Raw genomic sequence first — 144,179 nt, 5'->3', positions numbered from 1 at the left:
TCTTGTAGAAAGAGTCAAAAGTAAGAATGAAGAAAAGAAGATGCAATGCTGTTGCTATTTGGAATTCTCTGAAGTGAGGACTGAATGAAGCATGATGACTTACAAAGGCTCTTATATCTGCCCAGTAAGTACCACTCTGCAAATTTACCTGTTCATGCTGTCTCCAGACAAGAAACTGATGAAAAATGAAGTATGTCACACAACCTAACCTGATGCCTAGACCCATTCTTTGAAAACAAACAAAGAAGAGAGAATAAAGAGTAGGACCTAGTTTAAAGATTCAAGCTACCCCCTTTCCATTGAAAAGCCTGGTTAAAGAATTGAAAAACCTGGCCATGATCCAACAGCTTTGTGGTTCTAAATCTAAAAAAAAAATAAGGTAAAAAACCTGTAGATAACAAACATAAGGCACAATACATATTGAAAATAAGATCACAGAATATTACTTTGATATAAAATCTCTTCTTTCTAAAAGCTTTGAAAAGTATTTGAAATCTCTGCAGAAAGCAGATGGTTGTTGGTAGCAGAATAAGAGAAGGAGGCCAGAAGGCATCACCAGCCTGACTCACAGCAAATTAGTGAGGGGGCTTCAATATCTTAAACATGTGTGCAGCAATGGAAGGTGGCAGGTGCTGCTGCTTCTCCTTCAATTGATTCCTGATCACAGCATTCACTGTTCTGCTGGTGAAAGGAGGTGAAGAGATGGGAATAAGCCGTGTAAAAATGGCACAGCGGAGGGTCATCCCTTCCATTTACAGCTGTCTCCCCTAAATTGTCATTGTATATTACTACAAGACTGCAACCAGCTGCAAGAAGATAAAACAAGCAGTGGGAACCTGGTACAATTGTTGTCTTAAATACCCTGAGGTGAGATGCAGTTTGCAGAAGTATTGCCAAGGGAATCATACTGAAATTGGTCTGTGTGGTATGAGATCTGATTAATACAAACATCTAAAATATTTATCCTTTACTTCAAGATCACTGTATGAATGGAATTTTTTAGATAATGAAATTTAATTGTTACACTGATTAAGTAATTAAAAAGTAGTTCACTGATGCCCATTTGTAAAGCTAACAAAACAGGGTTTTCACATATGTAACAATTCCTAATTGTGAGCAAAATATTACTGCCTTGCAGAATGGCATCTTAACTCTTGTAGAAAAGATTCTCCATTATGGAAAATATTTTCCTAGCGGGTATGGACTGCATGTAGTTTATTGGATTAGCTTTGAGTGAAGACTGTGCATTGTGTTATTCATTGCCATTACTCTGCTTTCCCTTAGTTACATAATGTGTTAAGAATGATAGATAATTTTCAAAGTTTTTGCTCATCAAACCAGTATTAGTTGAGGTGTGGTCCATGTCCCAGAAGTACTTTATGGCAAAATTCCTGCCTTCTACAGTGTGATTCTGTTGCCATTGCCTGTGTGCATCTAAGAACTGTCTCCTACCTTTGTGTGTGGGAAGGAGTCACAGAGCCAAAATACTGTGGTGTCAGTCAACCAGAAGCTGCTCTCATTTCACAGAATTACAGAATTGCTACGGCTGGAAAAGACCTTCAAGATCTCACCTAGTCCAACTGTAAACCCAACACTGTGAAGTCCACCACAAAATTATGTCCCTGAGTGTCACATCTATATGTCTTTTAAATACCTCTAGGGACGGTGACAACCTCTTCCCTGGCCACCCTGTTCCAATGCTTGACAGCATCTTGGGAAGGAATTTTCCCTAATAGTCAGTCTAAACCTCCCCTGGAACAACTTGAGGCTGCTTGCTTTTCTCCTGTCACTTTTTACTTGGGAGAAGAGACTGACTTCCCACCTGGATACAACTTCCCTTCAAGCACTTGTAGAGAGTGATAACATCCCTGAGCTTCCTTTTCTCGAGGCTGAACAACCCCAGCTGCCTCAGCTGCTCCTCATAGGGCTTGTGCTCCAGACCCCTTCCCAGCTCTGCTGCCCTTCCCTGGACTCGCTGCAGCACCTCAATGTCCTTCTTGTAGTGAGGGGTCCAGAACTGGACACAGAATTCAAGCTGTGGCCTCACCAGTGCTGGGTACAGGGGACAGTCACTGCCCTGTTCCTGCTGGCCACACTGTTGCTGACTCAGGTCACGATGCCATTGGCCCTCTTGTCCTAACTGGCACATGCTGGCTCCTGCTTTGCCACTGTCAACCAGCACGCCCAGGTCCTCTCTGCTGGCAGCTTTCCAGGTCTTTGCAGCAGTTTCTATGCCGTGACCAATCCACACCCACTGTGTGAAAAGCAAAGCTTCTTTTTAACATGTGCCAGATGTGCACCCTGCAACATCCCCGACCTGCAAAGATGAACAGAGGAGCTAGCTGTTCTGCCTGCTCCCCCACACCACAGTCCCATGACTGATGCTGCCACACAGCAAGGATGTGACTGCACTTTGACTGGGTACTGGATGTGCAAATAATCGTGACAGGAGAGGGGGTTGCAGCTTCCAGTGCAGCAGAAATAAATCTTTGGCCACCCTCTGGCTGCAAGTGTAGGTGTCACTTCCCTCCTCTGCACATTTTTGATAAGTTGAAATAGAATTGCATACCATAAATTATCTTCAACAATCCCTATCTCCTCAGTCATACCTTTCTGCAGTGATCTCTGTTGCTTAGAAAAGGAGAATAAATTAACAAGCATGAGGGGTTATACCTCTGATTGCAGCCCTGGGCTATCTCCCTGTTATCAGAACTTCACAGGAAAACTGTTGGTTTTCACCCTTCTGAGGAAATCTTTTCCACTTAAGCTCATGACTCTCCTTTGCCTCTTTTCATCTTGGCAGAAAGTTCTCCCCAACCTGAAGCTTAACTAAACGTGCTTGGAGATGACTGCAAGAATACTTGAGTGTCATTCTGCCAGCATAAAAAAACAAGGAAAGACTTCTGTGGCAAGTCTGAATATTTGGCTTTTGAATAAAAGACTGGAACAACAACAACAACAAAGCTTTGAGAAAATGAGCTTGATGTCGTCTGGCTAAAATTTAAAGACAAGGCAATGTTAACTACATGACTTTGCTTAAAATCCCCAGAGGAATTCTGAGAGAGATTGTGACCATTGAAGTCAGAAGAGCCCATAAAAGCAGGTGGATGATAAAGGTGATAAGGATGATAAATCCATGGTGGTCTAGGTTTGTCTTGGTGAATTCCAGACAACAAAACTTTTTGATGGAAGGGAGAAAGAGGTAAAAAAAAACCAAAAAACAAAACAACAAACCAACAAAAAAACAACCAAAAAACTCCACAAAAAATGAAAAAAGAGAAGTGTTCTTAGGCCTGCTGGGAGAGCTGTGTGATGTCCTGAGGCACTTCCAGCTTTTCCCAACCTTGACCACAAAATGAAAATGTTAGATTCCTCCACAAGTCTAGCTATCTCTTTCCAGTTCAATTTACCATACCACCTAACAAGCTCACTATGACACTGCTGATAAGAAGCCAGAATTTAACACTGTTTTAACTGCCATAGACACTCGTAGCACTTTCTGCTGTAGACATGCAGGAGACTGAGAACTCTACTGGGTTGAATGGCACTATCCCTGTTGCTGACATTAGGACTGATTTTAGGCATCCAGAAGTGATGTTGCAGACTTTGCATTTTAACTCAGTCAATATCTGCACAAGAAACTGCTGATTGCCCCAGAACTTGGGAAGCCTTAAGCAGAAATAATTACTGAAAAGAATAGAAAAATATTTTTCTTTCTTTGCAAAATTACTTACTAAAAGTATATTAGCATGGTGCAGGAAATTAAAGGTCTTGAAGTCATTGTTTGGAGTCCTTTTAATATTGAAATTGAACAATGAATAATCTGAATGCTTTGAAGAAGGTATATTTTCCTCTTTTACTGGAAATTATCTGTTCAGGATATTATATTGAGATATCCTTTGTGTGAAAAAAGTTATTAATGGTCTTCTTTAATAGTTTTGTAGCTTAAAAATTTATGTCTATGAGCAGATATATCAAATATCATAGTAAAATCTGTCTCCCAAGCAGTCTCAACACAGTGTGTCCATTTGTATGGCACCAGCAAGGCTCAGTCATATTCATTTCCATTTCATGCATCCTTCACAGGTCACCAGATCACTAGGCCAGTTTAGATAACCCAACTCAGTGAATTTGCAACATGTGGGATGGCAAAGAGATGCTTTAATGTGAGGATTTTCACTCTAGAGCATGAGAAATGATGAACGGGAGGAACAGGTAGGAAAAAGGGATGTTAAGGAATGGTACATGGTGTGGGGGGATTGCGTGTGAGGTGTGAGGAGATGATACTTGTGATTAAAGAGACATTCTGTGAATTGAAAAATTATTATTTGAATAATAATTTTGAATAGATTTATTTTGAATAGATGAAGTGGCAAATCAAGAAGTTAAAAATTTGATCCAGACAAAAAACGTGTCATGTTGAGTGCAAAGAGAGAGGATGCAGTAGTTTTGGGACACTCCTGAAGGACTCATCTTTGCCAGGGAAAAGTTATTTTTAATACCCATTCAAATTTTCATGTAATATAAGTTGCATCTTCTAAACACACAAACTGGTCAAATTGTGTAGTGGGCATTACCAAAGTATCACCCCTTGTGAGTTAAAACGTGTGGTTTAATTTGGTGCAAATAGCATCCTGACCTGGTTTGACTATTGCTTTCTCTCATTGTTACACATCATTTTAGGACTTCCACCCTCACCAGTAAAGATCCAAGCAAGCTCAAGTGCAAACTGTATTTTAGTGCCTCTTATTGACCTGTTGCAAATGTGCTGCAGGCACGTCGGGACGTTTTACTGAAAGGCCATCTCCGTACCTCTGCTCTGCGACCAGTCTCCGCCGAGCCATTCCGGCCGAGCCGAGGCGGATCACCCCCGGTGTGAGGGGGCTGCTGGAACGCCCGGCCCGCGTTCCCGCCAGGAGCGTTCCCGCCGGGAGCGTCCCCCGGCGGGCTCGGGAGAGAAGGAGCTCCTTGCTGCCATCTATTGACAGCTCGGCGGAAGGGGCAGCGCCCCGGCCCGCCCGCCGCGCCGCCCTGCTGAGAGACAGAACGGGCCCGGCTTATTCTCTAGGGACGAATGAGCAGAAAATGCTTTCAGTTTGACACGGGGTGAGCGAGGCTTCTGCATAACCCAGCCTCAGCCCCGGCTCACGGCGTGTGAGGGTTCAGAGCCTCAGAGATGGGGAGAGAAGGGGGAAAGGCCTCTGGGGCTTTGCCAGAATTAATTTCACAGTGAATTACAATGACAGTCAAAAGAACTGACGCAGACATCACAGTACTTGTAAAGCAATGGTTGTTAGACAGTTTGGAAGCATGAAATCCCTTTGCAGGGCTGTACAAAGGCAGAGGAGCAGGGAGGCTGGCTCAGGGAGAGCCGTGAGGAGGGCGCGCAGCAGCAGCGACACAGCCTTGGTGACAGAACCCCTCCTGAGGGCCTTGGTGGCAGACAGACAGACAGAACCCCTCCTGAGGGCCTTGGTGACAGATAGACAGACAGAACCCCTCCTGAGGGCACCAGGGGTTGAGGGGGGAGTGTGAGCTCTCTTCGCGGGCTCTGCAGCTTCACTGGCCATGAACAGGGTGCAGGGTGGCTCTGAGAATTGCCAGGGAAGCATGGGGCCACAGGTCGTCACTACTGGATATTCCTGGATATCACTGGGTGAGGTAACTGAGTCAAAAGACTCAGAATGCCTGAGTTGTGGAAGTGTGTATTTTGCTTTTTGTGCGAACACCTTTGTGGTTGTTGGTGTTTAATTCCCTGAATTGATCTCAGTTTTGTTTCCACATGGCTTTTGTTTCATACAATGACTTTCAAACACAGAAGATTCTGCCTGCAGGAGGTTTCTGTAATTTTCCCATACGTTTCAGGGAATGCCTACAAGCTGTTTCTCCTATGAGTAGAAGGAATCAAGAGATATATTATCCTTACGATCTTTGCTTACAAACACCCACTAAAAGTAAAGGGCCACGAAACTAAATTCAAAGATCTTGTACAGACATTATATGTGAACTGCTTGCTGTTAACTTACTATTCGTATAAAAATTCTAAAATTAGAAAGATAATATGGAATAGATGAAAGGAGAAACACTAACTTTAAAAATTAACCCCAAACCAACACACTGAGGTGTACTTGAGCCAAGTGTGCTTTTCTGTCTTACAGAGGTTTTTAGTACTTTTTTCCCTGTTGTTTGTGTAATTAAAGATAATTAAAAGATCCTCAGCAACTGCAGTCTACATCTGGACAGGTAGCCTTTTTCATTTTTTCACAGGTCATAAGGGTAAAGCAATATTGGATATTGCACAGATTATCTTTGTGTTGGGTTCACTATCAAAATGGAATGCATGTAAGAAAAAATAACTCTCTCAGAAATAACCCAGGCTTAATTTCTAGTAAAACAGAATTAATAGATAACACTAAGAGTATTATTGTCTGCTTATTAGGATTGTATGATTCCTCAAAGTCTGTGATGTTCCCCTCAGGACACTCATAACTGCTCCATTGAACCAAGGCAGCTGCTTGGCCAGCCCTTGGCGAAGACACAGCTGCTGACACTCATGATGCAGAGCCTGGTCTGTGTGTCTGCCTGACCTCACAGAGCCCCAGCGTCAGAAACGTCAGCCACCAGAGCAAACAGCCTCTCAGTCAGTGTTGCTGCTCTCACACACGTGTGAGTGCTCTGGTAAAGGTGGGAGGGCACAGTTGGCATCGGCTCAGAGATGGCCAGGCTTTGTGGGTGCTTTGCCTAATGCCCCAGATCCTCGTTTGCTGGCTGTCCTCACACTTGCACACTCCCCATGCCCACTCATACTGCTGGGACCTGGCCCACTTTCCTGTTCCAAACATGCTGTGTAGGCGTGGTGTGTCCTCTTTACCTGGGCTTCCTCTGACCAGGTGAAATGAGCAAGGTTCTGCTGAGGTGTCTCCTCTCTTGCTGGCATTCCAAGCCTAGCAGGAATAAATTACTTTTAATGATCTACCTCTCACTGTCCACTCCCAGTGTCACGTTTACCATCTGCCTCCCCAGTTTCATAGCTCCTTGTTCAAGGGAGTCAACCCACAAAGCATTTCACTTGGGTGCGTTTGATTCAAATCAGGGAGAGCAAGAATCTATTCTACAGTGATTAAGAGAAATCAAATTTATTAAGACTGGTTTTTTATCAGTCTTTTCACTTAAACTCCACTAAGCTCCTTCCCAAAGGCAAACTTTTTCTGGAAAGCACAGAGAAAGACTGAAAGAAATAAAAAAGAGCATGTGTTTTTCAAAAAATGTGCTCTAGGGGATGTCAATGACAATCTTAAGGGTTAGAAACCATTTTGAGGAGAACAACAGAAAGGGAAGGTTGTGCTGAGAGAACTGAGACCTATGGAGAGGCTTTGCAAAATAAATAACATAGAGAGCATGTCAAATTGTTTTTTTCGTGATGCATTTTTCCACTAAAAATCTATATATGAGCTTAAGGAACAATGTCAAGACAATAATGTTTAATGCTGGAATTGTATGTTCTTGCTAGTATCTGTATTCCCTTTGATGTTGATGAGGCTACTGAAAGAATGCTACATTCAGTTCTGAAGTCCATAATTTAAAAAAAAATAAGTATTGAAGACAATTCAGAAAAGAAAAAAAAGAGTGGGAGAACAAAAAGAAAAGAGGCCTTTAAATAGTTCCTAAAGACTTTCAGTCTGTTTAACTTATCAAGGAGAAATTTAAGTGCTGAAAAATCTATTTATAACAGTGAGAACAAACTTTGATAAGAGATGTTCAGTATCTGACTTGTGAAAGAAGAAATATTTAAACTTGAAAGAAATTAAGCTTCTTATTAAGAAGTAACCATCGATTGCAATGGCTTGTCAGAGTGGAGCAGGTTCCTCAGCTCTAGAAAGTTTCTATTGGTGTTTGGACACTTATTTAGTTAATTATTGAATTTGTATTATGTGTTTGTTTAGTTTGGCTTTTGTTTTTGCTATTAACTTTGCGTATCAGCATTTTACTGTCAGTCTTAAATGTTGAGCAAATCTCATCAAAATATAGTATTATTTCAAGATATCAGAAGGTGGTACTGCCCTACTGCTATGTGTTCTCTGCTGAATTTTCAGAAACTTCTGATAGCTTTTGGTGGCCTTTGTTTAATTTTTATTAGACCAGGCACCATACTGCCTGACCATACAAGCATCATTTCTCCATGACATTGGAATCTCTAAGAGCTACAGGATTTGAAATTTTATCTATGAACTAATTGGAGGTGCCCTAGATGAGAGAAGTAGTGTTTGACATTCTGTGTGTATGTCTGTGTTCATGTTTTTCACTTGATCCTCATTAATCATTACCGTTTTCACATAGCTCACACTCACACCCTGGTTATTTAATCTTCCATAAATCCCTGAGATATGAAGAGGGTGGTCAGTGTTGTGCAACAGGCTATCCCAGATAAGAACTACTTTGTACCAGGTGAATTTTATCTGAAGTCCCTGCAGAGAGTGAGCAGAGGACAGGTCATAAAAATGTATATTCTAATGTATGTTGCTAATGCAGTGGAGGTGTAACTGCTTTCACCTCTGGAGTAGGAAAGCTTTTGGGACATTTTTGAATGTTAATTCTTATACTATCTTTTTTAGGGATCTATTTTACCTATTTATCAGGGTGAAGAGGTATCTTTGTTTTCCTCTCTGCAGTTGCCACAACATAGAGCAGGAACAGACAAATATAATTCAATTTTTTTTGAAAGAATTTTGCAAGAATGAGAGGATAAAATATTTCCTGTATGATAAATTCTTGCAGTCTAACCAGAAATACTCAATTTTGATTATTTAACATTTTTAATTATTCTTTGACTTTTTCAATTACATGATCTTAAAAAAATATTTCCAAGTGTGAATTTATCCCAAACTTACAGATGGCCTTCACTCACTGTACAGAATTCCAGTTTTACTTCTGATTTATTTTTTAAAAAATATTAGTTTGTCAGACTGTCTACTTTTCAAAACATAGATGATTCTTAAGCAGTCTTTAACTCCAATTGAGAAACCTTTCAATAAGTTATGTCTTATTTCTCCATTATATAGAGCATTTTACCAATATAGCCAAAGTTTCATGCAATTGTGTGAAGGCTTGAAGGCTTGTTTTTTAAAGTAAACATATCTACAGGTAAAGTTGTAAAATAAATGAGGACATACAGAAACAAGAAATTTTTTTCTATTTTGGTAACACACAAGTTACACTGTTTGTATCTGTATCACAAGTTTATTTCTATGGTTAATACTTGAATTTTTTTGTCTCCTTTTCAGACAAAAAGATGGATATGATAAACCTCTATGAGCTTTCAGCTCATAAGATATACCATTGTCATCACTTCTGGTTTTGTGGTTGCTGTCTGCTCAGTATACTTCTGTTATACAGCATACTTCCTTTATACATGCAGATCCCCTTCTTAAGCATAAGCATGACTCAATTTTTTGACAAGTTATCTCCGTAAATTGCCGCTACCTCTACAGGAGTGATGTGTCCTGTGTAGCAAGAAGACACTCTTGTTGTATTGTTTGTGTTTTGACCAAAGAGTTTTTAGATTTATTGCCATATCTAGAATGCTTAAAATCAAACTTCTACCCAGTGTTCCATACTTGATATGATTCATAGTGCTATATTGCATACATTCTTGTGTTTATTTAAAAACCTTGTTTAAAAAAAGCACAGGATGTGAAGCAATACAAAATTTAAAAAACTTCCTACTGGAATCACTTGCATTCCTTTAGACTGAGTGCACTTGGGTTCAGAGCTAAGAGGATGGCTTCCTTTTGGCTTCTGTTAGTAAAAAACAGACTGCATATTGATTTCCTTAACCCGTTTAAGTATTTTGTGTCACCAAGAAAGCAATCAAAATAAAAACACCTGAGAAGTTGCTCTTTGAGTGTTAAGGGCATGAAATTCACTGGAAAGTTTCTCACAACAGAACGTTGTGGCAAAATCAGGATCAAAATAATGGGAATTATATGAACAAAATAATCAGTTTTGGTATCAATATTGAAGGCTGTTGATTGATACTTCCAGAAAATAAAGCATTTTTTGTTTTACTACTGGCTCCTTGATTGTTATTTATCACCTCTACAGAATATGAAAAATGGTACCATGTCACCTATAACAAAGGCAAACATTTACCTCAGGAAAATACAATGTCCTTATTTAAGCAGGAAAGTCTGATTCATGTATCCTTTTCCTCATAGTTTTTTCTTATTCTGTGTGTGTGCATGACCCCTGCAGCAAATCAAAAAGCATAAGATTAAGAGGATGGTATGTCTCAAAGAGGGTATCTGAACTATTTTATGATTATTATGCATCTGTTCAAAATCCACAGACAATGGAGAAGCTATTCATGAGGAAGTTGTAAAATTATGTTTACCATCATAAAAACAGATATAGTTTTGATTTCTGGTTTCATTGCTTGCAAATACCTTAAAATTGATGTAAAGGCTTGGAAATGTTGCCTGAATTATTATTATGTCACTTTGACATAACAGAACTATTAAATGTGAATTCTGAATCGAGTGGCTTGCCCACTGGATTTCATTGGTCATAAAATGCACATTTTTTTACAGCATTCCCCAAGTTACTTTCTACTCAGCTGAGAGTTTGGATGGTTTTTGCCTTCTCCAAACACCAATGCTTAGTGTTAAGACCAATAGCTTTACATGCCAGGAAGCAATCTCTCCAAAAACAGATGCCTGCTATGGAAAGGCCATGTCAGGAAGATACGGAGGTACTGAGGCTCTGTGGGAGCTATAACCATTAGCTGCAGGCAAATGTGATAGATGCACTCCCAGTTACCTGATGAGATTTCAGCAGGCAACAGCACCAAAGAACTTGTTTTCACATGCTATGTCTTCACAGCACACATGCCACAAAATGAAGTACTTTGTCCCCTGCTTTAAACTGAGATGTTTCTCTATGTGGTAATACTTCTGTTTACTGCATCTGGTGGGCTAATAATTCCTCAAAAACCACTGGCCTATGGAACTGCACAATGCTTATTCTGTAGGAAGAACTGGAAAGCAACCAGCCCAGTTGTGTAAATTTTACCAGCTTTTACCAATTCACCGGGCAGTAAGGGATGACTTTGGGGTCATTGACCATCAGGGACCATCAAAGAGTCTTCCAGGACAGAAGACTAGATGTGTAAAGTGGAGGGAAAAATGGTTAATTGTGGCGGTGCATTATTTTTAGTTTATTATGATTTCATATTTGTTGTAATAACTCAGTTTTGCGTACCCCATTTTCCTTCTTTATGTGCCCTTAATTTAGTTCTATGTACCCCTATCCCCCTCATTAGTATTCCTTTGTCTCCTTCAGTTGCTTTAAGTTATGCGTGCACCTGTTATGTTATGTGACTTTCAGTTATCTGTCTATTATCTTTCCCGCCTTATGTAAACCCATCCCACACATCCTGGATTGGTTTCTGTTAGTTTTACCCGCGGATGCAACACCCTAGATACAGACCCTAATTGGTTGCTTTAAATTTACTGCTCCCTTTACCCCTCCCCTACGCCTGTTGTATAAAACCCACTGCCCGAGCCCTGCTCGGGGCTTCTTGGGGTGTTGTCTTTTAGTTGCTCATCTCCTTAATAAACCTCTTCAGTTCACCCCAAGACCCGTCTCGCCTCCACTCCATCTCTGCTTCCGAAATAGACACTGCCAAGAACATCGGAGTCCCTAGGTGGGGAGGTGAGAGCTCCCCAGGGGGAAGGTGTCGCACCCCTGGCCGCTGTGTGCCCTGGGACTGAAGAGAGTCACACACCGCTACAGTTAATGATTTTGGGGAAATAATTGTCATCTGTATGTTTATTCTGGGAGAATCAATGAACATATATGTAACATGTAGTACATGAAGAGGACATTTTTCTCTACTCAGCCTGCATGATTTTTGGAGGAGATATCCCCTTGTGCACCTGGCTGAATAAAGAATGCCTGCTTCTTAATGCTGCATTGGTGTTAAGGAGCCTTTGTATTTTCGTTCATTTTTGGTTAACACTTATTTTCATTACTGCAGTTAGAAAACATAAGTAAGATAACAGAAGAGATTGAACATGGCAATTTTAAATGCCAAATAATCCACTGCTGAAGTTAATGTGAAAGTTTTTTTTTTCCACTGCAGCTATTTATGCTAACGGATTTCCTTTGGTAGAGTATTATCCTTTTATACAAAAGAGTCAGATTTGTCCCAGTGATTTCAAAGCAAGTATGTGTGTCAGGAGCTAAGTGCACCACAAGTCAGTGCAAATTAAGACAAATGTTCTTCATATCCTCTCTGATTAAAAGGATTAATTGTATCCTTTCCTTTATCTCTTACAGTCATGTTACCTTGATGAGTGTTGTATGGATTAGGAAAACAGCAGAGTGTCAGAGGAACTGTGCTCTGTTGATAAGTTTTAAGTGAAATGCGTACTGTGCTTGTTGCTGTTCATATCTTGCCTCTCATTTGTGTTGAGGTGAAATTAAGCACCCAAGAGGGCTTAGAATTCTCTGATTGCCTGATGCTGGAAGAGGCCACTTTTGCTTCATGCCAGGTGACACCAACACTTTTGGGTTGTGTGTGTGTCTGGGTTTTTTGCTCTGTCTCTGGGAAAAATGGGGAAAATCCAAGTTATGATGCTGCATGAAGCTTCCTTATAGAGACTAGTCCAAAGCACCTGGGAAAAATACCATGCTGAGAAACTTTTAAACTCCTGGAAAGAGCTGCAGAATGGGACATTACTAGGTAATAATCCATTCTACTTAAAGGAGAGGTAATTATTTATATTGCATAAATGCAATCAAACATATTGTAAATGTTAATCATAGACATGGCTGACGAAATTGTGTAAAGAAATAATCAAATATCCATGACTGCTTTGGCTAAAAATCATACAAACGTTCTTTGATATATGTGAGGAGTAAAAGACCTTCATTTAGAGAAATAGCTATTATTAAATGTGGATTATAAATAATGATACAGATACAAGTGGTTCAAGAGCTGCCAATTGTAACAAAGGGAATTGAGAGACATTTATGTATGAAAATTAAACATCTCAAATCTACATGTTTTGACAGCATATACTTGGACCTTTAAAGGCACTCAAATTATATTTTTACTCCAAACTATGTTTCTTCACCCATGAACCCATGAGGATGTTGAAACAATACAGCTGGGTGATATTAAAAAACCCCACCAAACAAAACCTCATCTCCCTCCCAAACACAACATTCAATAGTACTTGTGACCTGACCAAGAAGAAAGAAAAACATACAGTGGCTGAGAATATTATACCAATCTTCACCAGAGGCACCAAACCAGAAAGAATTTCCTGGTCCACTCCTATCTCCATCAAAACTTAGGAGATGAAAGCTGAAGTTAGAAACCTCCAGTTTCAGAGCAGCAGGCACCTTCATAGGAGGATGATTCAGTATTTCAAAAGAGAGGCACTGGAGATATGGCACTGCACTGATTTCTGATACTTTAAAATGGAGGGAAAATATATCCTACTATGGCTTTATATGTTCTGTTTTTCTCTTTTTTTTTTTTAAGGAAGCACAACTAAAATGTATATTTTACTTAGGATGATTTTAACATTTGCAGCTACATAAAAGAGAGCTGGACATGAGTTGGAAATTGCACATTTGCAGCCTAGAAAATCAGCCATGACCTGGGCTGCATTGAAGGCAGTGTGATGAGCAGGTCAAGAAAAGTGATTCTGCCCCTCTGCTCTGCTCTGCTGAGACCCCACCTGCAGGGCTGCATCCAGCTCTGGGGTCTCCAGCACCAGAAGGACATGGACCTGTTTGAACAAGCTCAGAGGAGACCACCAAGATGGTTAGGGGGATGGAGCACCTCTCCTATAAGGAAATGTTGAGAGAATTGGGATTGTTCAGCCTGGAGAAGGGAAGGTTTTGGAGTTACCTAATTGCAGCCTCCAAGTACCTGAAAGGAGCCTACAAGAAAGATGGAGGGGGATTTTTAAAAGGGCATGTAGTGACAGGACAAGAGGGAATGGCTTTAAACCAAAATAGAGTAGGTTTAGATTAGATACTAGGAAAAAATATTTTACCCAGAGAGTAGCAAGGCACTCAAACAGGTTTCCCAGAAAAGTTGTGCATACCCCATCCCTGGATGTGTCCAAGCATCTGGGATGCTGCTTTCCCTAGGTTTGACCTTTGAAACTGAAGGTAGTAGTGGAGCTTCTGTAAATTAGTTGGGATGTTTCATTATTTCCTTGTCTTGGACATTATTCTTTTCTTGGTTGTCTGTAAAAAATCAGTTTATTTATTCATCTAAGAAGTGTAAAACTTCTGTAAAAATCAAGTGATGGGGCTCTGTCTAGGTGTGCCAGAAGGCAATTACAATGATCCATGACAGTGGTTACCTAAGTTTTAAACCCTCATACATCATTGTGAAGTATTAGATTTACTTATACCCTACATGCAAGTCATAAAGAAATGAAGAATGTGTGCATTTTGTTATTTAGTAAGCTGTAGATCAGCAGTGATAGGAAGGCCAGACAGATGAATGCAGGTAATACCGTGCCTTTCTCTTTGTTTAAGCTCTCTAAACATGGCATGAAATTGGAGCTTGCTTTCTGTCCTTTGTTTAGTCACTTACATTTTTTCAGCTGGCTTCTTTCTACCCCCATTTCATTCTTCTCTATTATCCTTCTCAATGTTGCAAGAGATTGCTTCATAGATTACTAGATCAAAATTGCTGTTGGTAAGAAAGGACATTCTTTCAAATACTCCTGTTATTTATTTTAGAGAGTAAAGAGAAGAGGCTTCTGTAAACAAATTTATTTTTTACATTTTGTTGAAAAAAAATAATATTGAGTCATCTTTGATCCTAAGGGTTTAGTCTTTAACTTAGCTGTAGTGTGTCTAAGGAAAGACATGTGGAAATATTTATTGCCTGAGAGACAATAAAAAATAGGAAAAGTGGTGATCTAGTCAAGAGTAGAAAACATGAAACATAATGGTTTGGTTTTTCTTTTCCTCAATCTAGTATGAAATAAGAGCAGCCAGACAGTCTTATTGTTAGTCTTTGGATAAACTACTTCTGAGTGACAGTATTCTAGGTAGTTCTGTAAAAATTACTATGGCTTTAAAAATGTGTGGAAACACCCCATGAGTGTCTGTGCATCTCATTTGACACAGAATAGAAAGTTATTCCAGAATGACTTCACACTCTTTATTGCTATTGTTCCAGTTAAGAAATGTGCATACAAAAATGGGCTTATCATTATAACAAAATATTGTCCATTCTTGTCACTTTCAATACTCAATGAAGTATGTTGAATTTATGATTTTTTTTTTTGTCGTTGTTGAAGGTGGTATTCGATATATTAAATTATGGAACTGATGTTTGAGTGGTGTGTTTAAGTGTTTTGTAAAAATAAGTCTGCCAAGCTTGTATACAAGCTACTTTACCTTTCATGCCTGTTCAGAAAAATTTTAGTTTAGGTACAGCTAAAGATAAAAGCTTGAAGACATAAACTTCAAGACACAAACTTATTGATGCATGTATTTATATTCCTGGATCACTGATCAAGGGCAGTTAATTACTAAACCCAAAAGTCCTGCCTAATTTGAGTCTGAAAATCTAAAACATGTTGTGACAGTGAGTTCTACCCTCTGCTGTGCCTCAGTGTGTGGCTGGAGCAGAGGTAGGACAAAACAATTCTTATTTTTGTGCTGAGTTATTTTACACTGTTTAGTTTGCAAGGTTGCTTTCTTGATAGAGTGTAGCAGCTGCCAAAGCATAACTTTAATGAGGTAAGGACTAGTTTAGGCTTGGCTGTAAATGGCTCGTACGTTTTGTTCCCCTGCATTGGCTGTATTCTTGAGATGCATCCTTTCATGTAAAAGAGGTTTAGGGAGTAGAATGAGAAAGAACAGACTATAAAATGAACATGCCAACCAGAATTTGAATTTTAACCTCTGCTATTGTGCTGCTATTATGGTTGATGGAAAGTTACACTTGAGCATGCTCACAGCAGAAGTACTTTTTGACTAAACAGGAATTTTCGTATGAAAGTTGGTGTTTTCCCCAGGAGAGACTGACCTACAAAGGACAGCTAAAGAATGAAGCACACAAATTTTCCTAGAAAAGCTACAGCAGTTCTTCCAAACTTTGACCAAAACATTTAGATTATCATGTTCTCTTCATCCTTGTATAAAATCCAACATTTAGGTTATGGTTACAGGTACAAACTGAATTCATAGATTCACTGGAAAACTTGAGAATGAAATTTAAGAATGCATATACATCATCAGAAACTAGATAACAATGAATTGCTGCTCTGCTGTCCACATTATTTTGTACATTACTCAGAGAGGGAGTTGGAGGGCAGATCAGATTTGGTAGTGAAAGGCTGGAAATGCTCTGAGTGATGAAGTTATCCATCATGAGGATAAAGTCCTGGGTATGTTGTATCAGTACTGACTTATTAAATGTCTTCATACTACGAAATTTGCTTCTGTAGAGGCTTGCTTCAGTACAAATGTATAGAGAAGTCAGCTAAACCTTTCCAGATATTATAGGGCTTGTTCATCTTGTTAGATGAGTAAGAAAATTTAGCACTTCCCTGAAGTTGAATGAGCTCTAACCCAGCAAATTGTCTTGGATCCAAAAGTCATTTGAATATTGAACTTGGGCTACACTTAATTTCATAGTCTTTTTGCCTTATCTGCTTTCTCGCCAGAGATCTTTCTGGGAATTTGTTTTACTGTTCTCGAAGTCAGCCCTGTCTGTTGTGCATTCTTTTGTAGGAAAGGCAGCAAAAATTTCAGTGTGTGAAATAGCAGGAATTTGTCCCTTGGGAAGAATTGTAGTAATGGCTTGAAAGATATCAAAACTGGAAGCTGAAATTATGCTAAATGTTACTCAGGAATCACGGTATGGCACTGTTGATGTTGTAAAGTTAAGTGAAATTGGCTGTAATGGTGAAATTTATGTAGTGGCCCCCTTTTGCAATTTAAACTTAATAGGCAATATTTAATCCTTACTGAATATAAGAAAAGAATTCAATTTGTTTTCAGAAAAAAAATCAGGTGATGTTTGTCCATCATATACAACTTAAAACTGAGTAGTCACAGACTAGATTGCACTTCTAGTTGACAGTAAGTGGTACTTATGTTCCTCTGAGAGGAGATTAATCAAGATTATTTCCTGGGGTCTCTTTTAGTCCTTCATGTTCACAGTTCCTAGATGCTGACAGTGAGGGAACATGCAATCAGTTCAACATGAAGCTAAGTAAAAAATACTTCAGATTTTTTTGCAATGCATAATTAAATTCTATCGTGTATTGCCCCAAGATATCATTGCAGACAGATGGCAAACAGGAACCCAGAAAATCTTAAAATTTTATATATCTCTTCACAGTATTTACAGTTGCACTAGAAGTGGGAATTATAGGAGGGATATAAACATTCATACTTCTGCTGTTTATCAGATGGGGAAATGAAAGAAAATTGTTTAGTGTCAATTTTCTTATTTTAGAAAACCATACATTGCTGTATATAAGACAAATGGTCAAGGCCTGTGTTCTAAATCCTGTGCTCCTTAATTGAGTAGTGGTTTTTGTCTAGCAAAAGCCAATGGAATTCAGCTCTTTCTATGTGAGTCTTTTTTCATGCAGTGCTGTGCGCTGCAAATTGGGAGGCATTAATAATGACAATGCAAGTCCTAAAAAATTCACTGTTTTCATGGGTAGGAAATTATATCTCTTGCCTATCATTAACCAGCAAACAGTGGCTCCTGTTCAGTATTCTGTTCACCACGGAATAGTTTGACACGTCTTTAAACAGACATGTTAGGTTTAAAAGATTCTGTGTTGCTGACCAGACATACAGCTGGCTGACTGGATGTACTTTCAGCACTAGTGTAGTTAGAGCACAGCTTTAGTGAGGTAAATAATGAAAAACTACTAACTTTTAAGGTTAGTCTTGTTTGTGATAGAATGAAGAGCTTGTTCCAATAAGTTCAGGAAGACAGATTTGTATTGCTGTGATACTAAAGCAGAACTCGCATTCATAGAAGATCTAAAATTTTTTTTTCTGTGATGAATGCTTTGAAAAATCTGTTCAGAATGTTGCTAATTTACACTACTGGAATGAACAAATTTAGAGGTGATTTATATGTACACTATTCATAGCACATCTGAGTGCTGCATATGCTGAGCACCAAATTCCACCAAAGACATCAGTGCATTGCTTCTCAATGAGACTGCATTAAGGAAAACACACGCTGCTGAGAGCAGGATTATTGTTGAGAGAAAATGTGCAGACAGATCAGATGGGAAGAGACTAAATTTTCAACCCAGGGCTTATTGGAAAGAAAAAAAGCATTCAGCTGTTTCTTAATGTACTACATTGTAACAGAATATAAAACTTATATTCTACTCAAATACCTTTATATTTTCTGAAGTATGTAATAATTTTGATGACTTTAATGTATTGCCAGTGTTTAAGCTAACTTAATTGGTATAGTCTATTTAAATCCTTTGGAGCTATTCCATCAGCTTAGTGACTAGTCCATGAATCACTCAGGGAATGTGTGAAAATACACCTAGGTTTTGAAGGAGAAAACTTCCACTATAATTTCAGAAATTCTCTTCAGATCTTGGGAACTGTTTCTTACTCTAAACAAAGTCCTTTTTGGTTTTTTTTTCAGTATCATATTTTATTTGGATTACCTTTTTAAATTATTATTTTCTTGTAGGTAATCTAAAAAGAGTAGAAAGGCTAAAAGGTCTGTTGCAAGGATGACAAATGCCTCATTGTGCATATGATGACGTATGACCAAAATCTGGTTAGAAAGCAGAAGAGTGCTCTGGAGTGCTCTAAACAGGTAATAATATAGATATTTTTAAAGTGGAGGAAAAGCAGTAGTTCATGTTGCTCTTTTAAGCTTCTGTAGGAGTACTTCAGCTATAGAAAAAAATGGCTCATGATTATTAGCCCAGAGAGAGCTGTCAGTCACCTTGACTCCCTTGAACTACCCACTGCAGAGTCAATAACAGTAGTTGCCAGTGTTGTTGCCTGTAATTTGGGGACCCAAATGGCTGTGGTTTGAAATTCATTTATAGAGTTTTGAAATTTTTTTTCAGAAATATTCCCTTCTTCTGGTTTGAGGTTGGTTGAGAGGAAAGAGGAAAACACTGTGCACATACACATACTGAAGTGCACAGGTCTCCACAAAACCACGCCCTGCAAAAGCTTCTATAGCTTTCTGTCCCTGGCATGATCTCTCCTAGATGTACCGACATAGCGTGAAATTATCTTTCACAAATGGAGCAACTGGTTACTGTGAGAAGTAGTGAAAGCAGAGTGAGACAAACAGCAGAGAAAAAAGGCAAGTTTCAGGAGGTTCAGGAAAAGCATTCAAGGTAAGGAGAAATCAAAGTGTATCTTCAGGGCTGGAAAACATTTTAGCTATTCTAGAAAACAAAAATTTGGCTTCTTGCTGCTTGATTTCTCACCAATAACACAATATCCCACACTGTCGTTGAAGACTGGAGAGTCAGCAAGACCTCTTTTCCTTAGCTTGTTCAGGCACTCACACTTCTGCCCATGGCTCCTGAGCACAGTAGGATTGGACATGCTCCTTTTCCCATACTGGTGCTGAACATGTGGCTTTGGGTCCTGCTTTTGAAACCTGCTTAAAGAGAAATGCAACAGAAAGGACACTTGTTTCAGTAGCTGGCAGTGCAGAAGGAATGAAGGCATTGTCATTTATTATTAGTTAAGTTAATTATAAAAAATGTCTACAGCAATCAGCAGTCTTCTGGCTAGAATAATCCCTGTGTGATGCGTTTGGTTCATTTCTCTACACTTCCATGAACTAACACAGTGCTGTGCTATGTTCAGCAGTGTTTGCAAAGCACTGGGATTCTGGGGTGACTGTAGCCAGGAAAATATTGCAGGTATTTCTGAACGAACCAAGCATTTCCTTTTGGAATTGATGTGTTCATTGCTTTGAAGTCCCTGGAGAACAACTAGGATAAATTCATCATCATTGGGTTGTGAGGCACCTTTGACAACTGCATCAAGGAACCATACCAAACTTAAACATGCACTTAAACATGGCAAAGTTTAAGTCTGGTGTAGACAGAGTCTGTGTTTACATTCAAATACAAATATTTTGGCTTTGTATATCTTTACTTGCTGGTGCATACTAAAAAAAATGTATATCTTTAAAGAACTTGGTCCATCACTTGTTTCTATGGATCATCTCTAGGCAAATAAGGGTTTTTAGTAGACATATGAAGTTAAAAATATTAGGATTCACAGCATTGCACAGCACCTGATGACAGCTAGTTTCATTGTTGGAGTTATATGGGTATATTAGTACTGATAAGTCTGTGCTATGAGATCCACTTGCATAAAGAGCCATTAGTACTAAGAAACAATAATTAAAGTACTTAACACCTGAATTGTTTTATTAGGAGAGGAGAAAGAAAATGTACCATCACTGTAGAAGCTAAGAGGTTAATACTTGTAGTAGGGCGGCTCTGCACAGCTCTCTGGAAAGAGAGGGAAAATTTTTCCCTAGAAGGAACAGGAAAACTCTCTAATAATTCTATTCTTTAAATTTGCTGATGGTTATGCATAGTTAATAAAGTTAAATCAGTAAGAATTTTCTTTCTATTCAGATGAAGTAAGGCTCATAATATAATAAATGCATGACATATTGCTGGCTGAAAAATGTCCAAGATATTTAGAACCATCTTCCCATATTGTTGCCATGAATTTTCCTGGTTTGCTAAGCGTTCATATTAAAGGAGAAACGTGCAGTTTCTCACGCTGGTGAATTGTAAACACAGGACCATGTTTTGTAAATATTGGCAATGTTATGAATACTTTCTCCAAGACAAGGGGAGGTTGAATGACAGCCTCCTGGACCAATGTGACAGGAGAGGTGGCGATACCCTTCTCCAATCCATGGTCACCTTGCCACAGGTATATAATGGAAAAATAAACTAAGGGCAGGTCTTCTGCCCTGCTGCTGTTGTTGCACCCAGATCTGAGTCCCCAGTCTGTTTTCCTGGTTGGGCCTCCACGGTGATAACTGGTGCCTATACGTGGTCAAGTTGCAAGCTAGTGAGGAAAGAAAAAAGAAGAAAAAAAAAATAAAAATCTGCCTTCTACAGCTGCAAGAAGAAGAAACCCACGATGTTCTCAGAGGAACGATTGATGATGGAACTGCTCCACTCCTTTTTGTTGTCCTGTGACGCTGACTTAACCAGGAAACACGTGAGAGAACTATTTAGCTGGGGAAAGAAACTTGGAATTTTTTATAGTGCTGAAAAAGCACTCTCAATCGACCCATGGAAAACCCTGGGGGAAAAACTTTTTTTATCCGTTCTGAACGGAAATAGGAGAGCTAGCGCTCTCCTAGGGATCTGGGGAACAGTCTTCCCACTTCTAAAAGAGGCTGGAGAGGACTTTGAAGTTGATTCTGGGCTTTCGACAGGAAGCAGGACTGGCTCCCCTGTGAGCTCCGTCGCTTCTGACGAGGATTGCTCTGATGCAGGGTTAGAGCCGATGCAGGAGACCCCCACCCCCGTGTCGGGGGTTGGGCGCGCCCAGCGGGGTTTTTGGAAGGGCGGGGAAGCTTTTTTCGGTCCGCTCCCCGCGCGGTTTGCCGGGCGGGGAGCTGGGGTGCCGAGGGGGCGGAGCGCTCGGCCTCGGGTCCCACGCCGAGCGCGGGGGATCGCCCGCGCCGCCCCAGGCCACCGTGCCGCGGCGACCCCCCCGCTGCCCGCCACCGCTGCGGGGTCCGCCCTGCAGCTGCCGCGCGGAGCCGCCTGGCCTCGGGCCCCCTGCGGGGAGCCAGGGGGGCCGCCGTGCGCCGCCTCCCCGGCCCGCCCCGCCCCGCCGCGACCTGCTCCGCGCAGGATTCGGCAGGCGAGAGCGGCGGGGACGGCCCCTCCTTGTCCCGTCCCCCCGCCGCGCCAAATGCTGTGCGCGGGGTCGCCGCCGCCGGCGGTCTGTGCGGTGCCCGCAGCGGAGCCGCCGCCGCCGCCCGCCGCGCCGCGCCCCGCCCCACGCGTCCGGTGCCGGTCCGGCGCCGCGGGGGGAGGGCTGGGCGCAACGCTGCCCGCTGCTGCGGGGCCACCCGCGCTGGACAGCCCCCCCGCGCCGCCGCGCGGCCCCGCCGCATGCCCCCTCCGTTCAGAGGGGACGGGGCCGAGCGCTGGAGCCGCAGAGCTGCTGCCGGCTCTGGCCCCGGCCACCGACCCATCGGCTGATGGAACAGGAGCTGAAAGCTGTGGCCGATCGGCCACGCCTCCCTGCCCAGCGCGACAATCGCCCCCCCGCTCAGAGAGGAGTCTGAGCGAGTCACTGTCCCCCGCCCGCCCCCCCTACGGGGCCGGGTCGGCTGTGGGAGATGATAACGGGGCAAAAGCGTTGTCTGATGTGCACGCTTTCCCTGTCGTGAAATCGGATGAGGCTTTTAGTCCGGCATCCCAGGTGAACCAGGCTGCTGACCTAAGAGAGCTGCTGCCTGAAGATGCAGCTTTGCCCGAGCCAGTTCAGGGACCTGTGGACGTGGGTCCACAGCATCATAGCCATGATGACCCATCATGGGCAGTCCCGCTTCCCTTATCAAGGGACGTGGCAGAAGATAATATAAGCTTCACTGAGGCAATTCAATGGATCAGTGCAGAATTTGAGAATTTGATCTTTCCTTATGTAATAAGAGGTCTTGCAACAATGATGCTTGAACCTCAACAGGTTTTTACCTTTGAAAGAAATTGGAAATTCCTAGCTGGACAAATGGCTGTCGAAAATAGCCACCTGCCTCGAGACGATCCCTTGTTTGGGGTCGGAGCTGACCTACTTATGGGGAGGAGTCAATATGCTTGCCCTGATGTGCAAGCTGGCCTTTCTTTCATTGTTTTAGATTCGTGCAGATACATAGGGATATCTGCATTGATAAAAACCAAGTTATCCTTCTCCCCAAAGGAAGACTTCTTAGACATAGCACAGAAGCCAGAGGAAGCTTTTAATGAATTTATATCGCGTCTGATGCATTTTTTAAAGACGAGAGTCAAGGATATAACTTTGACAATGATAATTTTGGAGCAATTAGCAAGAAGCCATGCTAATTCTGCTTGCCAGAGGCTCCTGGAAACCATTCCAGAGACTTCTACTGTCCTGGAGATGGTCCAGACCGGTGCAGTTCTAAACACCTGTGATTCTATGGTGATGACCCCAACGGCTGCTTCACAGCCGGCAGAAAAGAGGCAGAATGATGGACATGAGACACAGGCAGATATTCAGCCTAGTGGAGAACAGGAAAAGGAGGCACAGAAAGTGACTCCCTTGTTTTTCTGCGCACAAGGTGTGGGTCCAGACCATACTGCAGAAACTTGTAAAGCAGTGGGTCATGATGAGCCCACGCCAAGCCCGAAAACTCGGAGGCGAAGAAAAAGACGAAGACGTCAGGGGGACGAAACAGTTTCCCAAGCTCTAGAACAAGAGCAAAATTCTCTGGCTGGTGTACAGCCATCATATCAAGTGTAGGAAGTGTTGATGTTGCCACATAGCTATGGTCAGTTTTCCTTGGACCTTGCAGTGGGTTTCTACGTCCACATCCTATGTTGCATGCATTCTTTGAGAAAAAGTCAATTGCTCAATTTGTGTTTTCTAAGTTCTCTATCCTCAGGTTCTGCGATCCATGCTAAGAAGGTGGCCACTGAAAGTCTGCTGAGCTGCCTCAGATGCATTGGACTGATCCTGAAACCTTGTGCATCCTGTGCCACCCTAGTGCCACCCATCAGAGAAGCCTCTTCGAGATCTGATTGACATGGACACGGACTGGCATCCTCTCTTTTCCTATATGGCCTCCATAGAGACTTTGGATCCTGTGGAGCTGCTGGACAAGGACAGACTGAAGCAGTGTGATGCTGAGAGCCAACGGACTGTTAATCATGGACTCAGAGGAATTGTTTGCTATGGCTCAGTTTTATGTATGGTAGCCATTGTGACCTCTGTGGGGAAAGTGCATGTTGTTTGGGGGTTGTGGTTTTGGGACAGAACTTTTGGGGTTCAGAATTTTGAATTGAGTGATTAATTTTTCTTGGAATGCTCCTGCCTTTTGCACCGTATATTCCCTTGTATCTTATAAAAATTTAAAAATATGAGGGTGTTGGTTGAATTATGTTAGACTATGCTCGAGATATTTTGAGCAAGTTATTGCAAGGGGTTCAGGGTGAAACCCTGGGTAGCAAAGGCAGAATCAGACCAACATGTAGCCCTCACACCGTCACCTAAATGAAGGTCGGTGAACTTTATACAGGTTTTTTTTTTCTTTCTTTCTTTTTTCCTGTCATAGAATTGTTCATTTTTCTTTTTTTGTTTTCTTTTTAATATACTTAAAAGGGTGAGATGTTGCCATGAATTTTCCTGGTTTGCTAAGCGTTCATATTAAAGGAGAAACGTGCAGTTTCTCACGCTGGTGAATTGTAAACACAGGACCATGTTTTGTAAATATTGGCAATGTTATGAATACTTTCTCCAAGACAAGGGGAGGTTGAATGACAGCCTCCTGGACCAATGTGACAGGAGAGGTGGCGATACCCTTCTCCAATCCATGGTCACCTTGCCACAGGTATATAATGGAAAAATAAACTAAGGGCAGGTCTTCTGCCCTGCTGCTGTTGTTGCACCCAGATCTGAGTCCCCAGTCTGTTTTCCTGGTTGGGCCTCCACGGTGATACCATATGTAGTAGGATTTAATAGCTTATTCCTAAGCACCTTTTCTAGTTCATTATTTCAAAAATGCGCTTTTTTTAACAAAAAAATTAAAATAGTATTTGATCTTAAAATTATATGGAGTATTTGTTTTGCATAAAGACACAAAGTTAGAAGAGCCATTTTCCATACAGAGTTTAATAATTATTCCAAGAATGTAGGAAACTTTACAAAAAATGCTTACAATTCTTAGTTAATTATATACTCTTGTATTTTATAATATAACTGTCCTAACATCCTGATTTTCGATAAGGGCAAGAAAGAGAAACTAGAAACTACAGGCCTGTCAGTCTCAATTCAGTGCTTGGTAAAACTGTGAAAAACATTATTCAGGGAGATATTGAAAAAATCTCTAGGACAACGCAGTCATTTGTCACAGCCTACAGGGCTTCATCAGGGGAAAGTTCTGCTTGTCCAACCTAATATCCTTTTATGTCAGGGTAACCCACCTAGCTGATCTAGGAACTCCTGTAGATACAATCTTTTTGGATTTCAGAAAAACTGTTGTGTCTCACAGTGTCTTTGTAGACAAAGCATCCATCCCACAGCTGAATAACCGTGTTAGCACTGGATGAGCAACTGATGGGTCTGGCACAGAGAGTTATAGTGAATGGGGTGACATCAGGATGGGGTCTGGTCACCAGTGGGATTCCACTGGGCTCCATCCTCAGCCCAGTGCTCCTCAACATCTTCATTGACAACTTGTACATAGGACTCAAAGGAACACTGGGTAAGTTTGCTGATGACAGTAAATTGGGAAGCCCTGTCGACTCCCTTGAGGGCAGAGAGGCCCTGCAGAGAGACCTGGACAAATTAGAGATGGGCAATCACCAGCCCTGTGAAGTTTAACAAGGCTGAGTGCTGGATTCTGCACCTGGGGTGGGGCAACCCTGGTTGTGTGTATAGACTGGGGAATGAGAGGCTGGAAAGCAGTGCCACAGAAACCATGTAAGAAAGACATTAAGGTATTGGGGAGCATCCAAAGGAGGGCAACAAGGATGGTGAAGGGTCTGGAGGGAAAGCCTGATGAAGAGTGGCCAAGGTCACTTGGTTTGTTCAGCCTGAAGAAGAGAAGACTGAGATCTCATTGCAGTCTACAACTTCCTCACAAAGGGAAGATGAGGGGAAGGAATTGACCTCTTCACTACTGATAGGTGACAGAACTCAAGGAAATAGCATGAAGCTAAGTCAAGGGAGGTTTAGGGTGAATGTTAGGAAAAGGTTCTTCATTCAGAGCGGGGCTGGGCACTGGAACCAACTCTGTCAGAGAAGTGGTCATAGCACCAAGGGTGACAGAGTACAAGAAGTGTTTGGACAATGCTCTTAGGCACAATGGTGTGACTCTTGGTGATGGTTCTATGCAGGGCCGGGAGTTGGACTTGATGATCCTTCTGTGTCTCTTCCAACACAGCACATTCTGTGATTCTATGTCTATAAATGATACATCATGTGCTTCTTTCTAATTTGAAATTCAACAATGTATCTAAGTTGTCATCTATTTTAAACTAAGGCAACTTGTGCTTTAATACTTTCAGAAACCTTACTAGTTGACTGTGTCAAATTATTGAAAGAATTGGCAGAGTAAGTGGAGATAATGATCTCTGTAAATGACCTTGAACTGTGAAGCCGTAAGTAGACCATAAATGCCATTTTCAAAATATGTCATGAAGTTTTATTCTCATTATACAGTGTGCATGTAACTCCCAGAAGTGATTCAAGCAGAGCTGATACATTCCCAGACTATACCAGCTTTACCATGAGAGCAGAATGGGAAGTGAATTACAGTTTCTTGAATCATAATATCTAAATAAGATACATGTTACAAACTGATTTATGTGTGGAAAATTTAAATGCTGATGTGTTCCACTTATCACTTGAATTGCCACACTTTATGTTTATGTTTGAGTTTTCACATTTAATGTTTTCACATAAACTGGTAACATTTTCAGTAATCCCCACTGAATCTCTAATTGCTATATGGAAGAAAAACCCAAATGTTACTTCAGAAAGAACTGGTGTAGCACTACATTTCGATTCAAGTTCAAATCTTTCCATTTAGGAAGAACGAAATTTGTTTAATGACCATATAATGGGAGTTTGTTCTGGTAACAAGCAATACCTGTCAGGAAAATACTGTCAGTATCCTAGTGATGTGTGGTACACAAGAACATCCCTTCCTGGCTGCTTTTTGAAGCCCTCAGAAGAGCCATAAGGAATAAACATCTTTCACTTTTTCTGCTAGGTCTATACAGCCTTGGTCCAGTGAATATTTCAAGGCTCTTTTCTTGCTTGTCCTAAAAGGTAAGGAGAAATAGTGGTGCTGATTTGCTTGGAACAACTGCACAAAACATGATGGCACTGCAACAGAGGGGAACAAGGAAGGCTGCATATGAATACAACATGAGCAAGAATAGGGGAAAGGGAAATTATTTTCTTTGTGGACAGCAACTGTGGGAAGACAGATAATTCAGGTGCAGTCTATAGAAGTAATTTAACAGAAATGAACATAAAAATGCTGGGTTTTGATTTCTTGGTTCCTCAAAAATTACTGAAAGCTGTGGGAAGGAAGTTATTGCAATTTTATGTGCTTGATTTTTGTGCAGGAATGGCCACACATTCTTTAGCAATTTATTTCTTGTCTCTTCCCTTGAGTTCAACACTAGTGGAATAAGTAATTTTCCTTCAAATATATTAACCCAATTAATGACTTCCTACTCTAAGTATGTACAAATAAAAACCCAGTGACATGTATAAGTATGAATTGACTCCTAATATAATCCTAATATAATTTTAATTTGAAATGTGAGTTTCAGCACCCAGTAACTTGTTTCCTTGCCAACACAAACTATGATCTCTCGCTTACAGATTGTGTGTCTGTGTATAGAAATACAATATGTCTTCAGTAACAAAGTAATAAGGAAATCAAAATGGATAGACAGATCAAATTATATTCCACTCTGAACATAGCTGAAGCAATCTGCTCTTATGCAGAAGGCTTTGATTATAACTCTAATTCCTTCTTCACATAGTCTGCTTCTATATTAATGTGTCAATTCAAGTACTCTTTACTCTTGTCCTACATTTGATTAAAAAAGAAAAAAAAATCACATCTGGGCTATATAATTTTAGAATAGGCTCCATTAGTAATGGTGACCTTGATTGACCTTATTTTTTGTTTTAGAAATGTGCATATCACACAGTCAAATGAGCTAAAGACCCATTTTCTAAGAGAACTTAGAAATGAGAACATAATGTTAGTGAAAAGGGACTGAGCCTGATCTGAAATCAGTGTGTAATATTCAATCATACAAGAGGGTAGGGAGAACAGGAGGCATGCATAATCCAGAAGATGTGGTTAGTGGCATGCAATATTCAAAAACGTCTCTGCAAGTAGTATGGGTACAGTATCTTCACTTACTGTACTTCCCCTTACCTCACAATATATAGGGAAGAATGTGCAACTCAGTGTAATGGTCAGACTGTATATAGGGGAGAACGTATATATGTAAATTGTGAGCCAAACCTGCACAACTGCACTGCTCCAACATGGTAGAAGCTGCACTGGGACATAGTCTGCTGTGCTTTTATAATTTGTGATCTAGACACCTGAAATCCTGAGCTTCCCATTCCAGGATGCTAATGATCATAAAAGGTTTTTTGCGTACAAATTCAAACAGTTGCTTTCATGATCCTCAGAAAATAAATACTATCCACACATACGAAGTTGGGGAAGCACATCTTCAAAAGCTGTGAAGATTTTGTCTGTGGATGTTTATAGGGGAATGGTTGAGGGGTTTGCTTTCATTTTCCTCCTCTAAAGGGTCTAAACAGAATTACATGGCTTACAAAGAAAAAGTGCAAACAAGTCCAAAACAGATGTCAGGTCCCAGTTTCCCCAAACATTCAGCTTGTTATTCATTGCTGTAGTGTGTGGATTCCTATGGAAACATTCCTAACATGTTTCTTTACTGATGAGGCCTTCATGCTCTGAAAATGTTCTGCCTTTTTTTCGTTTTTGAATAACTTTAACCTTAGCAGAAATTAGTTCATTAATAAATGAAAAGAAGTGAATTAATTATGAATTGAAAATGGCAAAGATTGAGATTCTCTGCAAAATTTCTTTGTCGTATGTGCACACAAACTAGAAATAAGAAAAGGTCATACAGAAATAATTTCAGGGGAGGACAAGGGAGCAAGTGAGGAAACACTCGAAGAAGCAGAGCCTGGGAGACTTGCTGCTCTGGAGAATTTATGGCATTGTGTTGTATTCAGGGTGAACACTCAACCTGTCGCTTAAAAATAGGAGAAAAACAAACTTATTTGTACTGATTAGTAAACTGGGAGTAGAGAAGAAAGGGATCGAAGCAGCAGGATAATCATGAGCCTTCCATACATTTAACTTCTGCTTCTAGAAACATAACAGAATTATAGCAGTAACCATCTCTCTAAACACATAAAACCATTTTGAGCAGGAAGTGTTATGATTTTTATGAAAGTTGTCTTTTATTAAGCATGTTTTGAATTGTTCTTTTGAAAGTACAATAGAAAATCAGTGGCTGTACAGATTGCAGTAGATGAAATTAAATATCTTTGGGTTTAATTTCAGAGTTTTATCTCATTTTATGAAATCAGACGACAAAAATTAATTCACATTTCCTTGGAAAGAGTAATACCACATGTTCCAACAAAAAGAGCTCAACAACTACCAGATGTATTAATAATAATAATAAGTTGAACAATATACTTATTTAATGACCTGTTTTAGGGGCTAGCAGTTTAGCAGCATAAATAACATATTACTTATGGAAATGGTAGAACATATCAATGAATTCCAAAGACTGGATATACAGGCAAAAAAACCCCAAAAAACAAAAAACAAAACCAACCAAAAAAAACCAAAACAAAAAACAACCAAAAAAAAAAAACCACCAGAAAAAAAAGAAGAAAGAAAAAGACAGTGACAATATGAATAGATGTCTGTTAACATGGGTGAAATATTTTTGTACTTACTATAGACACAGTAAAATATAACTTATCACTCCCAAGACTGTCCTTAAAAAGGAAAAAAATTCACAGGGGAATGGAAGAAAAGCTGTCCAGAAACAGCCTTCTCTATTTTGCAATTTTGGCCTTAGGGTTTGTATTATTTATTATGTTAATTCCACAGGCTTCAGAGAGCTTTTTTCTCAGAAGCGGAATGCCTGGAAAAAATATCTTTGGAGGAAACTGTGAAGTTTCCCTCCTCCAAACCATCTCAGTTAAAGATTTCATCATGGAATCTGTCCTTACGTGGTTACAGATGAATCAGGCTTTGCTGGAGAGTGAATTACCAGATACATAATCAGCTTAAGGTGAAGAAGAGCAACAGAAATAGATGGAGTGACATATGGGGAAAGATAAAATGGCGTTAAAAAATGCATAGCTTGGCTTCAGAAATGACTTCATCTGTGATGGGCTTTGACGATAGTTTGCAGCTATTGGGAAAAGTGTGAAATAAAAAGAAGGAAAAAAATTGTGTGAAACTTAGAGTATTTTTGTTTACACCAAGATTGAATTCAGCCATATGTTTTCTGTAGAGGTGGCTGTACATTCCTTTCAGCCTATATCTACTAGATTTTTCAACTGTTTGTGCTCTGTCAATAAAGAGGGTATACAGACCTAATATTTCACTAGTTCTTTGCCATCCATATCTCTGCCCAGATCACACTTCTCTAGGATGTGGAAGATTGTTATTTTCATTCAACAGATAGGAAGGCTTCCAGTGTGACTGCAGAAGGTATCCCAATGCAAGCTTGTGCATCACCTGCAGAGCCCAGTGGAAAGCCATACCAAGACTATGAACCATGGTAGACTGGAAGGACCTGAATTGCCTAAATTGGTTTGTAAAACTTTACACCAGAAAGGTGTGGCAGGGCAGGGAATTGAACCTGCTTGACTCCTGACTCCCATGTTGATGTTGCTGCATCGTACTTCCTCCCTCTCTTAAGTAAATGTGGTTTTATTTGGGGCTTGGCATGATGGGAAATACTGCTGTGGTATGGAAGTAATCCTATCCTATGAACAGAAATACCACTCAATTCAGCTTTTTTCCAAAAAGGAATGGGTAAGCAGTTAGTCCAAGGTGGTAAGTAATTCTATTCCTATGATGATACCTCATTTTCTCCAGGAGGAATACAGATTTTTTTTTTGTATCTGTAAATCTGTTCATGTCATTGTGAATGCTGCACTTAATGACATGAAGCTGGGGTCACAACTGAATTAGTTTCAAATAATGTCTGCAATGTGGCCAAAACCTTCCTGCAGCTTCACCCTCAGGCTTCCATTCTTCCTACTTTTTCCTCTCAATTCCTCTTGTAATTTTGTTGGTATGTGAAGCTGATTGTTGTTTTCCTCTCAGTCATGCCAGGTGGTCACTTTTCCATTGTGGCAGTTTTAGTTAAGAGTTGGCTTCCTGGTAGCTGGATGTCTTTTCCCATTAGTTGGCTGTTGCTTGTTAATGATTGAGCTGCTGCTTCACTTTTACCGCTTTCTTTTCACAGCTCTCATCTTGTTTCTCCAGTTGACACGTCAGTAAACTCCCTGACAACATCAAGTATCCCCTCGTATTACCTCTCCTCCTCTTGCTGCTTCTGCTCTTTTCTGTGCCTGCCATTCTGGTTCTTGTTCATCTTGTTTATTGTTTGGAACAAAAGTCTGCATATCCTTGCTGCTTAGATTTCTGAGGTTTTTTTTACTGAGCTGTTTATGTTCTATTGTATTGTTGGCCTTAAGATCTAGAATTTTACTAAAGATAGGTGGGATAGTTTGAAATTTTATTGCATATTTATTGTACATAAGGCAATAGATAATTCTAGGTGTGCCATGGTGGTAAAATTATGTATGTTTTATTTGTGCAAATGCTTTGGATGTTTTTAGACTTTCTGTTCCTAACCACCTCTCTGTGAATTTTATTTGTTAATGGTGTTAACCAAAACTTGAGACTGGACTTTATAATCTATTTCAGAAATGCAATATAGGTAACATAATTAGTCTTCTTGATAAGGAAACAAGATCTGTTTTCAATTGAAATATATAGGTTAATTAGCATGGAATATAGATCAGCGACACTGCACTGCAACACTGTTTTTCAAATTCTGATCTTCAGATGTCAATATATATTTTTCGATTGACTAGTGCCAATGAACGAATGAATGGTGTGTTTTACAATATTACTTTAAAGTAGGCTGCTACTAGTGTCAAATCTTTTAGAAAAAGAAATGAAGCCAGAGTATTTACCTCAGTAGAGAGCACTAGTTGTGCATTAATGGGCTCTTCTAAAATTTTGTATCTGTGTCACATAGTTCCATTTTTGTCAAAAAGGGCTCTCTACCTGCCCTCTGTTTGCAAGGAAGGTGTCCTAAAACTATGACTGCTTCATGTATGCTTATAATTATTTCTGTTCTGAGGAACAGAATAACTCTTAGGTGACTAATTAGCTTTTGCCTTTACATGCATTGACCATGTTCATGAGATGAAATGGTAGCAGCATGAGAGAAAATATCCTGAGATACAGTGATTTTTTTTTATTTATTTGAATTTCATTAATATTGTATGTGTACTTTATTGCATTGCCACTATGTATAGTATTAATATGACAGGAATATCTTATACTAAATTATTACAAAACCCTGGGTTACGAGGGCTCTGCAGTAGCACTGTCTCCATGACTTTCCTGATCACCAGCACATGAATAAAAGGTTAAAATCATGTAACATGTGACATCCAAAACCAGTGCAGCTGGTGGGACTGGGATGATAAAGCCATCTTTGATAGTCTGAGCCTCAGTTTTGAATTAGGCAGTAAGCCAGAAGGAATCTTCTGACTTATGCTGGAAGCCAGGGTGTTTTTTATCTTGAGTCAGTGGGTACCAACCCATGACTTGGACATTCCATAGCTGTGTCCCCCTTACTTTTTGTGTTCCTTTTCATGATTCAGACTGCTTGGCTCTTCCCATCCTATGCAGACTAAAATGTCAGCTATTCTTTTGTGCTGTTCCACAGCTTTACCAAGACTCAGGCGCTGTCAGAACTGTCTGCAGTCATTTGTGTGGGAGGTGTGTGAGAGGACTTACGCATTAACTGTGCTGAAATAATTACTGTATTTGACTTGACTAATAAGTGGTATTTTTTGCCAAAAAAATATTCTGGACAGGGGATAGAGGAGTATTTTACTCATTATACTCTGTACTCAGTAATTCCACGAAGATGAGAATATAAAATTCTTTGATGTAAAGAAGCAATTACTTCTAAAAGATGTAGGAAGCACTATTTATGAAATAGGCACCATTTGTTATGATTTTTTTGTGCAAAGTTTAAACTCAGAATACTGAAGTCTTCGGAGAATAAAATGTTAAGTAATTCTGCAGTCTTATTTTTTTTTAGATGCTGCAGTTTCCCTGTGTTGCCATGGTAACGTACTTTCTGTATAATTGCCAGGCCGCCTTACAGTGATGCAAATAAGTAAAGAAGTTGTCACATGGCATGACCTAGGCTTATATTTGAGTGGAGATTTACTGCCCACAGAGCAGCAATAACACCAAAGATATGTCACCTGCAGGATAAGGAATTACGTGTTGCTGAAGTGCTGCAGAGACAAATGGCAGTGAATGTGAAGTGCTGGGACTTGCTGTCACACAGAAGGACTGGAAGCCCTTCCCCAAGCCTGCTCCTGCTGAGTTTATTTTTTCTTACGCTTTACATGAGTGGATGATCAGAACCTTTGCAGCTAACACCAGCCCCAAGCATGTTATTTCGGAATTTAATTTGTCTTGGAGATAATAGAAATCTGGAGCAAAGAGATTTGCAAACCTTCATAACCCTTCACAGCAAAGTCTGGCCTCTTCTCTGAGATGAATTAGTCCTGGGATCCAAAGAACTCCTCTCAAAAAGGGATGAAAAAAGGGGAGAATTGTGGAAGGGGGAGGAGAAAGAGGAAACCAAAAGGGAACAAAGGCATTAACAAGTTCTCCTTAGTTTCTGTTTGGTGAAGGCAGCACTTACATCTTGAATACTTCTTCAGGATATTTTTGATGTGAACCACAAATCCCAGTGTTCCTGGGAATACCGCCTCACAGGAACCCATCTCTTGGCCAAGCTTTCTGCCCTCAGTCCTCTCTGTGTTGTGATGTGTTGCTTCATAAGGAAGAAAGAACTGGGGTAATATCTTAGTGATTAGTTCTGGGCATTTCTGACAAGCAGTCTGAGAGTGCTCATCAGCACATTCAGCTCAGGCTAAAAATATGTTTCTTAAAATACAAATTTTGAAACAAAAAATTCCAAAAAGAAATAAAAATCCCCAAGCCAATAAGCCACCACAAAGTGCAGTTCTGCCCCAGTCCTGGCACTGCAAGAATTACCCACTTGCTCCAGATAACCCATTGTTAGGACACAGTAACTAGCTCAGTTGTTCTGTGTACCATTTGCGCAGAGATTTTCCTCTCTTATTGGACCTCTTTGTTCTTTTGTTAAAGATGGATTCTGCTAAAGCTCCCTCTTTCACTGCCTCATCATTTCTGCTAGGATAGGGGCTGGGGGATTACCCTATTTTGTTGGGGATTTTAGCAGTCCTTTCTGTAAGACATTCTTTTGGTCTTTGTTAAAACCATATCGTCCCTAGGGTGAGTTTCCCTCATTCTGCTCAGTAGACTTTCTTCTTGGTTTTCTTATGCATGGCTGTGAACTTCCTCTCTCATGAGGCTGCTTGAGCACTAGTAGTAAGAATGATGATTTCTTATCCCTTGCTACCAGGGGTCAGGTTTATTTTCTCTTTCCCTCCAAATTTGCCTCTAATTAATTAGAATTGTAGCAAACTCAGTATTTCCACCATGTTCCTTAATTAGGCTTCCTGGCTCTTTCTTCAAATTATGTTAAGGCTGTAAGAGAACTTCATCTTCTTAGATCAAGAGGACAATTAATTGCTTGTGCACAACAGAGAGTTTGTGACTTCTAACTTTAGCTTCTTTCTGAGAGACCATATGTGGGAAAATAGCAAAAATAAAAAATCTGACATCTCCTGCTTTCTGGGAAAAGGTCAAGTCATTGCAATATGTATCATTATAATTGTGAGTTATTATGGATACATCATGACTGTCTTCTCCCTATGAGAGCAGATGTATAATAAAAAATAGAAGTGCTAACTAAGGTGGCTACTATACATAAAATGACAGGATAGATTATAATAATATTTTTTTCTCCTCTCCCCCCCCCCTTTCTTTTTCTTTTTTTTTTTTTTTTATTTTTTTTTTCCTTTGAGGAGAAGAGTATGGTAATTGAATAGCTGTGTTTCAAATCATGATTGGATTTCAAGAGTCTTTTTTTACTTTCACAGTATGGTTGGTCTTTGTACTATCCTTTTGCAGGAATGGGTTATGGATCCAGCTGGAATGGCAGAATGCAAAAAAACAGTGTCTGAGCATATCTGACAGGGAATATTACCTAGGAAAAACTGTTATATATCCCTCCTATGCAGGAACTGTGAAAACATCATAATAAATATTCTGGGCATGCAAACTGAAGTCCACAGACTTATCACTGACACTCGTGACAGAATAATTCAATTTTTATTATTCACAACACACAGCTGTAGCAATATCAGATTCTTTTTACTCGTTTTAGAACATGTAAACATCAGAGTTTTAGAACTGTGATATTTTAAAAAAGTATTAATGGTCATAAAAATGACCATGTCCACATTAATTCTCTATTAAGCTTTCTTTAAAACACTGGTTATTTTAAATGTAAGAGTTACAAGAAAAAAAATAGTCTTTGAAGTTTCTGTACATGCCACCATTTAACCAGGAAAATCACTGCAATTCAGAATTGTTCTCATTATAATATTTTACACATCCCATTAAAAAGAATGTGTAAGTTGTTTGAAAGAGGAATGATTTTGTTGTTGTATCTATAATGGCAGGTTGGTCTCCTACTTTTACCCAATGCTAATAAAGATAATAGTCTATAATTGCTATGTTCAATAAAATTCTTGTAAATGGGAACACATAAAATTAATGTGTGAACCTCAGTAAGGTAGATGAAGACTTGCTTATATGAGTCTGTTGGGGAAAAAAGCGAGTATTTCAAATATAACTCAGGAATTTTAAATTGCAATCTAAGTTTCTTTCCTTCCATTTTTGATTATATTCTGTTTTGTTTTTCTCACAGTCTCTCTTTTTCGTTGTCCATCCTCTGTTGTTCAAATGAGCTACTGATTCTTCAAATCCCAAGGGAAAATATGAGACATTTTTAACTTAAGCCAGCTCCTGTGTCATCCTCAAAACACCAGCAAAGAAATACTCTTTTCTCCCTACTATTTCTGAAATAAAAAACCAAAACAACCCAACTGTTATTTTTTTTTTTTTACTTCATTAAATCAGCTTAAATTTCTATTAGTCGTAGCACAGAAAATAATGAAGGAAAGCTATGGATTTCCATCCTGAAAATTGAATCAGTATATTTTTAGATATCTTTCTATGGGACTTCAGTGTATGAGATCCACTCTCAGGAACACAGTGCGCTGACACACACGCATAAAATAATTGCATGTGTTTATCTCCCACATCACTCTGGTTCTGCCACTTTTATGACATGAATGCAGAACAGAAACCCAGAACCTCAGGAGTTCTTGCCCTGCTGTTCCTATCAAAGTGCTATTTAGTCTTGGGCATATTACAATGACAGCTTGTTTCCATGCTTGTAGCCCTTTCTGCAGACTGAGCAGGAAACTATTTCTTACAAAGTCATCTCCCTGTGGTGTCCTAAGGATTAATTGCTGTAAGTGCAGTTCCTGGAACACATAAAGTTCCCTATAAGTATCCATCATTAAGTGTTATATCGCTTCAAGTGCTTAACCATATTAGCTTTTCTTACTTAAGCAGCCCCAGTGTTATCTGTTTCTATTAATTATTTTTACTATTTTCCATTATTCTTAAACACAAGCTAAATGGCTTTTCCTGTGGGAAAGCAAATTCACCAGACAGCTGATTTCTTCTGTATTTAAAGTATACATACCTCTGTCTTTTTTGTTACTTTATTCACTTACATTTACCTTTGTCAATAAAATTTTTACTCCAATGACTTTCTGGCTCTTATTTGTATTAGGGGAAGTAGTTTAAAATATTGGAAGTAGAAGATTTGCACAACCCAGTAGCAGAGAAATTAAGAAGAGAATCAAAAAGCATCACACATCCTTGCAACTTGCAGAGGTTTCTGTACCAGTTTGAAGAATGAGAAAGGAAGATGTGGCAATTAAGATTTCAGGAAGCTATAACTTGAGCTGGCATGCAAAAATAGGTATTTTTTTAAAATCAATTTCATTAACTTCTAATTAATTTAGCATCCAGTTAAAATTTTGCTTAGAAGGCTGTTCTTAAAACTCACTCCTTATCCATAATTTTTCTATTCCTTTTATTCACTAGAGTTGCCTCCTCTCTTCATGTGTAGTCTTACATATGCAGACATAGATTTTCTGTCTTGGAGTCCTAAGGCAAAGGTTCCATTCCCTATTAGCATTTCTAGGTACAAAGGTGCCTAAACATAATTGATACATTTTTCAAAATCAAGTCAACCCATCCTCTTGTCTCCACTGTTTCCATTTAAAAAGTGCATGACTTCCTCGATTAAGTAAACAGAGTTTAAACAAGTTGGTTTAATCTGCAAGAACAAACAGGTAGAGAGACCTAATGTGATGATCTAAATGAATACCTCACCAGCAACGAAGGTACCTCATTCTTTCTGCTTATGTGGTTGCATTCCTATCTTCAGGATTTTCTTTGTTTCATTCTCATTAGCCATTTATTTTGTAGTATTAGCAGTGTCAGAATAACTGAATTTAAGAGTCTTCTCTCTCTCCTTAGTTGAAATAAATACATACATTGGTAAGTGTCATCATGAAGCTGGTTAATTACTTAGGATATTCATGGCTAGATCAAGATAACCCTGGTTCCTGCTGTGTATGAAATGTTCCAACCAAGATGTACTACCTATCTTCCTTGTCTTAAGAAGCATTTACTAGGGCTAGAAACTAATTAGGGCTGAATTCCACATATGTCTAAGGGTGCTCCTTAGTGAGGGGACACATGCAGTTCTATTGACTCCACATTCTTATCTGTAGCCTTAAATTTGAGTATCTTGCTGAATCAGGACAAATTATGAAGATGCTAAGAAGGAAAAAAAAGTTCATTTGTCTAAATGAAAGAATATACAAGATACATTTTAATTTTGGGAAATATATGTAGTCCTTTCCCATTCCTCAGAAGAAAAATGTCAACATATTGCACTTGCCAAGTACCAAAGGGTATTAAGGATTTATCTGCCTTTGAATTGTCTTAGTTCAAAGCCTTGGAGCTGTAATAAATTTCTGAATGACCTTATCTGGCTTCTGATATGTCCTTGGCAAGGACACACATTTGAGGCAAATTAAAATCTGGGATATTCTATAGGAGAACTCTTATCCTGGGATTCTGTAAATAAATATCTTGCTTATTAATTTAAACTAGCCTATACTCATGTGTCAACTTATTCATGTCTCAGAATATGACAAAATATTGGGCATATGAAGCTGCCCAGAAACTGAAATCAGAGGTGTTTGGTACACCAAAGATCACAACCCACATTTTTCTGTACAAGCAGTGATACATTACTATGCAGCCAATGTCAAGATTCAACAGGAGAACTTCCACACTCCCAAAAAACTGATTTCAGCAGTTTTCCTGACCCTCTGGAGGGGAAACATAACACTGCGGGTTTTTGTGCATTCTCTCTTTTTTTTCCATTCAAGAGTATCCTGTATTGTAGCAAGGGCAGTCATCATCTGGCTCCCAGCAGTAAAAAATGCAAAGCTGATCAAGTCTGGCAAGAATTGACCTGGGTGAAAGTAGCCAGAGTCTCATTTACCATATGCTAAGATGGTTGCAACAGGAAAGCACTAATTACAGATGTGCAAGATGGAAACATCTATGTCCTTCATGCTTCTTGGAAATCTTACGCTTTGCCTGGATCTGACCATTCTCCTCCCACACCAAGAGTCTTAAGTGCTCAGAAAAGAGCCTGAAATTAATCTTTCAAATTCATCTGTAATTATTCCATGGCACCATATGTATAATTTTACTGCTCTCGGATCACCTTCTAAGATGTGGATATGGTTTTCTTGTGGCAAGCTAGAGGTTGATTAAAAGTGCATGCAATTCACAGTTCTTTGACAAAATGTTAAGGTACAGTTTTAATAGCAACTCTCCGATCTCTGGCTAATTCAGATTTTCCAGTAGGAACCTCTATGGATTCCAAACGTGTTCATATACCTTAGAAGAAGTTAAATATGTGAGATAAAGATTTTAAAGAATTTTTTAAAGAATTAGAATTGATACATTAGTTTTGACTTTAGAGTTTGAGTTTGTGCCCTTATGCAATTTTATTAAAGAACATTCCACTGATTTTGAAGGGCACTCTAATAGGGTGATCTGTTCTCTGCACACATAACGGCATCTAGGACCAGCCAAATCTGTTAAAGACCTGCTATTTCTAAGAAATCAAATTCTGTGAAGCATCACCAGCCTTGGGCTGGGATGGTGGAAGAAAGAGAAAATAGGTTTCCTAATGTTGTGATTATCTGCCCATTGAAAAGTATGTTTTTATAACAGAAGAAAGTTTAAGATCAGGATAAAACTTGTGATGACTTAAAGACACAGAACTCAATATACAGCACAGACAGGACAGATGACTGGGGATATAAGAATCATAAAGTCACCCTAGACACCTATGAAGTACTTTATACGTAAGTTAGGGTCAAAGACAATGGATTATTCGGATTCTTTTTAATGTAGCTCTTTTGTTTTTTGAGCATTTTGAGTTTTCATGTTAGAAACTTCTTTTCCTCTCATGACTTACTCATCATAGTGGTTCACTAACTGATGACAATGATCTTATATCATCCTTTAGGCACTAAGTCACTCTGGAAATGTGGATTTCCTAGCTTCTTCTCAAGAGAGCATTATGTTGAAAAGACCAAATAGAGAAGATGGCAGAACAGTCCTTCACAGTATATTTCTTAGGATATCAGTAGTAGAGAAATTGTGATTATGGAACTTAGGCTTGACCTCCCAAAAAGCTTTGTCCATACAAAATATGAAGTCTGTCCTTGAAACTGCCTCTAGGGCAGTAATGACTTGCAACAGGAGTCTGAGACATACCTACCAACAGCCTGATAGCCTTAAAAAGCCCTGTGCACTCAATTGTTGCATTATCAAGGAAGTGCAGACAGATTACATGTGATCACTTATTAGGCTAAAAATTCCTTAAAGCAAGCAAAAAGCCCCAGGTGACTGATGCTTTTCAATAAATAATGTAGAAAAAGATTGTGAACCACTGTGGTGTGGTTACGGTCCAACTATTTACTAAGTTTACTAAAAGTGCATGTCATGACACCTTTTGGGTGCACAATTCATTCTGGAAAACATGTTTTTCTGATCCTTTTGCTCTTGGGTGTACTGGAACACATCCTACCCTGTGTCACAATAGATGAAAAAAGCTCTTACTCTTCATGGTAAACCAACACAATGGTTTTATAACCCAGCCTGTTGTCTAAAAATAAGTTTGCTGCTTGTATCTTGATATAAAGCTTTCCTCAATCTTGTACTTGCTTCAAAAATGTGGGCCAAATACAACAAATTCAAGATAAACCAAGCCAGAAGTGTACACATTCAGATCAAAAATGAATCCTCTTTCTGCAAGGTATGGAGGCCTTTCCTCAAGCTGACAATTAATTGAGTCTATGGACATGTAGAATTACAGAATATTATGAGTTAGAAGAGACCCACAAGGATCATGGAGTCCAACTCTTGCCCCTACCTGGACAAGCCCTGAGTCACACCATGTGCCTGACAGCGTTGTCCAAACACTTCTTGGACTGTCAAGCTTCTGCTGTCACTGCTTCCCTGAAGAGCCTGTTCCAGTGCCCAACCACTCTTGGAGTGAAGAAGCTTTTCCTGTTATCTAACCTAAACCTCCCCTGACTCAGCTTCATGCCATTTCCTCGAGTACTGTCACTGGTCACAAGGAAGAAGAGATCAGTGTCTGCCCCTCCTCTTCCCCTCACAAGGAAGGTGGAGACTGCAATGAGGTCTCCTCTCAGTCTCCTCCAGGATGACCAGACCAAGCGACCTAACCTGTCCCCCATATAGCTTCCCCTTAGGATGTTCCTCGGTGAGATTCTGTCCTGACACTGGGCTGAAAAGAAAGTTCACTGTGGCTAGTCAGTGGTTAATGAGAAACAAATTCTTCAAATAAGAAGTAAATGATATGATGTGATAGGTAAATTCCTTTATACACTACGGTTTGTGAACATGTAATTAAACACTCATTTGACTGTAGGCTTGTTTTATGGCAGATCAACTCAGGAATACACAATCAAGTTCTAGTCTTGCCTTTTTAATTGATTGATGAGAAAGTAACTCGTAATTTAATAAAACTGCAAGCAACAAACGTTTTCAGTGTTATTGTTTACTTCAAAATGTCTTGGGATATGGATTATAAAATATGCAAGATGACCCTCATTTCTTGCTAGATTCCAAGACCCAGGCTGCTTTTCATGCATGGCTTCTTTTTTTTTCCTCCAAAGTAAATCTCAGTCTTTCTTTTTTAACAGAGGCTCAACATATTTGGGCTTGAAGTCTCATACACTGTGAGCACTCAAACTGGTTTATTGTCTATTTTCCCCAAGATTACCATCACTTTCTCCCTTTTCCCAGAAAAAAATATGGCTACTAATGTCATTTCCCTTCACTGTATCTGTGAATATTTTGCTATTACTATTTCTTGCAATCTCCATATCCACTGCTTTCCACTTCAATATCTAGAGCAATTTTTAAATGAAATAAGTAGAAAGGAGAAAAATCATTACCATTCTTAATTTCTTAAGTTATTTGTAAATGTTAACTAAAGTCCTTTCTGCAAGTATTTTATGTGTAAGGTTAGGACCATTGAAGAAATTGTTCAGTCAAAAAAAGCCTTGTTGTTGTTTAAAATTTTGGGGGGTCCCCGGGGGGGGGGGTCCCCCGGAAGACCCCCGGGTCCTTGGGTCGTGGGTGTTCCCGTGCTGGCAGGCAAAGAGACTCAGACGCCGGTGGGGTGCTGATGAGGTGAGGGTTTATTCACTGAGGGAGAGGGGGAAGGGAAGGGAAGGGGGGAAAGGGAAGGGGGGAAAGGGAAGAGGGGAAAGGGAAGGGGGGAAAGGGAAGGGGAGCGTCCGGAGGCCTCCAGGGGAAGAGGGGCAAAGAGGGGCGAGACCCCTTGCGTTAGCACTCTTAACACAGAGGTTCAAAGGGGCGTGGTAACATTCTCCAGCTAATGAGGTTACAGATAACTTGATACTGCAGGGAGGGTACCGACTTGGGATAAACCATACATTTTCCAGGGGTGAACAAGAGCATACCATTTCAATAAAATGCAATTCCACAAAGCCTCAGAGCAGAAACCATATATCTGCTGGTGACACAAAACTTACTCTCTTTTGTAAGTGAACACAGCACGGTATGACTAGGGCTTCACTGCAGAATGTTGCTGTATATTGTTCAGTTACTGATAATAAATATGGTATTTGGAAAGAAGTAGCGGAAGGATATACTGTATTTATAGAGAAAGGTACAGAGTAATGTATTGCCACTGTCTTCACCTTTTGAAAGGGATTTGGTGCTGAGGCATTATTTTAACTTCAAAAAACTTTCTTCTTAGAGCTAATTTCATTGTTAAAAGCCATGTTAGTAGAGCACAGCCCTCGTGCTGGCTGCTTTCCTTAATCAGAATGGCTGAATGTACCCCATATGTCTCGACAGTGAGGATACCTTGTACTACTCGCAGAGAAGTTGTGGATGCCCCATCCCTGCAGGTGTTCAAGGCCAGGTTGAATGGAGCTGTGAGCAACCTGGTCTGGAGGAAGGTATTTCTCCCTGTGGTGGAGGAGTTAGAACTAGATGATCTTTAAGGTCCCTTCCAACCCAAGACATTTTTGGGTTCTATGATATGCTAGAGCTCAATGGAAAACTGGCAGCAGAAGGATCTCTGATGGGAGGTAGGAAAAGTGGGAAGGAATGACCAGGGAAATGCAACAATGTGTCACAGTGGACACGGGAAGAACTACACGAGGACACGCTGGTGAGCGAAGCAGGAAAAGAGCGCGAGTTTATTTACAAAACTCAGTTTTATACATTTCCCATGGTGCCTGTGGATTGGAGGATGGAATTCCACCTCTCAATCCACGTTGGTCGAGCTAACTGTCAATCACATTTCTCCTCCTACTTAGAAATATGTAAACAATAAAAGACAGTTAGCAAAACATGGCCAGTGTTTATAGTAGAAAGTGTGATAAGGTGAAACTTCTGACTCTAATATGAAGAACATAACAGAAGGCTTAAAAAAGTCTTCAAAACTAGGGTGACAACAATGAAATTCAAGATGAAGTTAAAAAGCATTTTTAGGGAAAGATCCAAACAGGGAGGGGCAATAAAATGTCCAACATGATGGTAGAAGGAATTAGCATTGCCTAGCAGCTATTCATTTTAGTATTATATAGGAATTATAGCTGTGTTGCAATCCATGCACAGGAAGCAATTAATGGATAAAAATAACATAAATCCAAAAAAGGTGGTTGAAATCCAATCTAACTTCAAAAACCATTCCTTGTTTAACTAGCTAAATTGAATCAGCTATTAATAATACAGTGATCTTCTGAGAGATTCAGCCCATGGAACTGATTTACTCTTGATGTGCCCAGAAAACAGTGATCTGAAAGGATAAGAAAAAGTTTCAGACTACAGAGGTTTCTTGCTGCTTATGTACTTATGGCTCCTTCACTGAAAAGGCAGCAGCAGGTGTATGCTGGGATCTTACTTTTGACATGAGATTCAAGGTAAGACTGGATAGACATCACATCCTAAGAAGTAGAGAGTTCCAGCTTCAAATTAATCCATGTATCTAAATCTATCTATTAATTGTATTTTCAGGTGTTAAGGAATAAATCTTGTGTCAAAATGCATGTATGTAATAGTAGATACTGTTAGGTCCAAAAAAATCTCTGCTGAATAAAAATCTTCAGTATGACAGTATGTTTGCAAGTACACCTTAGCCTGTCAAATGGCTGACACAGAGGCCAGTTCTGCTCCTCCTTCTGCCCCCCAGTTAAGCACCTTCCTTTCTGGGTTCCAGCACGGACTCACCATGATGGGGTCCTGTTCAATGGTTAATTTATTTAGGGACCTGAGCTGACGGAAATTAGAGTACAGTTGTGTAGTTTGAGGTTTGAAACTGGTTCATTGCAAGTGAGACAAATGCTAAGGAAATAGCGTAAGGAGAATGTTGGAACCACTCGATTGCAGCTGGGGGTTTGTTTCCTATAGCTATAATATGAAACTGCCTCTTACTTGCACATAAAAACATATGCTCATAGGTACATAGATACAAATTACCAGATTATAGAGAAACAGCTGTGTCAGTAGAACTGGTCATGAGATGGACAGAACTTCTCTGCCTTTATATTCACTGACATCTGTTGTCACTTCCCTTTTGCTATTTTCTTCCTCTTGTCCCCTAGGACTGGCACATTTCCAAGTGGTAAGGACCAAACATTAGATCTATATCCTAAGCCAATCCATCTCTGAACAGTTTGGGGAAAGAGGGAGCCCTGTGCCATTGACAGAATGCAGAAAGACAGATGCTTGAGGACTGTGACTTTAGCCATGGCTCTGTGCAGTGGGTTATTGAGCATTCTTATCAAGCTTCTATTTTGTTAACAAGAGGCCTCAAAACGAAGATCAAATATTGGTCTCTAGACTGTCTGAGTTCTGAATTGATAGTTTGCTACCTGTCCCTGTTTTGGACCATACCATCTCACTTGCTATGTGTGGGCACTTGCCTGCCTGATTTTATTTAGCAATAGAGACATAGCTTGTGTGATTAAGAGAAAAGTCTCCAGGGGAAAATGCTCTACATATCCCACAGCAGTAATTTGATGGAGGAGATACAACTGGCACCAAAGAAGGCTCCAAGCATCAGCACCCTGTTATCTAAAAGTCTCTCATAGCTTTTCTACATAGCCTCCCAAGGGCAGCTCCATGCAGCTCTGGCTCTTTCTCTCCTCTCTTCCTTCTGCAGTTCTGACTCACTCTTTCCTGTCCCCAGCACGGCCACCTAACCCTGTCTGTCCCACATACAGCATCTTACCCTTTCTGTCCCTCCCATGACCTCCTGTTCCTTCCTCCTCACAGCACGGCCAGCAGACTCCAAATGACTCCTTTCCAGCTAACTCACTCTTTTATCACACCCATAGCTGTGAGGACAAGGCTGTTCCCACTCTTGGATAATTAACACAATTATATATTAGCTGCAATATATCGGGGACAAGATTGCCTTCAGTACTATCTCTATCTCTGTTCACACAGTAATTTAATCCCATTTGTTTTAAGCAATAAACATCTTTCATACTCCCTCTAATGAGTCAAGTACTGCAGTGTGCAGGACTAAGGTGAAGGCTCCATTCCCCATGACTTGTTATTGATATGAGTAGGTCTTGGCTCTGCAGGCATGAGGTCTCAGTTGTCGATCCATGAAGGGCTGGGCTCTTGGCTGAGGACTTAAGTAACAGCCAACCCAAATTTATGTATGCAGACAAAGAAAATGTTGCTCAGCTACTAGTTAATAAGCCTGATACTGGTTTTGCATTTACTATCACATCTACGAATCCAGCTGAGGTTTTGGATCAGATCATGGAGTGTGTTTCCACACTTATTTTCTTTCCATCAAACCAGATATTGAAAGAGTATGGAATTTATTTGAGTTGTTGCATGATGAACACTCAGGTCACATGCTGGCACTCTTGCATTCTAGGTACCTCTACTATCTACAATCAACCAGGAATCCTACTGCAGTTAAGTTAATCATGAGTATGTGACCTCAGAAAAAAACAAAATCATCTGGAGTCTCATGAGTATTTGGAAATATAATTCTGAGATAAAGGCCCCACTAAATACTGAAAGTGCTAAAAACTTTGAAAGAATGTTAAAGTAAGTATATTGTCTCTCGTTCCCCTTGTAAACCTCTTGGATAGGATTTTATGAAGAAGCTGACTTTGGTTTAATTGAAACACATCAGAAGGCAGTGTTCTAGTGTTGTTTTAATTACAACAGAAGGAAAAACAGCAACAACAAAAAGTACTTGAGTAGTAATTTCAGCAGGTACATGGGCAGTAATAAGAAATCTCATTCTTGCTTATCATTGCCAACAGGGGGGACATTGTTCCTTCAGCTCTTTCCAGTGAATCACCAGATTATCACAAATCAGTCCCCAAGTGCTATTTCAATAGCACAAATTGGAGAGATGAGCAATTTTCTGATGTACTCTCTATCTGTTCATTTTAAATTCTGTTCATTTAAAATAGCTTTTTCCAGTGGATAATATGGGAAATTAACTTTGTGTCCTCCTGTTGCTACCATAGACACATTATTTCTGCAGAGCAATATCTTCCAGACATACTGCAGAGATTTTCACCACTGCATGGCAGCACAAAGACTACAATGCAAGTTGTACTGGTTCCTGTGTAATAGTGAATAGGAAGCAAGAAACTTGAGATCACTCTAGAAGCTTGAAATGCTTATTAAGTGTCCATGTAAAAATGATGTTCATCCGGAACAAAGAGTAAATTGAGCTGAGACATAGGATAGGATAGGATTTCTATTAATTTTCTTTAAGATGGCCAAGCACTTATCCCTGATGAGAGTGAGCTCAGACTGGTCACCACGGTTGAACATTAAGCAATGAGAGCATGTTCCAGTTTGGTGAAGGTTTTAATTGCAGCTAAGCACAAAGACTTAAAATATTCTGTGTATCCTCAGGTTCTTTTAAGAGCTGAAATTAAAATTTCAAAGGGAAAAGATGATCATCTTCTCCAAGCCCTTAAAGATTTGATTTATTTATTTATTTATTTATTTATTTATTTTTAATAAAGAAAGAAAAAGTTTTCCTTGTAAAACTTACTGGTTGTACTTAACCCATACACTTCTGCAGAGCAATCCTTATGTCAGAGCTGTCTCAAATATATTTGAAAAAACAGTGTTATCAGTTAGAAAACCAGTCTATAGGCTGTCAAAGTGCTGTGTTCCACTGAATTTGATTAGAAGTTCCTTTCTTCATTTTTGAGATAAATAATTTTCAAGAAAAAAAGAAGATAGCTAATGCCAATAACTCGACATTCCTATGTTCCCATCTCTTTTCTGATGTTGAAGCTGAAACCAGATTTTACAGTCAAAGTAGTGTCCTTTGAGTAGGACAAGGACAGTGAGCATGCTATGGTTGTATTTCAGAAAGCAGCTGAAAAAGTCAAACAATTCAAATAAAGTTCCCTTCCTTTCTCATTCTGGTACCCAAATATTTAATTGACTCAACTATAGCTATTGTGAAGTGTCAATCTAAAATGTTGAAATGAGATTATTGGAAATGCTTGTTTAAATCTCTTGACTACGAGCAGGCAAAAATAACCCAGGCTGTAATTTTATAACACAGTGTTAAAATTTGATTATATTTAACTCAGATTTTTCACCCTGTGTAACTCATGTGATCTTTGCACAAAAGGCAGTCATTTATTTGTTCAGTAGTGCCTCTGGGATGGAAGAAAATATTGCATATCAGGGCTGAAATGTGCAGTCCATATCACAAGAGTTCACTGGCAAAAATACTTATGATATGGAATAGTAGTCATGTCTCTTGAAGCCAGAAGGAAAAGATTTCTGTTGACGATGATGACTGAATTTATTAAATGGCTTTTCAGTCTACTTAAATAAATTAATAGTAAAGGGAACTTTATTGTGAAAGGTCCTAAATGAACACAATTTACTAATGTAGTTGGTTTCAAATATATCTGACATTTCCTTGGCTTGATGAAATTTAAGAACTTTTTTTACTCTTGTTGTCTGTTTAAACCTTTATTTGGATAGAAATACTTATTAAACATGTGAATGCACCATCAAAAAAACTTAGAAGGTAATAGGAGAGCTATACCTATTAATTCAGAGGAAGAAAAACATAGCAATGCCTTAGTTTGTTTCTTCCCACACTTATTTTAAAGACTAATTATTTAACACTCTAATTCAACCTTATTAGTCATATTGAAACTTCTCATGAAATCATATGCTCAATCTCTTAATATTTCAAAACTACGAGGGATACAATCTCTTTGAAATAGCTGGGGAGACATTTGCTTTATATTCTGAAATGAATTTTTATGAAACTCCTACATGTGAATGAGAAGTTGGGTTAACAGCTCTTTTAAATACTCTTGTGAAATAGCTTTAAAAACCAGTGATTGCTTTGCAAAAACCTCTACACAGCACAGCTTGCATTTTCATGCAACACTTTCCTGTCTCATGTTGCATAAGCCACTGGATTTTAAACTTTTTCTCAAAAAAATATTTTGTGTGACTTGTGTATCAGACACCTTTGATAATAGGAAGTATATTTCTTTGCAGCACAGGAAATTCAAACACAAATGACTTTATTTTACAGTGTATATGGTTTGAAGTAATACATTGATTAAAAGGATTTGCATCAATAGGGAATGGAGTCTGTCATCTATAGGCAGAAACTTGGGCATTAAGTTCAAGTAAGGATTCACAGATTTTGGTGTTTCTACTTTGCTAGCTACTTACATACTTTCTGCTCTCCCAAAAGCAAAATGGATGCTGAGCTTTTCTGTACAATTGGAGCAAGTGTCCTTGAAAATCCAAAATACCCACCAACCACTCTTCATCCAAAACAGACAAATCTGAAGCACATGGGGAAAAGGAAGAGTAATTTAATTTTTCTCTATTTTATTTTTTCAGGCAAATTCTTCAGAGATCTCAGTGAGAAATGCAGAGTTATAAAAAACCTGTGTGAATGTGTGTGTGTGGTGGGGGGTTATTTGCTTGTTTATTCTTGTTGTGTGTTTTGGTTTTGGTTTTTGTTGTTGTTGTTTTGTGGGTGTGTTTGTTTGTTTTTTCCCCCTCCAGAACATATCCCTTCTAGAAATAGCTTTGAAGGAATATGCCTTGATAGCAATATCCCTGAATCTTCTCATAATCTCCATCCTGTTTGGTCATTCCTTGTGTTTCTACATAGCAGCCTATGGTCCCATAACTGAGATGGAGTTTGTTCTGTTGTATGTTGATAGACAAGTTTCCATAGTGTCACACAGAAGTAGGAGAGTGAATGGGTTGCCATTATGGGAGAGGTGGCTCAGAATGTATTTGGCAGATAAATATCTGCCTAGAATGTAAGAACAAAGTGCCTCAGTATTTTCAAAAAATAGAAAACAGCTTGATTTTTAAAGTAGTTGTAAGCTCAGGAGAAGATGTAGGTAAGTAACAGGCAGCTGTTCTGGACACTGCTGGAGCTCTCCCTCTTTTGCACGCCCTATGTGTGGAGGTATATAACATGAGGTCTGGATTCTCCTTAAGTCCCATTTTGGATACAGCCTCAACTGCCTGTCTCAGCACAGGGTGCCTAGGCCAAGGACTGTGCACACACCAATGCCTGGAAAAGGAGGGACAGGCCAGACTATGACAGGCACATTTTCCTCCTGGGTGCCCTATCTGAGGTGACATCTGCACATGCAGAAGGGAAATTTGCTCTCCAGAATACTACTCCTCTAGCTGCAAAGTACATGCATAGAGTTAAAGTGATTTCTTGAGTTTGTTGATATATTTGCACTTGACTGATAGAAATAAAGATATTCTAGCTGAATAAAGGAAAAAATTCTCATAGTTATATCCTTTTAAAGTAAACCACCATTGGCAAAGCTCTGATGGGAAATACAAAATTGTCTTTGATACATGTATGTAAGTCAATTCTCACCAATTTAATACTATTTAATCAGGAATTATATCATTCTGTCTTTGGGAAGGCCTGCAAAATCAAATGGTACAACTAGAGTCACAGGACACATTCACTGGCTGGCTGCAATCACAATAAGGCTTGGACAGTATGGTGAGTTTTAATTTGTAAAGTCTATGGGTTCTTTCTCTAAGGGTCTGAGAAATGGAACTGTGAAATACTAGCAGGATTAAATTCACTACATATCTCCACAGGGAGGATTTTAGAGGTCTGCAAATTGAAAATGTTTGAAACCAAAGTGCATTAGGTCATTATATAAAAGGAGGGAAAGAAGATGATAACAATACGTATTTCAAAACTTTGAACTCTGGGTCCTTTATTAGGAACATAAATGTATACAAGTTAAAATGAAATCACTGTGTCTTCATGGTATTGGGAGAACTAGTGATCCAACCTGCACTTGCAAAATGAAACAGAGAATGTGCAGAGAGGGCCAAAGGCTTGCCTGGCAGATAAGGGAGGAAGAGGAAGGGAAAGGAATGCTAGACACTGGCTGACTAGTACTTTCAGCCTACAAACAAACAGCCTGGATATTGCTGAGATTTAGTTGCATTGTAGTTGCTGTAAAATTAATTCATTTAAGCCTGGATAAATGTCTTTGTCATTTTAAATCTAAATAAACCCCTTCATCCATTTGGGCACGATGCAGCACTTTGAGGTGTGTGTGCATTTTTTGAAAGCTTGGGCAGTTAACTGAATCTCCAGTTCTTCCTTTCAGGAAAGGGAATGAAATCTGGAAATCAGGGAACAAAGTCTAACAAACGCTCTGGAAAGGAGATATGATCAAATAAAATGCAATTGAAAAAACACAGAAAATTTGGAAATTCAGTGATTGCAACCGAATGGACTGAGATGAAATGAGGAGCAGTGAAAAGGACCAAAACTTGCCAAAATTACTCCAATTCAAATCCTGAAATCAGGGAAGAAATGGAAGAGACAGAAGAAGAATTTGAAGAAATGAAATGTAAAAAAAAAAAAAAAAAAAGAAAAGAAAAAAAAGAAAATAAAAAAGAAAAATTCGGAAACCAAGTGAAAACATGAAAACAATAAAAGCGAATGGGATGATGAGAAGTGCAGGGAAAGCGACTGACGCTTGCCCAGTGAATCTTCACTGAAATCGGAAGATTTCATTCCCTTTCCTGAAAGGAAAAGCTTTCAATGTGGCAGTTTAGTATCAAAAGCAAACCCCCTTTCCTGGCAGCAGCGCTGTCCTGGAAATGCCTTTCTGGCATACCTAAAGCAGCTTCTGCTGGGCAGAGCATGGCTCAGACATCAGCAGTCCCTCTCCTGGCCAAGTGTGTGAACAACTATTCCTTGAGCTCCAGGAGACATTCCTTTTTTTTTTTTTTTTCCGGTACCTAATTGCAGTTTTATGAACGTTCTACTACATTTATCACTGTATTTTCTTCTTTAAAATAGGAGAATTTGCTTTTACGATTTTTACAAAAAAATCTTTTCTGTCTTTCTGGTTTGTAATTCTGGATAAGGACCTGGAAGTGAGTTGATAGAAGTTGTAAGCTACTGTGTTAACTGTATCCCATAGTACCCATAGTAATGGTAGTACATATAACAGCCCAAAGTAAGAGAAAACTATTTTTCTTTGTATTTATACTTACCTATTTATCTTCTTTAACTAATCAAGGTTAAAAACAAGGCTGTAGAATTCACTGGGGAATACACGCCCTTGTGAAACAAGGAAGAGAGAGGGGATTCCTGACCACAGAGACTGGCTTTGACAGATGATCACACTGTAGGAAATACACAAAAATTCAGTCCAGCTTTAATGTAGCAAAACAAGAGTATCCAATCTAGCTACTAAAGAGGCTTTTTCAGTCAACTAAATACTTCTTCCACCTGTGTAAAACTGACTTCACTCTACCAAAAAGCATTTTTGTTCTATATTTTCTTTTTTCAATGACATACAATTGCATGTCCAGGTATCTCCAAATCTCTGGTTTCTACTTTTAGCCTTAGATATCAACATTCCTAACTGAATTCATGAGATAATTTTCTTTCCTTATTATGGTCATCTATTAACCTTTCTCATTTCTCTGAGATTTATTATCTAATCTTTGCTTGCCAGTAGCTGGAATACATTTGCCATTTGCTCTTTAGAGTTCTGGGTACAGTAAGAAGGATATGGATTCTAATCACACTCATTCTTAAATGACTTTGCTAACATTTTTCATTCATTTTTTACCTTCCATCCCTTTTGGGATGAAAATGAACAGCGCATATCTGCTTAATCAAAATCAGGCCTAATCAATCACAGTTTTCAGTGTGTAGATATATATACACATAGATATGTCATGGCTCATTCTCTCTAACAGAGAAAGAATAAATTTGAGGTAGTAGCATATCATATAAATTATGGTGATGCTGTAGGGCCAGTAATTTTTACTATACAGTAAAATGATAATGAGACGCTATATTACTAAAATATTTTTAATACATACTTTGACAGTCTTGTAAAAATACTTTCCTGTTCAGCAGAAAATCTCCAAACTTGATTTTCATCCACACATACATTTTCATGAACCTTGAGACACCTCACTAATTTCTGACTTCTGTCAGCATGTATCGTACTCTCCTGAGGTATTCAGAATATATGTTGTTATAAAATATACCTCTGTGATGTCACTGAATCCAGATTGAGCCTTAAAGGGAAAATCCTAATCTTTAGAAACAAGGAAAAGAACTGTAGCTTGTTCTCAATGTCTTTTGGAAGAAGGTAGAGTTTGTCTCAACTAGCTAAGAAATCTCAGGAAAAAAAAAATTGTGTTTAAAAGTTCTAGAGCAGGCATGGTAACATATTTTAGGACTATATTTTTTTTCATAACCATAATGAGCTGACATAGTGAGGTTGCTTGGAAAAGGGCAGATTTCATGTATAAAGAATCAGTATACACATTGTTTGTTCCAAAATACAATTTTCTGCAAGACAGCTCCATCCAAAAACTGGACAGTGGTGGTATTTAAATGTCTGTGCAATAGATGCTACCAGTGTTTCCAAACTAACACTCGTCAGCAGTGTCTGTAGGTGCTTACGATAGTGTGCTCCTCAGTTTTCTACCATATTTGTTATAAAATTATTTCTATCATTAATTTGATGTTTTTCTTCCATCTAGCAATAGTGCTGAAATATTCAAGATGTATAAAAGTGAAATAACTAACTCTGTCCTGCCTATAGTTTTCCCAGTCAACACTGTCTTCCAGTATAAAATATAGTTGAAGATTATAAAAGAGGGCTTTCCAGTGTTTTTAAGGTTTAATCAAAGAATGAGAAATATATCCCCAAACCACAAGCATCCAATAAAGTGATGCTTAATCAGCTGGTTTGCTCCCTTTTTCTTACCAACAGTTGTGTTTTTCTCTTTCACAGTCTCCTGTTGCAGCTGTTCCACTTTGCTAGAAGCCTTCTGTTTTCACGGGTGCATCTATTTGAGACCTGTGTGCATCTGTTTGAGACCACCTCTTTTGTCTTTCAGCAGCAACCTCTCTTTTTTGCTTTGATGTTTCCTAAAGACACCTTGTCAGAGCTACCTACCTCTTTTTGCCCCTCTTTCTTCAGCCTTCGCTGTAGTACGCATAAGGAAAAAACTTGACTTTCTTCTGTAATGCAAGTAATCCTGTCATTTCCATGGCCCTTTTGGACAGATGTTCCAAGTTTCAGTTCTTTCTTCTGAAACACCCATTTAAAAGCTGATCATTATTTTCTCTGACAGGACCACATAAACATCTTATACTGAGGTACTAAAACTTTATTTCTCTTGCAAAAATCTTCCTGGTGTGTCCTAGGATCACAATTGCTTTACAGTGCCACTTTACATCAGTGATTCAGAACCCCCTCTCTTCTCTGTTTCTGACTAATGAACACTGAATTTAGCAACAGTATAAAAGAAGCTACTAGCAGACATGGGGCACACCATGTGCTGAAGATCCTGACACAGCTGGAGCATCCACGAGACACATCACCTGAGCAGTACTCAGCACATCTGGACCCTTACACGTGATCATTTGACGATCTCCCTGCATCCATGCCTCTGTTCATAGTGCAGTAGTAGTGTCACTATCTCCCAAGTAGACTTTGAGGATCTTCTCCTTCTTTGAGGATCAAACTCCTTCCCTTCTGTGAACACAACGAAAGTTCTTCCTTTCTCAGTTCTTTCTGTACACAGATTTATTTCTGTTCCTCTCGCCTTTGATGTTTCATGCCTTCTGAAAAGAACATAGTCATTCACAAGGTCTTAACTATTCAAGGCCATAAACACTTCATTTTAAACTGTTACGTTTAAAGTCTTTGAACTCTCCCCAGTCCAGCATTAATTTTCCTGGGTTACTTGCCTTCAGTTAATTAGTTCTCAATGCTCACTGCCCACATCTTTGATTTGTTTTAGAGGTTTCCTTACTCATTCAGAAAAAGATTTCTCCTTTCTGCATGTGAGGGAAACGTAAAAACGGTCTTCAGTATTCTGCAAGATTATTAATTCAGCAAGATGAAAATCATATTGTCACTCCCTATGGGGAAACCTATTATTATATCACCATTAAGTACTGATTAAATATACATTGTCCTTGTATAAATATATTATGTTAATAGTCCTTCCATGATCTTATAATTCTTCAGGATTATTCCAAGACCAATACATGTAGAAAATTCCATTTTTTCAGTTGATACTGTATTAATTTTCCTCAACATTCTCAGTCCATCAGATCACAGGTACACAAAAGAGATTGTGGACCATATGCAAAAACTTTAGATCTTAAATATGTTTCATAAATACTGTATGAAAATCATTAAGTTTTTAGGGGGACTCATTCCTGATACATCCAGTATAGAGCAACCTGCAGACAAGTCTGGGTTAATAGCACTAAAGCCATGGAGTTACCAGTGAGTGTTCACCCTGCCATCTCAAAGGTGCAAACATTATCAAGCAACTTTTGTTGCTCCTATTGCCAAATTCCACACTGTTAACAGAATCTGAGCTGCTTTGAAGCTTCTTCACATTTCTTTCCCAAAAAATTGCAGTATACAGATGCTCTCAATCAAACACAGGTATTTGAGTGGAATAATGTGCTAGTTCCTGCCATTCTTCTGTGAAACACATCCAAAGGACTCGACTTCAAATCAGTCCCTGAAGTGAAGACCCTTGGAAAGAATTATGGGTCCCGTGGAAGTCACGAGAATTGGTTGGGGTTTTAACACTACAGCTTGGTTTGCCAGGTGAATGGAATGTGGAGATACATAAAAACTTGAGGAAACACAGTGACAATATGCAACTGGTTGTATGTGATTAATGTTTACAAGGTGCATTTTGACAGCGTTGGAGTACAAAACATATAAAATAATGAAAACTTCAAACAAGCAGTCTTTGTTTAAAGATGTTTGAATAATATGTTTGATAATATGTTTGAATAGTATTCAGGATCAACTTAAATTTACTCTTTCATTTTCAGCCAAATAAAACCATATTGTGTCATTTAAGAAGACTTACATGGCTTTGCAAGTACTGTTTATAAATTTTGAGACTTGTTCTCAATGCGGCTGCTGTAATAGTGAAGTACAAACTTCTTCATTGCCCAAAGATCTTTTTCAGTGTAAGGCATGGGACATTAAAGACTCATTTTACATTTAAAATAATGTTCACAAAATTAAAAATATTAATAACAATTAGGTTTGAAATAGTAATTTTACCAGTATTTTGATGATGTAACACAGGAGCAACTTGAAGCCTGTGATATTTTTCTTAAAATGGAACAGGGTGGTAAAAAATACAGGAAGCTGAGAAGAAAATCACCCTGAAAAAGAAAGATGATTGGATAAATAAATGATAGTTAAATAAATAAAAAAAATCTTTATAGTCTCTTTGAATAGCTTGATCCATTTGATTATTTTTTAATGCATGATAAGAATTAATTAGAGGAAACAGTCTGTTTATACTGAATTAAAGATAGACCTGCTGCTGTGCAGAAAGAAAAATAAACTTAATATCCCCCATTTCATGAATGTACTCATGAGGGACTGGATTGAGACTCTCATGTGTAAAAAACAAAAAAGAAAGACCTCTGCTATCCAAACTACTCCAATGAAAGTTTGTGGAACCTACAGGTCTGACAAATTGGGTTGAAGGTACATTTCTAATATAAACAGTGCACAAAGACTATCTTTCATGTTTTCTTCAATTTCTTGAATGTAAGCTGTTGGTGGTTTTTAGTAGACCGATCTCTTTTTTGAGCTACAGATTTTCATGTAAGCTTTAGGTTCAGAGTAATAGAAAGGGGCTTATACAAACAGAACACCCTGCTAGTCCTTTAAAATTTCAAAAACAAAATAGGACTCCATTCAGCTGCAATTTTTTTCCTTGAAGACAAACTAATTGGGAATTTTAACAGCCACATACACCTTTTTTGGTGGAAATAATCCTGTTGGGAAATACATAATTCAAAATATACACAGTCAAGGATATGACAATATGAGGTTCCTGGTGAACTGTTGCCTGTGGTAAATGGGAAGCAAAAGAGAGGAGTGGGAATTCTGTGAGGACTGTAAAGCTGGAAGTTTAAGCTGTGTGACTTGGTAAATTAGATTAAAAATTACTGTTTTCTTCCATGCCTCTTCAATCTCTTGCAACCCAGATCACTGTCCCTCTGCCTCTGGTGTTTGTGATAACAGACTGAGAGTCAGCACTGGGGAGCATCTTGCCCCAGCTAACAAGCATGTTTGTGACATCTGGCCACGCTCATGCCTGCTTTCTAGTGCAATTTCAGTACAGTGGCAAATTTGGATTAGCTAAAAGCTTCCTTCATCAAATGTGACCCTGCACTCCCCAGGTAGGGTGGGGAAGGAGCTGTCCCTGTGTACCCACTGCATCCCTTAGGGCTTCCCAGGAAAACACCAAATCAATCCTCTTAAGCCAGGTGGCACAGTGAAGAAATTGTGTAGAGACAAAAAGGAAGCCCAAACAAGGAAGAAGGGCCTGTTGCCATGTTCCCAAATGTGGCATGAAACTTGTCCACCTATGCCAGGAAATGGCCAGGCCAAGGTGAGAACCTGTCCAGGTTCTTAGAAAGACAACAGAAACCATTAGAATGAGCTCAGAGCACAAAGCCAGGTGTTGCCATGAGTTTTTCCTGGTTTGGCTGAGCGTTCATATTAAAGGAGAAGTCCGTACCTTCTCACGCTCTTTTAATGTAAACATCAGCTATGTTCTATAAACATAGCCATTGTTTTTACATTCCCTGCTGGGACAAACAAGACTGTGTGACAGTCCCCTTAACCAATGTGGTGTGGAGGTGGGAATTCCTTCCTCCAATCCACAGGCCTAATAGAAAAAGTATAAAAGTAGGTTTTTGTAAATAAACCGGGTCTTCTGCCCTGCTGCTCTGTTGCACCCAGACCTGTGTCCCCAGTCTGTTTTCTGGCTAGGCCTCCACGGTGATAACTGGCACCCACGTGGTCAAGTTGCAAGCTAGTGAGGCAAGAAAAAAGAAGAAAAAAAAAAAAAAGAAAAAAGAAGAAAAAATCTGCCTTCTACAGCTGCAAAAAGAAGAAACCCACGATGTTCTCAGAGGAACGACTGATGATGGAACTGCTCCACTCCTTTCTGTTGTCCCGTGATGCTGACCTGACCGAGGTTCACGTAAGAGAACTGTATAACTGGGGAAAAAAGCTTGGAATTTTTCATACTGCTGAAAAGGCACTTTATATTGGCCCATGGAGAACCCTGGGGAAAAGCCTTTTCTCATCCGTCCTTGACGGAAACTCTAAGGCAGGCACTCTTTTACGGGCATGGACCACAGTTTTCCTGCTTTTAAAAGAGGCTGGAGAGGAATTCGAAGCTGATTCTGGGCTTTCGACAGGAACCAGGACTGGGTCCCCTGCGAGCTCCGTCGCTTCTGACGAGGATTGCTCTGATGCAGGGTTAGAGCCAATGCAGGAGATCCCAACCCCCATGTCGGGGGTTGGGCGCGCCCAGCAGGGATTTTGGAAGGGCTGGGAAGCTTTTTTCGGTCCGCTCCCCGCGCGGTTGGGCGGGCGGGGAGCTGGGGTGCCGAGGGGGCAGAGCGCACGGCATCGGGTCCCACGCCGAGCGCGGAGGATCGCCCGCGCCGACCCAGGCCGCCGTGTCGCCGGCGCCGCGCCCCGCCCCTCGCCCGCGGGGGCTGCTGGTTCCCCCCGGCCGCTCGCGGCGGAGCCGCTGCTGCCCCGCCCCGCCCCCCGCTGCGCCGTGCGCGCTCCAGCGGAGGAACCCGGCAGGGGCGGCCCCTGCGCCGCCCCGGGCCCCGGCCGCTGCAGCCGTGGGGTCACCCGCACCGCCCCCCCCCCTCCCTCCCGCGCGACCCACGGAGGGCGAGCCGCCGGCTTGACCGAGTCCCACCCGCCCGGTCCTGGCCCCCCGCCAGCTGCTGCACGCGGGTCCTGTCCCGCCGTGCCCTGCGCAGGGCAGCCCTCCCACTCCGGGCAGCCCCCCCGCGCTGCCGCCCGGCGCAGCCGTGCGCCCCCTCCATTCAGAGGGGCAGGGGCCGAGCGCTGACACTGCAGAGCTGCCGCCAGCTCTGGCCCCGCCCACCGACCCATCGGCTGACGGAACAGGAGCTGAAAGCTGTGGCCCGTCGGCCATGCCCCCCTGCCCAACACCCCCCCACTCAGAGAGGAGTCTGAGTGAGTCACTGTCCCCCGCCCACCCCCCCTGCGGGGCCGGGTCGGCTGTGGGAGATGATAACGGGGCAAAAGCGTTGTCTGATATGCACGCTTTTCCTGTCATGAAATTGGATGAGGTTTTTAGTCCTGCATCCCAGCCAAATCAGGCTGCTGAGATAACAGAGCTGCTGCCTGCAGATGCAGCTTTGCCCGAGCCGGTTCAGGGACCTGTGGGTTTGGTTCCACAGCATCATAGCCATGATGACCCATCATGGGCAGTCCCGTTTCCCTTATTAAGGTATGTGGCAAAAAATAATACAAGCTTCACTGAGGCAATTCAATGGATCAGTGCAGAATTTGAGAATTTGATCTTTCCTTATGAGATAAGAGGTTTTGCAACAGTGATGTTTGAACCTCAACAGGTTTTTACCTTTGAGAGAAGTTGGAAATCCCTAGCTGGACAAATGGCTGTCAGAAATAGCCACTTGCCTCGAGACGATCCCTTGTTTGGGGTCGGAGCTGACCTACTTATGGGGAGGAGTCAATATGCTTGCCCTGATGTGCAAACTGGCCTTTCTCGCACTGTCTTAGATTCGTGGAGATACATAGGGATATCTGCATTGATAAAAACCAAGTTATCCTTCTCCCCAAAGCAAGACTTCTTAGACATAGCACAGAAGCCAGAGGAAGCTTTTCATAAATTCATATCGCGTCTGATGCAATTTATAGAGGTGAGAGTCGAGGATAGCACCTTAAGAATGATACTGCTGGAGCAATTAGCATGGAGCCATGCTAATTCTGCTTACCAGAGGCTCCTGGAAACCATTCCAGAGACTTCTAATGTCCTGAAAATGATCCAGACCGGTGCAGTTCTGAACACCTGTGAGTCTATGGTGATTACCCCAACGGCTGCTTCACAGCCGGCTGAACAGAGGCAGAATGCTGGACATGAGACACAGGCAGATATTCAGCCTAGTGGAGAACAGGAAAAGGAGGCACAGAAAGTGACTCCCTTGTTTTTCTGTGCACAATGTGGGGGTCCAGACCATACTGCAGAAACATGCAAAGCAGTGGGTCATGCCGAGCCCTTGCCAAGCCTGAAAACTCGGAGGCGAAGAAAAAGACGAAGACATCAGGGGTACGAAACAGTTTCCCAAGCTCTAGAACAAGAGCAAAATTCTCTGGCTGGTGTACAGCCATCATCTCAAGTGTAGGAAGTGTTGATGTTGCCACATAGCTATGGTCAGTTTTCCTTGGACCTTGCAGTGGGTTTCTACGTCCACATCCTATATATCATGCATTCTTTGAGAAAAAGTCAATTGCTCAATTTGTGTTTTCTAAGTTCTCTATCCTCAGGTTCTGCGACCCATGCTAAGAAGGCGGCCACTGAAAGTCTGCTGAGCTGCCTCAGGTGCATTGGACTGATCCTGTCTGATCCTGCATCCTGTGCCACCCTAGTGCCACCCATCAGAGAAGCCTCTTCGAGATCTGATTGACATGGACACGGACTGGCATCCTCTCTTTTCCTATATGGCCTCCATAGAGACTTTGGATCCTGTGGAGCTGCTGGACAAAGACTGACTGAAGCAGTGTGATGCTGAGAGCCAGCGGACTGTTAATCATGGACTCAGAGGAATTGTTTGCTATGGTTCAGTTTTATGTATGGTAGCCATTGTGACCTCTGTGGGGAAAGGGCACGTTGTTTGGGGGTGGTGGTTTTGGGACAGAACTTTTGGGGTTCAGAATTTTGAACTGAGTAGTAAAATTTTCTTGGAATGCTCCTGCCTTTTGCACCGTATATTCCCTTGTATCTTATAAAAATTTAAAAATATGAGGGTGTTGGTTAAATTATGTTAGACTATGCTCGAGATATTTTGAGCAAGTTATTGCAAGGGATTCAGGGTGAAACCCTGGGTAGCAAAGGCAGAATCAGACCAACATGTAGCCCTCACACCGTTACCTAAATGAAGGTCGGTGAACTTTATACAGGTTTTTTTTTCTTTCTTTTTTCCTGTCATAGAATTGTTCATTTTTCTTTTTTTTTTGTTTTCTTTTTTAATATACTTAAAAGGGTGAGATGTTGCCGTGAGTTTTTCCTGGTTTGGCTGAGCGTTCATATTAAAGGAGAAGTCCGTACCTTCTCACGCTCTTTTAATGTAAACATCAGCTATGTTCTATAAACATAGCCATTGTTTTTACATTCCCTGCTGGGACAAACAAGACTGTGTGACAGTCCCCTTAACCAATGTGGTGTGGAGGTGGGAATTCCTTCCTCCAATCCACAGGCCTAATAGAAAAAGTATAAAAGTAGGTTTTTGTAAATAAACCGGGTCTTCTGCCCTGCTGCTCTGTTGCACCCAGACCTGTGTCCCCAGTCTGTTTTCTGGCTAGGCCTCCACGGTGATAGCCAGGTACAACAGAATCAATTAAAAAGGACACAACAAGCTCTATTCTCAAATATCTTGGTGATGTTTAATGAACTCTTACCCCAGGCACCCCTTTTTGTGTGGCAAAGGTGAATAGCACCACGCAAGAGCTTTTGGGTAACACAGTTCTTACTTTGTAGACAGTAGCATTTTATGTTTATGGCAGATGCTTTCTTGCGTCCAGCAGTTGCTACCCAGACTCTCACAAACACAATTCAGTGTTGACTATCTGCCATGTGCAACTATTTATACATTCTTGCTACATCCGTGAGATATGAGGGCAGCTGTTTTTCCTTGAAAATTCCTTGGCACTTACCAGCAGCTTTGACTCAGCCTTGTGGAAATGAACATTAAAATGCAGCCCAGTTTTCTCCCCCTTTGGAGCATGGATGGCTACTGCAGACTCACATATGAAAGAGAAAGCATGTTTTGGATTCCCCGAGTGAGTCATCACTCTTTTACTGGTGATTCATTGCTTGAAAGGAGACGAAGGTAAATCAGGACTGTTTATATGAACTGTCATCCATTTATCTGGTTATTTATTTTAGCCCGGGGCATTCTCAAAGCAATGAAAGGCAGCTGTACTGACAGCAGCCAAAATCTGCAGCTTTTTCTCAGCCTCTGGGCTGTACTTGGCATCTACATGTTTGGAAGTGAGATGAGATAGAGAACCTTCATCCACACAAAGATCTCTTGTGCTTAAGCAAGAAAGAGTGAAGGAAGGGTTCATACTGCCAGCTTAGGTGCATGCTAGGGGAAATCATTGGGTAATTCAACCTCCTCCAGCAGGAGGACCCTCCTCTCAGGCTGAGAATCCATCTAATCACCTCCTCAGGTCCTGGGGTGGTTCTCATCTGCCCAGCTTGGAAGTTTCCTGATCTCTCTATCTATTGGTGCAGCAAGGGGCAGTTTAGGAAATGGCAATACTTAGAGCAGGCACTGAAATCCAGCAGTTTGTTTATGCAATTGTCTATACTATGATTTAATTGTCATCCTGCATAATATGTCATCTGCAGTGTGCTGAAAAGCTAAATTCTTCTTTTAAGTGCATAAAATACTGTAATGGCAGTTAATGAACCCAGATATATATAACTCCATGCTTCTGCAAAATGTGAGCAGACTGTTATGAACTGTAGCTACACCCCTAAGCAATTATATGGTTTATGTTTTTTTCTAAAAAAACATGGGACATAGCACAACACTTCTCCTCCCAGACTCCATCGATGAAGAAGCTACATTTGTGTTAACTCAGATGTGTAGCGATGTGATTTTTTGTTGTAGTTGTTCTTCCTGAAGCTAGGCAAGACATTTCATGTTAAAACTGTCTTTGGATTATTTGTTGTTACTGATAGAAGAACACCTTTGTGTGTGTTTTAGCTAACATTAGTCAAAGACAGGAGAAAACTCTTTGAAGTCCTGGGAGGCAGAATAATTTTTAAAATGCAAACTTTTTGCCACCCAGGATAATGTAGTCTTGGATCAGCAACAAAAGCTTTCCTTACTCGGAGGGGTTATTGAACAGACTGCTAACTGAATTCTGGCCATTTTTTTGAGCAGCACTGAAATAAGGCCAAAGGATGATTGTTTTTTAATAAGGAATTTAGAAAAGCATCCATTTTTAAAAAAATTTAAAATTTAAATGTGCTCTTAGTAGGAATAAACACCCCATGATTATTTTCTGCTCAAAACCTGACACTGCCAGAACTGCCAATTTAGGCAATTTTTAGGCAATCTGAAGATCTGTATTGTACTTCTTGTTCTGGAGTGACTTCTGCTTATTTACAAAAGACAGTACTTTTTGAACCAGTTTGTCTGAAAAATTCATCCCTCCTTAAACCCTTTGTTTGTCATACTATGCTCCATTTAGCTTTCTGCTTATTTTAACTGATCTTTCATGTTACTGAATCCCCAGAAGCAGAATTTAAGTAATTAAATAGATGTTTTAAACATAGAAATATCACTGCTCAATTGTGTCATCTGCCCACAGCCTGCATTATGGCACGAGAAAGAGACGTTCAGAAGCACATTCTCTAAGAAGTTGTCTGAGGCCCTGAGGCTTAGGAAGATCCTGTGATAACTGATAAATTTGTGTGCATCAAACATTATTTAGGATGGCCAATATCAGCTAGTGACAAGGGGAGAGGAGGCTTTTGCAGAAATAAAGATAACCACTGACAAATAATTTCTCATATTACCAGGCTGCAAAGTCAGCACATGGCAATTTTTTAGGCCACACAAAGTGGCTGAAGTCTAGTGTCTTTCTTTCTATTCCTGGAAAAAGGGTTGATTTTAACTTGCCCTACATTTGTAGAATTTTCTCTGAATATCAACCTCATTGTATCAATACAAAGGGATTTGGTTTTGGACTTTAAAATATATTCAGACAAAGTGAAACTCAAAGTAGTTCTATGTTGTAACACTAATTTTTAGAAATTAAGTATATTTCTATCTGTCTAATAAATAAGTTCTACTTGCCCCAAACTGGACACCTGAAACATGAAACATCATAGATCTGTGTTGCTTTACCTTAAAAACATCTTCAGAGTCCAAGAAAAACTTAAGTGAAGAGCTGAAGGACAAACTGTATTTATAAAAATAACACAAAATAATTATATTTCTAGAAAAATTTAGCATATATTTTAATTTTCAGCATTCTGTCTTGTCTACTCAAGTAAAGGTCTCATTTTGCTGTAAACTAATTTTTAGCTGCAGGTATAATGCAGAAAACAGGGATTTGCAGATGAAGAAAAGTGTTGCTTTTATAAAAGCAGACCTCCCCTTCCTCTCAACTCAGACCAAGAGTGATTAGCCAGTTCTATTTACCTGAGCTTTCCTGTCCCAGCTGATAAATGTGTTACATAGTCCTCTGTCACTTGTCTTACATTTCCTCCCCCAAGGAAGATCTACTCTAAAAGGATGATGAAAGTTTCACTACTTGTGATAGCAAAGACTCTCTGCTCACCCCTGTTGTAGATATCTTTGCATTTGGAGAAAACTAAAAATCCTCATGTGGCATTTAAGGTTCAAATCTGGGAGAAGTACAATCCTGGGAGAGAAGAAACATTCATCAGTATTTCAGGTGGGAAAGCTCATTTAGATTTCCTGTTCTGCTGAACTTTTCAGTGCACACTGGAAAGCAACTTAAAGCCGATTACACACAGCTGAAATAAAGCTGGCACTGGCCCTTTGCTTTTGCTCTTCAGTCAGGAAGACTGTATGATAGCTAGAGCTTTTGAACAAGCACTGAAACTCTTCCCAATCTGTGACACAGTCAAGTTGGAAACTCTAAGAGTTCCTCAGACCCTTGCGATGCTGGGTGTTACGTAAAGTTGTAATATTTTTCGTGCTTCCTTGTTATACTAGCATCTAGTGTTGGATGGTGCATCTCAAAATAATTTCAACTCTGAGAAATTTGGGCTTCAATTTTGCATAAAGGAGTTTTGGACACCTGAGTCTTTTTATAGATATCTGATTTCCATCATCATTTCATAGGGTTCCTGAAAAAAAACAGCTTTCTCCTTTTTTATCAGACTAGCAGTCATGTACCTGCATGATGAGTCAGCCTAGGGACTGACTAGGTCAAAAGCTAATTCCCCCCCTCAACATTTTATTTCATCATTATTTACAGAAATAAGATAACATACATTGTTAAAATTACATAGAAATTATGTCTTGGATATATATCTCAAACATTTGAACTTATATTTAACTATTTATTTAATATAAATAGAATTTTTGAAAGGATGAAACAGTCTATGAAAAGGTTAATATCATATTGAAATATGTTTTATGCCTTTTTAGAGATAAAAATATTTATAAAATGCTTAATTTATACTAAAAAATCCACTGCTTGCCACATACAAAAATTTCTGATATATCACTTCAGTTTTCACACATATGCATCACTTCATTTAACCCCAGTGATTATTGTTTATATCCTTACAGCTCAGAGTGCTTCTGGCCTAGATATAAGGATGGGGATTATTCTTAAGCAATATAAAGTAAATGCTGATTACCTCAATCTGCCAATTTTTTTCTGGAAATGCTATACTGCCGAATGTACCCCAGATCAGAATTATGTATTAAGTTCTGTTTTGCACTGTTTGATTATGTCTATGACAGAAAATGATTACTGCGACCTCCCTAGTGACTACAAATCGGAGGTACTGTCTTTGAGTAATTTATTTTGTCTGAAGGATGGTGTAACTCTGTCATATAAATGATTCTTATAAGCACAATTTTAAAGGAAGTATTCAATCTAGGGTTTTGCAGTCTGGATAATGACTAGGCTTTGGCTTAACCTCTCCTGTGTTTCTATTACCTCTAAACTCTAAAAAGTGCTTCTGAAATGTCACATACCTACCCTGCTATTCAATTTGTGCTCACATAGGAAGTTATTCCAATCGCCCAAAAGAATTCTGAAACGTCACTTATCACCCTGTGGAGAGTTTTGGGATCCTTGACAAGAGGGATAATAGGATGGTAAGGTCCTTTGTTTTTAAGATTTTTTAAAATATCAAAATAGGGATTGAATTCTATTTATATATTGCAGCAAATATAGTGAAAAAGAAATATAACCTTTAAAGTAAAATATTTTATTTATACTTCAAAAGTAACAATTTGTAGGCTTGATACCTTTCTATGGACTATTTCAAGTCCTATTCAAACTAAGGTCATGACTCCCCACCTTCCAGGGTGCTTGCATCAGGACTCAGGAGAGTTTCACAAACTCAGGTGATGTGTTGGATGCCACATATCACTTGGAGTTAATTGAAATTCAATAATGAATGAGAGCATTCAATACCATACCACAAATAATAATGCAGAAGATAAGAAGGGTCCTTGCTGACTGTGCACCTGAGGGGGCTCAAGCACACTTTTTCCAACCACCTAGAGCCAACACATTTAACATTTTTGAGCTGTGCTTGCATGTAACCCAACAAAAAAAAAATAACACCCCAGCAATACCACAGTTTTCTCCCCAAATACTGTCCAGCTGACCAGCAGCACAGGTTGTAAGGATGTGAGCCTAGAAGAAAAACTCCTCTGTTAGCAATTATATTGCCTCTGATTTCTTATGTTGCCACAGTAGTTTGTCCCTGCACTCAGCTTTCCTGTGATTTGGGATGCCTCACAGGGCTGTCTAGCTAGTTTGAAATGGGTATGACGAGTTATTTTAAAATCTCAGATCTGAACTATGACTTCAGTGCATGAAGCTATGGTAAATATCAAATAACATCACAGGTAAGAATTGTGATTAGAGCCTAAAACCCAACACATTTTTCTTGGGAAAGTCTATGACACAAGCTCATTATAAATACATACCTACCCCATGTGGCCTTTGAAGAATAACAATATGCTATCATAGCAACAAGGAGCCACTGTGACTGCTTTCCTTAATGAGTTTTTCTATTTTTTGATGCAACTTACATATGAAAATTAGATTACAGCTCCAGTATTAATAATACTGGAAGTGTGTTTTGAGAAGGAATGCCATGAATATCTGTGGAAAAAATTAAATAATTCTGCTTGGATTACATAATGTGTTTCATATAAGAATAAATAATGAAGATTCTTCATTTTCAGTGATGCTTTTTTCCCCTCCATTTTGATATCTGTGAGGTCACTTTTTCATTGCTGAAGACAAGCAGTTAAAACTAGTTTTCTTTACTGTGAGGGTTGATTTTGCATCTAGTATCAGTTGTTAAATACATAGGATTTATAGGCAGATCCAAAGAAGACTTTAGATCGACCATAGGTACCTGACAATGAACAGAGCACATTTTCACATCTGGACAGGGAAAGATGAGGGCCTTGTGTCTTAGACACAGCCAGGGTTAGATGGCTGCTGAAAGAGTGTTTTTCAGATTTCAGTTTCTGCTCTTGTGTCCTTATCTTTGTCATTTTCCACAGTTTGGGCTGTCATTTTACTGGTTATTCTAAAAGAAAACCATTCAGCTTATGCCTTCTCTCTTCTCAGTCTTACTCCAGGTTACAAAATATCTCCAAGCTGGAAGGAACAAATTGATTTGATAGCCCAAGTGTTTTTCTTCCTTCGTTTGTTTCTCAGCCTCTACTGTGGAGTCATTAAACCACTAAAGGAGAAAGAAACAAGGACACCTCCAATTGCAAACGGCAACAATTAGGAAGCAGGAACACCCCAATTCTATAGGTAACATAAGATTTTTTTTTCTTCTTCTTTTTTCCCTACTTCTTTCTCCTTCCCTCCTACTTCCCTCCCCTCCCTCCTCCGCCCCCCTTCCCCTCCCCATTCCCTTTCATGTCTGTGCATCCTATTTCACATGTTCATTTTGGAACTGGTATTGATTCAGGACCGAACTTCATCAGAATAATTTCAGTTAAACACCATAAGCGGGACAGTGACATTAAGAGAGGATAATTGAGATGGTGATTTGGGCAGTTAAGAGATTGAAAGGAAAGGAGATAAATGAGGATTGGTTTTAAAACAAGAGAAAAAGCTGAAATATTATTGCCAGCGTTATTTAATTTTTTCCGAGTTAACAATGCAAAAGGAGGGTACACTAAATATAAACCCTTATCTTTAATTATCAAGCCTGTCCTGTTCTACTTGTACTGGAAAACCTGAAATCAATGGGAATGAATCCCAGCCGCGCTCCAGCTACTACCAGAGAAGGACTGCATATACGAAAGGAGGGCAACGTGCTTTAAAAGAGAATACACCGCAAAGTAACGCGATTTGAGGGGGAAAAAAGAAAAAAATACAAGCGAGGTTTGTTTCCTTGTCTGCCTGCATCCTGAGCTCACGTTAAATGATAGACTTTTCTTCTCTCTGCATGCCAATTAGACTGTGCCAATGGGCAAGTGGGGAAGGGAATGTTAATGAGGCAGCCGGGGAGCGCGGTGGGAGCGGGGCTGGCGGCTCCCCGCTCCCGCCGCAGTCCGGGGCAGCGCGGCGCGGCTGCTGGGGCTGTGCCCCCGCAAACGCACACTCGACCGGAGGCCATCGAGAGGCTGAGGAGGGAGGGCCACGGAAAATGTGTTGTACCGGTCCGGGGAGCGCTTTTCGCCCCGTTTCTCGTTCGCGCACCGGCGACGCTGCCGCGCCCGCCCGCTCCGGGCTGCGAGGCCGCGGACGCCGCCCCGGGCCGGGGCCGGGGACGCCGCGGCCCCTGTGCCCGGCGCGTGCCGCGGCGCGGGCCCGCGCCCCGGCGCGCGCAGGCACGCGCGCGCGCGCCCGCCAGGCGCTCGGTCCCGGCCGCGCTCGTTGCCCGCCGCGCTCGGTGCCGCCTGCCCCGCTCGCCGGCGGCGCCCGCCTCCCCTCCCTCCCCGCCTCGGCCGCCCGCCCGCCGCTCCCAGGTAGGGTCCCCGGGGGTCCCCAGCTGCTGCGGGCGGCGCGGGGCGGACGGCGCCTGCCCCTGTCGGGGGCTCTGCTGCGCTCCGCAACTTGTCGCCCTGCGGGGGCTGCCCGCGCCCCCCTCCGTCCCCCGGCGGCGGCCGCCGGTGCTTTGCCGAGCGGCTGTCAAACGTGCCGGGCGCTCGGCGGCGACGAGGGGCGGCTCGCCCGCGGTCCCCGCACCGAGCCCCGGCGAATGGCATGACTCTGCCTCCCGCCCCCCGGCTGCGGTGTGCCGTAGTGAGGCGAGGGGTGGTTAAACCCCCATCCTCCCATACGTACGCTTTTTATTTTTTGTTCCTTTTCGTCTCGGGGCTTTCACATCACGGAACAGGAAAGCATCTGATGCGCCGGCTCACATGCCACTTCTGATCATACGTTGCCTCCTTGCACAGAGCAGGATCGTTGGGAAAGATGGAGATACAATAAGTTGCTAGTACTGAAAAGTGCTGCGGAAATCCAGTGGTTTCCTTTCTCCAGTGAAGTGACATATTTTCCTCGGGTTAAGTTGAAAGCACTGCTTGGCGGAGACTGACTGTGGCTGAGAGTGGGTTTGTGTTTTTCTTGCACCGTTAGGTTTTGCGAAGGGCAGCGATGAAGAGGAAGCTGGCACTCTCCGAGATGCAGTTGGTTCTTCTCGTTTTATTGGTGTGGCTACCAACAAGGTGAGAGGACATTTAGTTTCGTCGTTCATTGCGAACATGTATGTTACAATCTGCTAAGGGTAAGCTTGTGTGAGAGGTTATAAAAGTATAGTATGTAGTAACGTAATAATAAAAAAAAATCTTTCTTAGCTGTTTGAATGCTGTATTACATAGTTTCGAGAGCAAATGCAGTAGAATGTAGTTTAGGGACCATAAAAGCCTGGTCTCTTTTCCTTAAATGGTTTGTGAATTGATTCTTTATTTCACCATTAAAATAACAATTTCTTTAAATACCTTTTTGGATCTTAAAGATTTGAGTTACTGAATCACTGTGATTCTGTACCATACAAAATGGAGAAGCAAATTATCATGAGGTCACACTGCAAATCACTGTCTTTAAAATAATGCTCATATATTTATTAATATGGGCATGCCTTTTTTCCCTTGATTTTTTTTTTTTTGGTCAAACATAATAGAATTCAAAATGATGCTTAAGCTTTAAACCTCTAGGTGGAGATAGCATACAACTTCACAATCACATATAATAAAACAATAGCATCATTTAATAATCAACTTTTCTTATATTGTTTAGAGTTCTCAATTTCTAAAGTGACAGCATAAGAGTAAGTAATTTTTATTACATTATACTTTTGTGTTGCTCACAGGCCCTAAATACGTAATTAATTGTAGTTTGTAACTGATTTACTTGCTTTAGTTCTGGCTGCAGTAGGTCTTGTCCTAATATGGTAAAGATTGTATGCTGTATAATGCAAGTTTCTTATGATTTAACAAGTTTTCAATATTTTAGCTTGTTTCCTAGAGAACAAAATATTTTCTGAAACTATATTTTCTGTTTCACTTTATACCTAACTATGGTGCAGTATTAGTTGAGTCACAGTGGGCCAGATTCTGCAAACCCTACTCAAATGAGTAATCTTACTGACGTCAGAGAGACTATATGCGTTATTAAAGACTTTATGCCTGAGTAAAGTTTGAGGATTTGACCCTAATTTGATGTAATTGTATTGATCTAATTTTTTTTAGTGGAATCTTGAGTTCAAAAACTGTTCTATCTCAACAAGAAGCTGAAAAATGGCAAAGATGTACTCTGGTAATCCATGAGTACAAAGATACATTTTAGGAACTGAAAAGGAACCATCCAGTAATTGCAACTAAGAAAAAACTGACACATGAGTAAAATCACACATGACATTTTCATGGGTTCTTTATAAGTTACCCGATTTGGGTCGATTCTATGGTTTATATAATGGAAAGCACAGACTGCAATGATTTACATTTAAATACTTCTTTATGCTATTGAACTGGGGACCAACATACAGCCTTGTCTTTAATCATTTTATAGCTTACTTTAGAGAAAATATCACCCAAACCTACTTTTGGCTTGCAGGAGGAGGAAGAAAACATGCTTGCTATTATGGCATTCAGAATGCCATCATTTCAAGATGATTAATGCTCAAGCATTTAGGGTTAAAAATTTAGGTAGCTGAAAAGGTGTGAATGGTAATGTGTGTAGCATATGATGCTTTATTTCCTTGATACCAATATGCTGGTTTCATGTAGATAAGACTGATGGGCTCACGTATGTCACATGCATAGTGCCTAAAATTGTTGGCACGGTAACATTTGCATGTGTAAGCTTTCTTCGTGTCAGGTTTTCCCTGGCACAAACCCTTTTGGTCTGGGTGTCCAAGTTCCGGGGATTCTGGAACCACAGCTGGCTGGGCAGCAGGTTCATATTCCAGCCCCCAGCGTGTTCCACAGAGATTTGATCCATAAAGGCTGCAATGTCTCTTTCTTTATTGGGGAAGTTTGAAACAATCGGTGATCTAGAGATTCTTCTTGACATTTCATTTATGATTCCTTTTTCCATCCAATCTTTATAAGGTTTGTCTGCATCTGATGGAATATCAGATAGTGCTTTTTATGACAAAATATGTTTTGGAAAGATGAAGGCTGTCCACAGCTATCCTGCAGCTTGCTAGTCAGCACTGGTGTTCCCTCCCACCAACTGCTGGCGTCAGAGGACTCCCTGAGCATGATCGCTGGAGTTTTCCCTCATGTTAGTTCTTCTGGTCATGTACATTCCATGACCATTGGGTGGAGGCAAATCCACAGGATTTATCCAGAGATGGAGTGTACCTATGTGAGGACAGATAAGATAGAGCTGGAAGGAGATGGGTTTGTGCATGGGGTCCTGGGTTATCGGTCCAGGAGTGACATGCCACCAAAGCCTGGGAAGCTCCTCTAGGGTTTTGCACCAGCACAGCCTCCACTAACGGTGTCAGTGGAGCTTGAAGTAGCACTCACAGTAATGAAATGATGCCGCCAAGTAAAGGCTGCTGGAAAATGATTCCTGGATATTTTAAATAGTATGCTGTTGACTCTTAAATGTCTGAACTTGTTACATATAAATCGTGTATTTGCATACTGTTAAATATAACTTTCCTGTTGGAATGCAGCAAGTAAAGGCCAGCCTGAAAAAAATGCATGTTGAGTGTATGTTAAAACATACTTAGCACCTTCTAAAATGTAAAATATCCATTTAGATCAGTACTGGCTGACTCGCTGGAAGACGAAGCTAAGAATAACATCACCATCTTTACAAGAATTCTAGACAGACTTCTGGATGGTTATGATAATCGCCTCAGACCTGGATTAGGAGGTAATAAAACCAATTAAAGTTTGATTTTAAAAAATCAATTTTAATGTTCAGATTTTATGCAGTGATATTCTTCCTTCGGGTTTTTTTTTCCCTAACAACTGGTATGTATCTCGATAAATTATTTATAACTACATTCACCCAGATGAATCATTTGAAGTTTGAGGAAGATAACATCTATGAATGGAAAGAAGGTACTTTCACACATTTATCTTAAGTAAAAAGAAAAAAAGATCCCGTGTTTTAACATAGTAAAACAGAATGTGAACAAAAATAACATCCAAAGCTGTTATTCCAGTCAGGGAATTTTGGTTGAGCAAGGAATGCAGGCTTAATTCCCTGCAATGCGATAGGTGTATGTTTTCAGAATTCTGCACAAGTGTTTTGTGTGATGTGTATAAATTCCACATTTTAGATTCAGTCCTTGGCCCAGTAAATTCAGTGAAAATGTTGTGATTTTGACTTCTTTGGAGTTAGGGTGTCACTGGTAATAGGCGTTTTGTTTCTGGGCACCTCACACTTATTTGGGCATTTGGAAAAAATATACAGAAAAAGGGAATATTGGAGGACAGAGGTCACTGCACTCTTGTACCATGACTGTCTGTTATTTTTCAAAATGTCAGTTCACATTTTGATATTAAAGCTGTATGCCATCCTATGTCAGTATGTATTATACAAGCAAGAAATTTAAATAATTTTTATGGTGTTGAGAATACTACTGTGTACAGAAAAATCTCTATGACATAGAGTGGGGCTAAATATCTTAGTTTTGACAATATCTACTATTGTTGTTTATTGGTATTTATACTATCTAATATTGACATGTATTATTCAAATATACACTTTGGCTATTATTATTATTATTTTTAACAGTTTTGGTGATTGTAATTTCCAACCTGGAGACTGTTTCAGCTTGGTGAAACTAATTCTAGTGCAAAATCCTTGGGAGCCATTCCTGTTCCTGTTGATTACAGGAAGATCAGGCCCAAAGCTACAGACATGCCCCAGCTTCCAATAACAATAAAAATTACAATAAAAACTCTGATCAAATAAGGCATTAGTTATAGCTGAGAGTTTTTATCCAATACTATTCCATCCTGACCTGTGGCTCTGTTGCTGTTCTGGTCCTGGAGAATTGTGGCTTGCATCTGACACAGCAGAAAGTGGGAGCTGACGCTGACTATAACAACTTTCTCATTATACATTGCTTTTAACCTGGGATGTCTTTTGATTTCCATTTCTGGCCTCTGTACAGTGGAGGCTTGTGAAATATTTTATATTCAAAGGCTTTTTAATTTGGATTATACATGGGACCTATAGCACTGTTGATGCGGGAATTTATATAGTCATGTTTTACAAGGAGTTTTGATTTCTTTGCAAAATACTCAAATTTAAGAATTTAGGCATAGTAGAAACATACAATGACTTGCAGAAACATTTCATGTCACCAAGCTCATGTTGAATAGGCAGGGCTTTTAAAATCATGCATTTTATTAGAAAAATATTCAAAGTTTTCTTGCTTACAAGGAATAAGCCATTTAATGAGAACAGTCTGCAGTTCCTTTGCATATCAAGGTTTTTTTAATAATGAAATTATATTGTTGAGAACATGAAATAAAGAAAAAATCTAATGGATTTTTCTTTTATATTTTTCATTACATTTGCTTCAAAATAACCTCCCTCTTTTTCTTTATGAAGCCTCATAGATAATTAAAACATACTCTGAGAGCAAAAAAATTAAAGAATTAACATCTGTTTGATATTGGTATACATGGCAATCAACCCATGCAGAATATGTGTGAAATGAAACTGTGTCATGCATATTAAACCGTGGTGATTCATGACACATTAATCTTAATCTTCAAGAATACTTCAGTTGTGGATAGATGGGTTCTTACAGTTTAAAAGAGCACTTGTAAATGGCAGCTGTGATAATTCATGATAGAAAACATACCAAACAAGGATTTTGTACATAGTGCTTAGTAATTATGTAGTTTCATATTTCAGGAATTTTCTAGCAGTTTATTCCTTTTTCTGTATTGACCTGTAGTCTGAAAGATGTGGAAATAATTAGCCTTCTTTTTTTAACACTACGTGCTTAGAAAGCCCTGGGAATTTCTAAAAGTGTTTTTGCAAGAGATTACTGCATTCTGATCATGCCACACATCATTAAGATACCTGATCTGAGTTATGTTTCACTTCCAGTTATATGAATATGAAATAGCTCATTTGAAACCAGTAGAATGTTTACTTTGGCATAGCAGGTTGCATTATCGCGCACATATCACTACTATGACTGGGATCACAATCTGACCTAACATGCTACAACAGAAATAGTCCAGGGTCTGAGATGCATTCTTCTGAAGTCCTCTGAAAGCAAGAGCTGTTCATCAGCCCACTTTCACTTGCTGTGAAAGACATTTTCAGAGATGTCTTACAGCAAAAATTTAGATCATTGTAACAAATGGCTCCTTTAGCAATGAAATGTTTTGGGTTCTGACTGGCATTTTATCTGGTTATTGACAAACAAAAGGGAAATGTATAGGCTTCTTGAAAGACTGTATACTAAATTCAGCTAAGTAAATGTCTGGTTGGGAGGCAGTTCTTGAATTAAGGAATAGATTTGTAATTCATTTTACTGAGAGACTTGGGGTGAGTACTAACAGTATGTAACTTCATGCTTTACTGATGCACTTCAAAATTGAGTACTATTTTCTAGAGACTGCTGAGGAAGATTTAACTTTTACTGGTGGTACACCACTGTCACATAAACAGGTTTTGGCTGTTAGCTGTTGGCTATCCTACCAGCTGGGATCCTTGAGTGATGTATGAACCCTATAACGATGAAATAACCTGCAAAATGGGTGTTGGCAGGGAGAAGATGACACTGCACCATCCACTGAGGCCAGAGATATCTCATATGACTTAGATATATACGCCAACCTTCTGTATAGATATGGATAAGCATGGGCTTATTCAAGGGGAGATAATCTTTTCTCTGTACGCATTTTATGCTAAGCACAGGATTGCAGCTGGAACACTCTTGACTGCACTTTCAGCTCTGAAATGAACTATTTTGCCCAAACATTCCATGCCATTTCTGTTTAGTCAAATCAGAATAAATTACAAGTTTGACTTCAAAACAAATTTCCTGTACCATTAGCATTAATTTGTATATAGCCATGCAAATGGCAAGTCATACAGACCTTAATTGGTTATGACTTTCTACAAATCTTGAAGGTATTTTCTTTTTATTTGCTGTAATATTTGCAAGACACTTAGAGTAACATTTTTTTCATAAATTCTGTCATTTTATTAGCATGTAGAAAAGGAAATCCACACATTAATGGGCACTAAAACTATGCAAGGAACCAAAATATCTGGAAGTGATTGAATTATCTGTCTGCTCTTCTCTGCCCCATGAACAGACACGGTCATGCTGGATACCTCAGTATTCTGACTATCTCCTTTAAGTTATTCAGCCTACTTTACTTTTTCACATCTTAAATTGGCCTTTCCAACAGCTATGGAACTTCTCTCTTTTCTGCTCTCCGAAACTTACAAAACATAATTTAATAGAAAACTTAAATGTCAGAGAAAAAAACCCACCAAAATAGAAAGGGAAGTTACAAGGACAGAGGACTGGACTTCATAATCTAAAGTTTTGAGTGCCATATTGACATTGAAAAGATCTGTGGAAATGTCAGGATCCTTCTGCAAATCTGGTCAGTCTCATCAGGTCCAGGAATGGCATTTTTATTGTAACCAAAGAGTTGAATGGTGGTTGTTAAAAAAAAGAGGAAGATAAGACAGTAGGAAGGTGAAAATTAAATGCACTGTGATTCCATTTTGAAGGAACTATCTCTGCTTTCAAATGTTCTGATTGCTTTAAGCAAGCATCTGTGTTGCATTTCCCATACAGATGAACCAAATCCTCTTTTTTCCCAACATTTTGGAAATTAATTGAGCAGGAAAACCAAAGACAATGGAGGGGAATTCTTGCTGACCATTGCTATCAGAGAGGCGTCAGCACTTGCAGATGTGATCTTTCATCTTTGGAGCACTGGATATTTCATTGCATAGAATCACTGTAATGGTGTAGAATATCAGACTCGGTGGTTAAAAGTTGTGTGATGTGCTCACCAATATGAGCACAAGGGAAACCCATTTTTTTCACAGATTACCTTTGTCTCCCACCCAGATCAGGAGAGCTGTATGCATATATATATATATGTGTGTCTGTGTGTGTTTATCAAATACTTGGAGGTTTTCGTTGCCAGGAAACACAGCCATGGTCATATGCTGATAATGTGAAACACGTTGAATTTAGGGCACTGTATTTATACATTGCTGTGAGTCAGAGTTTTTTAATGGGCTTTAGAAGAGTTTGTAGCTATAGCAGTCTCTAGCTGGGGGACCCTAGCTTGGCTAGTCCCCTAGCCAAACCTAGCAGTGTTTGTCAGCCCCAAATATACTTAATGCAAATTCAGAGTATCATAAAGGAAGATTCTTTGACTATTTTTTTCTGTAAAACACTACTAGAAAGCTTTCACTACTGTTTTTAAAGGAAAAAAGTGCAGTTCCCCATCTCAGTTCTGTTTGCTTCCTTAACCTTTCTTTGCTCCAGGTTCATCTTTTGGAAATGGTAATATCTCTTTGCCAGTGCTAGTGCAGAGCAATTCAGAGCAGCACTTGCATCTTCTAAAACATCAGTATCTTTGTAGCTGTGCTGGGACACAAAGGAGTAAACTACTGTATGCTCCTCTTCTGGGCATACCTGGAAGGGCTACATGGAATCTGGCCTTAATTGGGCTTTCAGAGGAGTCAGCGAGAAACTCAGGTTAATTTATGTTAGAGCTGTGCATAATGTATATTGGCAAAAAGCATTCCTTCTGAAAAATGGAAAAGCAATAGAGAGGAGGATATGAAAATCTCATTCATAACTTATCCAGGGCATGCAGACAGTGCTAAAATTCAAGAACAGAACTAACTCAGTAGCTATAAGCATTCCAGGGAATGTTTCATTAGGAAAGTGGAAGGATAAAAACCCACAGAAACCTCTTTGATACTAAGAACAAACCAGAAAATTTGTTTAGTATAGATAGGGGCTGAGTAGCTAGACAGAGTTTATTTGGTTATTTATTTATGGAAAGTCTGTGAATAAATGAACAGTGAGGACATAAAAATAAAATTAATGCTACAACTGTGCAGAGTAGTGCAACTGGGGAAAGTGTTGCGTGATGCAAAGCAAAAAAATTGCAGAATCACAAAATAATCTGAGTTGGAAGGGACCCACAAGGATCATTGAGCTCAACTCCCAGGCCTGCACAGCACCATTCCAAAAAGTCAAATGCTCTGCCTCAGATGAGTTTACAGAAATGTAGGTACTTTACAGCAGTTATATATGCCTATAGAGGAGCTAGTCTGGGAGGCTCTCCCAGTTCACTGAATGTGTGTGTTTGGTACTTTTTTTTTCCTCTCCTGGCAAAGCATCGGCATTTGCTTCTAATGCTATAATTACTGCTGACGACACCAAGGCTGAATTAGAGCTTTGCTCACTTTTGTCTCATCTGCAAGGAAGCCACGAAAGCAGGTACTGCAGATTTCTGTGTAGCTCACTGGTGCTCATTGTAAACCAGACTGAGGGGGTGGTTAAGTTTTTCAGTCAGATTTGATGGACAAAGACATCAAAAGCATCACCTTTTCTCTGTGATGCAGTTATTCTGGGTTATTTAGGAAATGACTGAGAAGCAGTGGTCTTGCTGATATCCAAGGTATTCTACTGTTGATTGCTTTCCACTAAGGCTTTTTATCATGTTAAATCTTGCAGTGAAGTTTTTTCTATCTGAAATACACAACTACTCATTCAGACTGACTAGTTTAAATAGCTAAGTACCAAAGGAATGCAATATCATAGTTCCAAAGTTTTTATTACCCTTGTGTAATGATACAATTTGCATAAAGCTACCTGAATTGAAAATATAATTATTATTTAAATAATCTAAAACATTTTCAGAAATATTTAAGTGCATTAGAAATTCATCCAGGATAACTTTGGGGATTTTAATGGATTTCATGGATTTTTACTAGGGGATTTTAACCAAGCAAAATATGAACTTAAAATGTAGTAGTTAATGTATATGTTGCTTACAATGAAAAAAATATTAGTCAATATGTAAAAATTACAGGGTTTTGTAATACAAAATTAACAGTATTCTGGGTTACACTAAAAGGTGTATTTATAAAGAATGTCAGGGAAATCCTTTAATGTTTACTGTTGTGATGCATCCATGGAGTATTCAGTTTTGTATATTCTTTTTATAGGAAACACAGAAAGTACATTTCAAATATTTTCTTAAACAAGATACACCAAAAAAAGAGTGCTAATTAAAAATATAAGAAGGAAGCTATAGAAATCTCTTATTCAGTTATATAATCACCTGAAGATATTGTGAGAATTTTGGTGAAGAGCTATTAAACCAGTTTAGAATAAAGCATTGATGGCCTTTGACATTTTCGGTTTAGATGTATAGGATGCAGACAATTTTGCAGACAATATACAGAATACACTGCCCTTCACAAAGGTGGAAAAATGGACCTTAAGAATATGTTTGATTTAAGGAAAAATGGCAATTACATCATACTTTGATATGACTAGCATCACTGTTTAATAATGTTGATTTCTGCTTGTGTGACAACAACCAATATTAAGGCAAGTAGTCATGCATAACTTTCAAGACAATTAATTGCCTAATTTTGACATTTTATTTTCAATGAAAACTAAAAATTTGGGATTAAATGGACATGGATAACTCCTTCAGCTTCTTTGTGTAGAAAAAGGTGGGGTTTTTGTAACCTTTGTTCTTGAGCCCTCTAATGGCAAATACACATTTAAATATATTTTCTGTATTTTAGCACCCATAAAGAAAAAAACTGGCACAAGACATTTATTCAGCATAGCACAAAAGGCTTCTACTGCATTCAAGGCCTGATTGTGGCAAAACAGTGTAACAATACTGTCTTTCTGAGACATAATCTAAAAGGATAAAAAAAATGAAGAAAAATTATTTCCTTCTCTCCTTAGCTTTGCTAGGCAAACTAACATGCTGATGATTTTCAACAGTTGCAGAGATAATGGCTGCTCAGAGTTGTGGTGGAGTTTCCATCTTTGTGGAGATACTCACAATTTGGCAGAATATGATCTGGGCACCTTGCTGTATCTTCAGAGATTGCTCTGCTTTGGACCTTTCAAAGGTTCTTTTTAAACTCAGTTGTTCTAAGATTCTTTAACTAACAGCCAGCAAGACATTGAAATAATGGCTGCAGCTTTCCATCTTACTTGGAAAAGGAAAAAAAAAAAAGTTTAGTATGTTAGATCCTGAGGATATAGCTGAAGGAAAAAGTCTGTGTAAATGAAAGGTTTAAATTGCTTCAGAGCAGCAGGATGCACAGTGTTGTACAGCTCTTGAGCTTATTTATTATTCATAAAGACCCCATTGAAAATTATAAGATTTTGGGTAGTCTGGATCTGCAAAAATGAAGAGGAAATATCCTTGTTTACGTTCTTTGCCACATTTTTCCTAATATCACCTTATGCTGAAGCCCTGAAAAGAATTAAATCTGTGAAAAAACAGTATTTCATTGAGTCCTTCTCAGTTTACTTCAGCACTGTACAGGGAACTGAAAAGCTGCACAATACTGTGTGTTCTAGAGGTCAGCACCTCCTCAGGAAGTACCCAGGAACCTCTAATCACTACCCTTCTGCAGAGCCCCAAGACACCTTCCAAAGTCCCTCCTGTCTCATTCTTGTTTTTATATTGCCTTTTTCTTTTCTAAATACCTATTTTGTCCATTTTTATAAAAAAATGCCCAACTGTCTTTTTTGACCAAAATTCGATGAATTGATTTAATTCCATCTAAGTATATTGTTACCCAAGTCCAGGTGAGACGTGCCCTGTAGATGCAACCGTGTACTTTTTTTTTTTGTGGTTGGAAACCCAGTCTTGCCCTACCCTCCTCCCAGGTACAGGTGCTGATATCCAGCTGCCTGAAAGATTTCTTATCCAATGAGACTGGATGGAGGATGTTGAAATGATGTGAAGGCAGACTCCTGGGTAGGTAGAAAGCAAATATTGTCCTTTACCCACAGACTGCATGGCCTTCCTTTTGTGCCAGCACAGTTCTCTGCTGTTGTTGATGGGTCTGAGACAGATCTGTTGCTTCTGGCAGTGCTCCTGTCTACGAATTCCTGTTATGTTTTCTTGCAATGCCACTATTTCGTGACTGTCTTTAAGAATAACCTTTTCAATGCACAACCTAGTGTATCCAATTTTTAGAATTAATAGTGTGGAGAGAGAGAGAGGTATTTCATCAGAAAGGGTCATGCAGAAGGACATGGTCATTGTCTGTATAGTAAAACAGCACATGCTTTTTTTTTTACAATATTTTGGTCTGTTTTAATTGTCAGTATTAGTGGCTACAATTAATATCTGACAGTAGCTTCTAAATACTCCAAATAACATATGTGACGTAGAAAAAAAAGCCGTTTTTCAACAACCTAGCATTAGGGTAATACAAGGCAAGGTGAAAAACCGCTGTGAACAAGAAGCATGGGAAGGGGCAGAACAAAAGAGATGACAAGTGAGGGAGGGAGACAAAATTGTCATACTAACCATTGGCCACTTTTAACAACTGGCAGATTTAAACACCTGTATGAAAGTTTTTTCAAATATCCTTTGGAAACTTCAAAGTAGAACAGGTAAGAAATTCTAGCGTTATGGTATATGCATGCATTTTAATTTCTGATATTAGCGTTGTTCAACAATGAGTCATCTATCTCAAGAAACAGCTATAGAGGATGTGTTGCTGTACTATTCACCAAACTGCTAAATTAAAGCCTCAGCAGAAGATTTTGAATTAATACTGTCAAAAGTCTAATACATTTTAATTATAAGAATCAAACACTTTAATATGCCAAGATTAATCTTTAAACACATTTTTATATCTGCTTTTTCCATGTTAATGCTCTAATGAAATTAATCAGAAGCTAAAGGAAATTTTGTTTACCACTTCTACCATTTTAATACTTTCCTTTATCATACAGAGTATTTCACCACTGGTTTGCAGAAATTGTGTGTAAATCAGGAAAGTATGATTCTGCTAACCTTCCAGAAGTAGTGTTGCTATTTGGGAACCATTTATGTGATTACTGTGTAGCACATGGCTCCTGATTTACATTCCTTAATTCCTTGCCATATGTTGAGGGCTATTTAATAATTAGAGCATTTAACGCTGTGAAAGCAATGTAAATCAATTCCCCTCTTACCTGGGATTATTGTGCACATCAGAGGACATTAAACACTTTAGAAGTTGTACAGCTGCAGAGATTGGATCTAGTCTGACCAAATTGCATTTATTTTTTTATGTATATTTGTCCTCCTCATGCATTTTTTGTTGAACCAGTAAAGATCATATGCCCTTATCTGCAATTTGTTTGGGAAAAGCTGGGTGTCCCATGTTTCATCTGCTTAATCTGTGGTTTTTTACAGACTGCAAATTAAGTATTTTATCATCTTGTAGTGTTATGACTAATAGAGTTGATTGAAGATAAAATTCAGTGCTGTGGACCACTGATCTTCACATATGGTTCAACAGAAATCAGTTAAAAACTGATTATGCTGTAAATAATGGTGTGTGCTGTAAACTTTTATAGACTGCTTGCATTTAAGGTCTTTGATGTGAAAGTAGTTTCTTGGAGTTACCTGTCTTCATTGAGCACTTTCTGCTGTTTTAATTTTTAAAAATTTCCTACTCTCCATGTCTTAAATACCTAGATGACATGAAAGCAATGTATCTTCTGGCTGAATGATTGCCTAAATGTTGCTAGTTTTTCTTTGGTCGTCTCAATTGCTTGGTGCCGATTCTGTCATCCAAGAGAGAAAATTGTCTTCCAACACGTTCCCTCCTTTTTCTTTCTTGTATCCATTCTCAGTTTTTCTAAGACAACTCAGGTTCCTCAGATCATTTCTATCAGGAAATTGGGAGGTATTCTAGCTTATTATTATTTCCATTCTTTCAAGTGTGTAAACCTTTCAGCACAACACCAGAGAGCAGAAAAGGAATGGAATGGGTGAGAAATTCTGTGTTTATATTCAAGAATTTAGAGGTGGTTTGAAGGCATAGTTCCTACACTTAATACACCAGCATAATGCTCTAGATATTTCATTCTGAGTGACAATCTAAAGGCTACTGTAGATGCCTGTGTATTCTCACTATTTGAAATAATAATTTAAAGGCTCACTGAATGAGAAGCAGCTGAAGAGAGAGTTTTATTGTGGTGTATATAAATGAGAACACCAAAGCTTTTAGTCTTAGATGCAGTGCTGTGTTGATATAGCCCCTCTGCCATCCTAAGGCATTCCATAGCATTTCATGGACTTGTTTGTGTCAATAGTTTTAACTAAGCATCAGTGAACTTCTTTTTGCCAGATCTTTGTGAAGTTGGTACTGCATTGTCTCATGCAGTTTCTGAAAGGAAAATGAAAGAGACTTCTACCTGGGAAAATAAATAAAAAAATAAAGATGAGAAGGGAGAAGTATAAATGCCTGTTGTTTGAGATAAGGAAATGGTCACATTTTTAATAATCCCTTTCCATCTGCTGAGTGCTAAAAGATGTCAGAGAATTCTTTATGTTTTTACTAGACGTTTTGTCTTTAATGACCATTAAAAGAAAAAAATAAAAGAACAGATAATCTGGTTTGCTACTGCATGATATGCTATTTTTTAAATAATTGTTTTAAAATAATATTGGCGGTAGATATTACTTGCATTTTAACAAAGCCATGGTTTCTGCTTGGAAGAATATGCACTTTAAGAAACTGGATTCTGAGTGAACTCATATTAGGCATTGTTTCAAATTTTAAAAATAAACCACCGTATTTTTTAATTTATGCCTGTAAAAAGCCCAACCTGTTATTTAAATATTAAAAGCAGATTCCAGTCCCAAATATATAGTTGTTCCACATATAGAAGCCTAGTGGATTCTTAAAGTTCCATGAACAGCCAGAGGCAAATTCTCTTGTCACAGGCAAAAATAAAAGACAAATTTGAGGCTGCTTAATCCAAGCTCTGGGAGTATCCTGGGAGTATGTTTTAGAGGAGATTCTGGGAAACACTGTTATCTATAAAGTAGCTTGGAGACATTCAAGTGACTCAGCTGTGGGACTTTGAGTGCTACAGTACACTTCTTGCAGACACTTTGCACAGCCTTAGACTAAGACCTTTTTTAGTATTAACTAAATAACAGAAGAATAACTGACAACTGTGTAACATGTTAAAATGGGACTTAAAATGGCTTCAGTGCTGTCCATACCAGTATTTTTTGCTTATTTGGGAGATGCTTGTTTAAGCATTAAAATGATTCTTTGTTGGATCAAGCCATGAACTCATTGTTTGTCAGGACTCCTTAATAAGCAGGAAGCTTATTACCTGTGACCATCCCTGGAGTTGTCCAGCCAAGCAAAAAATGTTAAGAATAAAAAATAAAAGGCAGCTTGGCAGCCAGTCTGATTTGTGCTGTGTCTTGAAACCGTAACTCCACTTCTTCCTTCCCTGCATTTCAGCATCTGTGAGGCTTGGGAAAGTGTGAGGAAAACATGTATCTAAATGTTCTTAAGCATGCTGGGTATTTAGAGTGTGACATGCACACAACCAGTGGCTGGTTTCAGTAATTCCTCTGGCCAGCTTTTTTGAGAATATAGAGGAGTCTGGATAAACATTAATTTTCTGTTCTTCATAGTTATTTTACCTGGCTTGAAATAGGAACTGCTGCCTAGTTGATAGAAGGATTAGAATGCTGTCTAATTTTTTTTTGTTAATAGTGTGTCACAGTCTTCTGAAATACTATTATAGAATTTCATACAGTGTTACCTATTAAAAATGTATTTGAGGATCTTGTTGCAAAAAAATGCATTTTAAAGTGCCCACTAATATGCAGCTCTATTAAATAAAGGCACTACCTCTTTCTACCATTGGTTTCTGTTATGCTTGAATGCAAAGTACAAGGCTAGCAAAAGATAAAAGAGCTGCAGCTCAGTTTTTAATGACTTTACAATCCAGGACTATAATACCCAGACAGTAAGCACAGACATTAAAATTAATCTGTCTGAAAGGATCTTCATTTTCAATGCTTTCTTATGTCTGTTGATCTCTAGAGGACCTCCAAAGCCTTTAGGACTTTGGAACATGTGAGTTTCATACATTGTTCTGATAGCAGCAAGCCTTAGGAAGATTCCAGCTGCTGGAGACAGGAGTGTTTGCCACAGAATAAGACAGCAAGACAGTCCTTCCCAGAGCTTCATCACAGTTTCTGTCAGCTCCAGGGTGGCAACCACAGAGACAGGCACAATCCAAAGGCTTCTGCTGAAGCTGGTAATCACTAGGGGAAGACTTTCTCACTGACTTCAGTGGGCTCTGGCATGCTACCCAAATTCCTCATTAAATAATTACTAAGGCTGATAAGGACTGTGACAGTGTCTGTTTTAGCTTAGAAAAAGTTGTGTGTAGCCAAAGAATGAGTGCTCTGTATATCTATGTATTATCAGTTTCTTGGCCATCACACTGAGTTCTATGGTCATTTGACAGGTGCTTGATGCAGAAGACTTCTGATGTTCTTCCAGGAAGTTATGAGAATTTAGGGCAGTTTTTTAATGTTTAGAATGTGGGAAGGTCCTGAAAGACAGCATCCTTTCATAGTTTGTACTTCACTGGCAAATTGACATGTTACATATTTAATATCTATATGAACCAAAGTGGCTTCTGAAATCCAACTTGGATAAAATCTAGGATGAGTGATCTTGGTTGGAAAAGCAGCTGGGCCTGTGTAAGTGATGGGCAAACAAATAAGCTAGCAACAAGAATGAAGTTTTTGAAGAGTCAATAGCCACTATACAATAAAAGCACTTCTTAAGAAACCCAGACTTGGCTGCGTTATGACTGCAAAGAGAAACTGGAATCTGCTGTTTTTTAAAAATGATACTGCTGTTAGGGGTAGATGTGGTTTGAAATGCAGGAGGGACTGTCAGAGTGAGTGTATAAAATGGGATGATTTCTACATGCTATAATAAAGCACAGAGATTAAATCTGAAATTAGCCTAGAAGTGTAATGCAGCAGAATTTGCCAAGGTGTTCCATGACTCTGAATACTGAGGTCATAAAATTCAAACATTTAGAAAAAAGAAGAGAGATAAAGACTTCTAAGTTTCTACAATCTGAAATAAATTTGGGAATTTTTCTGCCTTTGCCTACATGTTACGGTTTTCCTTCTAATAGCACAAACCTCTAAGCAGAGTAGACAGAAATATGGTCTCATGCGAATAATAACTTTGCCTTCCCTACTTGTGTGATAACACCGATTCAGGTCAGTTCAAATAATTACTGCTCTACTTTATCAAGGTCTGCTCCCTTCCAGACTTCCAGGCTTGTTTGAGTGCTCTTCTGTCTTCTTCTCTCTCATTCTTTAGAGATTGTTGGGACAGTCTGGTTAATTTTAGCTGTATCATGCTCATCCAGTTGATCTAAACAATGCAGTAGTCATATTTATTAGTCAGCCTGGTAATTATAAACACTCCTCATCCTGATGGAAGTTGTAGTGTCTAAAGGGACAAGGTTTAGTGCTGATGTTTTATTTTTCATTTGTGTGGCATGGGTTTCTGGTTTGCTGCCAAATGTGTTGTGTGTTAGCTAAGATCCGTTTACTTCAACGTTTCAGTAACCCTTTTTAACAAGATCACGTTCCTTCCAGCCAAACTCAACTATGTTTTCATGTTTCTATTGAACATTTTATGCAACTTTAACTGAAAATTCCTCACATTGGTGGTTTATTTTAGAGCTGAATGCTTTTAAATGATTTTTCTTTTTTTTTTAATTTCTTTCTCTTTTTTTTGTTCTTCATGTTATGTGATGATGTAATGAAGGGGGAAGAAAGGGAGATTTGGTGGATTTCATGGTAGTCTTATGAAACTTATATGAAACAAGTTTCATATTGCTCATGTGTTTAGATGGTCCTTCCTAATGATTTAATTTACTTCTTTTAAACATTTTGTCTCTCCCTTTTTTAATTGTACCATGGTCAATGCTACTGTTCATAATTAACCAGTTGCCACAAGTATTTATACAACCAAAGCATCCATGTTGTATTAATACCTTTACAATGAAGGTAAATTGGAGGAATACTCTGTTTAAATGGTAGGGAAAAAATTCAAAAAGCTGTCTAGATAGTTAATTGCTTTTTTAATCACTTGGAAGTCAATACCTCTGAGATTGTCAAAATGTTGCCAGAGGTGACAAAAGTCTATGAAATCAAACAGTAATGAGTGAGAGTATCTAAATATCTTCTTTTCCCAGTGCAAAGAACCAATTAAGTAATGCACTTTTGGGCTGTTTGAAATCTCTTTCATGTTGAAGTACTGGCAGGATTCAGCCTAGACGCTGGTTGATTGATTGGCCCAATGTGATATGAGCTGCACCGTCAGTACAGTAGCCTTCTCATCAGGGATAAAGTACATTCTAGCTTAAACGTCTTAGTTACTCCCTACCTGATGTGGAAAAAGGATCTGAATACGTTTGCCACTTTCCAAACCTTTTATGAAGACATGGGCCTTTTGATCGTTCTGAGAAAGTGGCTTTGGAGATGCACTGGAGATGTTTTACTTATTTATTTGTATAAAACAGCTACATATGTGTCAGAACATGGACTGAGATCTCTTTTTACCTGCTGGCCTTTCGAGGCGTTCATGGTCTTTGGCCAGCTGGCTTCACAAGACTGAGGGCTTACTTTTGTCAGTTCCCACATCTCCTAGACCCACATACAGTGGAATTCATTGCTTCCAGCGGCTGGGCATCCTATGTGGAGCATGGGTGGAACTGGGCATCTTGGCACATCTCAGAGATGGTGTGGGCATGACTGTCTGCAAATGTGGTTCTTGAAGTTGATAAACTGAGTAGGAATCTGTCAAGCTAAGTAATTAAAAATGCTGAAGAGAAGCATGCAGCTGAAGCCTTTCCTCACCAGCACATGTGAAACAACCAAGTTTGGGTGTGAAAACATTACCAGTCTCCTTTTCCTCTGTTCACAGGGATGTTCCCCCTCTAGAGCTCATGTCATTCCTCCTTTTCTGAAAAGAGCCATGAGAGAAGCTGATAGTCCGGTTTAATGGGAACTTCTAAAATAGAGAGCAGCTCTTGTCAAGTGCAAGCTCCAATTTAAAGCAGAGGCATGAACTCCGTTACTGTGTGTCAGGTTCTGTCTTGACCACAAAGGTGAATTTTCTAAGATGCAGCATGCTTCCTCAGTCTTTGGAAGGAATTGTTCTGCTTTGTGTAAATAATTAGATCTTGAGCAGAGGCTTCAATTTAAGTCTGCTGTATCCCATGAGTGCTGCTAAGCTGTGGAATTAGTCACTTACTTGTTTTCTTGCTTTCTCTCTCAAAATCTTTCTGGCTCAGTAAATTTGTAATTATTTATAATTTGAGGAACTCATTGAAACTTGGTTGAGAGCCAGTTCTTTAGGCTGCTTGGCAGCGTTGGGATATTTTTGCCTTAAGGTGGAAATATAAGCAGCCAGGGAGTTTTAGGTACTGACAATGTTAGACAGCAATTTAGGAATAAAGGGGATTCAGACGAATATAAGTGCAAAATTCAGTCATTATGGTCTGGACCACAGAGACATTCAGATTAACTTTGATTGATTTAAATGGAAACTTGGAGCTTAAATAACTTTGTGGAGCTTGTCCAATGTACTTTAATAAATAATTGGGCACCAAAATCAGTCTTTAGCTCTATCCTTGAGTAACTTTCTTAAATTTGTGGAGAAAGCTATAGTAGAGTTAAAACTGCACCTGAAATGTCACTTGTGTCCAAGGGTCTTCATTCATAGGACCTTTTGGAAATGTGTTTAAATTTGTGACCTGACGTAATAAGGTTTGCAAATTAAAGGTCTCTTGGGAGAGAGAGAAGAAAAAGTAGTAAATAAAACATTTGTCTGTGTGATCTGCACTCTTCTTTTTGACTGAGAATTAAACCTCAAATTTGTCATATACATGTGAAAATTATGTTACTAATGTGTAAATGCTCTCTAAGCTCAGAGAGAATTTTTTTTCCTTTGATAGCTGATAATGGTGCTAAGGCAGTTTGCATCAGTGTCTTCTGCATACAGGACAAAGAGTAAATACCGATTATGATATCACATTATTTGTGTTGCACATGTGCCTACATAACATTCTGTGCACATTTTGTGGCTAACCTACACCTAAAAAAAGCTGTTAATTTAGCTAAAAACATATCTGAGAATGTTTTCCCAAGTCATATTTTTTGCTACAATAGAGAAAGTTGTTGACAGTTAAGCTAAACTCTTTTTTTCAGGTCAGTGTGTTTTCCTGATGGTCAAAAACTCTCAATCATTTCCAAAGAAACACTAATGTTTAACTGAATTATTGTATTATAGCAAATTCCTGTTATTTTGAGCCTTTTGAATTATTTCAGAATAATGAATACTATTTTGCTGAAATAAAAGGGTGTGCTTATATGCAACCCAAGTATTCTCTTAGTGCAAATGACATAATAGTATTTATGGTACTGCTTTACAGGGCTGCCAAATTTCGTAAGTTCTGAATAGGAACTTATGAAAGTCTGTCAGGGGAACGCCTCTGATAGACTTACAGCTTCCAATTTAGTAAGCGAGATAATGTCTTTTAATAGATATCACAGCTCTTCATGGGTAAGTCAGTTGGGGTCTCTTAGCCTACTGGCTTTCAATTCCTGTCTCTTCCTCCAGACATTTTCTCAAGAGTATATTCTTGTTCCAGTCAACACCATGAGAAATTAAGTACAGTGTCTGATCCTGGTCTTATTTACACCAATGTGACTCAAGAGTGCAACTGTTAATATAATACTTATAGGTATTACTATCTCTTACTGGTAAGCTTATTCTACATACACTTTGTTAAAGATGAAGATTTGAGAGAATCATGGCCTGCATTAAGAAATTTTCTTGTTGATAATTCATGGATAAAGTGAGGCCATTGGAAGTGAAGTGCTGATGTCAAAAGGAGAAATGATTTTTTTTCTTCTCAGAGATTACTTCAATTTACAAATTGGAAGTGGTTTTATGTAGGGCATTTGTTGTAATTTAATGAATGATAATGAATGAAGATGCTGAAGTTGGATAAATAAAATAAACCAAAAATAAAGAACTGGCAGGACACGATTTTGAAATACCACGGATTTTGCTGCTTTTACAGCTCTGTGTTGCATGACCTCCTCTGACTCCCATTCCCTGCCAGCCAGTCAGTGTCTTGAGCTGTCAACAGACACACTAAGGAGCTTGTCAGATAAGGGAAGCATGTTGAGTTGGAACAGTGTTTGATGGATTAAGACCCTGGCTGTTTCACCTGTGCAATTTCTGACTTGTATTATGAATGACATTTTCAAAGCCTTTGGGCAACATTGCCAAGCATACCCCTGGATACCATATTACAATGTCAGAACAATGTCAATTCCAGTTAAATAATTTTTATAGAAAAGTAATTAAATTAATGTCAAGCTTTTGACAGCATTTCCACAAAAATTTAGAAATCTTTGGTTAAGTTTCCCATAGCACTGCATCTTGACCTCCTTTTTTTTTGTTGTTGTTGACATAATTAAAGAGCAGTATTTTATTCTTGCTTGTCTCTCATTTTTTTGCATGGTTTAGGAGCCTTTCAGTTACAGCCTTGCAGTGTTTTCACAGGCACTATTAATTCTATGTTTAAAATTATGTTTGTCTGAATTTTTTTATAGTTAGAACTTTAGAACTACATATGTATACTTTAAAAGTTCTGTCCCACTTATGAACACTTTTGATGGTTTTTAATTACCTCAGAGAGACTGTCTTCTATTTTAGCTCCCAAACCCTGTATTTACAGCTTTATTGACTAAAAATTCAAATTAAAAAGAATAAAAAGTTCAACACAATCTACTAGGCCTGTTTTCTTGTGAAAATAGCCTTGACACATGAATCAATAATATACCCAGTTTCATGCAAAAAAACATCTGGAACTTTCTGAAGATTTTGCAGTGATCACACTCCTTTCTTTTTTTCTTTTAAACATACATAGAATGAGCCATGTGTGTTTTGTCTCTACTCTCTGTGAAGAAAGGACTCTAGATTATTTTGGTAATACTCAGGTCATGAGTAATTAGTAATGAGTAATACTCAGGTCATTCTCAAATATGAGAAATACACTGAAAATTTATTTTCAGCATTCTCCAGGAAAGGGAGAGCTCTCAGGTATGAAGAATCCTGCATGTCTAGTTACCTCAAATCATAGACACTGGAACTCTGTGTACCCTGCTAGGGATGCAGGCAGCTGAGAAGGGACACATGAAAGGACTCAAAAAATTTTTGAAAACTGCTGTCAGACACCAGACCAAAGGAACTCTTTGAAAAGTCAAATGCCTCTGTGGAATTTTACCATTCTGACAAACTGGTAAATGCTCGTGAGGAACCTTTTCATCTGACTTTTCTGGTCATCTCCATTACTCAGTTTGGATTGGTTTAGACTTCAGCCACTGCAAATTCTCTGCCAAGCAGCCTACTTCAGCTGAGCCAGCTCTTCTACTGAGAAACAAGTCAGCAGGATTTCAGACCATCAGAAAGGGTATCCCAACAGCAGGAGAGTTGGCATAAAGCAATTGGCAATGCCACTCTAGCTGAGCTCTGAACCACTTTTCTAATTTTTTGACAAGTCAATGATGTTGACATTTTCCAGTGTGGTTACTTAGTTTTGGGCAGCTGTAACCAGACTTGACAAACGCCTGTACTTCACATTACTTACACCCAATTTAATCCTTCTGCCTCAGCTTCCCAAGTATGGAAAATGGAGGATAATAAAATTATTATCTTCATAGAGAAGTTGTTATAATTAACATTTTTTAAAATCCTAGATGTAATTAAAGTACACAGCAAACATTCCAGCTAAGGACAGATGAGGATGTATAAATCTTCTGCAGTTTGGTATCTGTATTGCTTTTTCTTAGTTTCTGTGTTTTATTTTTTTCCAGTAATGATACCAGTTTTATTGATGTCAGTTCAAGTAAGGAAAGGGAATCAGAAGAAATCAGTGCTTGAGAACCATGTGCAATATGATATTAATGATTAGTTTTTTTTTTTTACTTCCATAGGATGTGTAACTTTACTGACTATATTTTGTCGGTTTAGCTTTGGCATCCATCATCTGAGAAACTGGTCTGATCTAAGTCAGATAGGGCTTCTTTTAACATTTATGACCAAAGCAGGTTAGAAATGGTGCTGTAATATCTTTTGCAGAATTTTAGAGTACTTCACTGATAGTGGCAGCTACGTGCTATATTCTCTACCTGAGATTTTTTCCTCTAAAAGAAGTGTCTTAAATAGTAAGTATATCCTTACATTTTGCTGTTCCCATTTCTTGTATAACCTTCAAAAGCAGTGATCCAGAATAACTTAAGCGCCCACAAGTATAAATGAATCTGCCACCCTTCCTCCCAATAGAACGTTCTTTAAAATCTAGTTTTTCAATGTGGGCCTCCACTGATTTAAGCACTTTTGAAAATCGGGCCTTTTATTTATGTGCTTACATGTCACTTGAGGAAACAGATTTTATAATCTCAGTAGAGAAAGCTTGTCCTTAACTTTACTCAAAAAAAACCCCAGCCTAGATTTGTATGCAAACACATGTTGCATTGAACATCTTTTAGCTGAGTATTTTCTTGGCTTTTCCACACGAACTGATGATCCAGAACTCTTTGAATCTCTGGTGGGCTAAGTATGATGACTTGTGCTTTTCTTGACAGAATACAAGTTATAAAAAGCCTGTAACTGTGACGCCTGCTGGATGAATTTCGATTAGAGAGTCCATTTGAAACTGTGCTTTGTGCTTCTGAATTCTTTGTTTGACAAGCATATACTCCTTCAAAGCAATAGCTACAATTTTTATTGTAAAAAAAGGAGGATGTGTTTTTTTCTTTTTGTAGACATTGATTCTGAACCCTCAAATTCAAATTTTTAATTCAGAGGATCCTTTATTGTAACACTGTGTAAAGTAATAAGGAAGAAACAAACACAAGACTTAGGCTGCTAACACTAATGGATGGTAACAGGAGTAATCCAAGATTTATTACATTTCTGCTTCTTTTGTCTTTAAGAACTTCTTTTCTTGGCGGTAGAGTATGAGATGAAACTTTGTAACAATGCAGAATTTGGAAAATAGGAGGCAAAAAAAAAATCTGCCATTTCTTTCTTAGTGTACTTTTCTCTTATTTAACACAAATGAACAGGGGGAATCTGCAGACTGTTCTAATAGCTTAAGTTGTGATCAATGTTTGTTCTCTCCGTCTTCTCTGCTCATTTCTGATGGAAGAGTAGATCCAGAAGAGTTTAGAAATTATATAACAGATTATGGGATTTTTTTTTAAATTAAAACTTGGAATGTAAGGCAAGCTTGAAGATCCCATGTCCTGTAGTTTAGTATATGCAAATATTGAGAAAATTCCTCTGTGCCAAATAATAAATCAAATACAAATAACTGATAGCAATAGAATGAGGTTACAAGAGGACCATGTTTCCAAGCATTTGGGGAATGGGGACTGTGCAGGTAAAGATTTGTGAAGTGACTTTGTTGTCTATAGTAGGGTTCCTTCAAGTTATAGAAGTATATTTGAAATTAGCCTTGGCACTCTGCTCTTGGGTTACTTGATTGTCAGTCATATTTTTGTAACATCAGTGCTTTTCATGGAATTATAATTAATACATTCTATTGTCATCACAGTACAGGCCAAATTTCACAATTAGTCCCTGCAGCACCATTTTACCCCCTGAAGAGTAGCTCTCTTGTCCCTCTCCCATTTCATTCCAGTCTGTGCCAGGTAACCATTTGGAGATAATATTTTTTTTTCGGGAGAGTCTCCCACAGGCAGCATGAAGTCTAGTCCTCTGAAATGCACTTGTGGCTTCTGTAGGGTACTTCAGCCAGGCCCATACTTTAGCCCTGTTGAGTACCAAGAACAGTGCATACTCAGCACCTTTTCTGTCCACTGACTTGAAATTTGTTTGTAAAATGTTTGGAGTAGAAATCAACTCAGCTTGTGTAAGGATGCTTCATAAGGGATCCCAGAAGTCTCTATGATAAAAATAAATATATCTCAGGACATGCAGAGGAACTGTAGGAGTCAGTCTTTGTTTATTTGCTTAAAAAGCAGACATGATCCTGGAGAAAAATATTATTTTTGGTAGGAAAGGCTTTATGAAGTCCTGTATTCTAGCATTTGGCTGAAGAAGGAAGTTTCCTTATAGATGAGAACAGAGGGACATTCCTCTCCTGTGCTCCAGAAGTTGTGTGAAATCACTGTATCTTTGCAGCTACATCCCTTTGAAGGTGCACTGCTGCCCATACAGCTGCTCATGGGTGAGTCCTGGCCCTCTCCTGGTGGCTGGTAGAGACCCTGCTGTCATGAGTGAGCACCATTGGTTTCTCCCAGTAAAAAACAGGGATTATACTGTTGGCCTCAATATAATTAGAAGTAAAGTTTGCTTATATAATGTATTTGTTGAAAGGCAGCTTTTAGGAAAACAGAAACTGTTAACTACCCACATTTAATAATGATTAAATATGGAAATATAATGATAATATAACAGCAGGATCACTTACACAACAGACATTTGTATTTTTTTGGGGAATGGGAAATTCTGCAATGAGTCAAATTGCACCTAGTTAGATTCAAATTTTTCTTTTCCAATCAGCAGCTGCCTTTAAGGCAGAAAGTTCCTTGTGTTGACTGTCTAGAATGCAGACTGTAGTTGGCAACTGCTGTAAGAAATTTCTTGTGCGTACTAAACCTCTTAGTGAATATCATTCTATTTTGAGCCTAATTGAAAACTGAAGATAGAAAACTAAGCAATTATTTTTCCCTGCAGTACAATATCTAATATTCTGATTTCATGGCTGTCTGACTGCAATGATTAGGAAGGACGTTTTCTCAGTATGTTCACAGTACCACAGCAATGTATCAGGAGCATTGTCTATCAAGGAAAGGAACTGTTATGTTAAAATATGTGCCACTTAAAAACACACCCGATTGAAAAACAGGATGCGGTTCTGTTACATTTGGTGCAGTCAGTAATTGCCTTTTCTTGTCTTTTTCTTAGAAAAAGCTGTTAAGGATGTAGAAAACAGCCTTCAGCTAAAAAGGCTTTAAAAGGAGAGATCTGCAGCATCAGAGGTAACACCTCTGCAACAAAGGCATTTTGTCTTTAGAACTGTCCTTCCGTGTTAAGTTCAAGATGCTGTGGTCATTTTTGCTGGTAGATAAATGGGATACACGTGTGTAGTTGCTGATGATTGTACAGCTGAACAAACAGAAACAAACTACTCTGTGGGACAAACACTTGTTTGACAACCTCTGTGTTAAGTGGGAGAGAAACCCCCAATATTTGCAACAGGATACTGGTGAGGGGTAGTAAACAAGGAGAGAAACCTGTTCAAAGTGTCCCATAATCTTGCACAGAGAGTTAAAAAAATACTATCAATTTAAAATGTTTGCTTGTTTTTGTTTTTGTTTTTTTCTTTTTATATCAGATAGTATTACTGAAGTCTTCACTAACATCTATGTGACCAGTTTTGGACCTGTGTCAGATACTGATATGGTGAGTTCCTGAATCTTTTGCATGTATGGGTAAATGGTGTAAAACATATATAAACTTCCTTTAAACTTGTATTCTTCTTTTACTTACTGCGGAAGAACTTGACACAATTTCACTAAAATCAGAAAGTGCCAAACCCAATGTAGTTCAAAGTTTGGAAATTGGTTTATAAACTTTACATAAGTGTGCTTGTGTTAGCTGTTTAGTTTAGACCAGTAAATCTTCTGATTGTCCCACTGTACTTTGGTTTATATTCTGAGGCAGTCTTGATATGGATGAACTGGATTCCTCTTGGGTGAAAACCTGGAGTGAAAGGAGCACTCTCAAATGTTGGCAGTAGACTGGGGGACCTGATGGGATCCAAATCTAAATTAAACCTCTTAAAAGACATAGCTTGGAAGCTGGGTCATCAACATGATTGTGGTGTTTTACAGATCTGTCCTTGATAATTTGCATTGTTTAGTAAGCATTTAAGGAAGTCAGTGACATCAAGAAAGAAACTTTCAGAATATTGCTCTGGGTTATAGGGAATTGTTTGTAGGTTCACTGCAAATAATACAGAGACTGTGGAGAATGTTTCACACTGTGTAGAAAGATCTGATGGATATAGCTTCTCTAAAAGGGAAGGAAGGGAAGGGCAATCTCAAACTTACATTACCTACGTGTTATGCTCCTGTCTACTTGCCTGGTTTAGGGAAACGTGGTTTAATTGGCTCTGGGAATGTGTAGGAGAGAACAAAATTCTCAGCAGATTCAACAACAAGCTTTTACTTGCAAAATTTGAACATTAAGATAAAGTAAGATACTTGACAAATTTTAAAACAACATCCAGGCAAAGTAAGTACTTCACAAACTTTAATCTAACAAACTTAAACTTAGCCACCTTAACAAATCCAGATGCAAGGCATTTACCAAGGCTTTGGCAGTAATTTTTTAGTCTGGCTTACAGTGTATTTTGAAAAGAAAGGGAGAAAGAAAGAGAAAGAAAGGATAAGAGTAGAATGATATCACCATCCATGGATTTAGTAACAAGACCTGATTGCTGCATTTTTGATGTCCTTTGGTCCTAGTGGTATCTTGATCCATTGGGGGTGGGAAAAGCCACAAAGCACAAATTCCAGAGGGTTTATAAATGCTTAGCTTTAGGTGGAATGCCCTGGGGTGGGGAGTTTTTGATGTCTTTTGCAGCACCTTGGATCTGTTGCAACACTATGGATCCTGTGCAGTCCTGTGGTGCAAGGCCCCAGAAATTAGTCTGGGGGCATTTTGGGGGTCTTTGAAGGTTTATGACACCTTGTAAAACATGACAGATGCCTCTCAATCAGTGCAGTTGAGCCTGTTACGCCCCATCAAAAGGGATGAACATCTTCAGGCCTATGCCAGAATGTCCCAGGATGGCCCCCAGGTCAGGAAGAGTTTTACAGCTGAGCCACTTGTGTAAAGAAGGACATCAGTATGATAAAAAGTATTAATCCCCCTCACAGGATCTGCTTCTTTTTGGCCTCTTCCCTTATCTGTCTCAAACCTCAGCTTCTTGCTAAACAAAGGTTGCTTTGTCCTGGTCATCCCCTGGTGCCTCTGCACCTGGGCTGTTGCTGTGCTTATCCTCAGAAAAGCACCTGCTGCTTTTGCAAATGGCTGATTGTTTGAGCCATTAACCATTAACATCTCAATCTCTCACACTACCCTTGCCAATCCTGCAAGAAATTATTTTTGAATTGTTTTGAACATACATTATTATGTATGAGACAAATAAAATACTACCTAGGTGTATTGGTAGATAGTAAAAATGAGTATTTTTTAAATCAGACAACATTTCTTTTTCTCTGAAAATATTCAGGTTATGCATCATACAAAACATCACGATGTTATGAACAAGTTTATGAAGCTAAATTTTTCATGGCACATCGTACATTTTAAAAGTTATTTGCTTACTGACTACTAGGTAATCATAGCTTTGGAGAATATATTCTGGCAGGCTTTTGTGTTTGTTTTTTGTGTGGGATAGTTTCAGTTTTCAAGCTGTTTTGATAGTTACGACTACACTAGTAAGGCTTCACACGAAAGGCCATTTTGCAGGAGAAATAGACTTGTTAAAATGTTCATGTTGCTGATTCTCTGGAGGTGATTTTTCTAGTAATTTTAATTTTATGAAATTGTTCTTATTTTGTTAATAATTTTGTAAAAAAGGTATCCACAACTATGTACAAAGATGATATGAACACCTTGATCTTGTTGGTTTAGTATCTCATGACTTTAGAGTGGTAAAGTCTTGCATTTATGGTAGTCTTGTATAACAGGGAGATGATATTAATTCACTTTCAAATACGAGTACTGAGGCACAAGGAGACTTTCCCAAGGCTGTGCAAGTCATCTGTGCTTCAATGGAAATATAATGAAAAGTTCCCTGAGCCTGCTCCCTCACTCCCAACACACTTTTGACATCAGAGGATAAATGTATGGAGAACTCTGTGTCTGTTTGCACAGACATACGGACAGTGCAGTAAGGGGTCGGCTCTGATAGATCTGTGCAGAGGTGTTGAAGCAGAGTGCAGTGCATCAGAACGGCAGCTGTTACTCTAATGGGTAGGTTTATTTGCAGATAAGTAGATAGATAAGTAAGAGCAGTTTAATTCTTATTATTACAAGTGTCAGGGTTAATTTAGCTTGTTCTGTTGATAATTATAGAATAATTTTGAAACGTATGAGCAGTCAGTTAGAAAATTCCAACATGTGAGTCCTGAAATAATAGCTTCCAAACCATCACGTATTCTGTCGAACATGAAGGTGACATTAGAGTTTTAACTGTGAGTACTTTTTCATTTTGGAGCTGCATGACTGAATCAACAATGCAAACTATTATACAGAGGATTCGTTGATATTTTCTTCTGTAAATAGTGGAAACTCTGGGATATTATATATTTTTTTTATTTCTTCCTTAAAAGGCTTTGTTGGAAGAACAAGTTTGACTCTTGCCCATGTCCTCCAGGATTTTCAGAGGATCTCAAACTCAGATTTTTTCAGGAAGGTTGGATCCCAGCCCCTGAAGTCCTCTACTGTCACAATGTGAATGGTTAGGCCCTCAGTCACATGAGTTATTTAGGCTGAACATTGCTGTTGCCCAAAACTCTCATGATTGTTGCTGCCCCTAGGATTCCTTCCACTGGGGTTTCTTACAGTAATAAAATCATCAGGTGTATGACTGCACCCCTTTGCATGATCTATTTTCCAGTTTGTTTTTTCCTCCTTGATTAGTGTCTTGTGATGAATAATGGTACTTAGAAGAAGAGGGCTGTGTTTGAAAACAGGAGAGGGACTCACTGACATGGGAGATGTTTAATATGCATCTAGAATATGGAAGAAGGAAGTGGCACACAGGCAGTGATGGGTGGATTGGAGCTAAGGATGCAGTTCTCACGTAGTGTTGATTCACAAACTTGATAGAATGTAATTCTAACCTTTGTTGCTGAATTGCTATGAATTTGGGAGGTTTCTGCTTTCCTCACAAGCAGGTCCCATTAATGGTAATATGGTGTACAATCTGTGACTCAGAATGATTGCTAGGATGTGGGGTTTTATTCACATTCGCTGTATTTTTCCAGTATCACAACTTTGCCAAAAAAAATGATGTCCAGGGGAATCTGATCTTTGACTGATTTTAAACTAGCTGAAAGTGCTGTTGATAAATTCAGGAAGAAGTAGTAGCTGAGGCTGAGATTCTTTCTCCAAATGTGTTGAGTCGAAAACATTTGGTTCTTAGAGTGGATTAACATTTTGACTAAGCTCAAAAGATGCTACTCTCCGTTCTGACCAAAATAGTCAGCTACCAAATCTGTTCACTCTTGGTCAGGAGTCTGTTGCAAACTGTGCTTGAAATGAACAAAAATATTTGGGTATCTATATAATTTGTCAGGAAAAGCTGTTGTATGTCAAATATGCAGTGCCAATATATAGAAATTTTCAACTTCCTTTGCAAACTAGTGAGAATCAATGATGGCAAAGCAAAACACAGGTTTAAACAGATTTTGCTTTCACTCTTCTGTCTTTTTGAGCAGTTATTTCTCAGAAATGTTCAAGTTCAGTATTGTGATGCTATGCCTTATAGACTTCAAACCCAATCAGCGATACAAATTTATTTTGACATTAGCCTGAGAGAGAAAAGCTGCATTGTTTAGAAAAACAAACAAATGAAATATTGGACAGAACAACTGAAAAACAAAGATTCTCCTAATTTTCTGAAGAGTTATAGGACTATAATTATTATTACAGAGGCTTATTAAAGCATTTATCTTGAAATTAAAATGTTTAATATCTAAAAATTCAGAGGTAAAGGATGAACTTAGTTGGATTATAATTTGTAGGATAGAAAGGATTGAACATTAAACCTGATTATTTTTAGGTTTTAAAAAATGAATTATTTGAAATCCAGTAGATTGTACCATCATTGTATAGCTACATGGTACTGTCTTGAATTTCATCACTGAAAGCAATATATTTTTACTTCTTTTTCTCAGACTCGGTGTCTTTCCAGGCTCTTCTGACACTTTGGCTCCTAAAATTTCCCCCATAGCCGTAGACATAGTAAGTGCTGATGTCCACAATTGAAAAAAATTATATATATAATAAATGAGACCTATTTACTCCTCAAGCAATAGTTATTTTATGTAAGACAGATTATGTAGGCACTGAGGCCCTTTATATAAAGTCTGCTGTGAAGAAGGATTTGCCAAGATTTAGCAAATTTTGCCTCAGGACAGTCTTTCTGATTGTCACTGAGAATGGTCTTTCCTGCATTCCTACAATACCCAGTTTGTAGGCAGCAGGACTTTAATCAGTTTAGCTTCAATATTAAAACTAAGAAGCTTTCTGAAACTTGTATTTCAACTTGCAGTCTTAGATTTTCATTGTTATTGGGGAGTTTTGTTTACTGTGGTTACACCTTTGTCCCCAAGTTGTTTGTAAACAACAGTTTTTCCTAGTTTCTTGATGATAGACTTCCCATTTTTCACTTTGAAGTTAAGGAACAGGAACATTTCTCTGTAGAGATCATCATACACAGCGAGTTCATCACTCCACACACTTCCATCTCATCAGTTTTCAACTGAAATGTCAATAAGTATTTCTGATTTTTCAAATACAGCCAGAATAGAAATTTTCAGTGAAGACTGAAAGTCAAATACAGAAACGATCAGAAGGGTTGTTAATGCATTCATCACTACAACTGAGAGGATGGTTTAGAGATCGTGACTGAACTTAGAACCATGTTTCTTTTTTTCTGTCTGTTTTTCAGATTTCCTCATTTCAGTTTATATTTCAGATTGTTTGAGGTTTTTTTCCTATGAAACTTACTTTTAGCTCTGTTTCAGAGTCCAATTATGAACTAGAATTCCTTTACTTAAGAGTCGCTTTACAGAGCTGGTATGATATGTAAGACAGAATAAGGGAATGCATCAGGATGATTTTTTTTTCAAAAAGATCTAAAAAAGTACTGCAATTACTTTTATGTAGTTATTATTTGAACTCAGTAAGAGAAAATTAAAGATTAAAAAAAATGATAAATACATTTAGACTTTTTGGGTTTTAGGGAGCATTGGGGAACATCTAGGTTGTGTTTTTATAATTGATATGTTTCTGAAAATCAATAAACTTGTTGTTTTATTATTGGCTCAGGTAATTGCAAGTTAAATCCGTACACTGAAATTTTGATGAGAATATCTTGCATGATCTCTTTCAGAGTTTTTGTCCTTTTATTCTGTTGGGAAGGCTCTTTCCTCTGAGCAACATCCTGCCAAGTGGATCAATATTAGAGATTGATTTGTCAGAGTCTGTGTCCAAGCCTGTCACTGCTGTTAGCTCTCTCTGTACCTTTGTTTGGATTCCTGTTCCTGGCACCAGGCATCCACTGTGTTCTAGGGTTGCTCTTTCTTTATGTCTGAATAAAAAAGAGATAATGACAAGTATTTTTATTTTCAGTGACAGCAGTGGGAAAAATGTCCTGTAGTGTCTTTCCTAAGTAATCCCTATTCGTATCTTTTACAGAACTCTTATCCCTCCTTTGTGCTTCTTTTAGACTCAGAGCTCATTCTACATCAGGTATATGGAAAAAAGGAGAGAGAAAATTATTCAGAGAAGGTCCTTTTCATAAGTGAATATGAATATGAATATGAATAGAAAGACATTCTCTTCCCTAGACGCTATCATTCAAACTGGTTAAACACATTTTTTCCAGATTTTTTTTAATACTTCATGTTTAGATTAAATGCTTAGACAAAAATGTCTGAAGTTGACAGATTAGGCAGAAATGAAAGACTTGAAATGAGTTCTTCAAATAGAGAAAAATTGTGCTGCAATTCCCTAGAAATATTCCACATATTCTTGATAGTATTAAAGGTCATATGTATCTGGCAGACATTACTTATGTATTTAAAAATGAATTCATGTTCCTTTGAAATGCAGCAATGGGCTTGTGTTTCAGTTTTTAACAGAGCTGTTAAGGGTTTTGATAAAAAATAACCAACTGTGCAGTTTCAAACCACAATCCTCCTTCATCAGAGTACTTTCAAGGATTCTATTCACTAATATGTAAGATCCACACTCTGAAAGACCTGAAGGGAATTTCTGGCTGTCTGCTATTTCCTTCTGTGTTCTGTGTTGTGAATGCATCAGGAGGTAGGTTTTGGAGAAGAGGAAATGGATTCAGTTTATTTATCTATGCAGTGAGGTTTGATGTTGATACACAAGTGCTTGTACAGAGCCTGAGTAGTCAGTGCTTACGATTGGAGAATTGAGTGGGTTTGGAGGAGAACTCTTCAGTCCTCATATTGTACGACAATTGCTTGTTATTAGAGAGGAAAAAAGTAGAAAGTGAGATGGATTGTTTGTCCAGTCTGGTGGTGGGCCTAGGTAAAGCCAGGCAGTACAATGATGAAGTAGCTGCTGCAGACTGTTGTAGCATGTTGGTCCTTCTGTGTGCCCTCTGCACCCTGCACAGACAGATCTGCCCACAGAGACAGCCACCAGGACAACCAGCTAATGATGTGATCCTCCTACTGTAGAGCTAATTACAGCACTCACTGAAAATGTCTAGTGGGCAAGTTTAATAAATTGAATTGCAGAAGTTGCATCACAAACTTGCACTGACGAATATCATGTCATGGTAAGTATGCATATACTGGGCAGATTATTTTTCTTTGACTAATTACATTTTTTTGAATCTTCTGTCTAAACTCCATCTTGGTTACCTTGAAAGTAATTTTGATGCTTAGATGCATACCAGTCACATTAGTATTCTACAGCACCAGTTACATACTAAGATTGCTAGCTTTTTTAAACAAATCCAAAAGAAAACTTACATGTTTCCTTATGGCAGATATGAAAACAAGAACTTACATTTTAAGAATTAAAATGACGAAATTATACTGATGTAAAAATAAATATTAATATGCAGTTCCTGTATTAGCTGGGCAAGATTTAGGTCCATTAATCTGAACTATTCCATCAGTGTATCAACCACAGTATTTCTAACTGTTTTAAGGATGAAAAGCTATATGCGCATTTTCCCTTTGCTTGCTTTTAATTTTTTATTTGCCTTTTAAAAAGTTTTATATTTTACAGTGTTTAAAATTTGTTTTTGTTGTTATATATATGTGTCTGTTAATGACTTTAAGTGTGGTCAGGAAAAAGACAAATATACTTTGGATAAATGACTAAGAAAAATCTTTACAAGTAGGGAATGAAGAACTCTGGCTTGAACTATTCATTAACAAAGTGCTGTGTTCCAGAAGGTAATTAATAAAATGTTCCATCTGCTTCAGGACAATATTGCTTGCTAATGGACACTTACAATTTTTGAGATTTGGAACACATCCATCTTTACTCCAGATGCTAAAGCTGCCAGAGAAAGCAAACCATTATTGGAAAGGATGAGAGTACAGTTTTTGTTGTTTGAATTTTTCCTATATCTGGCCTTCACAAAAAAAACCCCAAAAAAAACCCCAAAAAACAAAACAACCCACACATCTTTTTTATTGTGCACAGTGTTACACACAAAAACTGCATATTAAAAGAGAAATTAAATTTCCTCACCATTTTATTCTTCTGACCACTGAACTGGCAGCGGGTCAAGTGCTTCTTAAAACTGTAGCAAGAATCTCATCTCTAAAATTTCATGTAAGGTAGTATAATACATATTTGAAAGATTGTGTTTAATTGTACCGCATTAGAGTCTGGCTGTATAAGCACCATTTTTGACAAAACACAGTATGAAGCACTTTCTTGTCTAGAAATTATCACAGGAGTCCTCTGAAGACCTGGAAGTATGCTCCTGTAATTTTGTGGAGATACTGCACTATATATGCACTGGAGACTGGTTAGGTCATGTCCAAAGAGAGCAGTTTTTTACATAGGAGAATATCTTCAGAATGAATTAAATTAGAGTCAGGTATTAATCTGAGTATTTTTTTCTAGAGTCCAGATTTGCCTGTGTCACAGAGCGTTAGTCTTGACTGAAAAATAAACATTGCACAGCATTTCTCACAAAGTGCTATATATCAGATATATCGAATAGGAATTAGTCTCAAAATCTTTATGTAGCATCTTTTTGTAGCTGGCTTTTTATCATGTTTATTATATTCCAAAGTACTTCAATACCTTCCTATTTTTTCATTTTTTTTACTATGGTAAACATCAGTAGAGATATTCATGATCATAAATAGAATAGATTTGTCACAGAAGGGGACATGGAATCAGTGAATATAGCACTGGGATGCAAAGGCAGGGGTTGTATTTTGCTTTAAAGAATGATTTTAAATGGACAATGAAAAAGTTGAGATCCCAATACTTTCATTTAAAAACTGCAAAGAAGTCTGAGATATTATAGAAAGATAAGCTATTTAAGAACTATGTGAACTAGTCATAAAATCTATTGTGGTAAATGGAAACAGAAGGTGTTTGTCATCATTCACACCAAACCTTGGTTTATTCCCTATTTCCATCTTCTAAATGAGTTGTTCTGAAATAAGGATCTCCAGCAGAGATTGGATTGTGTTACAAACCACTCTAAACATGAGGGTAACTCAGGTTCTTAATTGATTCCTGAGAGCTTATTAGGGTGAAACAATACGGAATGATTGGTGCTTATAAATGTGCATATATATATATATATACACATATATATGTGAGAGTTAATTTTTGACAATTTTGGTTGCAAAGGAAAGGAGGTATGTAGCCATTTTGGTTATTATTATCGATAGCAATATAGCAGTACAAAAGCAAAAAATAACACTGAAGAAAATTTATAAGGAAATGAAAGAAGGAGAAATAAAGGAGAAGAATAGATAGATATCTACTACACATGAATTCAGCAAGACTTGATGTTATTTCAGTGTTTGTTAGTCAAAGTGATGGTCACAGTTTTGATATGTCAGGGGTGGGGGAAGCCCATGAAACATTGAGTCCAGTGGGTTAATGTATGTTTAAGTTTACATGGGAGTGCCCAGACACCTCTCCTGGGGAGGGGAGTTTTACACTGTCTTTTGCAGCACCATGGATCTTTTGTGACTGAGGATCATGTGCAGTCCTCTGGTGGAAGACTCCAGAAATGAGTCTGGCAGCTATGGTCTCCCCCTGCCAGACCCAGCCAGGGCTTATTTTCACCACATCTGCTGAGTTGACTTTTCTTGTGGATACATCCCTCTCAGACTTGTTTACTTTTCCCTAGGCCTGAGATAATGGGACAGTAGTAGCACCTTTATCTTATCTCAAGTTCCCATCAGGAGGCTTAATCTATTGACCAGATTTCCAGGAATTCACGGAGGCATACTGGGGAGAGGGAGAGAGGGGAGTTCTGTGGTCTCAGTTGCTTCTTTATATGGTTTTCCATAGTGGGCGAAGTCCTTTGGTGATTACCTTAACAGTGTTTGAGCCATTAACCATCGCCTGTGGATCAATCAGAGATTTCTCAGTAGGATCTCTCAAGCTCTCTGCAGCTCTTTCTACTGCTCATTCTCTCCTGCTCATTCTACTTCCTTAGCTGTTGCCATGCAGGAGATGTGGGGTTTTGTGATATGTTGCTGTTTTGATTTAGTGGCATTTCATGTCTGCTTTTTTTTTCCTATTTTATTTCTCTTGTAACTCTTTTTACGTATGTTGGAAGACAGTAAAATAGCAGGATCTCTGAAGTTCTTTATTTATGGAAGCATTGCAAAAAAGTCCAGATTTATGTTCTAATCACTTATGTGCAGGGATGTTTGTCAAAAGAACCTGTAGGACATATCACTCACTCCTGTTGAATATCAGTGGAATTTCAAAGTCTCAATCCCTTCAGGCTCTTTTTCCCAGCTCTTTATACCTCAAACATCAGTCCTACCATAAAAATGATTTATTGGTAAAGCCCCTGCGATGAAAACCACAAGGAGGTCCTTAGGGCAATTGTTTTGCTTTAATTACCTGGTATTTCTGTCCAGATTTCCTATACTCCCCTGCAGTTCCTGATCCTTCATGATATGCATTTTGTCACTTCCCTGGTCTGCCATTGAACTGATAGATAACTTGTTATTTGTAAATGGGATTTTAAGTCACATGATATTTAACAGATAAAACAACATATAAATCAGCAACTAAAAGAAGACAATGAAATGTGATCTATCATAGAGATGTGAGTGAACCACTTGTTATGAAGCAGTGTTTCTAGCAGTGATGAGGTACTGAACAAAAACAAGTATAATATCAAAGAAATACATATTTTAGAGGTTCATAATTTTGTATTAAACAGATATATTTACTAAAATATTATTTGCGATAATAAAAAATGGGATTAAAGAAAACCAAGAAAATTAATTTTCAGTGTAGTCATGCTAGTTTTATTTAATGTTATTTTAAATATTTAAAATTTTACTTAGAAAAATGACAAAATTTTATTACATTAATGTACGATCTCTTGGTATAGCTAAAAACTGAACTTCTGGTTTTTGTCAGGTTAGTTTATAAGTATCCATAATTTCCAAAATATCTCTTTGCATTTGTCACCATTCATGAAGAGAACTGCTTTCTCTACTGCCCCTGTCATGCTCCTTCATGTAACAAAATTCTCTTTTCTTTGTTCCTCATGCTCTCCTTAGCCTCTAGCCCTGACCTGCAAAGAGTCCTCACAGCCCTTTGGCTCACAGACCAAAGGAGTTGAAGAGAGCTGTCACTTGTCACTGTCTAGTCAGCACTCCTTTTGTGTCGCTGTATGATTGATGGAGAAGAACCTCAAGCATTATTAATCAGCACACAAGGGAGCCAGCAGAAAGTCATAGAGGCTGATAAGTTCCTTGAAGTCACTTTTGTATTGAAATCCCTTGAAAATGTTATATTGGTTAAATTTTATCAGGCCTTGTCCGTTCAAAGGAGTTTACTTGAAAATGGTTTATGCAGAGCAATTGCAGTAGTACAGATTGTGGCAGCATACTAATATTTTGAAGTAATGAGACCACATTTTGTAGCTGTCCAACAAAACAAAATTGCACCAAGGTAGCATTTGCCAGTATGCCGAATACAATTTGCTTCCAACATAGTTTTTAAGCTCTCTTGTATCCAGTTTATATGCTGTACTGACAGAAGCAAAACATTAAATCCATTTACAGTTCCATTTTGAAGATAGCTGATGAATTTACATTTTCAATGTTTAATAAGTTTGTTTGTTTGTGCTGTGGTTTATCCCCAGCCAGCAACCAGCTAAACAGCAACAAAACCCACCAGATGGGATACCAAGCACTGGTTGACACAGGCATGTGGTCTAGGTCATGACTGTTTTTGCTTGCACCCTTTTTTTCCCAACTGTGCTGCCTTCCCAAGACTAGACATCAGAGTAAGGTCCACCAGGCACTGTGTGTCACCTGTTAATCATTGTTTCTTACTTATGGCCTTCTGTTCATAAAATCCACACCACTACAGAGCCTTACATTCCTCTTTGGAAAAATCTTGTATCATTCTGCTTGCATATACTGTACCATTTACAGGTTGCCTTGTTTCCTTAATTCCAGGCTCAGCCATTCTCCATGCTCTTGAAATGCCAGGTTACTCTACAGCAGAAGATACTGAAAGAACTATTTAAATGTCTTCTTGTGTATTTTCTCCTTACCTTCTTTCCTTACTATGTTTACTGAAATTACCCATATCACAGATACTTTGTATATCAGATACAGAAATCTAAATATTGAAAGAGTTCAATATAAAATCAACAGCTAGCAATCATGAATAAGAATATCATCCTCTTGATGCATTGACTTCCTGTTCATTATTCTTAGTACTAAACAATTTTTGTGATGATTGTTCCCCCTTGACAATTTTACTAAAGGGAATTTTGCAAACAAAACTTACCTATTTTTGTTCTCAGAAAGCAGATTAGTGTTTCATTGTGTAAAAAGAGCATACATTTATTCCGTTGCAGGAGTACACGATAGATGTTTTCTTCCGTCAGAGATGGAAGGATGAGAGATTAAAGTTTAAAGGCCCAATGAACATTCTTCGACTGAACAACCTAATGGCCAGCAAAATCTGGACTCCAGATACATTTTTTCACAATGGGAAGAAGTCAGTGGCTCATAACATGACAATGCCAAACAAGCTTCTACGAATCCAGGATGATGGGACACTCTTGTACACCATGAGGTAAGTCTGTTCATCTCTTCTCTACTCAAGCTCTTTCTTGATCTGATTTTTTTTTTGATTTGAACAATTAAATGAGGTTTCAGGAGAGCTCTCCTTTGTTTTATTTCTTTCTATGCAGAAAGAAAGCTAGAAAAGCGTGTGTTTTGTTTCCAGTTCTGTTAAAAGTCTCTTGGCTGATAATGAGTTAGATCAGTTTTCCTATGTGTGCCTCAGTTTTCATATTTTTGTAATGTATTGAAGACATTCAATAACCTGAATAATGTTATTTGACCTTCAGATAGAGTTTACCAACTCTGTCTTAGAATGATTAAAATGGAATAGGAATTTAGCCTGTTACTGCAGCCATTGTACTGAATATGGTGAGCTCCTAAGCAAATTTTTATTAAAATATAGGGCAATAAAAAACACAGCAAGAATAAAGAGATAATAAGGTCTCAAATTCTTTCCAGCAAGAGCTAAAGGGAAAATATGTCTTACTCCATAATTACAAATTTCTTTATATTGAATTAAAATATTTAACTTAGAATTTTATTTTTTTCATCTTGTGCATCATTGGTAGCTAATATAAATATTTAGCTACTAAAATGTAATAAATTTGCTTAGAAAATAGGCTATAGAATATGAAAAATTACAAAAAAACATGTATACACATGTATACTAATGCTGTATTAGTGGCATTTTTATAAGACTGATTTCTTATTTGGTAACTCTTTTGGCAATAATATTACCTATGTGAATATTTTTGAAATTTTTACACAAGTTTCCAGAAGCCTATGGTTTTTTATTTTTCTTTTTCTTGGAATTAGTAAATTGAAGTTATTGTGAATGTCAACTTAAAATCTCTACCCTAAGTAAGATAGGAAATGTGAGCTTCAGAGTTAACATGTACTGTGGTCATTTGTGCATGCAGCCATTCCAGCATCCCTGAAACCCAGTTTTACTGAGCAGCTCTGAAACCCTTGCAGTGTTGAGTGTTGATGGGTAGACTGCCAATGGTATTGGATGATGTAGTGGTTGGAGAGATTCAGAAAAGTTTGCTTGAAGTAAATTGAGACCGCCTGTGATGTATTTTTGTGTTGGCTCAAATCGATATTTGAGAATTATCTGTATAAGCTGACTGAAATTCTCTTTCTCAAGAGAGAATAATAATCATATACTATAAATAACAGGAAATACTGTTTGAAACCAATATGAAGTATGAGCTGGGTCAGGTTAATTTTAATTAACTAAGCATTTTCATTACTTGTAAGTATGTTGATTCTCAGGGTATGAGATTAATGTGTACACTGATCTAACTGTTTTGCCTAGATTTTAAACAGCTATTTTTATTGTGTCTACATAAAATGATTGTGTGATTTACATCAGAGGCTCATGCAGTTCTTTACTTTGCCTTCAGCTGTTTGCTGATTCTTATCTGTCAGTGCCCCTTGAATTCAGATAAACATTCCTGGGGAGTGGAGGAGCAGAAATAAGAAATATTTTTTGATGGAAGGCTATGAGAAAATAGCAGAGAACACAATGACTAGGAACTGCTGGGAGTACAGAAGGACATAACTGATGTTTGGGACTTGATGAAGAGGAAGAAAACACATACATAAAAAGTCTTTACCCAGAGAAGACTTACAGGATGGGAAGCAGAAACATAGGGTTTTTTCTTGGTTTTTCTTTTTTAAATTAAAAATAATGGGGAAGTCCATGTAAAGCTTTCTTCAAATTTTTTAAAATTATTTTTTATTGTACTAATCTCCATATATGATACTGGGATATTGCTGGTTTTTTTCATAAAATGAGCAAAAGTAGATGCTTTGTTAACATACTGTAACACTTTACATAAATACAAGGAATAATCACTAGTAACATGGTGAATGGGCAGTAGCAATCTTTTGAAAGAACACAAATAATTCTCTGTATCTTCCATTCAAACTGTAAAAAAATTAAGTTCTGAAGACTGGAGTAAGATTCTTTGGCAACTTAATTGTATTTTAGATGCTTTTTTAATGAGCCTTTAAGAGCTGTATTGGCACACATGTACCTTAGAATATTATGAGAAGAAAATTATTGTTCTTAATAACCTAGCATTACTTAATTTTTGTTGTTCTTTAAATGACCTTTGTTCATAATTTTGTGGTCAGCTTTTTCAGGTTCTTGATGTGATAAGTAAATGCCTTTCAAAGGAGCACATAAAATGGAGAAGTAAAAGCTGATTTAAATTCTTGTTAGTTTAATATAAAATCTGAATTCAGTCTACTAAACCAGCATGAACTCTGTTCATTTCTGTGGAACTGATTTTCTTGTCCTATTAAATGATTTAAATGCATAGAGATCTTTTCCCTTTCAGGCTTACAGTCCAAGCTGAATGTCCAATGCACTTGGAGGACTTCCCTATGGATGCTCACTCGTGCCCACTGAAATTTGGCAGCTGTAAGTATACAATGTGAAGTACAGCCTTTGGTTAGTGAATATCTAACATTTCTCAGCATAATTTTGCTTCAGTAAATTGATACATGAGAAATGTAAACCACAAGATGGTATCTTTAAAAAGAATTGGTAACCTGACACATCAAAATCTTTTCCTCTATTCAAGTGTTGTGTCTCCTAATGTGTTTTAACGATTCCATTACTCCAGTTAAGCAATAAACACCCTGCAGCTGATCATCACTGCACTGGTCTACTTTCATTGCAGTGTGCAAATCATACTGATGAACACAGAACTGCACGTAGCCTGTGTAGTGTTAACAAAGAGCAGATCAAAGACTTCAGTGAGTGGGGTTTTTAAATTTATCACAACTTAGTTTCTCTTTATTGTTAATGATGTTTTTAATGTTCTTATTCAAGGAAGGCAATAACCAATGGCTTTATGTGATAAAAAATCTCATTCTTTTGTGCATCTGCGTGTTACAGATAGGTGAAATTTGACCTCATTGGTATTATTTTTAACAGCAGCATTATTTCACTTTCTTAGATTACAGCCATTCTTCTTCTTCATTATATGTATTTGCTGGATTTTGTACACTAAAAGCTTTTTTTTTTTTTTTTTTTCTCGTTTGGCTGCAGCCTGCATTCTCTCCTGGGCCCAGGAAAGAAAATGGGTTTTTGGGGAAACATGTTAAAACCTACAAATTCTGGCTGACTTGACAATAATTGTAGCAACCACAGAATACAAAACAGGGGATATACTGCCACTAAAGACATCATTAACCCCAGATGCTTGTCAGAACACTGTGCCACTGTGCACATTCTCTCCATTGTAATCCAATACTCCTTTTGCATGGTGTTTGTAGCAAATTAAAGCCTGCGCTTCTGAGGATGTTTACACACTTGAAGAAAATCTTAGCTGTGGAGATAAAAGATCATTAGAATTAATACTGTTTGCATCATGGCACCTTTTCCTGCCCACTTAATATTATATTTGCGATACATAACGCAGCCTAAATAAGTAACACCAGAGATGTTAGCCAAAATCTCCTCCTGACTAATAATATTTACATATATGTGCCCAGGAAGGCATGCTGGATTTATAAGGATTTATAAGGTTGCAGGAAAAAAAGACTCATATGTAGCCTCAAAACAACTTGAAAACTCCTATAATAATGAAATTTATACTCAGGCAAAATGGCTACACTCTTCATGAGCAGTTTTAGGGTGGAAACCCTTATGACTAGGTATATTAGACTTCTTGTGAACTACTTCATTTTTTGTCTTTTTTCTGGTCTTGATTGTTTTTCTTACTAGCTTGCTCTTTTTTCTCTGCCTATGATTTTCTAATAATCAGAGGAATTCCAAATGTGAGCAATGTGATTTTAAAAAAAAGGGTCTTTCATTTCCGTCAAAGTCACCTGTGCTCCAGCCTGTTGGCACATTCAGGGGACTCTTATTTCTATTCATTTTGAATGGCTTCACACACATTTTATTTCTTTACCTAGGACTTATTTCTAGACAACTGTGCATTTTTCAGCTTTTATTCTGGGATAGAATCTGAGTGATGAATAGTGGTGAAAATAAACAGGAATCCTGAGGATTTTGGTTTAACTAAGGCAAGTTTGCCAGTGGTATATATTTGTCACAGCTCTTCATGTGCTGCTAATCTTACGTTGCTAGGAGGATCATGAGCATGTATGAATGCCTCTTTTTATACATAAGAGAAAAGCCAAACTGAATGTATGGGAGAAGCTGTGGCTTAATAGATTGCTTTTCTTTATTCTTTTCAAAAGGTGTAGATGACAGTGAAGAGAATGGAGAAAAATCAACAATTTGCCATACTGCTGGTTTGCCTTAAAGCAGAGATTTTTTTGTGGAAAGCTAGAAGGATAGATGGGAAGTGTTAAAAATCTCTACTTGCTACCCACCTGCTAGATTTTGTTAGTCATGTAATTTATGGCTAGCTGCATAAAGAAGCTACTTTCTGAGCCTCTAGAGATTTCTCAAGTGCAACTGTTTGCAGACCAACAGTAATGATGCTTTACTTTTTAATTGCACTGCAATTATGGTCTAAGATTTAAAATGTACTTGTCTCAGTCAATCAAAATGAACACACAACTTCTTCCATCTGTGGTTTACCATTTTCCTTTCATATTTCATTTGTTAATAGGATATTAGACTGGGAAAACTTTCAGGACATACTCTTTTTTTTTTCCTTACTTACTGGAGAGGCATTAGTGTTGTTTAAAATACAGTGTTGATTTGCTTCCATACTAGTTTATTTTGAGAGAGCAGACTAAATGTATGTTTGATCATGAATGTACTGAGAGAGCAGCCTGTTTAATGTCAGTGTGTCCCCGAAAATAATGACAACTAGTGAGATTTAGGAGGGTAGGTGGGACAAGGTACCAGAGTATTGTCACTGCTGGCTGCCCATATTTAAGTCTGGATTTCAACTAATAATAAAATTCTTGTGAAACATTCCCAAAGTTGAGAGTGGAGACAATGGAAGGTCAGAACTATACAGGAATGAATTTTTAAAAATATTTTGTGTCCTAAATCTTGCAAATTGTCCTTCTTTTCATCTGCCTTATCACAAATTATAGGATACATATAATATCTAATCTCTGGCAAGTCTTTTGAGATTGTAGAAGAGATGTTGTTTGTAGTTTAATAGAAATAAACCATGGTTAATGAGATCACAAGTGAATGCCTTGTTCCCATGCTGCAATAGGCACTTACTTTACAGTAAAGCTATTTTAAACAGCCAAAAATATTTTTACCACATAATTTTAAATTCTTTGGGGTGAGTTTTTATTTGAAAAATAAGTAGCCCTTGTAATTCTGTGAGTTTTAATGGATGCTGTTTAGTTTAAATTACTGACAAAATATTTTACCTTGTTTCTCACAGATGCATACACAACTTCAGAAGTGACATACATTTGGACTTACAATGCTTCAGATTCAGTGCAAGTGGCACCAGATGGCTCGAGACTGAATCAGTATGATCTTTTAGGCCAAACAATTGGAAAAGAGACAGTTAAGTCAAGTACAGGTTAGTAAAAGACATTGTGGAGAAAAAGGCAGTTATTGACTGTGAAAACTATATTCCAGGTGGTGTTAAAGGCATCTGTAAAAGAATGGTGCAAAATATGATCTATTAAGCATGTACTGTACAAGTAACACAAAACAGCACTTCACTGATTCTTTCAAATGATATGGTGATAGCATATCATGATATGGTGATAACAGAGGTGAACTTGCCCTCAGTAACTGTTTTTAAAAATGCTATCTGGAGCTCCATGTTAAATACTGACATTTGTAACCCAGGGTTGCGATATTTGATAAATTTCATATTGTAAATGACATAGATTTTGTCTATTAAATGGTAAAGCAGACAGATTTCAACCATATTTCCCTTGCATTGTGTTTTTGATATTAAACACTGGACAATTCTGCTAGACTCTAGACTGTTTTCCTGCATGTGCTGGGCTGTGATGGACCCCCGTGACTGCTTTGTAACCATGATTAAGTTCTCAGAGACCTATTGTGTGAATGCAGAGAGTTGTTTATGAGCAGAAACCTTCAAGGCTGAAGTAGTTCTCAGTGCATATGAGAGTTCCTGAAAGTTTCTTAACACGCATCTTTCATGGAATACAGTGGGAATAAGAAATAGCTGTACTCAAAATCTTCCTTATATTCTATAGGATGCTATTACAAAATAACCCTAGGACATTTGTTTCACATAAATATAGCAAACGTTCTCTTATCAAAGAAATTGACTGTCTTAAGATGGTAACCTTTTGTTTCATTGTATTTTGTTTGTTTTTGGCACCTAGGTGAATATACAGTAATGACGGCTCATTTTCACTTGAAGAGAAAAATTGGTTACTTTGTCATTCAGACTTACCTCCCCTGTATCATGACTGTCATTCTGTCTCAAGTGTCATTCTGGCTGAACAGAGAATCTGTACCTGCCAGGACAGTCTTTGGTGAGTATACTGAGTAGCATGAGCTCTGTTTGCAATAGCTGAAGATGCTAGAAAGTACTTCTGAAGTAAAGGGCTTTTTCATTCAAGTTAAAGTGTTTGTGGAATGTGATATGATTTCTAGTCCAAACAGCTTTCAACTGCAGCTTACACATCTCCTGAGAATACCAAAGCTTTTGCAAATTAATACATGCAAGCAAACGAACCTCATATATCCTTGAGTCTTTTAAGAGGAAAAAATAAATCACAGAACAGAAAAAGATGATGTTTCTATTTAAAAAAGTAAATTTAGTAAAGTTAGATGATTTTCTGAAATATCTTATCTTGGTATTATCCAAATATTCTGGTACTTGGTAGATAAGCAAATTTCTAAATTTATTTCTAAATTAAGCAAATTAAATTTGAATTTGTTGAATTATTTGTGTCAAAATTTCAAGCTGAAGTTCTTTTAAAGAAACTTTATTCTGGGGTTTGGGGCAATACTTTTTTGCTAATTCAAATTGCTGTACTGTGAGGCAGCAAACAGGTTCAGCAGAGCAATAAAATGGTGTTTCTCAAAGTAACAAATGTCTTTCTTATTTGCAAAGCAAAGTTCACTTAATTTGTTTGCTTTTAAAGAAAAAGAGATTAGCACAATAAAATTAATATCTGTGTGGAATCGGCGATCAAAAATGCTGCATGAAATTGTCTGATTAGTCATCAGGAAACATCATGTACTCTTCAAAAAATAGGCCAAACTCAAATGCGTATTAAGTGTGATGCACAACAAAGCATTTACTGTTGCTCCTGGTAGAGAGCATGCCACAGAAAGCATTGTGAAAATTGCAGGTTTGAATATGAGCCTCATTGAAGTCAGATGAAATAGGTCAGTGGTTTCAGTGGGACCAGAATTCTACCATGGTTTTCCAGGCAGCTATCAAGTAGGGGTTTTTTTTGTCTTTCTTCAAAATCTTCTGTGAATTTATCCATTTTTGATTATGAGAATGTACACTCCTGTTTTCCAGCCTTGCAAGTACACTGTCAAATCCTTTTATATCTCTGTCTTTGCCCTGTTCTGTATCCACTCCAATACATTTAGGACAGTGTGACTGGTTTCTCCAAAAAAAGTCTCTCATCTGCTCTTCCTAAAATGCACTTTCTGTTACTGTGTCACTGTTAACAAGGCCCATCCATAACAAGGCCCTGGGATAATTTTCCTGAAATGTGTCCCTTCCTGCACACCTCGTTCTTGTTCTTGATTTATTTTCTGTTTAATTTAGAATAAGTAGTATCTGCATGGCAATCTGATGCTTTGCTCTCCTGGGTTTTAGTGTAACATGGATAATGAAGTGTCCAGCTTCAGGGTGTCTTGAGGGAAGTGCATGGGAGGGCCACAAGAACAGAATCACACCACTCAGTGACACGGAACCTGAAATGTCTTCACTAGGAACAATGGGTTTGTTGCAGACATAGCAGTTTTGTGCTAGTATTTTATCCCTGCTGCACAGACATGCACCCTGTGTGCTGCTCAGGGCTCTCTCCGCTCCAGGCCAGCGCAGACTGGCACCCTGAACCCAGGGAAACCAAGACACATCCAGGCTCTGCCTGGTTGGAGAAGCCTTAGCCCTAGCATGCAGCATGTGCTGCTCAGGCTTAGCCTTTTTCCTTGGGTTGAGCTGGATTTTCCCTGAGGAGCTATTTCACAACATTCTTTTACTCTCTGGATGAGATCAACATAAGCTACCAATGGGCTCTCCAAATGAACAGCCTCAAGTGGATCTCCCAGTCTTTCTTCATATCTACTGGCAGCAGTTGTCACTGGAATTTCTGATACCTTCTGGTCTCTTGCCTGAATGTGTTACAAAAATTTTCAGTTAGTTAGAGTTTCATAACTAAGTTTGTCTGTTGCTCTTCAGTGGTTTTTGACTGTACTGAAATACTCTTATCAGTTAGAGCTGGGCTGGTACACTCAAGGTTTCATCTGGATGATACTCTGAAGTAGACTCCATCCAGTGGCAAAAGAAGCCCATACTGCAGTCACGTTAATGAAACAAGCTACATTCAGCAGGGAATATAAAAATTATAGGGGGTATTTCTTTACACTTTTATTGATCATACTTAAATTTTGTTTTTTATATGGAGTAGTCACTTGATAGATACCCATCTTTGCATTGTATATTAAATATATAAATATTAAAATATAATTGAACAGAAGTTACTGGTTTTGATTAGTGGTTTTGGAAATCAGTGCAAATCAATGAGAAATTTATTTCAGTGACCTTCTTGAGAGCTAAGGGCCAACTACTGGAATACTGTTCCTTTTAAAGAAACATCTAGTTATTCAAAGCACCACATAGCATGTATTATTTAATGAGTAAAAGAAGTTACTTTTCTTTTCCCTTTCTATTCTCTTGCAATGTGGTTTCAAGTTCTAGGTTAATATTAGGGGTTGGTATAATGAGGCTTATTTTATAGTTGAGCTCTTTAATCCCTTTCTTTATGGTATCTCTAATATTGTTGACCTACCCTATCCCGAATTAATTATGGCCTAATGCTATATTGCTTCAACTTTTTGCTTTAAATTATTGGAAGAAGAAAGTAATGTCATCATTGATTAAATGAGTCTTGAATGTGTTTTCTCTAGCAGATAAATCTGATTGCATTCTTAATGAAAGAGAATAAGACTGGTTCATAATGGCTTCATTTAGTGCAAGATTACAATCTGTTTAATTTAGTAATGTGTTTATTGTTATGCATGTAGTGTCAACAATATTAGCAAAACTAATCTTGTGCAGCTTATTGGATTCTTGCTTCATTTTTAACGGGTCATAGCATTTAGAATCATCACATGTATTTGAATAGCAGCATTAGATGCAGGTGACAGAAAATCAGAAATTAGTTTTCTTACTGCTACAGTTATCTACGTTTTAACTCACATGGAGTATCAATGAGAATGATAAAATAAATGTAGTTAGTTATATATTCTTCGTTAACTAAAGCAGGAAAGTATAAAAATTAGTCTTATTATTTATTATATTGTCTAACATGAAGAATTCTAAATTCACATAGCTATGTTCTTTTGTCAGTTCACTGTCATAATGTTCCTGTGTCTTTTTACTTGTTCTTTACGTGGGTCCTTTCCATGGGGTGCAGTCCTTCAGGAACAGACTGCTCCAGCATGGGTCCCCAGTGGAGCCACAGGTCCTACTGGAAGCCTGCTCCAGCACAGGTTTTCCATAGTGTCAAAGCCTCCTCCAGGCATTCACCTCTTCTTTCGTGGAGTCCTCCGTGGGCTGGAGGTTGGTCCCTGCTCCACCATGGACCTCTCTGTGGGCTGCAGGGGCACAGCTGCATCACCATGGTTTTTACACAGGCTTTAACTTTAAACACCTCCAGTTTCCACTCTTTTCTAGTTAAACATTTCTAGTTTTTCAGGCAGGGGGATCTCTTCTCTGGTGTCTGGAGCACTCTCCCTCTCTTCCTCTCCCTCTCCCTCTCCCTCTCCCTCTCCCTCTCCCTCTCCCTCTCCCTCTCCCTCTCCCTCTCCCTCTCCCTCTCCCTCTCCCTCTCCCTCTCCCTCTCCCTCTCCCTCTCCCTCTCCCCTGACCTGGGTGTCTGCAGAAGTGTTTGTCACATATTCTCACTTGCCTTTTCTGGCTGCAGTTACTTCTGCTCAATATAATTTTTTCTCCATCCTGAATGTGTCATCCCATTGCCCTTGGCCAGCAGTGGTGGGTCCCTCTTGGAGCTGGCTGGCTTTGGGTCTCTCAGGCATGGGGGAAGCTCTTGGCAGCTTCTCACAGAAACCACCACTGTAGCCCCCTACTACCAAAACCTTGCCATGCAAACCCAAAACAACTTTTTTAATTGTGGCACTACAGAAAGAGGAACCCAAAAAAAGTTCAGATTTGTTCTCTGGTTATTTTTACATGGGAATTGAATAATAGAGACCTGTCCTTTTGAACAATTCTATAGATACAAAATACCTTTTCCCATTTCACTGAAAAACTCAATTGTCTTTATTCTTCTCTCCTTTCATATGCTGCAGATTATATTTTGTGCCTTTTGAGATATCTCATCACTCAAACATTTCTGTTTATAATTTCTTCATTGGGAATTTCTGCTAAATGTAGATATAATAATATAGTGATATGCAGTGGGTAGTGAGTAAGAGATTGAGATGGCTGCAAACTAATATGTCCCCTCCACTTAGTGATGTGTGAAGACATTAGTTCATATTCCAGTGTTGGCATAATTGCAGGGAGCTTTTCCTGGAGTTGGGGTAAGTAGCACATGCCATTCAGCTTTGGGAATAAGCTTGTCTGTTACTCAATGGAGAGTTGTGCTCCATTGCTCAGTATTGATACAGTGAAGCAGCATGGTGCCTACTTCACTGTATGGATATGTAGCATATCCAACTTGAATCCAAATGATTGATTCTAACTTTTCTAGAAATAGATTTTGTTATGATTCTTACCTCTCAAGCTGTTTAAAAAGGCTGGTTTGTGTTGTTCTTTTAGTAAAAAAAGGTAGTCAGAGTGCTTGAGCTATTTTCTGTAATCTTTCTCTCAGTGATTATTCAGACTTACCTGCTGGTGTTGGAGCAAAATCATGGCACACTCCTTTTGTATTGCATTCTCTAGTAACACATATGCATTGAGTAAATAAAAGCAAACAACATAGTGTGTAGCCAAATGTTACGGTGCAGTACTTTAATATGATCCTACATACAGAATTTTTAAGCTTTTGTGTACAATTCTAACTAGTCAGTCTTGGAATGATAAAATGAACTATTAATCTGTATCTCTGAAATGGTCATCAGTCTTTTCTTTCTGCTGTTATTTGTATTTATGAATCTCTTTGGGTTTATGAATCTCTTTGGGTTTTGGACCAGGTTGGGATATCTAATTACCAAAACTAATTGGGATATGTAATTACCAAAATTGCAAATTTGTAATTGCTATTAAAAATAGAACAATGAAATTGAATTCCTAAATTTAAAAAAAAAAAAGTGATTTATCAATCCTTTTGTGATATGGTCTGCAAGCATTATGTGTAACTTTGCAAACTTCTGTGGTGAAAGGATAAAATAGTGGGAGGAATAGCCTGAAATTGTAGGAAATAGAGCACATTTAAAACGTTTTGTACAAAGTATTTGCAAAGCTACAGTACCTCTTTATTACAGCACTGTCCTTTGGTAACTCATTAATTAGGCCTTTCCCTTTGAAAGGAAGTGTCCACATTCTAGCACAAAAGGCTGGGATATGTTTAGTTGAATAAAGTATCTTCAAATTAGAAAAATCAGCTAATATACAAGAGGTGAAATTAGGATCCAAAAATTTGTCCCTGTCAAGGAGTACCCAGACTTTTGCTCCTAAATATGGGCATAAGGTGGTCATCAGGACAGATTTTAACTTTAAACACCTCCAGTTTCCACTCTTTTCTAGTTAGACATTTCTAGTTTTTCAGGTTACCTCTTCCACTGTTATAAGCATAACAGAGCTGTTATTTTCCAGAGATGTAACTCTAGTACCTGTGAAAAGTGTTGAATTTGCAACTCTGGAGATGGATTTTCTCTCTCCAGTAAGCAAATCCATTTCAAAAGCAGCACCATAAAAAAAACAAAAAACAAAAACAAACAAAAAAACCCCACAAAAACAAAAAAAACCCACAAAAAAAAAAAAAAAAACCAACCCAAAAAACCATCCCAGGCAATCAAATAGCTCCAGTCTTGGCTGGAATGGATAAACCTGTAGTGATAGAAGATATTTAGCTTTATAGGCATGCACTGCTGAGAACAAACCTTGTAAGGATATTTTCTGTTAAGTAAAAAATGCTTTTCTGTTAAGTTAAAAATGCTTGGTCTTCTTTGGAGAAATAAAATGTCAGTGGTTTATTTTTTGGATTTTTTTCAAAGACAAACTGATGACTGCTCATGGTCCCTTACAAAATAATACATGACCATTTCTTCTGGCATCAATTCAGTTGCCACATCTGCTGGGTTCTGGGCTTATAAAAGATAGTTTTTGAGCTGTATGTAAACTTTGTTTCTTCTACATCATCGTGAGATATCATGCAGCCTTTACATAGCCTTTTAAATATTTTTTGACTACTTTATTGTAGAGGCTACAGTCTGCTCACTGTTTTTTATACCAATTTTAGTTCACCAGTGTTATAAATTAGATAAGCAATGAGGAACAGTTTTTTTCTGATCAGTGTATGGGTTTTGTGGGGTTTTAAGTTAAATCTTTGTGAAATAAATGAGTTTTGTTTTACAAGTTGACCATGTTCTTCCACATTAGTAACTTTTCAGTCCTCTCAGGTTTAGCAGTGGCAAGGAGGGAGATCGTTTCCATTCAGTCCTTTTTCATAAAGAAGACTTGATAAAACTGATTTTTCAAATTAACTATAATGTGCAAAATTATATGTCTTTTCTCTGAAGAATAATACCAATATGAAAGGACTAGAGAATTCTAAACTGACAGACACTACAGATTAAATTTTCTATCCAATTTTTTCCCATTCAATTCAGGTTAAGTGACTGTGGTAGCTTGAACATCACTGAATTTATAGAGTGAAGGAATAAATGAAAGTATGTTGGCAATGGTCTGACAGCGTGCTGCTTGATTAGCATTTGGGTCACAAAGTGGTGTAACTTGCTGAACTTTTTAGAGAAATTGTCAAATGGTAGCATGGGGTAACAAGACTTAAATTCACAGTGTTTTAACTGAGACTAGGAAAGGTCAGCAGTAAATCTTAAATGAGATTTCTGTAGAAGTCAATATAGTTTCCAGAAGATTCATTTATTCTATAAAGTGAGATTTAAACTGAGCAGTACCTTAGCAACTGTATATATTTACATGTGGATAAGGTCACCTTATATCTGAGAAACATTCACTTTAATGATACTTCTGTATAATTGTAATGATTTGTCTGCAGCTCAGGACCGGTGTGAAAATTTACATGTGATAATTTTAAATGTAAGATAGGCTGTCTTTTCCCTGAGGTGCTGAAAATAATTAAGCCATATGTTCTGTAGAGAGTAAGCTCTTTACAAAATATATTTTGTCTACAGTTTTTCATACTGTATTGTATGATGGCTGCTTCCTTTTCATTGTATAGGCTAATAGATGCCAACAGTCTCATGGCTGATTCCAGGCCAAATCCACTTCTTTAATTTATGGAGGCTGAAAAGCAGCAATTAGAGATTTATGTTTGCTGAGGTCTCGATGCTGTGTGACTCAGCAGGGTGCTTCTGTGCGTTGTTTTCCCTGCTGCACAGACCTTTGAAAGCCCTGAGGCTGGGTCCACTTAGCTTTGCTCTGTCACCCTTGGTAGCACCTTCAGAGTTGGAGATTCTCTAGTAGAGGGATGAAAATTGTGAAGTCTGAGGAGGTCTCAGTAGGTGCAATTGCTGCCTCTCTTCCCTTTCACACAGTGGGTAAAATTGCTTCTTCTCTTGTAGCAGAAGGAAAATCAGAGCTGTGTCGATCCTCCAGAACCCAGGTGACAGATTGCTGACAGCAGATCTGGCTTAGGGAGAGTGACTTTCTCTTGGGAAGCCTCCTACAACAATTTTATGAGTGTGTATTTGCTGAAGCTGAGATGTGCTGTTACTAATAATTCTGCCATGGCATCTCCTTTGCCTGTCATAGTGAAGTGTAGGTTTGCTGATCTGTGCTAAGTATATCACTTTGTGTTGCTTTTAATTCTGGAGACGTACTTAATGGTGTGCCACAAAGGGAATAGTTTAGTTTGTCGAAGTGTGATTCAGCCTGAGGTGGGAGATCTGATTTACTTAAGGAATGGAGACTGTATTTATGGCTGTGGATTTCTCCTTGCTAAATCCGATTCAGAAAAAAGTTCTTCTCTTCCTTTCCTCCCCTGTCTTTCTCTGATTGTTTTGGGAGAGATTTTTTTTTTCACTGGGTCCTCATTATGTAAAAAGCACTGTAAAGTTCTTTTAGTAACTGCCACAGTGAATGCACATCTTCCTGTATCACAGCTCTTGTTTTCTGACCCATAATATAGTTATAATAATCTGTCATTTCAAATCAATGATCTTCCAGAGAACAATTCATGTTACTTGAATGAGAACTTACCCTGTTTATGTCTTTGAGTATGTAACTGAATGGTTAGTAACACAGCTACTGTAAAAAAAAATTCTCGTAACAAAAGTGTATTTGTGTGGTAATTTTGGTAAATATGGAGGACAGACCTGCAGCCATTTCAGAGAGAACAGCTACCAAACATTAACCTATTAATCATTATTACTCTAATGTTGCTAAATATTATGAATCTGTGAAGGAATTACTAATTTTGTTCCTTACAATAACTTATCCTGCCCTGATAGGTTGACAAAAAATATATTTTCTGTAAATAAAATCAGCAACTCATTAAAAAAGGGAAGTTTAGACAAGAAATTGAACTGAAATTACTTCAAAGGAAAATCCAGATAAAGCATGTAATATAATTCTAGCAATGTTTGTCACCAACTTAGAATAAAAAAATTGCATTGTGTTTCACAAACACACCATAATATTTTTGGTTTATTTTTCCTAGCATTCAAAATCCAGGTGGGATTGTTGATATTCTGTTTTTGTGTTCCCTTGCAGGAGTAACAACTGTGTTGACGATGACAACACTGAGCATCAGTGCTCGAAATTCACTCCCCAAAGTAGCATATGCAACAGCTATGGATTGGTTTATTGCTGTTTGTTATGCATTTGTATTCTCTGCATTAATTGAGTTTGCAACTGTAAATTATTTCACAAAACGAGGATGGGCCTGGGATGGAAAAAGTGTAGTGAATGATAAGGTAAGTCCTAAGGAAATCAGTCCTATTTCCAGTCAATTACCTAAACCAGCTCTAATATATTGTTTTGATATATTGCTATATATATATATATAAATGATGCTCTAAATCAAAAGAATGTAGATGTATTTTCTGTCATGAACAGAAATACATGCGCCCTTATGTAGCTAATCTCATTTGTTCTCACTAATCCAGATTTAGTATCAAGAATGTTCATTTTTTATTTTGAGAACTGTCTGTCTTGTTTTTTGACTCCTCAGATACAACTGTATATATGGTTATTCATAAAATTTAATCCAGATTATATTGGTTGATCACTTATTTTTAATTCAAGTGAATTGGAAATAAAAAATACAGAAGTATATAATGTATATTAATTTTCAAGGTATTTAAGGTTTAGAAAAACAAATTAATAGCCATACATGTAAGTACTGTGAATAGAACAATCTAGAACATCTGAACATTTCCAGTATTCTGAAACTCATCCCTAATGATGGTGAGACATTAATTTTAAAACTACTTTAGATAGCAGTTGTACAAGATTCTTCACCTATGATGTATTGATATGTATTTGAGCACACAGAAACAGTCATGCCTTAATTTTCTGGTTGTTATAATGGTGTAGCCATGATGGAATGAAGTTTTAACCTGATAGAAATTTTCATTTCACAATCAGAATGAGCTGGTGACATACCTAAATTTGTGTATTTGTGGTCTAGAATTGTAATAATACAGAACAATTACTGAAGCTCAGTCGTTTTGACTGCCTTAATATACTGTATCATTTTTTTCTATCTCAGTCCTTGATTTTACCAGTGAAAATAGATTTCTTCTGAAAAATACACAGATTTCTGTGATTCTTCTTAAAATAGGATAGAATTTTATTTGCTTCCTAAATGATTATAGTAAATGTGAAGCAGGTTTCATTAACTGATTTCTTATCATTTTGAATGCATAAAGAAGCAAAATGTTCAGTTAATAGTAAAGGAGAATTAGAAGAAATGTTCATCCTTCATAATTCCCTGTAACTTCTGGAAGGGCATGAACTATCCATAACTTCAGGATCTGTTAGCCCCTGCCAGAGGTGAATCAGGGCAAGTTTCTCTGCATGTCATGAGTGAAGCTTTTCAGACTGGCACATTGCCCTGGCATTGCAATAATGTAGGGAGCCCGTATAAACTCTCTGATCATCCTTTGGTTATTCCTTTAAAGTAGGACAGTGTTGTTTCATGATCTTAGGACTGGCAACTGTGGAACAGCTAGGCAGTATTCCTTCTCTAGGAGTGACCATAGTATCCATTACATTCTAAGATTTGTATCCCATCCATGTGTCCAGTTATCTACTTTCTTCAAACTGACTTAACAAAAAGATAAGCTTTTAACACAGCCATAGTTCATCATATAAAAATATGGTTCATCTTTATTATGCAGGCCTTATTAATGATATTACAGATATCTTTTAAAAACACACCAATTCTGTCTGAAAAGAAGGACTTATAGATGAATTTAAGGGTTCCTCTCATAATTTGGTTTGGTAATCTGCTCTTTTTTTAGCTGAATGCATCTGTACACCTAAAGCCAGGCTTACTCTTCACCAGTTTAAATGAAATGTATTTCCTCAGTGACAGTCGTCTGTGTTCACATTATATGGAAATTCTTGTCTGTTGACATGGAATTGGCCTCACAGGAAATCAGATGCAGGAAAAAGCTACATATTTGATCAACTACTTTTCACACTACAGTCAATAAGGAACAATGCTGAATTCCCAACTGATTCCCAGATTCTCTTTTTATGTGACACCATCTTCTAAGACAAGGTATTTTGGGCACAACATCTAACCATGAAGATCTTAGCAAGACTTTTAGATGGCCCAAATAAATATGAAATTGGATTCAATTTAAAACCAAAATTGCAAATGGAATAGATGCCTCCCAGTGGAAGTAAAAAATTGAAATGCATCTATATGAGAAATGTCACAAGAATTCCCTTACTTGTGTCATTTCCATCAGATTAAAAATCAAAACAAACCAATACAACCGATGATTTCTTATATGACTCAGAAGTTAACTATTTCTTCATCTCCTTAATTCTGTATTTTGTGGAATATGTCCATCTAAATATTAAATATAAATATCCAAATCTAATATTCATTTGCTTGTCTCTACATCCTGTACATATATTTTAAATTACATTATATTATTGTATTATGTTGTATATATGATACATATATTTATATATATGTAAATAATTTTTGTCACTTCCTGAGAAACTGCCTTCCGTTCTTTCCTGTAGGTTATTAGAAATTCCTTAGTCTGAGGTTGCTGCAAAGCTCTGGATCAATTTACAGCATTACAGTCTTATTGCAGAACTAGTCTGTGACCCTATGTATTGGTCTAAAACCCGAAGCCTGTTTTCATTCCCTATACATCCCTGTGCCCGTGTGTACACCAGGACTCCCCACTGAACTGCCCCTGGTGGAACTTAGCCCTTTGAAAGCACACACAATCCCATAACAACACAGAATTGATGAAGTTGGAATTACCCTCTGGAGTTCTGAAATTTATCTCTGCTAGTGCAAGCAGGGTCAGCTAGAGATGGTTGCTCAGGGTCATTGTTCAGATATTTTTTTAATATCTTTGAAGATGAAGATTCCACAACCTCTCTAGGCAACCTGTGCCAGTGCCAGGTTGTGCTGATTGTAAAAATTGGAGGTTTGGAATATTCTGTATTTCATTTTGTGCTCATTGCCTCTTGTCCTTCCCCTGGATTTCACCGGGAAAAGTCTGATCTTCTTTATTCTCAGATATTTACGTACATTGATAAGACTCGCCCTGAGCCTTCTCTTTTCCAGGCTGAGCTCTTGGCCTTTTGTATTCCAGATGCTTCAGGCTTTAAATCATCTCCATGGTCCTTCACTAGATTAGTTTCATTGTGTCCATGTCTCTCTTGAACTGGGAAGCACAGAGCTGGATCCAGCACTCCAGGTGTGCCTCACCAGAGCCGAGTCCAGGGGAATGACCACTTCCCTGGGCTGGCTGGCAGCACTCTGTAGTGCAGCCCAGGAGGCTGTTGGCCTTTGTTTCTGTGAGGGCTCACTGCTGGCTGGTGTTCAACTTGGTGGCCACCTGGACCCCCCGGGCTTTTTCTACAAAACTGCTTTCTAACCCATTAGCCTCAACCTGCACTGGTGCATAGCTTATTCCTCCCCAGGTGCAGGACTTAAACTGCCCTTTTCTAAGCTTCATTACATTAATTCCATGCCATTCTCCATATCTTCTGCTGCATTTTAGGTTCTTAGTCCTGTTTTCATCGTTATGCCTTTTTTCGCCAGTAATTGTTGAAAAACAAATGGTTCTAGGACTAAATCTCAGCTCAGTTCTAAAACTATCAGTTGAGATTCCTTCTTTCATTTAATTGCAATTTCTTCCTGACCTCTCTATATGTGTGTCTGTGTATATATATGTGTAAACACGTCTCCAGAGTCTCTAAAAAATGTATACCCTTAACTGAAATTCATTTATTTATTAGTGGCATGTTGTGATTTGCCCAAATAATAGTAGTGCTAGTTTTACATGAGAAAGGTGGCCTAATTTTAATTTTACTGCCATGACGGGTAATCTTCACAGAAAACATTGTAAAGAACTTGCAGTTCTGTTGTAAGGAGACAGATGCAAAGCCACTACAGAAAGAACAACTCCTTTCCAGTTATGCTTACCATCACAGTAACAGAGACTTCCTCACATAACTTCAATAGGGTATTTGATGGTGCAAGAGCAATCTTACATCATCTCAACCCTGGTTTTGGATAGACTGGAAATGTCTTTCTTTACCTCTGAATTTATCAGCATGGGTTTTTTTTAATATGCTCGCTTGTTTCTTTTACTTTTGAAATTATGTTTTATTAAGTCTATTCTGGCAAATACACATTAAATATTTAACTTCCTGCTGTCTTCCAATAGAAAAAAGAAAAAGCATCTGTCATTAAGAAAAACAATGCCTATGCAGTGGCTGTTGCCAACTATGCTCCAAACATAACCAAGGACTCAGTGCTGCCAACCATCTCCAAGAGTGCTACAACTGCAGAACCCAACAAGGCAAAACCAGAAGCGAAGCCACAAGAAGCAAAGAAGACATTCAACAGCGTTAGCAAAATTGACAGAATGTCTAGAATAGTGTTTCCAGTCTTATTTGGTACTTTTAATTTAGTGTATTGGGCTACATATTTAAACAGGGAGCCTGTCTTACTTGGCTTTGCACCCTCAACCTAAAAGCTGACTTGCACTGAGGACTTCAAGCATCATTCTAATCAGATAGGTTGTTCGCTATGTACAGTCCAACTAATAACTGCTAATCTGTGAACCATTATGTACAGTGTGTATATAAATGTCTGTGTGTCTCCAAAGGAGGGACACAGTGTTAATTCATGGGTCTGTAAACAGATAGCACCCATGGCAAATACAGCCAGCTCTTTAAAAGTTAAACCCAGGGGACTTCTGTTAAACTAGGATTCAAATATACAGAATTATATTCTCTCCGTACAATGAGATGAAGATGTGATCCTACATAATTATTTAGGAGCAGTATTTTTTTAATTTAAAGTTAAAATATTTTTCTATAAAGTAACTAATTCTACTTTAGTGAAAAAACTGTCATTTAAAAAAGTGATTTTTTTAAAAAGGTGTAATTGTTTCATACAATAGCAGTACCCGTGTACATAACAGAGTACAGAGGTCGTACAGTTCTGCTATTCACAAACATTCTGGATACAAGTTAGATTGAAGAGGTAGTAAACACTACTGTATGGCAAAAGCCACCAGTTTCTTACTTCTTTCCTCTTGGAAGTTGTTAATAAATTCATCTAATTGATTTCAGGGGAAAGGGTTAATCAAATTCGGTATCAACCAACTTCTGCTAGTGAGATACTTATTTTTTCACTGTTTTATTTATTTAATATTACTAGGATGGACTGTCTGGTTCAACAAAGCTGGATTTTTTAATTATTATTTTGGACTTTGTTCTTAATGAAGTTATTTTCAGATTTATAGAATCACTCAGAATTTTTTCAGGTTTAAATTCGTCAGTAATAGAATATACTTTTTTTCTTTGCTTAATGTTTTCCTAAAGCCTGCCATTAAAATATTTACCTGTATTTGTCCCAGGAAGCACTGTTTTCAAGGGAAACAAGAACCATGATTTAAGTTCAGGAATATGTCCATATAATAATATTTGCTGCTGCTTTTGTAAATTGCAACTTTACATTTCGCTGACATGACTTTACAACTTTGTATACTAGAAATGATTTTGCTAAGATTTGAATGTTATTTTTTTAATAAAAGGTCATGCATCATCAGTAGGCATCAACTATATTTCATATACACAAATATAACAAAATTGGATCTGCCACTGGCAATTTTATAAGAACATTTAATACTATCAGTAAAAGTGTTTTTCTTCTGAGCCTTTGCAAAGATTCTTTATGCCCCTAAAGGCCTGGTAAATCATAGCATAGATAATAATTGTGTACTGTATTTAGATTTTAGTATACTTGGCCAATCAAAAATATTTTGATTCACACATACATTAGCAGTTATTAGCTGACCTTTAAAAAAGATACACCTTTATGATGATGTCTTCTAGTAGAGACATATGTAGTCGTATAGTGTCATTTATTGCAGTTTTGTACAGTAACTTGAGTATAGTGCATAAAATAGATATGTTCAGAGTTAAAAAAAAAGTTGTGCAAATATTTCTAAAATCAAATAAAAGAGTATCTTAAGACATGGAAGTGTGCTAAAAACAACAAAGAGAAACACGGCTTTCTTTTGCTGGTTTATTTTCTTGCTCTTTCTTTGCTTTTGATGTGATTCTGTTTTGTACTTTGTGTGACAGTATAGATGCCAAGGTCACAAATGCATATTATAAATAGAATAAATAGTTAAGACAGAGTTGACATCAGTAAAATAAAGACATTTGGTATGTTATAAAAGAAAGGGAGAAGCATGGATAAGGTGTGTATCCCTTGAATTCCCTCCAGTTAAACTGTCAGACTAAACCTTTCTCATCAACAGTAGCTTAAAAATGAGCACTTTACTCAGAACATTAAAATAAAAATATCCTTATTTTCATATATATTTATATGTAAATGTAGATCTTCCATGTAATATGGAGATGTGTGCAATAGTGTGATTATGAACAAAAGGTTAGAAGGCAAGCAATAAAAAAAGGGTTTTTCATGGTATAAGAATACATTTTTAAAATGTTTCATTTGTAAATTATAAATTTTCCCTTCAACATCACATTGGTGGTCCAGGTATGAATAAATATATAAATATGTACATATGTACAAATAATTGTAAATATCAGGACTGTAGAAAAATCCCTTTACTCCTAGCTCTGGTTTTGGCAAAGGGCTCTGACTGTATAGTTTAATGGAGGCCCCTGCTAAAATGCTCCTGAACTCAAATAGCTCGATTATATGGCTGAGGTCTCCTTTCTGTGACCTAGGGAGAGTTCTTACCTTCTGTTCATGTTAGCAAGATCTAGGGACTCTCCAAACCTCACTGGACTGAGGTATGAGAAACAGGAGATTTGTGTTTCACCCTTGGCTACATCCCAGCTACTCAAACCCTTCACAGTGTTGAAATTGTTGTGTATTTCTCCACACACAACACTGTGTAGTCAGAACTCTCCCCATGCCAAATATGAGTGTGCTCAGTCATGTTGAATTACCTGATAAGGAAGGATTTTGCTCCTTATCCAAGAATGAGACCTCCTCAAAGGCTTTTAATGGTGAAGTGTTCTCCAACAAGACTTCTCTGGAAAATAACATCTGGGTAACTCAGAGCTGCATGCAAAAAAGTGTATCTTCAGTTTGCCCAAGAAGCCCGATGCTGTCTCATATTAGTCAGCCTTGCTGCTACTGCTTTTATTGGGTACAACTACTTTTTCATTCACTGACCCTTTTCTCTACACTTGCTTGAGTCGATAGAAAAAGCCAGGTTTATCACCTGGTAAAGTTACATTCATTGCCCATTAGAAAAGTAAGCATACTATATAAACCCAGTGGGAAAAAAAACCCAAAACATTTTAAATATTTACATGCAGTTATTGTGGGCATCAGCAAGGCTTTTAAATGAATGTGCTCCAGAAAATTTAGTTAGTTGGTCTACATTAAAGCAATCTCCTTCTATGGGAAGAAGAAGTATGCTTTACTTTTTCACTGCTGAAACAGGTACAGTGGCCCAAGTGGGTACACATAAGTTGCAGATTTGTAAGACTACCAACTGGATAAGTGAATATAAATGTAAAGATTTAAGTGAATGGGAGCATCATGCAAGGAATATAAGAGTCAGGCCTTATTTTCACTTAGAGGGAATCTGTGTCATTTCATTTAGTATATAATCTGTGTCTGGGATTTTAAAGTTAATGTCACAAATCTAGATGCCAAATATGTAGAGGTTTCCTGTAATTTGGGTAAATCTTGCAGGTCGTAAATACCTAAAGTGGGGAGTATGAGTGAGAAAATACAAGTCACTTCTCTGTCAAGGACTTGCACATGGAATCTGCCAGTGAATTTTTTGGTTGACATATTAATCTAATTTACTTCTCCCATTATTCTTGGGTCAGCGTGCCATATTTTATGACTTTGGAAATTAATAAAATAAAGACAAAGATTAAACACTGTGGTAAAGTTAGATTGGAGTTACAGTAATCCTTAATGAGGTTTATGAAATAGGCTTCCAGTGTAGTACTGGGGCACATACTTCTGGATGCATGTCAGTTAATTTAACAGTAATTTATAAATCAGCATGGAAAGTAGAGATCAGCACAGTTCATCAGCCAGAATTGTCTGCTGGAGAATTCATGACAGGAGAGTAGCTTTGAAACTTCTCAATTATGCTGTGGCCAAGTAAATTACCTCCACCTGTCAGATGTGAGCTAGTTCAACTTGTAACTGCTGCATTGTTGAGCATCTTAAAAAAAATGTTATGGTAGGCGTTCTGAGATATGAACTTTAGTTTGGGAGACTTCTCATACCACTGAACATTATTCTAAAATAGGGGGCCAATTTGCCTGTGTAGTCACAGGAAAGAGCATCTAGAGACCGAACAGGAGCCTTACTGAATCACCTCCCCTTCCCAGTGGTTACAGATAACCTACAGGGTGATGAGACTTTTCAAAAGTGACCAAAAACTGTCTGCATGAAACCAGCCAGAAGCAGCAGGGAGGAGGTTGGGATGGATGGGAGAGGAAAGGAAAAAAGAGAGCACACAAATGGCTTTGTTACCATGGCAGTGGAATGTGAGATAATTGAGGAAGAAGTCACTGAGGGAGGTAATGTGTATTTTTGTTTCAGCTTCAGTTCTGAGCCTTCATTGCCACATGTGAGTTGTGGGACAGTACATAGAGCACATAAAATGGAAATACTTGTATAATTCTGCTGAACTTGAGGGACATGAGTTGTGCCTTTGAAAGTGAGAGGCCTCTACTGACTGCTTTGTGTAAACAAGCCATGCAATGCTGCATGTCTCCTGCTGTTGGGAACCTCTTGGGTGGAAGGAGAAGAGAAGCTTCAGAAATTAAGTAGAATTTTGGTAATTCTACGCTTGGTTTTCTTAAAAAGCATGGCTTTCACTTAAGCACAGAGAGTCAGCACTCATCCTCCATACCTCTCATTGCTCTTCTGAAACCTTAGTAGTGCCCAGGTTTTGCCTTGACCTTCACAAAATAGGTGAAGTCTATGCTGCTGAACATTACCACTCCTAAAAAATTTGCATGAAAGATTATTTCAGTGTGGATATGAAGCTATCATCATCTATACTCAATTGTGTGCAGACACATAATGCAAAAATTTATAAAGCCGTGCAATGAGTTTTAAAGTAGAGGAAGAAAACATTTTAAAATAAACCCAGTAAGTTAACTACATTAATTTAAAAAACACAGAGTTTGACAATTGTACAAATGTCTAAACATACCTAAATAGACTCTCTGAGTGTGGTATAATTTCATACCATGTATAAAGTTTTTGTCTTACACACATTTAAATGCTAAAATAAATATTTGAATTTATGTAAAAGTCAGATCACCCTTCAACCTTGAGTAAAGTGAATGGTTCTTTAAAAAGTTGTGTTAGGATTCCTTCCCTCTCATCCCAGCAACAGTGAACCTCCTGCAAGAATGCTCTTAGAGTGAAATATAAATTCAAGCTACATCCCTTTAATAGTTCTTTTTCTTTTCTTTTCCACCTAATTTCTGTAGATGGCCCAAACTTCCTAACAAATAGAACTTTTAATTATTTGTTAAATCCAGATATTAATTACAGCCATCTGAGAATCAGTGAGGGAGTTTAAGTCTTTAGTAGTAGAAGTTAAAGGCCCAAAACTTTGTTACAATGCATGACATATGTTAATCACAAAAAAATATTTTTTCCCTCTACTTTAAACCACTTAATTTTCTAGATTCAGATCTTTCTGAGTGAATCTTCTAACTCATGTTTATGGAGTCTGTGATTATATCTTACTGGAAGAGGATACATTTTGAGGGCTTGACATGATGGAGATCAGGGCAAATCTGCAGTGAATTTAAAATAAAACTAATTTATATCCTCATCATATTCATCTTTATCAATGAAGCCAGTAAGGACTTTTACAGAAGAGGAGTACACCTAACCTGGGCTCCCCTTTGCATATGGGTTGTCAGATCTTTCAGCCCTTAAAAGAAGTGTCAACCATACTGAAGTAAAGGACTTTATGTCTGGTTTTTTCTTGATATTTACTAATGCCCTTTAATATTGTGAAAATGCTATAAGTTAGGATGAGGTGATAACACTAACATAAAGGAATTTGGAGGATACTTTAACATATGCAAGATGATGTATACTCTTCCTCTAGTGTTGGAGTCTACATAAATATATACGATTATATTTTTATTGTTGGATAATTTAAAAGTTCTATTTTGCTTTCAAATTCTTTACATAATGTTGTGAACACTCAATAAGGTGTTCTGGAGTGTGTCCTTATGCATTCAAGTTTTTTAATGATTGCAATGAGTGCTTTCATTCATCTGATATTAAAGGCGTGAACTTCAACAGGTTGAAGTGTTATATTTGTTTTCCAATACTTTGTCCATCAAACTATGCCACTGAGGATGGATGGAAATAGTGAATGGAACAAGACATTACTTTGATCAACTGCTTTTGATATTCTTTATTAGAGGTTAATTTTGGCTGAATTTATCAGTTTATAGGCTACTGTAGCTTAGCAATAGCACGGAATGCAATGTAGTACTTTACATCTATTAGAATACATATGCACCGTATCTATAAACTGTTAAAAAATCAGTTCCTAAACTGCACCCCTTCACCCTCTCCCCTCCAAATAGTCACAATAGAAACATTTGAAGGCACTTTAATTTTAATGGAAGTGATTACACTAAATGTTGTTATACTTGATTAAAAAAATAGTAAAAATAAAGTGGTCTCTGATTCATACATGGTTTGCAATTTCTTAGCTGGGCTGGAGTCAGAAATCATTTATGCATTGTATGACAAATCTTTAGTGAGTCACTAAGGTGTGAAAATGTATAGGACTTGGAAAATAGGCACTCCCAGTATATTAAAAAGAAGGGAATGAGAAGAATGAAACCAATAATTTTGAAATTAAACACCAATCAAATATGCACAGTAAGAAACTGCATGATAAATGTAAGTATACTTAACCTTGAACATCAATGTCATATAAATCTTCTGGGTGACAGTTTACTTATTTAGTAGGTTTCATAGTTGTTATAAATAAATAAAGAAGATGATAATATTCTGTAATTTGTGACCTTGTTTTAACTGGGAAAATTGTTACTTTTCTAAAATGTAAAAGAAATAACTGGATTTATGTTTGAATGTGTCACTGCTTGCTGTTGAAGAATATTTATTAACCACATGCAAAATATTGCTTAACATTATCTTTTTGTACTTCTTATTAAAGTTAATTTAAATATAGCACATTTTGTATTTTTGTTTTTAATACTTTGACAGCACAAATATTTAATTCCCCTAATGTCTTTTCTCTTAGGACTTTTGTATGGGGTTTTCATTTTCTTGTTTTTAAAAAACACATTACAGCCTCTATGAAGGTGCTTTTTTTATTAAAGACAGTATTTCCCAAAGGAAACAAACAATATTCCTCAGCTTGGTGAGAGTTGAACAGATTTCCTGTTTATATAATGAGAATACCCTCATGTATTCATATTACAAATGGCAGTGTTTCATATTTTCTGAAGGTTATAAAACATGTTGCTGCTGGGGATACACTAACAACCAAATGATGTGGAGCATAAGAAACCTCCCACCAGACAGCTTAATTTGTCAGTGGGAGTATATGGGGTAACAAAGCTTACTCAGAAACAAACAGAAGATTATACTGTTAGTAAGGTGTTTGGGTTTGGGTTTGGTTTTTTATATTAAAGTGAGCATTCTGATTCCAAGTCTTTCAGTGGAAAAGCTGTAGATTTTTCTGGGATGACCCTTTCTTTTCTTGTAAAGTTGCATCAAGAACTCACAAGAAACTCATAAATTCTTCATGGATGATGAAGAACATGACATCCTTCTGTCCAAGTTGGAGAGACATGGACTGTATTGAGGTGTGGACTGTATGATGGGAAAGGAATTGGCTGGATGGACAAAGAGAGTTGTGGTAAATGGCTTAATGTCCAGGTGGAGGCTGGTGACAAGAGGTGTCCTTCAGGGGATTGATTGTCCTTCTGATGTGGGATTGATGCTCTTAATGTCTTTATCAAGGACATAGACAGAGATCCATGCACCTTCAGCAAGTTTACCAGTGACACGAAGCTGAGCTGTGCAGATGACACAACAGAAATAAGGGATGCCATTCAGGGGACCTGGACAACCTTGCGCCCATGGGAACCTCATGAGGTTCAGCAAATCCAGGTGCAGTGTGCTGCTCAGGCCCAGACTGAGAGCAGACGTCACTGAGAGCAGCCCTGATGAGAAGGGCTTGGGGGGGTTCCCATGGATGAAAATACGGCCATGGCCATTGGTGTGCACTCAGAGCCCAGAAGGCCAATGGCATCCTGGGCTGCATCAAAAGCAGCTCGAGGGAGGTGATTGTCCCCCTCTGCTCTGCCCTGGTGAGACCCCACCTGAAGGACGGTGTCCAGGTCTGAGGTCCTCAGCATAGGAAAGACATGGACGTGTTAGAGCAGGTCCAGAGGAGGCCATAAAGATGCTCAGAGGGCTGGGACACCTCCCGTGATGACAGGCTGAGAGAGCTGGGTTGTTCAGCATGGAAAAGGGAAGCCTATGGGGAGATCTCATTGTGGCCTTTCAGTACTTAAAGGGGGCTTATTAAAAAGAGAAGGGACTTTATACGTGGGCAGATAGTCATTGGAGAAGGGGCAATGGTTTAAACAGAAAGACAAAATTTAAATTAGATATTAGGAAGAAATTTTTTACTCTGAGGGGGGTGAGGAACTGGCACAAGTTGCCCAAAGAAGTTGTGGGTGCCCCATCCCTGGAAGTGTTCAAAGTCAAGTTGGAGGGACTTCGAGTAATGTGGTCTAGTGGAAGGTGCCCTTGCCTATGGCAATTTATGGAGTGCTGAGGGATTAACAGAAATACAGATAATGGTCTAAAATACAGTATATTTTTTCAGGAAACTCTTAATCCAAAAATCAGACTGCAAGGAATAAGGATTTCATTTCAACAATGTGCTTTATGTATGGATAAGAAGCAAACAGGGGCCTGAGTAATATTTGCAGAACTGACAAATCATATGGGAGAAAAGAACCATTTGAGTAGATTCAGCATGGAAAACATTTTGAACATTTTGTCCTGTGCATTTGTGGTGGATAGGAGTCAGAGTAAAAGTGAAAGATGAATATTCATAACATTTTAAATATTGAAAATTTTTTTCAATATTTTCTGCTTTCAAGTTCTTTGCAGATCTTTTGAGACCCGAGTATAAGTTATTAAAGAGGAAGGAATTCAATGTCTCTTCAACTTTCCAAAGTTTAGCATCACTTTTTACTAATGCTGGACATGACAATTACAAAGAATGTGACAGTTTAATGAAGATTACTTTTTTTTTGTACACCAACATATTTAACTGCTGCACTCCTCTCCCTCCCTCTACCCACCCCCTTGCCTCCCCAAATCAATTGTTAATATTGGAGGCAGTAAGAACCAGTAGTAAAAAATGCCCTTGAGTTGTGGCTTCACGTAGCGCTTTTAAACCTTTCTGCTGGAACACATTTTCTTTCCAAACACCTTTCTGTTATTCCTTTTCTACCGCAGCCACCTGCCACTAAATAGGTGAGTGTCCTCAGAAATGACAGTAGTGGAAGTTTAGAGTCAACCATGCTTGAAGTTTCGTTATAGGTAGAGTTCAGCTGTTTTTACTGTAGGTTGTTTACAATAGTCAGTGTTTCTATCTTTTAAAAAAGAGTTCTGACAGCATTAATACACAAGAACAAGTGTCCAATAATGAGCCAGTGATCAGGTGATACTGGGAATATCAAAGACTAGATCCATCTGGTAACTCTGCCATTTACCAATGGTGAGAGCAACTTCACACCTCACACTAAGACACAATATTAAAAAAAACAAACAAAACCAAAACAAACAAACAGAACAACAAGAAAAGAAGAGTTGAAAAAACCCAGGGAAATACAGGAGGCTTCTGAAGTGCATTGATGACAACTTCCTGGCTGAGGTGACGGAGGAGTCAAGGAGCTCATGCAGCTCTGGCTGCAGCTCAGATTTACAGAAGGAATGGACAAGACAGTGATGTGCAAGTCTTGGGTGACAATGAGATGGAGGTGTTCAGGATCCTTAGAGGAGGGAACAAGGCAAAAAACTGAGTACCAGCCCTGGACTGCAAGAGAGCAGACTGGCCCTGATCTCTGCACAGTGCTAATTCCATTCACACCCTGAGGCAGCTGAGGGGTAGGCTTGAAAGGGTCCCTGGGTAGATTGTTCTGGAGAGAAGAGAGGTCCAGAGCATCTGCTTGATTTTCAAACATACTCTTCTCTGACCTCAAGCAAAGTCCAACTTGGCAAGAAACAAGTCACACCAAGGTGGCAGTAGGCCTGTATGGATAAATTGCCCTTGACTAAACTCAAATATAAAAAGGCTGGATGACCTGGAAGGAATACAGAGATACTCTCCAAGTTTTTAGAGAGAGTCATAGGAAAACAAAAGTCTGAGACTGGGAAGAAAACAAATGTTACTCTTACCTTCAAAGAGGAGTAGAAAGAAGGTCTGGTGACCTACAGGTCATCTTTACCTTGATTCTTGATTGATGTCTTTGTAATGAAGCAAATACTCCTCGAAAAATTTTTCAAACATCTCAAAGACAGCAGACCTATTGAACTCTTATGTGTGTGATATTACGTGTGAAATTCTGGCATCAAGGAGTGTATCTTTTCCAGCAGTACAGGTTGTATAACACTTCTGCTAGGGTACCAGGATTTTTTCTGATTCTGCAGATGCCTTTTTCCTGCATTAAGGAGTTTAGGAAAAAATAGCTCTACCTCTTGCATTCCAACAACAGTCAACACAGAGGGAAACCCTTCACCATTGCCCCTTTTCTTACCTTGTATGCTGAAGTCTCATTTTGCCTTAGAACAACAGTTTCTATTCCTTGCAGCTACAAAGAAAGCCTCTGAAATGTATGCTCAACATCAAAAGATACATCACTCCCTGAATCTGCAGACAATCTGACTCAATAGATCACTTCTGAGAAGTGCCATTTTAGTGTGTTGTGGAAAAATCAGTTAATCGTTTAATTGGTACTCTAATTAAGACAATTTGAGTAATTTTAGCATGGAAGAGGGTTTGTTTCCTCTGCTAGGCTACAAATACATATTTTTAATTTTAGTACTTAGGAGATGGGAAAGAGGAAAATCATGAAATAAGAGCCAACTGAGATTTATGCAGTGCTACACTATAATGAATCGAAAAGAACTGAGTTTTGAAGGTTGTAAGGCAAGGAAGGACGTATTTAAGAATACCTTCTAAAGTTATAATGCTATAACTCATTAACAGTACAAGCACCTGCCCTCTAATAAGGACTTTTCCCCACAGTAGAACACATGCTAGAATTGCAGGCCCATTTTGGTGTTGGTAAGGAGAACTCTTTTGCCCATCACAGAAAACCAGTGTGTTAGAAAGCTTTTCATGTGTATCATGACTTGAGTAATTTCTTTTGTATTGAATGACTAGATCTCTTATTACAATTTGATATCTTATGTTTATGACTCTAAAAGTGCATGAAATAGTCTTTTTAATGCTAAGATGCTGCAACTGAATCAACGTTTTGACTGCTATCCATTCTCCATTTTCACTTTGAAAATTTTGAGATTGTCCATTCACTTCTGTAGACAATTCATGGCAACAGGACTATTTCTATTTATTGTGAGCTAATCACAATGTCATAAAGAGATGACTACTTGAAATTATTGCCTTTCTCACTATTCACACACCACACTTGTTGCTAAAATCTAAGTATTTATGTCTCAAATGTAATTGCTTTGTTGACAAATTATAATAATGGCAAAACTTTCAAGACCTTTGAGCATAATGCACATGTCAATATTGTTGTAAATATTTCACTGTTGATGAAATAGTGATCATCAATGATAAATGAGTAAAACCACAATGAAATGAGAATCTGCTATGAGTAATATTTTGTTAATTTTAGCAGTGTATTTGGGTTATGACAAGAAATGTGTCTCAGTTTGACTTCCCTCACATTGCAGATCTTATTCTTTTCCACTCAGAGTTTCTACCTGGTTTTATCAACTGGATTTTTTTAAAATAAAAGTGATTAAACTATTCCCTTCTCACATAGAAGTATTACTTCTGACATTTATTTTTTAATGTATGTTGGCATTTCATTTCTCACTGCAGTAAATATTCCTGAATCCCTTACACCTGCTCAGGCACCAATTACTATATCCTTGCATTCAATTCCATTTTTCAATAACAGTTAATTTTTTTTTCATTGTGCTAGGTGTTGCAATCACAGATTAGTACTACTTTTATGAACATTTGTATGTGCCCTTCATCAGAATTTATTTTGATCCATGATGAAGGAATCTTATGTTTCAAATCTTTGAATAATAGATGATACATATATTATTCACAATGATTAATTGTTTAATTTGCAAGTTCATTTATTGATTACAATTTCTAAAATGTAGACAGTGTGTAAAATCTGAAACAAAAGCCTGTCTGCCTAAAGATTTCTTCAGTGGAGTAGTGGGTCACTGCAAATCATGATTATGTATCTGTGTTAGAAGGAATTACCACTGAGACAATAAAGTCTGCTCCCTGTCTATTCCTTGAGGAAAACCATAGCATTTGAGTATGGAATTCAGTGCAGCATTCTACTGCAAACAAACAAGAAGGCTGGACTGGCACAGGGAAGTAAGCATTTTTGACCTGGTGAGCACCTGACCTTATGATATATGCCATGTTCTCTTTTTAAATAGTCTACATGTTAAACTTAATTTAAAGAAAAGATCAAATCAAACATTATTACGTACTAGTCCTTCACCCTGTGTCTCTTTAGCTCAGACCTCTGCTTGAACTGCAGAGCAAGCCCTCCCAGGCTGAAGGTGTGTGGTGTGGGTGGTGTTCCCACCTGAGAGCTTCGGAGGCTCCCGACCATGGAGCAGCAGTGCCCAGAGCACTGCCCTGGTAACCCACGTTTGTTTGTGGGGTAGTGACCCGAATGCACAATGGGATCCCGCTGAAGCAAAGCCCTTTGGTACTCATGTCACCTCTGATTTGCCCTCTTGCCCATATGGTGGTGACTTTCCTTTGGTAATCCTGTTTAAACTGATGGCCGTCTTTATAAAGCACTTTCCTGCCCTGGTGGGCTGTGAGGGCAGGTCTGCTCTGCATGACTTCAGTTTTCCTCTCCAGGATCTCTGGTTCCCTTCAACATCAACAGGCCCCTCATGGTACCACTGTAGGAGAGCAAAGCTTAATGCCCTCTGTCCTACGTCCTGTGGTGTCCTGGTGACCGGTGACAGTTTATTTGGTTTGATACAAAGTAAGTGAGACACCAAAAACTGCCTGAGGAGAGTAAGACCCTGATGATCACCCTCTCGTGGTGCAGGTGCACCAGTGGAAGGTCCACTGTTGTCTGCTATCTGACCAGCTCATTCATAATGGCTTAATTGCAACCCCAAAAGAAGCTTGATGGAATGCAGGGAGGATGAGGTCAGTGCTCTGTCCTCCCATTATAGCGGTCCACAGAGGGGTCTTGTTGCAGCAAAGAAAATGACTTTCCATGGGTGTTGTACCAAGAATTGTTTTCAAGCAACCTAATCCAAGCTCAATGCCAGCAGTTAAGCCTAAAGGCATTATCTAACCTTCAAGGACCATTGTTTTTTATAGTTTGCCATTTTGCATAAAAGCTTTTAAAGGCATGTTGAGGCCATAAAATAACCTAGGTATCTGTTTAGCAGCCCTTTGACATGGTTATCTCAGCAAATTTGCCTACCCCATGCACCATTCTTCCCCCTCAAAAATGGTTTAATTTAAAGAGCAAAAAGCTATAACACATCTGTTGTGTAGTACAGTACCATAGGGAACAAAAGAAAATGAAATATGCAAAGCATCTAAGAAAATAATTACTTTAATTGAGAAATAAGTGGAAGGAGAGAAATTGTTCAAGTAGAATACTTCAGGATAATGACTCACACTATTTTCATAGCAAATTACAGAAAAAATCTTGGCAATTTGGCGTATTATTTGTATGTTTGAATATTTAAAATGGATTTTAAAATTAAAATCTTAGAAAATATTTGTGTTTCTAATCCAAACTGCCTCCCAGTCTGACTTACCTTTAAAGTATTGATGCTTATCATTTTATTTTGCACTTCAAAAATCTAACTACATGAAGGATCATGATTTATTGATCCATCTGTTTTAAAAAGCAGTTCAGCGAAAAGCACAATAGACATATTCCTTGCCAAGCCAGAAATATGGTCATTTCAGCAAAGTCTTAGATTAGGGTTAAAAATGTAGATTGCACAAAGCACATTGTATGCACAAGCCTGAAAACCAAGTTTCTCATTCATGGGGAGCACCTATACTAAAAATAAGTGAATAAGTCTTCCATGAGAATTATTTGAGGACTACTTTTGAGGTAATCATCCTTGATATTTAGAAGAATAATAAGAAAACCTGTATAAGTTTTCCATCTCACCTGTTCATGCAACTGTGTAATACTCTTCAAAGCATAAAAATATTTAACAGGTACCTGGATTTCAATAGATGTTTTGTGGGATAGGAGTATGTATTTTCATTTCATGGACTATTTCCCTCATTGTGAGTCAGAAACAGAGTCTAGGTAATTGTCATTAGTTTGATAATTGGGGAGTAACTCAAAGTTATCTGACATAGAAAGCATCAGAATATGAATATCAGTACTTGTACTATTTGTGAATAATATAAAATTAGTATGTAAGTGTTTAGGAAAAGTTATTGCTATTTTCAATAGGCAATATTTTGAGGCAACTCACATCCTAATCCAATCTCTGAATAAACAGACCCTTGACTTAATATCTTGCCCCACGGAGGTGATGGTGCAGATGTGCAGCTCCAACCTGGGCATGTTTCCTTCTGATAGAGGCATGCATAAGAAAGAAGTGCAGATTCTTTAAAATTAATGAAAAAACATTTTTTGTGAGTTTTTCTTCTTCTATACTGTTTTCTTCCCCAAAACATTAGTACTTCGATGTGCTTTTTATTTGGAAGCTATCCCACAGAGATTTTGGAAGAGGGGGCTGGAGCTGATTTGGCTTCATACTTAACAGGGAGCTTGTGTTGCAGTTGAGTTTTAGAAAATCTTTCCCTACTTAAAGTGTCTCCCTTTTGTTCTTGCAGTCTTCCATCAGATTACAAGAGGCTATATAACAAAGGAGAGATTATATAATAATGTACCACTTCAACTAACATGTATTTCACATTCATTGTTCAGTACTATGTATCCCTTTCATATAGTCATATTTCAATAGTCATATTTCACAGTCACCATAAATAAATTCAGGGTTAGATTGTACCTCTCAAGGTGACTTGTTCAGGATAAAGGCAGTTGTTATTGTGTTTCAGCTCTTTGTAATGCACATACAAAGCAAGGAGGATTTTATCAAAAGAAAAATATTTTAGTTTTGTGCTTTTTTTCTCATAGCAGAAAGTCAGACAAACAGAGAGCTATTGAATTTGTGCTTTATCAAAGAAATCTTGCTGAAAATTTGAGGAAGAACACCTTTTTACAAAACCAGTTCAGATTCATTTGGTTAAGGAGTTTTTGTTTGCTCTTGTTTTTTTCCTAAGACATTTCGTCCTACTGAATTTTTCCTTTGTTTAGTTGAAAATAATTTTTCTTTAGGATCAGGCTTTTCCAGTACTTTTCCAATTTTTTTACAACTTCTAAGTTTTCTGAAAGTAACTTGTTTAAATTCCATTCATTTTGGGTTTGGGGGGTTGTTTTGTCTTAGATTTTGGTGTGGGTTGTTTTCCTAACATGTTTCGTTCTAGTGAACTCCTTTTTAGCTTAGTGAAATGAATTTTTCCTTGCATTCAATACATACCATCATATTTCTTTCTATAAACGTATGAGAGCTTACAAGAGCATTTCTGAGTCCCCTATCTCCCCTCAAGCCCAAGGAAGATTAGATTCAATGCACCTCTTTTTCCTGAGGCACAGAACTCTGAGGAAGAAGCATTTTTGTTTACAGAAACTTCTGCGTGCGTTGGAGAGAAGTCAGGCAAAATAACAGGCAAACCTCAACCGCATAATACCCTTTGCAGATGGTTTGAAGGTATGAAGGCATAAGCATTTATAATATATGTAAAGCCATAATCCTTTCCTTAGCTTTCCTGAATCATCTGAAAAATTCTGCCTGGTTCCTGTAGGCTGGCTCAGGCACTGGCTTGGGGAGGCGATTCTCAGAGGTTTTTGGGGCTGCAAGCAGCACAGTGAGCCTCCTGCTCCTGCAGGGCAGCAAGGGCAGGGAGGGAACCTCCAGCTGCCAGGGTGTTTGCTGTCTCCTGTTTTTCCCTTGCAAACTGACTTAAGATTGTGCAGGACAGGAGGCGGGATAGTGTGATCCATCCTTTTGCAGCAGAAGAAAGGGCTTGAGTCAGATGAAATAGCAGCAACAAAAGTTATCTCAAATATCCATGGTGGAGAATTCCAGTGAGTTTGCTGGAAGCAGTGAGAGAACTTCTCAAGACATCGAAGAAAACATGCAGTTAAGCCAAGCAGAGGATCCATATCATTAGATGTTTTTTCTTCAGAAACCAAAATTTGCTCAGAAAGGGCCTGGAGACAATTTAAACTCTTATTAATTCCCAGAAAATCCCATGTTAGTACTCTATAATAAAAATGACGGAGTACATTTATTGTGTTAATAAGATAGCCAGGTGCCTTGGAAGCACTTTTGGGAATAAAATTCCCTCTAGATACATCAGATGTAAGCAATCATTTTACCTTGTGTATTTTGGCAAAGTAGCTTGCTGTATTTTTTCCACTGACAAGCAATTGAAATTGTTTAAGTATTGGAATAATGTGGGAGAAAATTAAAGTTGTTACAAGTATTAAATAGCCCTAAAGGAGCTTCTTGGCTCAATAAACTCAAAATATTTTTATAAGGGATATTTAACTTAAATTTATTTATGATATTTTCTACCTCTTCCAATTTGCATGGTGTCTCAAATTATTACTGAAATGTTGTGTGGGAGCATGTATTAGTTCTTGCATATTGGACTGATCTCCAAGGAATTCTCTTAAAGAAGATCACATTGTATCTCTTGATAAAATACAGCTCTGTTTTACAATTTCCTTTCCTTCAGTATTTCCATTCCCAGATCAGTTAGTACAAATTGCATCAAAAATAATTTTATCTTTTTGCCCTTTACCTTGCCTCACAAGAATTCTTCCCACTTATTTTGCATTCACAAAGAACATTGTACTTTCTTGTCTGAGCGGGAAGAGTGAAATGGTCCCATCACTTCCTTCTCTAGAAATAATAGCAGAGAAAGGTCAACCTCCAAGTCTCATTTCTTCAGATACCTTTTCTTAAGTTTGACTTTGAGGTTTATGAAGCTTTTGCTAACCCAAGAGGCTCTTCCCTTCAACATTACAAACCTCCCAGGAGCCTGCAGTGCCCTGCTGCTACCACAGCCATGGAAGAGTAATTGCAGGGCTATTGTGTCAAAACATAATTCCTCAGTTCTGTTACACGTTTCTATTACTAGTAAATTAACCTACAGTACTTGCTTGAATTTTAGTTGTCTTTCCATTGGCATGAGCATTTTATGTTTATTGGCAAAAGAGCATTTCTAGCTCAATATCTATAAACAGTTACTTGTTTTGTCAGAATGTTAGGGCTGCTGCACAATATCCAGTCACCACAGCATCTTCAAGGTGCTGTGTTTAAAGTGCAGATGGTGACTTTGCAATTAATTTTAAGTGAGAATGGTTTGTTTTCCACTAGAGAGGCCTTCACACAGCAACAGGTGGAGTTGGGATGTGACTGAGCATTAGCTAAGCTCAGGGCTGTGTACTGTAAATGATAAGGGAGAACTAGCAGCCTTTTCTATCCCAGACACTTTCATTTAGTGCATGAAAAAAGGCTTGAGACATATATTAATATCCAGGTAACAACTTTGCTCTGCAAGAGCTGTCTTTTAAAATACTTGTTTGTCTGCTATAGTATCCAAGAGGGTTTTTTTTTTCCTAAAAGGACTTTTCACATTTAGATGTCATTTCAGTCTTGAAGAACTACTACTTTAATCTGCTGAATGCTGGATCATCCCTAAGGGATTTCAGGACACCACTTAACGTCGGCTTTTATAGGTCTTTGATGCTTTATGACTAAGACAGTATTTTGAAGTGGAAAGAATGTCTACAAAGTAGATACAGTGAAAAAAATTAAAAATTATGCTTAGGGAATTCAGAATGGGGAAAGTAACAAGCAAACACATTAATAATTTGCAGTGTTTAATCACAAACTACTGTGTGGCTCCTTTCAAAAGAAATTTCCTGAAGATATTGTCCTTAAAAATTACTGATTTATGTTAGGATGCAGATTATTTAA

The 144,179-nt window shown here is 38.3% G+C and overlaps 1 protein-coding gene across 1 annotated transcript; it reads left to right on the top strand.

The window, feature by feature from the left end:
* Positions 1-68,092: 68,092 nt before the first annotated feature.
* GABRA2 (gamma-aminobutyric acid type A receptor subunit alpha2) lies at positions 68,093-132,988 on the top strand. The gene is made up of 10 exons (XM_063401874.1): positions 68,093-68,117; positions 68,731-68,819; positions 71,366-71,481; positions 94,130-94,197; positions 106,625-106,845; positions 109,184-109,266; positions 112,175-112,318; positions 113,103-113,255; positions 121,847-122,049; positions 126,007-132,988. Exons 2-10 carry the CDS (start codon positions 68,749-68,751, stop codon positions 126,313-126,315), a joined length of 1,368 nt encoding a protein of 455 aa, XP_063257944.1. The 5' UTR covers positions 68,093-68,117; positions 68,731-68,748; the 3' UTR covers positions 126,316-132,988.
* Positions 132,989-144,179: the final 11,191 nt, after the last annotated feature.

Source organism: Prinia subflava, chromosome 7, assembly GCF_021018805.1.
Source record: "Prinia subflava isolate CZ2003 ecotype Zambia chromosome 7, Cam_Psub_1.2, whole genome shotgun sequence".
Classification (NCBI taxonomy): domain Eukaryota; kingdom Metazoa; phylum Chordata; class Aves; order Passeriformes; family Cisticolidae; genus Prinia; species Prinia subflava.
Note: the sequence above shows the minus strand (reverse complement) of the source record. Positions and strands in the feature narration are given on the sequence as shown.

Excerpts from the sequence above, each read along its gene's own strand:
- GABRA2 (XM_063401874.1), top strand. The coding sequence starts at position 68,749 with ATGAAGAGGAAGCTGGCACTCTCCGAGATGCAGTTGGTTCTTCTCGTT. Across the intron at positions 71,482-94,129 it reads CCTCAGACCTGGATTAGGAG|ATAGTATTACTGAAGTCTTC; the intron begins GTAATAAAACCA and ends TTTTTATATCAG. Across the intron at positions 109,267-112,174 it reads CCCACTGAAATTTGGCAGCT|ATGCATACACAACTTCAGAA; the intron begins GTAAGTATACAA and ends TGTTTCTCACAG.